This window comes from Ochotona curzoniae, unplaced genomic scaffold (genome assembly GCF_017591425.1).
Source record: "Ochotona curzoniae isolate NIBS_2020 unplaced genomic scaffold, NIBS_Ocur_1.0 scaffold_4505, whole genome shotgun sequence".
NCBI classification, from domain to species: domain Eukaryota; kingdom Metazoa; phylum Chordata; class Mammalia; order Lagomorpha; family Ochotonidae; genus Ochotona; species Ochotona curzoniae.
The window spans coordinates 15,082,000-15,226,178 of NW_024467118.1; the positions used below are offsets into that span (position 1 = coordinate 15,082,000).

A 144,179-nucleotide genomic window follows, 5' to 3' on the forward strand; every position below is an offset into this window, starting at 1 on the left:
TTGTATCTGATTTAAACACTTCCATCACTCCAAAGTAAAAGCTCTGGACCATTAAGCTACTGCTCCCCATCATATCTCCTTCCTGGGCCTACCACTAGTCTGTGTTTTGTCCTTTCAGACTTACCCATCCTGAAGATTCCATATAATTCCATATGCGACTGTTTTGCTCGTGGTGCTTTTTATTTCCTCTAGGACTGTAAGGTCCATTCACCTTGTATCCATCACCATCCACCAACGTGCTTTTGTAGGATAATATTCCATTGTACGTGTAGAGCACAATTGACCCCCTTCATCAGTTGATGTACATTTGGGCTGTTCTCACACCTCGGTTATCATGAGCCACACTGCTACGTATATGCTTGTCCCTGGGACGAAAGATACGATCGCCATCATTTGGGTAATTCACTTCCCAGTTTGCTTTTGAATATCCCTGAATGTGGAAAACTTTTGTCCGAGTTGGTAATTATAGTATAATATTTTACAGGTTTCCAAACATATTCACATTTATTGCAGTGAATCTTTAACCGAAATAAGACCTCGCTCTAATTCAAGAGTCAGTGGGCTATCGTGAAAACCCTCAGACATGACTCCATATCAAAAACACACCAGGTAGAGGGTTAACATCTTCCAAATATTGTCTATGAGGACACCTCACCAAAAAATGCATGGAAAGTACAGTTGAAAGGCAAACCTATTTGGGGGTTCAAAAAGTTTTTCAAATTCATACCATTTTTTAAGACTCCTCATGTATGGGAAGCCCTTGGATATATAACATTTGCTTTCATTCTTTACAACATCCTGTGAAACAGGTGTTCTTGTTCCTATTTTACAGATGTGGAAACTGAAGGGCAAAGAAGTTAAGTCTCCTCTGAAAAGTGTGAAGGGGCAGGGTTGGAGCTGTGAGCCGGTGGCTTCCAAATTCATATATTCTGTTTGAAGACTGAACTTATCAGCAGAAGTCTAGCTCCATCCAGTTACAATAAAAAAAAAAAAAGTAAATAAAAACAAGCCCATGGAAGACCCAGCTAAATCAAACTGGAATTTCTATTGTCTGTAAGTATTTAGGCCAATAAAACTGAAATAGCACAATGATTTTTCAATGAATTAAGAGCAGAACTGATATTTGATAGAATACTAGGACTGGTTTGAGGATAGTTCAAGTCTACTTACATGTAAGTGAGCAAAATTATTTTTATTTTGTTTTGTTCAAAGATGAATTTATTTGAAAGGTGGAGTGACAGGGAGAGGGAGGAGAGAGTGAGAGAGACCTTCCAAACGCTGCAACAGCTCAGGAGGAAGCAAAGAGACAGGAACTCTCTCTGGTTGGCATTATCTGTGACCTGCCTCATGCATTAACAGGAAGCTGGGTTCCTCTGATGTAGGACGTGATAGTCCCACCCAGCTGCTTAACAGGCTGCACCCCAAAGCCTGCCCCATGATGTTTTCTTTCTTTTTTAAAAAGCTTTATTTATTTTTATTGGAAGGGCAAATTGAGAGAGAGGAGTTTCAAAGAGAAAGATCTTCCATCCACTGCTTTACTCCCCAAATGGTTGAAATAGCCAGAACTGAGCTGATTCAAAGCCAGAAGCCAGGAGCTTCTTTCGGGTCTCCCATGTTGTCGCAGAATCCCTAGACTTTTGCCTATCCCTCTCTGCTTTTCCAGGCCATTAAGCAGGGAGCTGGAAGGGAAGAGGAGCAGCCAGGACACAAACTGGTGCCCACACGGGATACTGGTGCTTGTAAGACTGAGAGTTAACCAACTGAGTCATCATGTTCCTCCAAACCCCGTCCCACCCATGATGTTTAGATGTACACATTCATTGTGCTATTTTCACTACAGGTAAATAATGAGCATATCCTTCACCTTTCATAATTACTGTTTTTGTGTATGTGTGATAAGAGCACCTTAAACCTCCTTTCTGAGCAAATTGTCAATGTGCAATACCAGCATGTTGAGTTGATTCACATTAATGCCTTCAAGAGGCAGCTGCATCCCTCTCATTGCCCCAAGCAGATCCCCCAGGAGTTTTCAGAGCCCATGCCAATCAGGAGCTGTCAGTTTTGGAGCTCAATCTCCACAAAGACCTCAGGTCTCCCTCCCCACAGCTTCTGGGATGGGTGATAGACGAGGCGTGTCAGGTGGAAAGGGACGGTCCCAGGCACACTCCACCTCTATATCCAGATCATGACACAAATCCTCAATTTAGAAAAAAAAAAATGGTAAAGAAAAAGTAATTTTTGATATTGAAAGTTATTTTATTAGCTGAAAAAATAATTAGATCCAAAAAGTACAAAACACAATTATCTTTGTGACTGCACAGCTTTGGGGATCACATAGATTGTCATGGTTAAAAAAACCTGTAGTCCAAACACAATTTAAAATAAACCACAGAGTCTCGCACAGGTCTGTTTGGAGAATATCAGGTTTCCGAGTGTCAGTGGAATTTGCTTCCCAGGAATAAGCCCTGAGATTTCCAACATGTCATCAGGCCGTCCCCCAGCCCAGCTGGGTACTGACAGCTGACGGTGCCCCAGCTCTGGGATTCTGGCTTCTTTTCCTGTCCTCAGCAGCACCACCTTGTAGAATCACTGCTACCCCAGGCACATTAGCAGGGAGCTGAATCAGAAGCGGAGCAGCAGGGACCGCGTGTCCCTTGGTGATGACCTAATGTATGCACCTCACCACAATGCCAGTCCCAGTATTCCTTTCTGTATCTTTTATGTTCAAAACTAAAATTTAAAAAACACAGTACAGGTTTAGCATGAAATACTAAAGAATGTTTTATATATACTTATATAAAGGATTTACAATTCAAAAGTTATATTAAATATTTTTAAAGCCAGGATTTACTTGTGAGTTCTCCTGTGTGTAACTACTGTGAGCCAGGACAAGTCTTTAAGCCTTATCCTCTATGGCTGGAAGACAGGAATGGCTATATAAGTCATTACCAATGGACAACGGGCCCATGACTCGTTAGGGTTTGAAAACACCCTTCTAGGGCTCATGCGATGGACACTTGCTCCCCATTGTGGTGACTTTGAGATGCGCTGGGACCCCTCAGTTCACCGTGTTGCCACCGCAGCGAGGCGTTGATGCTGGTCCTAAGGCAGGAGCTAGCTCTCAGGAGCGTGGACCATGATTGGAAGCCATGAGCTTGCTCCTTCTAATCTCTGAGAGCTCCCCCTCTTTTCCTTCACCCCTTTGTAACATAGCCAAGAGGACCCTCTCCAGAAGCCAGATTGGGCAAACTAAATAAAACTCTTTTTTCTATTTTCCATCCAATGCCAGCTATTTTGTTATAGCAACAGAAAACAAATGACTACAAATGACTCCAGTTTTATGATGGTGTGACAGCTATGCACATGCAGTACAACTGCACTTTGAACGTCTATCTTTTCCTGGGCTCTTGATAGGCAGGTGATGCCGTCTGAAGATGCTGGACAGTTGCACCAGCTACAACTCCGAATTGGCAGGTGCCACGAGTTAGCCACATCACCAAGGTCGACCACTGATAGTCTTGTATGTACTTAGTTGCCAAGGTGTTCAGTAAGCATACTTGCTTTAATAACTCAATGATGCCAATGGGGAGACAAAGCAAATACCAAAGAACTAAGATCTGAATAATAGGACTCAAAGTGTTTTATTAATTACTTCATTGAGTGCTAGTTAATGAGCCGGGAGAATTCTGAAGAAGGGACTTCAAAGAGGGCTGCTGAAGAGCAGCTTTGGCTGTGGTGTGGGAACAAGGAAGTGAGAAACAAAGCCCCTTGCTCCTCCCCGGGAGGTGCACACTTCTCACCCCTTGCCACAGGCTTAGCTACGTGACTTGTTACAGCCAATGGGATATTAATGGAAGTGATGTGAACGAAGGCTTCAAATGAGCTTGCCGTTGTTGTGCTTTTGAGGCTTTGCCATGAGCTTGGAGTGGGAAGTGTGTGTCAACATGCCCTGTATTTAGGGGGCAAAAAGAAGGGCAGAGAACTCTTTGACTGGCACATTTTGGGCTGGTTTATCTTTTTTTTTCATTTTTTTAAATTATAGTTTTGATAATCGTTACATAGTTAAAAAGGTTCAATGGCTATAGGAAAGTGGGTAAGACCATCACTTCTACATTGTTTTCTTCTTGTATCTGGGGTAAAGAGGGATACTAAGGGAGAAGCCCCACCCAGTCTCCCACATTTAGGGGTGGTTTATCTTGATCCCACTTGACATGAGCGCATCTTGTTGTCTGTTGATCCCAGAAGGAGAAAAGATACGTGAAGGATGACTGGGTCCACCTGACACACTGCAGCCAGGTCTAAGTCTACCCTAGGTCAGCTGAGCTCCAGGCACCTCTCAGGTGCCTGAATGAGAACCAAGTGCCAAGGCTCTGGGCCTCTGGGGTTCTGCGGCTGCTGGCTGCACAGCGTTAGGATAACACTAGTTTGTTCATCTAGGAAAAGGGGGAAATGTGTATCTGAACTTGCAGTGGTACCGTGAGAATTCAAAGATCCACATGTCGGATTCAGTATAACGAGGGTCACGTCACTGTTGCTCCCTGATTTGCAATAGTTCTTCCACTCATGGGGCAATTTGTTTCCCAAAGGATACGGTGATACCTTAATGTTGCTCCATTATAGTGACTGCCCCTCCCCACTCCACACCTACAACCAGCAGCTGCTGATCCTCACAGCCCTGCCAGGGTACCACTCTAAGTCCAGGTTCAGCACCCACTGATGCACTTGGGCAGCTCCTCTGAAGGCACTGACATGGAGAATCATCAACAAACAGCAAACCACTGGAACCTCCTGATGCATGGTGGCCTGTCTTATCTAGTTCCTTAATGACTTACCCATTAGGTAGCTGCAAGGGTTGCAACTGAGCGCTCAGCCTAATGTACACCAAGTAGCATTCAAGACTTGAAGTAATTGTTCGGCTAAGGCACGTAAGGACAGATCATGTCCTCTGGCTCATTTCTCTGCCATAGAGAACTCCATGTCATGGTTAGACCCAGAGTCAGAAGTGAGTGAAGTGTCCCTGCCCATGGGGAAATGCTTTTGGAATGGCAGGCTTACAAAAGGACTGCTGATGGCCACAGCAGCAAAGTCTGCTTGGCCTTCCCCACTGACCCAGACCAGCTGGCCCAAGTCATCCCCACTGTGGCCCTCCCCACTGGCCCAGGACCAGCTGCTGAACCCAAGTGGCAGCTCCCCAGAGTCTTATTTCCTCCCAGCTGTTGTCCTCCTCTACCAGCAGCCACAGACCTGTCAGGTCTGTCTGGGTACTTCCGATGCCAGCCATGGGCAGCAGCTCTCACAGCTTCAGAGTTCCCCTGCTTGTACTCCGGGCTGGCCTCTACTGTCTATGCTCCTAGGCAACTTTACCAAAAACCCTGTTCTTGTACATTTTTATTTATTTTTTGTTTGTTTCTGGAAGTATCTCACTTGATGCTCTCAGTAAATGTAGATGTGTGGCCAAAACTAAACAAACAAAACCACCTCAGAAAGTTCTTTTCCAGAGGACAGCCCAGTCTCCATGTGAATTCAAGCCAGCCAAGAGCTGGTGAGAGATGCAGACCTGGGCTTGCCAGGAAACAAGGTATGGGAAATCTCGGGCTGAGTGGCAGGTGGCAGTGAAGAAACAGCTGCTCTCATCTCTTCCTTGGAGGAGAGGACCCTTGTAACTGGGATTTGGAGCATTCAGAATCAAAAAGGAAAGGACCTGGAGGCTTGGTGGCCATCCAGATTTTTTATTGTTTTTTGAAAAGATTGATTTATTTGAAAGATAGAGTAGAGAGTGAGGGAGAGTGGGCTAGAGATTTTCCATCCACTGATTCATTCCCCAGATAGTTACAATGGCCAGGATCGAGCCAAAACCTCTACCTAGGTGCACAAGGTGATAAAATATATGGAAAAGATTAGAGTGAGTGTACACACATGTGAACATGGGTTGCCCCACACAGAGAAACACTTCCCACGAGTGGGCAGTGGGCCAGAGATTGCCCAAAAGAAGGAGGAATGGAGGAAGGAAGATGGGGAGCACCTAGAAGCTCGTCCACCAGTAGAAAATGAGAGAGCGAGAAAGCTTTTCTCCCAATGTTAGCCCCTTTAATGAAGTGTCAGGACCCCCACCTTCTGGCAGTGGCCATCATGTAGCAATGTGGAGGACAGGTGTCAGCTCAGGGCTCTTGTTCTTTTATTTATTTTTAGGATTTATTTATTTTTATTGGAAAGTCAGATTTACAGAGAGACAGAAAGATCTGCTGGCTCACTTCCCAAATAGCTGCAATGGTCATTGCTGAGGCAACCCGAAGCCAGGACCTTCTTCTAGGTCTCCTACACAGATGCAAGGATTTGGGACATCCTTTACTGCTTTCCTAGGCCACAAGTAGGTAGCTGGATGGGAAAGTGAAGCAGCTAGGATAGGAACTGGAACCCATATAGGCTCCTGGGCAAGGCAAGGAGAGGATTTAGCCACTAGGCTATTGTGCTGGGCCTGGCTCTTGCTCTTCTTACAAAGCTGTCATAGGGATCCCACCTTCGGGACCTCATGTAATCTGCATCACCGAGAACACATGAATTACCCAGTTTCCAACACAGAACCTTTCCGGGTAATATCTGAGCTGTGAGCTGGAAGCTCTCACTGGCACTGGTGAGCCACAGGAGCAGAGAGGCCCACCCAGGGCAGGAGAATGAGCAAGACTGACAGCTGTCAATGGAAGGGGGACTCAAGTCTGTGCCCTGGGGCTCCTCTGTGTTGAAGCAGGTCACCTTCCCTGGATGGAGGGAGGGGAAGGTGTTGAACACAAGTCAAACAGGGATGCATTGGCCTCCATGTTCCTCCTCCAATGCTTTTTATTTTTCTTTCCTGCTATCCTTCAGATCAGAAGATGTTTATTTTTTTTTTCTGACTTTCCTTGCTACCCTCTTTTTAAAAAAAAGATTTATGATTATTGCTATTACTATTATCATCATTTTATTTGAAAGGGAGATTTACAGAGAGAAGGAGAGACAGATCTTCCATCAGCTGGTTCACTCCCCAAATGGCTACAACCTGAACCAATCCAAATCTGAGAGCCATGAACTTCTTCTGGGTCTCCCATGTAGGTTCAGGATCCCAAGGACTTGGGCCATTCTCCACTGCTTTCCCAGACCATACTCAGGGAATTGGATGAGAAGTGGACTAGCCACGACAATGAATCGGCATCCGTATGGGATGCCAGTGCTTGTAACAGGAGGATTAGTCTGTTGAGCCACTGCACCAGTCTCATGTTCTTCTCTTTTGATCACAGTGCTGGTTGTCCCAATGTCCCAGTGCTGTCACCTTTACACACCGGCCGAAAAATCTGTGATCTGATTCTCCCAGTTGGTCCCTTGATATACTACACTCTCCCTCCACCAAGCTTAGTTTGCAAATTTTTTTTTTTTTTACCATGTTACCGATGTCGAATATCTGCTCCCTCCAGCTTTCTTATTATAAATTCAGGGCTTTCTCCCAAAAGGCTAGAAGGCAAAGGCCCATGAGTCACCAGGGAAATTAAAATACATTGCTCTAATATTTGCACACACTGCCCTCATTTGATCTTGCTTAACATTGGTGCTTTTATTTGACTCTACATATTTGTTGGTCATCAAACACTTGGCTTTATTTGTCAGGGAATTTCATAAACTATTATATAGACAGTGGCCTTACAAGAGAAAATTAAAAATAAAATGTTATAGTTTGGTTGACGGAAAGATGACCTATAATAAACTGCACATATTTGAAGAACACTCTCTGAGGAGTTTTGATGTTGGGATATGGCAACAAAACCATCACCACAATCAACATAAGGAATACACCTGCTGCCCTAAGAGACTGAAAGCCTGTCGCCCTGCCTGGCTCCTCCTTTCACTTATACCTGGCCCAGAGAATCACTGGGCGCTTTCTCTGTCTGTGGATTGGTTTGCCTTTTCCGGAATTGTATCAGAACAGTATTACATATTCTTCTCCCTTTTTGTTTTGTTTTTTTTTTCACTTGGTACAACTTCTTACATTAGGTGTATATTAATAGTTCATTCTTTTTCATTACTAACTGCATGAATATGTCATCATTGGTTTTCCTAGTCCTTTGTTCGTGTGTAATTTTCAGTGGAGGCCCCTGAAGGTTGGTGCACTTGGCAACGGCACTGGAAGCTCCACGTCCCCTTCCCCATCCCTTTCCTTAGATCGCTCTCCTTCAAGAGTCTTATGTAATACTCTTCCTAAGAAGTCAGCGAGTTCTGTGCACAGCCCAAGCCACTCACTGGAACCCGAAGAGGAGGTTGCAAGATCCCCATTTGTGCCTGATCAACCTAAACATACGTGTGAACACAGACTGGCATTAGGGGATGCAGGTGCAGGGGCTGAATATGCAAAGCTTCAATGTCAGTTCTGAATTAACTTAGAGGACATCAAGCCAATGTCTACTGCAGGGAGCTATTTGTTGGGCTTGTGGTGGGGAAACGATTTCTGTAGTAAGAGGATGGCATGAGAGTCTGCGTCTGGGATGCTTTCGTTCTCTGTCCTCAGATCGGCTATCAAGTTGCTTCTCTGGAAAGACTCTCTTTCCCTCAGAGGCATTTAAATATTTTGCAACTTTGCTGAAAACCAATTCATCCCATATGTGCGGGTCTATTTCTGGAATTTCTATTCTGCCTCACTTATCTGTAACAACTACTCTGTGCAAATGAATACTACGAACAACTGTAGCATTATAGGATATCTTGAGATCTGAGTGAATTCTCCAATTTTGTTCTTTATTTCCCCACCCTTGCTTCAACTATTCTAAATTCCTTGTATTTCTATATAAATTTTAGAGAAAGGTTGGGAATTTCTAAGAACAGAACAAAACACTTGGTACTTTGATTAGGACTGCAGTGATTCCATGCAATCAGTTTGGAATTTACATCTCGAAACTACTGTGTACCAACTGCAATAAGCAAAATTGAATTATAGACCTGTGCGTGATACAACTTAGAAACCTGCCCCAAGGAGAAGAATCATAACCAGAAGTACAATGACCAAGAACAAAAGAAGAGACAAAGGCATAATGAGTATTACTGAAAACTGGAGCAAAAGCCTTTGCCAACCTCAGAATTAACTGTGGAAGACATCAAGTAAGTGGTGGATACAGAATTCAAAACACTTGTTATAAAGCCTTTATCAACAATGAGAAGCACGTGGTACAGGAGTTCAATGAATTTAAGGAATATGGCACATAGGAAATGAATCAAATGAAAGCTGAATATCAGAAATTAATAATACAGTGGAGCAAACTAAAAGTGCAGTGGAGAGTTTCCAAAATTGAATGAAGGAGGCAGAAGAAAGAATCTCAGAATTGAAAGATATTTCCTGTCACCAGGGGGAAACAAACAAAAAGCTGGAAGCAGAGCTGGGTCAACCTAAAAAAAAGGTATTCAAGAATTAAAAGCAACTGAAAGGCCAAAAGTAAGAATTATGGGAGGACCAGAAAGTGCAGAAAGAGAAGCTCTGTTTAAAAATGTATTTAATAAAATAATAAGGGAAAATTTCCTAATCTAAAGAAATAATTGGGAAACAATAGCCAGGAGGGGCACAGAACTCCCACCAGGCTTGATCAAAAGTGATCTTCACCAAGACACATGATAATCAAGCTCTCTTCAGTTGAACATAAGGAAAATATGCGTGTTATCCTTTTTAATATCCTATTTAATATCCTTAAATATGCATGTTAAAAGTCAATTGATGTATGAAGGAATGCCAATTAAACTCTCAGGAGACATCTCACAGGAAACTCTACAGGCCAGAAGAAAATGGAGTGACATATTCCAGATTCTAAAAGAAAAAAATTGTCGGCTCAGGATAATGCACCCAGCAAAGCTTTCTTTTGTCTTTGAAAATGAAATAAAATTCTTCCCCAGTAAAGAGAAGTTAGAAGAATATGGCTCTTCCAAACCTGCCCTTCAAAGGAGACTTAAAGATGTTCTCTTGACAGAGAAGAGGAATTGCACTCACCAACACCAAAGGGAAATGTGAAGAACATCCCAGTAAAAAAACAACACAAGACTAAATAATGAACAACCCATTGCTAAAATAACAGGACCAAATTACCACCCATTTGTATTAACCCTGAATGTAAATGGCTTAAAGTCATCAATCAAACATCGTAGATAGGTAGGCTGGATTAAAAAAAAAAAAAAAAGCACCATCTATTTGTTTCCTATAGGATATATATCTCACCAACAAAGATCAGTAGAAACTACAGCTCATGAATCTTGATGTGTTTTTGTTTTGTTTTTAGTTTCATCTCTTCAAAACACTTTCTCATTAAATTCTTCACTGACTCACAAATCACATAGTAGCATCATTTTCTTCAAGAAGTTTCTTGATTTTCATTTCTTTGGCGTCACATTAGTCATTCAGCAGCATGTTATTTAATTTCATGGTGCTGTTATTTTCTTTTTTTCTTCCTGTTGATTTTATTTTGTGGCTTTTCAATTATGGGGATGTATGGTAACTGTGTAATAGAGACTATCATATCCAGTAGCATGTTATTCAACAACACGGTGTTGTAAATTTCTGTTTTTCTTCTTGTTGATTTTGTATTGTGGCTTTTCAGTTAAGGGGATGTATAGTAACTGTGTAATGGAGACTATCATATCCAGATGTGAGGATACAATGCAGTACGCATCTCTACTTCCAGACCAAAATTGGACTCCCAATGAAACTGTTAACTATATCCTGAGAATAGGATGCTGGATTCTCTGCCATTGTCCATGCCCACAATCATGGACATATGATTGTTTATGTATACTATGGTAATAATATAGAGGAACTCATTGGGGTGGAGGGGGTTTGGGGAGGAGGTAAAGAAAATCCCAGGGCTATGGAATTGTATCATAAAATGATAATAATAATAATAATAATAATAATAATAATAATAATGAAGTAAAAAATTAAAAGGATTAAAAGACAAAAGATTTAAAATTTTATTGGTACAGGTTAATGAGTTCATTGTTAGATTAATTACTATACACATCATTACAATGCTGATATTATAAAGAAAATCTTAGATTAACACTACTTAATATTTAACTTTTTAGTTAGTTATTGCTGGTGTAGGACAGCTATCAGTTTTTGCCTATAACCTTGTGAACACTTTATCAATGCCGCTCCACTTCCCATCCAGCTGTTTATGACCTGGGAAAGCGGCAGAGGATGGCCTAAAGCTTTGGCCCTTTGTAGCCGCAAGGGAAACCTGAAAGAAGCTTCTGGTTCCTGTCTTCAGGCCAGCTCACTCTAGCCATTTTGGCAATTTGGGGAACAAACCAGTAGATGGAAAATCTCTCTCTGTAATTCTTTCAAGTGAAAGAAATAAATCTTTAATGGAGAACAAAAAAGAATGAAGACGAGGAAGTCCAAAAGCTCAACTGTAAACTCAAGTGTCTCCATATTAGAATAAGGGAGCTAAGTGTGAAAGCATTAGGGAAAAGCAGGGACTGGGGTGTATCAACAACAGGTTTTCTCCAGAGACAAACTTATTCCACTTCAGCTAACTCATGCTACACAGCAATCAAAATCCAGTTCTGCCACATCTACATATTTTAGAAGTCCCAAATGCTTGACTTAAAGATATCAGGAGCCAATCAAAATGCAACAATCTATTTAAATATATAGAATCGCAACTATGGATTTAGGTTTGTTTCATAGGCTGGCCTGCAACGTCTGGTCCAAGAGAATCCCACATGGAAAAGAAGCAAGGGAGGCAACAGACCATCACATTCAAATCCCATCCTCTCCTCCTATGCAGCCTTGACTGTGCAGGGTTCTCCTGTGGCCAGCCCAGGTACCACCCTGAGGGAATCAGTTTAGAACTTCAGGAGAGACGTGGGAGGTCAAGGTGTGGGTTGATCTGGATTGTACAGCTGTGAGGGAACAAACATCCAAGAAAGGCCATGAAGGGATGGTGGGCCTTCCGGGTTCACCTATCCCTCCAGTATCCCCAAGCCGCATCAGGAGGTGCCTGGTATTTTGGATGATGGTCTCGTATCAGGATGTTCCCACACATCCTCCTTGTAGCCCTGTGCCTGGCCTCTGTGTCCTAGGTTGGTTTTAGCATGGGATTTGTTCTGTTGTTCCCCACAAACTCATATTTTGAAGTCAACACCTGGGACCTCAGAGCATCATTGTTTTTGGGTAGTATAGGCCCTTTAAAAAGGCAACAAATCTAAATCTATTGCACTAGTTTGGATGCATGGGTCCTGACCTAGTCTTACTGATTTCCTTAGCTGAAGGAGAGATTAGGACCCAGACATGCACAGAAGGAAGACGAGGGGAAGGCATTGGAAGTAACCCATGTACAGGCCAAGCAGAGAGGGCTGCAAAGGATCCAGTGCTGCTGACATCTTGGATTTCAATCCTTTGCAGTGGTGAGGAGACCACTTTCTGTTGCGGAACCCAGATGAGATTTTCTTACAGCAGCCCTAGGAAAGGAACACATTCAGCCCTCCAGGGAGCTGTGGGACAGCGTGTCGTAGCACTTACGGGAACAGGTGTTAGGGAGAGGAGAGCCGAGCTGGCCAAAACAGCATGGTAGCACGGTGGAGTCCTGGAGCTGGTAACCCTGGCTGGGCTGCCAGAATCAAGGCAAGGGAGCTTTGTTTTCCCACATCAGTCAGTCTCAAGACAAAGGGCAGGGCAATGTTGCTCCAAGGGAAACATCTGCATCGGCTGGAGGCAGTCGAGGACAGGGGAAGGTGTGCACCTCTGGCATCCAGCACGGAAGAGGTCGGGGATGCTGCTTAACACCCGACAGTGACCAAACCCATGGTGCACAGTGAAGAAACCTCAGTCCAACCTCAGCAGAGCCGAGCCGGAAGAACCCCGCCCCAGACAGCGAGTTGCTGGCTGCGCTACTCCTGCACAGGCATCACCTTGGGCAGACATGCACAGCTGAGAGCTACTGCCAGGGACGAGTGCAGCTGAAAGCTCTCTGCAGTCTTTGTCCCAAGCAGCTGAGCACGTCTGTGCTTGCCACGAACAGAGGATCCAGGCATAGTAGATTCGTTGGCTACCTGGCCCCTCCGGTGGTTCAACTCTAATCCTCTGCTAATGCTGGGGTCCCATACAGGTGCTGGTTCATGTCCCAACTACTCCACTTCCCATGCAGCCTCCTGTTTGTAAGCCAGGGAAAGTTGTGAAGGGTGGCCCAAAGCCCTGAGACCCTGCACCCACATGAAACACCTGGAAGAAACTCCTGGCTCCTAGCTAGTGGCTCTGGATTGGCTCAGCTCTGGCCATTGCGGTCATTTGGATGGAAGATCTTTCTCTCTTTTCTTCTCTCTTTCCAATAAAAAATAAAACAAATCTCAAAAAGAAAAAAAAAACCTACTAACCAACCATGTTTGGGGCACTATTTTGCAGTCTTTGCCTATATGATATCATTTATGCCACATGAGAAATCTGAGACACAGATTTTGTCACCCCCACAGGAACAGGAATCAAGATTCGAGGGTATGTGGGTAAGGGGGGTCATCATCCAGTCAAGACTGCTGGGCCAGGAACTTACAGAGTCAGAATCTGCACCCAGCACTTGACAGGACTTCAAAGTCTGGCTCTCTGACAAACAAGAAGGACAATCTCCAACAACAGATGCTGGAGAAGAGCCTGGGTTAGCCTTCATGTTCATGAGCACCAATGGGATTTGGCAGGCAACCCCTTTTCTAATAAAGTATCTTTTTGTGCTTCCTGAACTAGTATGCATGGACTCTATAGGATGTAGCTATGGCAAAGAAAAAAGTCACTTCCCGATAGTCAACTGTATAAAAATAATTTTATTTACTACTGTAAATAAAGTAGTGCAAAGTAGAGTTTGGAGCCACCATATTGCATTACTGATTTATTTACTACCTTAACAGCACACAGACATTCTGCTTTTTCTCCCTTTCCACCTTCCTTTTACACATGCATGCGCACACACACACACACACACACACACTCCCTCTATGGACTCGGGCAAGCATAAGGATGGGGATGAGCTTATGAGCTAAAGCCTCATTTGCTGCAAATTCCACTGCTGCCAGTCTACTCTAAAGGGTAATGCATGGAGAAGACTACACTTAAATAGATGTTTCTTAAATAGAAAACAGAATTTTCTCGATGTTATTTTGTGGATTGCGACTGAAATGTGAGAGACACCTAACAAGGTCAGTAAATCATTTGGAAGCACTACGATCCTAGAAAAATTCAGAGTGAGAAGTGTAAACCAATTTAGAAAGCCATTGTCTTCCCTGTATTTCCGGCCATCAGCTATTTATCTCAAGGTGCCTTCTAATCTCTGGGTTTAGGAAGTCCAAGAGAAATCTGTCACCTGGGTTTTGAGGAGCAGGCCATAGCCCACACAGTTACCAAAACATTATCCACCTGGTAAGGAATGTCACAGTTTGCTGTTCTCTGCTAAAGGGGAATGAGCAGGAGGATCAAGTTCTCAAATGCAGATCTTGGTGTGTAAGAATCTAACCATGCCACCAGGCAAACGATGACACTCCGTACACACAGTCACCAGGAATGCCCTCAACGTCAAGGTGTTCTTCATAGTTGATAACCTTTGGTATAACCACCAATTGTTCTGGGTACCTCCTTATAATTTGATTAAAAAAAAAAAAAACAAAGAAAAAGACGCCAAGTGCAAAATGCGCATCTGGTTGACGAGACATTTAGGAGTTCATCAGCAGAATGCCCTGGCCCCAGCCTTCCAACTGCAGCGGTGGGAAGGATGTTCTCAGCGGAGGAGGCCTGCAGTACCCAGTTCACCCACGTGGCTCCAGGTTGTTAGTGACCGAGGGCTCCTCCTGGTCAGAGGCATCTGCGGCTGGCATCACAGCTGGGTTCTCAGTGGAGGTGGTGGGCTCTGGGGATGCTTGGACTGGCACTGTCAGGGAGCTGCTGGCTGCAAAGACAGGCGCACAACAGGGGTTCAACAACCAGTGTGTGAGGATGCCCACCACTCCCACACTCTGCTGAGCCAGGGAGGAGCCTGACTGATGAGAGAGGCAACCCTCGCCCCCTTGTCTCACTTCTTTGGACTTCAGTGTCATATTCTGTATAACAGATGTGCAATGGTCTCTGCTACTTTTTGACAACCTGGATGCCTGTGTGCTGTGACTCCCAAGCCAACACAGCCTCTCTTCTACACTTTTTGCACTGTGCGTGTATCTTTTATTTCCATAGTGTTGGTGCAATGCAAGCCACCAATTACACCAATCAGTTAGAAACGGGTGTTCAACAAGATAGTTTTACATTTTATGTTGGTAGTTTCCAGAGTGGGGACTTCTGCAGCCCTAGGGACAGCTGGCAAGGTCTGAGGACACCTTGTGGTCATCACCATGGGGCAGGGGGTGCTGCTGGCCCCTTAGTGGACAGGAACCAGGGGCACTGCTAAGCATTCTGCAATTGTCAGGACAGACCCTTCTAACAAGTGATCCAGTTCCAAAGGTTAACAGGGCTGCAAGCTGAAAGACCCTGCTATACAAACCAGGACCAAGACATGTCCTGGTTAGGACCATGGACTAAGTTACTCTTTCTCCTCTGCTTCCAACAAAATGGACAAGGTATTTATATCTCATTGAGCTGCTATAAAGGTTAAATTAGTAAATGCTGACAAGGTGTCAAGAACTGTCTCTGGCACTGCTAACGGTCACTACCAATGCCCAGGTTTCTGGTGAGAATGTTCAGTTACTCATTTCAAGCGTATAGTTTACAAGAATGATGAAAGGGTTGGTGTGTTTGTCACTGTGGTACCCCTGCTATGAGAAAACAGCAGAAGCACGAGGAGTCGAAGAGCTCTGATGGAGGATCTTGAGCAGACTCCTTAATTTTTTTTAGAGCCATAGTTTGAAAAAAAAAAGGGAGGTAGAGTACTTTGCATGATTACGGGATATGTGGTTCGCCTGGTGGCCTGATTATGTCAGAATAACTGTGAGTTTGCCTTTACGCAGTAAAGGTCATTGTTCAGTAGTTTTTCAGTCTTACAAAGCTTTTTTTTTTAATTAGAGCACCCCTCCCCCCACTCCTTTTTTCTTTCTCAGACTTCAAGTTCTTGCTAATAAACACCCTGGGATGGCTCATGTTCATGGATCCGCCACACTCACAGGGGAACCCTAGATGAGCTTCCAAGCCCCTGACCCAGCCTCAGCTGCTGGGGAAATGAACCCACAGCTAGAAGTTCTCTCTCTCTCTCCCTTTCATATACACAAACTACTTTTTTTGAAATACCGATACATGCTATGACGTAGAGACCAAAAACGTTGGCCAAGTGGAAGGAGCCAATCACAAAAGGTTTCATATGGTACACACAACTGTCTCCGTGGTATCTACAGCAGGTGGAATGCAGGTGCCAGTTCAGTGAATGGCTAGAGTGTTTGTCCATGAGATATGGGGTTGCACGACACTGGGTATTAAACCCCATGGAACTGAGTACTTTATAATTATTAACTGTGTGTTCTATGAATTTCAATTTCATTTTTAAAAAATCAATCTCTGTCTCTCCTCTCTGTAGTTCTGCCTTTCAAATAAATAAAAGTAAAATAAATCTTTAAAAAAAAAGAGAGATCCTTTTTTAAATTTTAAAGATTTCCAAATGTCCATCCTGAAATGCATGCTGACAACTGACTTTTGGACAGACCCCTTCAAGAGTTCCACCTTAAGCAACCCATGGGAAAATGAAGTTAAACAGTAAAAGATTTTGGTGCAAGAAAAAAAAAAAGTGTGATAATGCATATGTAATATGCATTTTTCCTAGTATGTGCTTGCCATGAATTTAATATTCCATGTATGCATGAACTTGTTTCAAAATTTAGGGGCACAAAAATAAGCTTAACTTCTAATTCTACTTTCCATAAACATTTCCTCCCTAAGATTTATTTTGTTTATTTGAAAGACAGTGGCACAGTGAGGGAGGGAGGGAAGATAGGAGGGATGGAAAAGAGGGAAAATCTTTGATTTTCTGTTCACTCCTCAAATGGCTGCTACAGTTAGGGCTGGTCCAGGCTGAAGCCTAGAGCCAGGAACTCCACCTGAGTCTCCCACATGGGTAGCAGAAGTGCACGCACTGGGCCATCTCCCACTGCTTCCCCAGGCGCACGAACAAGGAACTGGGTGGGAAATGAGGCAGCCAGGACTCAAAGCACTGCTCCAAAATGCAATGCAGGCGCTGAAGCGATGGCTTAACTGCTGTGCCACACTGTGCACTCCTGAACTTTCCCAAGTGCCGTTACTATCCATGGTCATTTCCCAGGACCCATCCTAGGAAGCTCAGGGATGGGTCCCAAAGCCATTGTCTGGATGACAGGACTTCTCGCTGCTGCTCCCTTACAAATCCTACAGCAGGTGTGGGACTAGAGACTGCTTAGAAAGGATGAGACACTGTGGGGAACCCAGGGTGTTGAATGATGTGACACCTCTAGGGTCATTAAAGTCATTGCTCTGGCCAATGATCTGGTAACCGAAATCCAACAATGACGTCCAAAGACCACGCAGCTGTAGCCAGGAGACCCAACACGGCCAAGTCTCATGTTTCTGCTACTGGCGAACTGTGACCTTGGAATACTGCCAAACTGCAGCTAGTTCAGGCCTAAAATGTTTGGCTCCTACAGGCCTCCTTTTGGTCACCTGCAGCAGATGATGTCCAAGGGCTATGCTCTTCCCATGAAGTCTGAGCAAGTTAACGAGGTACTAGGGCACATTTTGTCAAGCCTATGAAATGTTTCAGTCACCATGGAAACAAGATAAATCAGCAATCAGTTTTCCAATTAAACTAAGGGAGCAGGGCGGGGCGAGAGGTGGGGACTTGGGAAGCCAGCGTGCAAGTGCTGAGGAAATGCCTAATTAGTATCGCCACCATTTCAATCTTCTGCTAAGAACATAACAGGGGTCCCGGCTGTTTCTATAGTGGGCTTGTTATTATCCACGCAAGAACTCTCCTCTTCTGTGGGGGTTACAATCAGCACACAGGCACCCCACAGCCACTAATTTATAAGTGGGCTCCTTGGTCCTGCTCACCCAGACTGTGTGCTTATTTTATTACTGGACTAGAATCAAGGTAACCAGGAGAACAAGCATGCTGGTTAAAAAATTACAGGGGAAACACCAGCACCAAGTGAAGTGATTTGTGGACGGCTTGCTGCCTGCCTGGGGGATGTTTTCTGTGCATTAGCGGACTCATCAGGGGTTGGTTAGAAGGCCAAGGCCAGAAGCAGCCATCGCCTGTTCTAGTGTAGCTCTGGACCCAAGGTTAGCTTTTGTGTTTTTAAACAGCTGGGCAACAATCAAAGGAAATGTGACATTTCATGGCAAGTGAAAAATGCTGAAATTGAAATCTGGGACGTATAGCAAAGTTCTCTCAGCAAGCCAGCCACAATGGCTACGTTCAAGGGCCAAAATGAGCAGGGTTGAGCCACTGAGCTTGCCACAGCCCTGGAAACACAACACATTTCTTTTCTGGGCCTTTCACAGGAAAAGCTTGCCCATCCTTCCTGGAACCACTATGGAAAAGCATCTGGGCACCTGATAGACAGTAGGATGTAGGCATTTCATTCAATCCCAAGAGGCACAATGTGTGCAAAGAAGAGACATAAGGGAACTTCAAAGGCTCATGGGAAAAAGGAATAGGGACCAGCACCGTGGCACAGCTGTTGTCTGTGACGCTGGCATCCCATATGAGCGCCAGTTCAAATCCTAGCTGTTGTGCTTCTGATCCAGCTCCCTGCTCATGTGCTTGGGAAAACAGTGGAAGATGGTTCAAGTTCTTGGGCTCCTGCCAGTTGTATGGGAGACCTGAAGGGAGTCCTTGGCTCCTGGCTTCCGCCCAGACTTGGCTGTCACAGCCATTTGAGGAACGACCTAGCAAGTATCTCTCTCTCTTGTAAATTGACTTCTTAGCAATGGAACTGAAAGGAAATTTTAGTGCAAAAATTGTTTTGAAGTCCATGCAAAGTTGTCCAAATGCTCATTTCCTAGAAAACAGGATCCCACAAAGACGATCAGCCCCCAGCATGAGGGCCTCTCGGTGTCTCAGTGCCCAGGGCAGACCGCAGATTCCTGTCATTGAAACATTCTGAGAAGCAGAGACACTGGGGAGCGTGCCAAGAGTAATGAGACAGGACACGAATACAGCCTCGCCATTAAACCTCTCTGACTTTAAGGCTATTGTTCTTTTCCTGAGCACTACTTTGTGACATTTTACTGTAATTTTAGCAGAAATCTCATTAACTGGAAAGTCAGAGGACAGAAAAAGAGTAGGAACAGGTTTAATTAATCTTGTTTCCATCATCTCAGTCTGTTGAAAAAAAAAAAAGAAGAAAAAGAAAAAACACTAGACCAACCACTTCGGCAGAAAGGATGAGTTGGCTTAAATGGTGACTGGCTGGGATGGGCTGATGTCGGTTGGTTTCCAAGGAGGTTTGTGACAGGGCACATGTGGAGACAGTTTTAGACAGGCTTTCTTCGGGGATTTTTTTGTTTGTTTTACAAAACCTTGGTTCATTAAGGTAGCTACTCTTAGAGCCCTGCACAGGGAAGGGAGAGGGAGAGTGTGATTTGTTTCATGCAAGGAGCCAGGCAGGGGAGCTTTCTGGAGCCTGCAACGTGGCTGAGTGGGGGTGGAGTCCTCACCGTGTGTCTCAGCAATCCAAGACAGGTTTAGGGGAACAAGGCTCATGGTGCCCAGCTTCGGCAAAGGTGTGAGCAGGGAAGACTCCCAGACAATCCAGAGCTGCGAAGCCACTGGACACGTGGGAAGGGAGACCTAGGCCAGGACAGTTCAGGTGACCCTAGAATTATCCAGAGCCCAGGAATCTTCCGCCACCTGGGGAGTCTCAAGAAAGACTGAGCTAGCTGGTGGAATGTGAGTAGGGAGTCCAAAACCAGTACCTACGGCTAGCACTGTGGCACAGTGGGGTGGCACCCGAGATGGCAGCATCCAGCAGCAACACTGGTTTGAGTTGCAGCTGGTCCACTTCCAGTCCAGCTCCCTGCTAATGTGACTAGGAGGCAGTGGAGGATGGCTCAAGTGCATGGGCCCTGGGAACCTTGTGGGAGACTTGGAGGTTGCTGCAGGCTCCTGGCTTTGACCTGGCACAACTCTGGCTGCTGTGGCCATTTGGGGAACAAACCAGTGGATGGAAGACTTCTCTGTTTCTAACCCTTCTATCTTTGTTGTTCCACTGTTCAATAAAAGAGATGTACAATATTTTGTGTGTACCACCTCAGGGTTTTTGATAGGGTAGCCTGTTTCAATGCAATTATATGTTGACTACTAGGGTAGATCCAGCTATTTCAGTGTTGGTGCTACCAGGTGTCAATGTGCTCTTCTTGCAAGTCAAGTGCCAGGAGGACATTACTGCTGGGGCGTCAGCAGCTACTATTTGTAGAGTTCTGGAGTTCTAAGTGTTGTCTCACTTGCTTCTTTCAGCAACAACAGGCAGTAGGCATTCTACTATACCTGTTGTTTCACAGAGCAAGCCCAGTTAGGAAACCTCCCTCACCCTGGCCACACAGCACTAACACTTGCTCTGTATTGCTGGCCTTCAGAATGCCAGACACCTAAAGGTGGTCAAGCCTGTGATGTGCTAACTCAGGAGGGAAACCAATGGACAGTGTCATGGAAGGCTTGGTTCCAAACTATTCATTTTGAGGAACAATTGACTGAAAAAGTGCCAATCACAAAAGCATCCTTAACTGGCAACAATTAGCCTCACCTAAAGCCCTAGGGTCACCCTTGTCATGCTCAAGTCCACATCCTCTTCCTACATTGCTCATCTGTACCCAGAGCTCCATTACTGGGTTCACTTGGTAACAGCTGGCTGTCTTCTCCCAGGGCCAGGCATGGGACCCTGAGCACCAGCTATAGGAGACACCAGTAGTAGAAACTGGTGCCTCTGAGTGCCCTCTGGCTACCTCTCCCCACCTCTTTATGCCTCTGCCATCCTATCTGGTCATCCCAGAAGGCACCTGCTACTGGTGGGTTCCTCACTGTGGGGACACATCTAGGGTGTGAGGAGATCTTTCTTCTGTTATTTGTGGGTCCTTATGACTCCAGGTAGGCCAAGGAGTTGGCTGTGTGGGCCACCTTGGGCTCTTTTTGGGAATGCAGACTCTCAGGACAGGTGCTGGGTATAATGGAGAAGTAACTGTCTGGGATGCCTGTATCATATCAGAGTGGCTGGTTCAAATCCCAGCTCCCCCACTTCAACTCCAGCTTCCTGCTGATGTGCATGTTGGGAGGTAGCAGGTAATGGATGAAATACTTGGGTTCCTACCACCTATGTGGGAGACCTGGATCAAGTTCTGGGTTTCTGGCTTTGGCCTGGTCCAGTCCTGGCTGCTGGAACATTTGGAGAGTGTTCCAGTGGATAGAAGATCTGTCTCTCTCTCTCTCTGCTTTTAAAGCAGATGAATTAAAATAAACAAACAAAAAAAATCTTAAAGAGCTGCAGCTCAGACCCTTTGCCAGACCTTCTGATTCTACATGAGTCTTAAGTGATTCATGTGCACATTAAAATGAAAATACGCCAGGCTCAGCTTTGCCGATGGACATGGATATCACTGTACTGTAATTCCTCTTCTTTGCACAGCTAACAGGGCTGTCTGTTGACTTTGGACATGTGTGTGAAGGTCATTAACAACCCTGAATTTCACAGCAAAGCGTGAACACATGTGCTGGCCCATGTTTGCTGTGTGATGCAGCACTGGGTTGGCCAAGGGGAAGAGTCTGTCTTTGACAGGGCTTTGATGATGGGGCTTGAAGCTGCCCAGCTCTTCCATGTTTATGTTCTCCTCTGGGAAGGCCACATCACCTGTGTGGTCTCTGCTTGCTCCTCTGTAGGATGAAGGGCTTTGAACCAAATTACTTTAAAATTCGATTTGGATGGAGCCTGCTCTGGGTCAAGAAAGAAGGGAGTATGTGCTGGAAGAGGCAAGTAAGAAAGTCCAAAGAAAAATAAAAAGCAGAGACAATGTAAGAAAGAGCCAGGAGGACACAGAAGGGAAAAAGACATTGAAGGCAGAAGGGACAGGGAGACAGGAATGTGGAGAGACTGACAATGAAGACAGGAAGAAAAAAGAAAAGAACGGCTTCTGATAACAGCAATTCCACCAGCCCATGAATTTTCATGGCTACCAGCTGGCATAAAATCATAAAGACAATTTTCGGCTCCTCTAATGGAATTGCATTTGTAATAATCATAACAATATTTCTACAGAGTAAAAATGACAAAGATAATTTGAAATGGAAAACACCGACAAGATGCAAAATAAACACGCTATCCTTGGCAACAACACATTAAGGGATGGGATGGAATGTGCCTGAGGAAATGCATTGCCGGGTCACCTGAAAGGTCCCCAGGCTGGGAGGGCTTTGGCTGTTCCCCGGGGGAACCTGCTCAGGTAAATCAGGGGGAGATGATGTCCCTTGAGCCTTGTGAACAAGGACTTCCTCCATCCTACGGAGAGCCAGGGGATGGCTGTCCTTTTGCTTTTCAGCACCTGCTGAACCAACAGTGGCTCTGGGAGGCTCTGACATCATGTCCGGTCCATCATCTTCGCTTGTGAACACCCCTGTTTGTGTGACTAAGCCCAGCCCCCTCCGCAGCTGCCCTAGATGGTGGTAAACAGCAGCGAATGGTGGCAGGGCCGGGGGTGGCTCTGAGCATCTAATAAGTTGTCAATGGCTGTGAAGGCCAGCTCCCAGTGCTTCCCTCGAAGCCAGCCAAGTGAGGAACTGAGCAGCTAAACACAATAGCAAGCACTCGTTGAAAAGGTTTTATGTGCCAGATACATGCCAGGCAGAGTTAACATTTAACTATAGGAGTCATTTTGGTGTCTTTTCTCACCTAACATATTTTCCCCCTTTCTATCCCTAGAAGTTATAGTTCATCTGATTTTATTGATAAGAAATTGGGAGACCAGCAAGGTGAAAGAACTTGGCCGTGAGTCACAGCTAGTGTAATCCCCAATAGGAGTGACTAGCATATTCTTCCTTTAACTGCTACCCAACCCAGCTCAGAAAACCACCAGAGCTAAGTTTGCATCAGGCTGGGTCCAGCATCACTGCGCATGCCTGCTGGGTGCCCCGAGTCCACGACATGGGTGCTCTGAACTCACCATAAGGTTTTAAACTTTTTCCCTGTCTGAATGCTTACAGCAAGGAGTGGGATCCCCAGCTTTCCACTAAGGTGTTTCAAAGGCAGGTTTTGAGGTACACGGGAAGAATTTTAATACAAGACATATTTTCGTAAGCTTATTTTTCTTTAAAAACAAACAACACTTACTTTGAAAAATTCAATAATCTGGGGGCAGGGGCTGGTGTTGTGCCTAAGACACTGACATCCCATGTTGGAGGGCAGGATCGAGTCCTGGCATTTTCACTTCTAATCCAGCTCCCTGATGCTGTGTCTGGGAAGGCAGTGGAAGATGGCCCAAGTGCTCTGTTTGGGCCCCACGTGGGAGATCAGCATAGTTCCTGGCTTGTGGCTTTGGCTTGGCCAGGCCCAGGATATTACATCCATTTGGGGAATGAATCAGAAGATGGAAAGTTATCTTTTTCTGTCTTTCAAATCAATAAAATAAATTTTTACCAATAATTTTGTAGTTTCTCTTCACCCAACGATTATGACACCTGCCACCCCACAGGCAAGAGGACCTTGTACAAGAGCATCCCAGGACACAGCAAGACTGAGGGCTAAAGGAATCCTCCTTTTTGATATTGGCTTTGTAGAGTTCCTTACCTGAGACAGACTGGAAATACTGCACAGTCCAGGCGATCAATACCGATAGCACAAAGGTTCCCAGAAAATAGATCTGCAAATGTCCAAAGCACACATTAGGCTGCTGACAAAGGGCATGGGCCACGCGGCTGGGGCTGGGGCTGGGGCTGGGGGACAGGTACCTACCAGGGCAGAGTGCAGGACAGTGCTCCAGAGAAGCCGCAAGTGTAGGTAGAGCCAGGCCAGGGAGCAGGGGCTGAAGGATTCCTCGCTACTGTGGTTCCAGCACCTGCAGACAAAGCAGGGGACAGCTCGACATGCAGGCTCCCTCGGCCAGCACTGCTCATGGCCTCGGAGCCACGTGCACCTGCTTGGGCACAGGCAGGCACACTTGTCTTTTTAACACCAGGGCTATGGGCTCTGGGCCCATAGGTAGGCCCATGGGGTCCTTACGAAGAGGTGACAGGTCAGGCAGGACTCTACCACCCCGGAGGGTGGGACTGGCATAACACTCTTCCCTTGTGTGTGTGTGTGTGGGGGGGGGCGGGGATTGGCCAAAGTCCTACTCTCTAGAAAAATCTCCCTATCTTCCAGAAAAGCAGAGGTTAATTTCTACATTTTTCCCACTTTCATGGAAAAATCTTAGTCAGCATTTGAACTTTAGAACAAGCACATTCTACATCTTCAGCCTCAAGATACTAGGAAAGAAATTATGTTTGGGTCTGGCTGAGGCTTCTCTAATAGCCACAAATTTCAGTCCCCCCACCACCCTTCTTTTTATAACAGCTCACATAAAAAAAAAAATACATAAAGAGAAGGCCAATTTGAACCAAGAAAAGCAAACTCGAGCTGAGAAGCCCACCAATAGCCAGCTGGGTCTCTCCTGATTACTCAGTATTCAAGGGGCTCTAAGCTCACCTTTCGTACAGTTCCCGGAGAATAGAGATGTTACTGGAATGGAGAGCTGGGTCAATTTCCAAGAAGTCCAAAATATGGTGTGGGATGATAGCACCTTCTTCAATTAGCAGGGCCAGGTTAAAAAATCCCTAAAAGCAAGCCACCAAACAAACTCATCAACTCCTCATCATAAAATCCAGAACACACCCTTCAGGACAACACAAACTTTTATAACCTCTAAATTTTCTTTGCCATCCCAGAGCCAGATGGTTTTGTCATCCTCACTGATGGATTGTGTCTCTCCATCTATGCACTTGAGAAATTTATTGGCAGGAGAACCAGGAGGCTTTCCGAGGCTGCTGGGTCCCATCTGCTCCGAAGCCAGCCAACCGGGAGTTCTAGCCTTCCCGGTACATACCCGCAAAACAGAACTTGCTGGAAAATGTGCCCTTGGATCATCCATACACCAGGCCACAGAGGTGAAAGCAATTCCCAATGCTCGGGATCTAGGCCCAGGGTAGCCATCTGCCTATCCCAACATCCTGAGGCTAGCAGCCCTGCCTGTGACTGACACCTTCCTGCCATGTGTCTTCCTTTAGGCCATTTGCTTCTCTTAGGCCAGTGTGGAGACCTCCAAGATTCCCAGGCCTTCCTCTGAGGCCTTGCACTTGACAGTTGGAGGAGGACCAAGGTGATGACGCTGGGCAGGTGCAATAAAGTAAGAGCTGACCGCACACAGGAGGAGGCCAGCAAGGCACCCAAAGGAGACGCATGCACCGCTGGATGCTGAGCACATGGCCAGATCACAGAGCAGAGGGAAAATGAAGCGCTTCCCACCACTGGAGTTTCACACATTGCACTGGGTTATTGCCCTCCAAAGACTGCCTGACTGTGTTCTAATGGCTTCTCTTCTTCCTCCAGTCCCACTCTTTAGTGACCACAGACAACAGTGGAAGTAAAAGTCACCCTCCACGTTCACACTGGGAATGCTACGCTAATTGCCATTCTATTTTCCATCTATCCACTCAATCCCCATAGCAGTAAGCTGCAGTGGGTACTACTACCCTCTCTAGTTTACAAACAGAGTCAGAGGGAAGCACAGTGAATTTAAGGAAATTGCCCCAAGTTACACAGGCTGGAGCATGTCAAAGCCGGCTCCACCTGCGAGCAGACAGGATCCAGAGACTCAGCTCTTAACTCCCACCAGGCTGCCCAAAATCCTCTACAGAGGTCAAGGCGTTGATGATCTTCAAGATGCACGCACACACACACACACACACACACGAGCAAAAAATAGAATTTGTCTCTAATCCTCAACAGGAAGGTGCTATTAAAATGTAAGGAAGTAGAAGAAAAGAGAAAACATTATTTTACAAAATTGCAAAGTCTCTTACTGATGGAAAAACAAGGTTAAAAGAAGTGGGGAACAGGGGCCAGCGTAATGTGAAGGGCTGCCTCCCATGACTCCGGCATTTCATGTGGGCGCTGGTTTGAGTCTCGGCTCCTCTCCTTCAGCTCTAGCTCCCTGCTAAAGGCCTGGAAAAGCAGCAGGGGGTGGCACAGGTGCTTGGACCTCTGCTTCCATGTGGGAGATGAGGAAGAAGATCCTGGCTCCCGGCACTGGCCTGGCCCACCTGCAGCCACTGAGGCTGTCGGGGGAATACATGAGAGATGGAGGATCTCTCTCTGTCCGTCTCTCTCTCTATAACTCTGTCTTTCAAATAAACAAAAAGAAGCAGAAAATACATTAGGGAAATTGGAATGTAATTGCTTTAAGTCCATTATCTACTATGCAAATGTATAAAAGGACTATTTACGATTTGAATAAAAAATATCAAAACTCCATTGGATAAACAGATGAAGGGAGAGACGAGATAATTCATATAAACAAGATTTATCAACTGTATGTAAAACCATACACCCTCGTTGGCAATTTAATAAATGTCACTTAAAACATTCACGAAACATCAACTTATAGTTATTCAATCAGAAAACATGAATGAGGAAGGCGTCGGTGCCTACAAGATTTCAGCCATCTCTCTGTAGTTAATCCTGGTTCCACGTGGGATATTAACTGGAAAACCTTTCCAGAAAGCAGATAGGCAACATGTGATCAACAAGTCATAAAACCGTTTTGACTGCCTGACTCAGAGCACTCTCAGATTCTAAGGCAGTTACTCTAGACAACAGGAACGACAGAAAGACGGCTCAATGCAGCACCAGCTGCAGCTCTGCTTGGTGGACTGTAATTCCCATGCAGGGCAGAATATTATTTAGCTTCTTCTTGGTTTTTTTTTTTTCCCTTCATAATAGATTTGCTTATTTTTGATGGTGTTTGCATAGTAGAGAAGGACACATGCCATGTGGACCACCGGTAAGGGCAGGAAGGGCCAAGAGATGAGGGAAAGCTCGGTGCGATTGGAGAAATATGAGGTCAGTCAATGGGTACGCACGCTGGCGAACCGAGGCATCAGCAGCCACCAACCAGACAAAGCTTCGGAGAGGACGGCTCACCAGCCTCTTCCCCACCCCAAAGACGAGGCGGCTGCAGAGCACTGATTAAAGGCGCCACGTAATAACGTGCACAGAGCCCTGCAATTAGTGACCCGAGAGATTCCAACAGTGGCAGGACCCTTGTAGGCAACAGGTCAGGGACTGGAGGCGAGTAGGCAGCCCAGTCACAGAGCCACAGAGGCAGTCTTTGATGTCCACACAGAGACTGAAATAGCCACACTGAAGAAGAATCAACAGCCTGTGTCAAGGAAGGGCGCTTCTTTCCACAGTCAATGCAGTATGGCAGCGACACTGGCTCGCTCTCTCGCAGGAAACATAACAACAGAGCAGGCACATCACGGGGGCCGAGGAGAAGGGCGTGCTTGGATCTTGGGCACAAACTCCGCATGAAGCCACATGACCAAGGAGATAGATGCTGCTGTCGGCCCAGCTGGCCGTGGGGAAAACACAGCGCTGGATGTGGCGACATGCCACATTCAGACAGGGACACTTCAAAAAATTCACGGAGAGGCAGAATGAAAATAGACTTAAGAGCTACATTTTGGAAGACTGTGCATAGTCTTTGTTCAAAGAAAATACTACTACAGGTTTCCTGGGGGCTTTTGTGAAGACTCTGAAATGCAGGGACTCTGAATTTTCTTTCCACATCAAAATAAGATTATCTTTAAATTCCATCTATCCAAGAACTTTTTGAGTTATGAAATAAGAAAGATGTGGAGTTTTATCAGGTGTATGTGATGTTCCTTCAATTAAAAGTAAAGAAACACATGGAGTGGGGATGAGTTTCTAACTTCTACTCAGAGTCCACCAGACACCTGCCACATCCGAGGGGCACAACTGTTGCATCTGGAAAATGACCATGGGATCTTCACAGAGGCATTTCAACGCGCACAGAGACCAAGAACAACGGCTTTACAGCGCTGTCATTAGGAATCTGCAGCAGGAACTCCCGCAGGCAAGCGTTGCAGAAGCACTATTAAAATTAGTGGGGGAAAAAGGTTTGAGGAAAAACAAGATCTTTGCAGTCTCAAACTATCACCCTAAGAGACCTATGAATTAGAAACGGGAAAATGTTAACTTGACGGAGGAGACACTTTAAGATGCCACCCTAGCCAAAGGATGGAAACCGAACTCAGAGCAGCCAACTGGACGTGATGCACCTGTCAGACGGTGCTTTGGGAAGCATATTTCGCCTCCAACCATACGCTCATTCTATTCATGGGAAAACATAAGATGAACCCGCACTGAGGGATGTCCTATCAAAAGCCCAGCTAATTTGGGTTGTCTCCCAGAGTCTCAATGTCATCAAGATAGCGAAAACCTCAAGAACGGTGATAGACGGAGATTGCCAGAAGAAACGGGACAATTGTACATAATGTGGGGTCCTGCGTTGGTTCCCGGAACAGAATGTGGTATTAATGATAAAAACCAGTGAAATCTAAATGGAGTCTGAGTACAGTCAATGGCACCATCCCCATGGTAGTCTTAGTTTTCACTGTGGTTCTGTAACAAGTGAGCGCCGTGGAAGGCTAAGTGACACGTGGACGGGAATTCTGAGATTACTGCAACATTAGGAAGAGAAAAGGAAACTCCGCTTTGAGAAGCCCTGTCACCGAGGTGCGGCGGCCACACTCTGATCGCCTGAGCTGCCACACGGTGACGTCGCGGGAGAGGATCTGCTCGGAACACCTCGGGCGTGGAGCCGGAAATCTAAGCCCCGGCTCTGGCTTCTTGCTTCCTTCATGGCTGCTTGCCCCTGAGAAACGTGCTCTCTTGCAGAACCGCGGTCTCTTCAGCTATAAAATGGGTGTAACGACCTCCACCTGCCTGAGATTGCGGCGGCAACACTGCAGGGAATGCAACAGGTTGTCAAAAATAAGCTTACTCCAGTGATGTTTAGTGCCCCCAGGAAGTGTGGCAAGACGGACGCAGACATGGGTGAAGACAGACCGCCCGCTGTGTGACGTACGTGGGCAGAGAGCACGCCGGCAAGCCCACACATGCGCACTGCCAAGAGCTGGCTCTGCTGTCTGCTCACCTGGGAGTCTCCGTCCAGAGCTGCTTGGGCGTACATCTGCACAGACAGCTCGAGGTCCTGGGACTGGTTCTGGTGGCCATAGTAGTAAAGATCTCCCATCTTCAAGTACGCTGCAAGACACAAAGTGCAGACCTGTTCATCTGTGCCACTCACACCACCCAGGGCTTCTCTTACTAGAATCTGCGCCTGCGAGGCTGCTGGAGCACTCTGCGAGCTGGGACCAAAGGCTATGGAGTGGGCAGGCAGGGAAAGGCACTCACTGCCACAGACAAGGCCCAAAGCAGACGGAAGTGGAAAAATCCTCAGTTTTTTTTTTTTTCCGGTCAACACCCTGCAACCTTCTGCTAGCGTTGGCCGAGATTCATGGGAAGGCTGCGCGCAGAGAAGTCTGGGAACTGTAGTTTCTGGAACCAGACCCACCCACACAGAGCCCGGCTGAGGGACCTGGGAAGACGCCAGAGAGCAAAATGGCAAATGACTGACCCAGGGACCCGTCTGCCCTCGCCTGCTTTGTTGAGTTCTCACTGATGGAGAAGAGACGGTGAGTGTGCGTGCAGCATGGGACGAGGGGCCAGGAACCGGGGCCCCACAGGAGGCCGACAGCTGAGCACAGCCACGGTCAACAGCAGAAATTGGTCCCCTCTTTCCTAAATGCTCTAGAAGCGTCACACGTCACACACGCTGTTGGTGGATTCCTGTTACCAGGATGAACAACAGCCCGCCACGCTTCAATCCAGCACCCATTCCTCTACACATACCAAATGAAGGAGCATCGATTTGAAAAACAGAGAGATTATAGTATCTCCAAACACAATTAATACTCAGGTATCTCCCAGCCAGGTCCTATGAGGGAAAAGAGAGCAAAAGTTACTTCATGCCTCGTCTGGCCCCTTGACTAATCCTAGAGCAACTCTGCGAAGGCAGCCACTCACCGGCCTCTCCTCACAGATGTGTGCTAAATTTGTCTGTGACACTTCAATTCCAGTTTCTGCTGCTAAAACATAATACAGCAGAGCTTCATGCCTAAAAATAGATGATTAATAATAAATTTCATACAGTGGTTCTAATAGTCACAGAGAGCTTGATATTCAAACAGAAGGCAGCATAAAATAAGCAGGTTTTTTTTTAAACCACAAAATCATGATTTTTTTTTTTCAAAATAAGTACTGTTGTTAAAAATATTGCATGCACTGATTTATTTTCCATCTTAAAGGCTGAGTGCTTCCAGATAAGGTTGGGAGCTAATTGGTGCAACAGCTACCTCTACTGGTCAGGGAGTGTGTTGCATGCCGGCTGGCAGGCAGCCGTTGGTCCCTGGTCTTTGAATCCTTCCATCCTTCCTTAGAGAAGATGAGTGGTATTAAGGAAAGCCTCATGTGCTTTGCAGTCCTCTGTTCGGTAAAAGGCTTTACAGGGCTTAGGCGTCTAAACAAGCTTAATTAAAGCTGAGCTTGTGTCGTGCAACAGAAGTTTGGCAATGAGAATGCAATTTACAAGGCACTCATATCAATGGCCAACATGTGTACGGAAAATGCCTCTTGCTACTCAGTAACGGCGACTTACTGGATGGCGGCAAAGGAAGAAGTGTCCACTTTGCGCCTACAAAGGACTGACACTACAGTCCTGCCAGAAGGTCTGGCGCAGGCTTGGGGCAGTGGACATCTTCCCACAGTCACTGTTGGTGGGGACTGATACAGGGCGTCCGGAGGCCCCCCGTGCTGGGGGGCGTCCTGAGGCTGCCTGGTCTTCCTGCTCTCCCTTGTGGGGCGGTTATTCTACAGAAACAGCCCAAGGCACAAGCAAAGACTTGAGTGCCAAGGAGCTTGCGGCACAGCTGTGTCTAGGAACCAAGCAGAGGGAAGCAACGCTGAGAACCAATCTATCTAAAAATTGTGTGTATTTAAATAAACCCAGATGTGGCCAAAGAAAGCTGTAGTGCAAGGATATTTGAAAGCATCGCAAAACGTTGATGCAAAATTTTCATTCAATGAAAAAAGAAAAGCAGTGCATAAAACAGCAGCTTCTATTCTTGTCAAACAAAAGTAAGGTTGAACATGTACCTACACACACACAAACACACACATCCTTGTATATGCAGAAGGAGAAAAACCAGCCTAAAATCATCTACCAAAATGCAAACAATACTAACTTCTTGGACAGTGAGAATGCAAACAATTTTTATTTTCCTTTTTGTGCTTAACCTGACATCTTTCATTTCCTATGTGCTACTCGCTAGATATTTATTGCCACTCAGAACAGCTGTTTCTAAAGCTGATTTTTCATTTCCAGTGGTGACTATGAACCATGCCTCCGTGTTGTCTTTACCCGGGAACTGGTGTAGGGGAGGGTGCAGAAGCCCTGGGCCAGGGAGCAAAGGAAAAACCAACTCGGAAGTTGACCTTTCTGCGCTGCTACAAGCTGCTCAGGCAGACCAGCTAAGGAGACACTGACCACTACCAATCAGATTAGGATGGTCAGGCCTTCAGTCAGACCCGGTGCAGGCCACAAGCCCTGTGGCTGCTGAATGAGCCATCGCCAGCCTCTGAGAGACCCTAGCAGCCGACCAATGAGCCGTGACTCATGCAAATAGGCCAGCCCAGGAACTGCAGCTCTCAGAAGACGCCTGGGGAGTCTCTGCTGCCATCCTGTCAGAGTCCTGCTGGGTGCACAGGGCTCCTCGGAAGGGGGAAGGGGCTTGGACGCAGGGCGAGCTTGCAGAAGCTCCCATCACTCCTAGGCAAAGAATCCGCTCCCGACGCCTTAGTCTCAGCTTCCTACAGACACTGGGGCTTGTTCTAGCACCTCCGTTTCCACCGGTTCAGAGAGGGAGCCGACCTGCAGCCTGACTCTCACACCCATCAGGCTCTCAGAAGGGTCTCCGGCAGGGGGCTCACGTCATGATGAGCTGGGATGGGAGAGGAGGCTCCTGAGTTAGACCCTTTCTAGAAAAGCATTTGCTGCAGCAAACTCGGGAGGCAACACCTTGGCTCCAAAGCCGTCCTGGTGGTGGGAGAGGTGGACTCCTACTGTCCAAATGCTGGACAGACCTGGAGGATCCATGGAACAGAATTCCAAAGGGTTTCAGGGAGGAAGTGGAAATACTGAGCAGACCTCAGAAATACTGACCCCCTCTCTGGCGGTGGGTACAGTGGCACCTCCTGCAACAAAGGCATCCCACACGGGATGTCCTGCTTGCTCCACTTGTGATCTAGCAGCTCCCAGCTAATGACCTAGGAAAGCAGCGGAGGATGGTCCAAGCGCTTGGGCACCTGCACTCACATGGGAGATCCAGAAAAAGCTCCACTAGCCTGGCTTCGGCTATTGCAGCCATTTGAGGAGGGAACCAGCGGGTGGAAGATCTCTCTCACGCTGTCTCTTCCTCTCTCTGTGTAACTCTTACACTGAAAAAACCCTGTGCCTTCCACTGTGTGGACTCCAGCATCTAACACCCGTGTCCCCTGTTGACACCACTAGTTCTTACATAGCAAAGAGCCAGTAACAGGTGGAGGTTTCACTCTGAACCCAGACTCTCTCAACAGACTTGAACTTTCGTGACATGACACCTGTGCAGGACCACCCTCTGGTTAGGGCCCCCAGCACTCGGTTCTTTCCTCAATGAGCTTCCACAGAAAACCATCCAAATGTATTCATTGAGATGGCTCTACACTTACATTCCCAGAGTAACTTGTGCCACCCTTGCTCAAGGCAGGAGGCCTGAAGCTATGCCACCCTACTAGACCGTCCTTCCAGGAATGCCCTTACGGCGTGTGACGTCAACCAGGGCACCAGGTTACGTTTCCAACACGCCAAAGGGAAACTCTCCTCCCAGAGAGGCCGCTCTGGGCACGGGGAGGAGTGGACTGAGAGAAGGCAAAGCATTCGTCATGGTGTTTGCTGCCTTCCCGTTTCCAACGCATACATTTGCAAGTCTTTTATAGCGAGACCTCAGAGGACTCAAGCCTTTGGCTGCTCGCTGTGAACTGAGCACTGGGGCACCTCTGAGCAAGTCCTCAAACAACCATATGATTTTCTCTGTGTGCGCTTTCCTGCCAGTGCCTGGAGGAGCTCAGATGAGAAGGATAAAAAGTCCCGGGCTCTCAGTGGAGCTCGGGACCCCTAACCTAACGTAGAAAGAGGTGAGCCTCTTTCATCCTGAACTTTAGCCTGCCTGCTTGTCTTGCCTCTCGCCTCAAGCTCACTCTAATCTGGCCAACCTCCTGGGCTAGGCATTTAGGACGATGTATTTAAACAAGAACACACAGAGCTTGCAGATGAAACACACATGGGGTAAGACCAAGAGAAAGGCAACATGACAGCTGGCCTCTCCTTTGCTAACTTCTTCCTGTGTCACCAGCAGCCTCAGGCGGGACAGGAGTCTGTACCATGCCCACATTGCAAAGAATCTTTCTCCATTCCAGTCCTCTGGGAAACTATTGATTCTAAAACACACCAGCACTCCAGCGCATCAAACTGACACATGTAATTTGATATTAAAACCCAGAATAAATTCACTCACACAAAAAATGAACAAAAAAGGGTGGGGGGAAATGGGCTGGGGACATTGATGGATGGTTGAGTTCTATTATAGCAAAATAGATGGTGCCTCAAAAAGTCATGTTTCAGGGCAAGGTCTGCACACATCTCTTCCTATTTAACCCCTAACAGGGGCAAGGAGGCGTGAAGAGCAGGCAGAGATGGGAGTCCTCTGCCCCAAACAGATGTTGACAGAGATCTTCCCCATGTAATAGGTACTACGTGCATTTTCCTGTGGACCCTGAGCTGCCTCAAATGTAGCCTGAGACTAATCTTCAGCATGACGTAGCATCCATACCAACACTGGTGAGGACAGAGAGATCTGGACCCACATGGACATGTGGGCAGGGAGTCAGTTGGGGAAACCATTTTGGAAAGCAAGCAGCATTATCTTGTCCCACTGCCTGTGTGACCACTGTGCAACTCAAGAGTAGCGGCATGGAAGTTTATATTGGGAGAGCAGCTCTTGCAATGCATGCCAAGGGATACACAGAAAGACTCCACAGGGCCACAATGTTCTTACAAAACAAACAAACCAAAAAGGAAAGTGAGCCAAATAGCATTACGATGAGGACTGGTAAATAAATTGTGATTGATTATAGCGGGCAGCATGAGTGACACAACAGGGACCAGCACCAACATGCAGGAGCCTTGGAAACACACTGTTCCATTGAAAAAGCAATGGAATGACCATAAATAATATACTTTTACTAACATAAAGGCTGGGAATGAGCCAAACGAGAAGCCATTGTTTATAGACTGACGTATAGCAAAACTATCAAGAAAGCAAGAGGCAGAGAGATACAGAAGATTTGGGATAATGGCTGTTTGTGGGGCGGGACTGAAGCTGGCCGCCATCTGCCGGGATCTTCAGCAGGGCGTGGGCACGATCCTGTGTAGGACATTAGCTTTACAGGTGTGGGTCTTATTGCAATGCCCTGGAACCTGCACACGCAAACCCCATAGAAACATTCTGACGTTCGAACACTCATCTTGCCTTAAGAACTTGCGAGGAGTATAGAGTGGGAAGTTGCGAGGCAAGAAGTGCAGAATGAACCAAAGTCAGATTTGGCAGTCTGGGAAAGTGTGGTTCCCTTGAAACACAGGATATAACATCACAAAGGTTGGAAGGTTGTAACACCATGGGGACAGCAGTTTCATTAAATTCTTTTTCTTTTTTAGCTTCACAGAGTAAAGCTCAGGTAATACATCTTCACAGGACACTAAGAGGTACTCGTATTGGTGTTCACTGTGCCCGTTTCCCCTGCTCTAACTGAGGTTTCTCACTCCCTGTGTGTGATGCTGCCTGGCAGCTGCTAGTGTGGATGTGGGTCAAAAGAGAAAGTGGCATATTTTGGACTTGTATCTTATTGTTAAATTGAGGTCCACATCGGACTGTGGTGGGCATTTGATCTGGTCTGGTGTCTCAGAGGTCGTGAGCGAGGGGAAAGTGCACATTTGCATAGGCTCTGTAGTTACCACCAAAAAGCAGCCAAAAAGTGCGACCCAAGGGAGAGAGAAGACTGAATTCTAGAAAAGACAGAAGAAAATAAAATGAAAAAGGAGAAGTCTAACTGAGTTTGGGGAGTTTGGAGAGGTGTCCCTTATTTGCAACATCAATGAATGTTAATAACGGGACATTCATGAGACGCCATGGGTTTGTCTCAACCCATCCAGCAGAGGGTGGGATTTGTCAACTGCATCCGACCATCAGCGAGGCCAGGCTCCTGGTCAGGCACTTGCAATAAAAAAATCCATGCAAGGACGTAGTGTGAGCTTTACACACAGGGATCTCACTTCCTCCTGTGAAAAAAAATGATCCTAGAGTTTCCGTGGCCTGACACCAAAGTCGCCCTGGGCTGCCTCCAGACTCTAAAATGAGTGGGAACCTGCCTGAGGGAAGAGATGTGAGTGCATCCATTGTCTGTTAACTTGATGACTGTGGACACTCTCTCGAGGACCAATTTCTGTGTATAATTAAACATGGAAATGCTGTGTTTTCCAGTCAACAGTCAATCAGTCCATGAGACACTGAATACCATTATAGGAAGACTGTGATTTCCCTGCCAATTGCCTTTTCAGTTGCCTTTTCCAGACTCCATCTCTAAGACCCTGTGACAGCCTGAAAGTTCAGGGTTGAGGAAGACAGCTCTAATGTGGGTGCCAAGCTTACCAGGAGCCCTCCAGGTAGGCGTTGAGGCCTCTGCGAATGACGTGGCCCAAGTAGCCATTTTTCTCAGCTACGTGCTTTGCCCATCTGAAAAGAGAAGGGAAAAGATGCAAATTGTGGTAAGTTAAATAACCACTTTTTTCTTCATGTGTTCTCGATAAATCCCTTTTGGGGAGTATTTTGCTTGTTAGAATTTTTATAAAGCAACAAACCAGAACTGAATGTTAAAGAGGTAAAGAATATGCATTTGGGGAGTTTTTTTTCACTCAGTGCCGTTTTTAATGAATGTTTAGGAGCTGTCCTTTGTGTACACAAAGGTATGTAAGGCACGTAATAATACACATCTACCAATATGAGAAAAATGTTATCCTAATCAGGAGTTCTGGTCCTCTCTCCATTGAAACATGTTTATGGATTTATTATACAATTTTTCTGTTTTGCTTCTATCCCCTAATACATCCTAGAGGGCTTTCTTTTAATAATGAGCTAGTCTAGTTATAATCTATGAGCTTATAGCTACTAAAACAGTAGCATAAGAATGCATAACTAATAAAGCAACAGAAGGGGGAATAGACTGATTTTTAAGAACACTTATTTAATACAGAGGAAAGACAAAGGCGGCGAGGGGGGAGGGAGGTACCAAAAACATCTCAGGAGAGAGAAATAGGAAATAAATAGTAAAATAGTTGATTTTAAACCAAGTATATTCATAGTTATATTAAGTATAAATGGACTAAATATGCCAATTAAAAACTAAATCTGTCAAACTGAATAAAAAAATTTTAAAAACACAATTATTTGTTGTGTAAAAGAGACAAACATTAAAATTATAGGACAGAAAAAGACAAAACAGTAAAAGAGTAAAAGGCGATATAAAACTTTTTAAAAATAAAATCTTGCATAGCTATCAAAAAATGCAGACAATAAAGCAAAGATATCAGAGAGATAAACACAACACTGTACAGTGACAAAGGGGTAAATCAGAAAGGCAAGTCATTCATAGGACTTTACAACAGAAACAAGATACATCATGTCAACAGACAGAAGTGCAGGGATCATCTCCACACCTGGTGGGAGACTTGGATGTACTTTCTTTAATAATTGATACAATGAGTTAGTAAAAAAAGTCAGAAGGATACAGAAGATCTGAACAGTACAATTACCAAGCCTGATGTAATGACACACATGTAAACACTGTAACCTACCAGTTCAGAAAACATACTCTCCAAGGCCATAATGCAGTTACCAAGGTTGATCACATACTGGTCAAAACGAAAGGCTCAACAAATATCAAGATACTGAAGCCATTCAGAGTATATCTCTGATCACAGTGGATTTAAGCTCAATGTCAAGAAAGGATAAAAAGAAAATCCATGACACAGGAATATTCACACCACACCCTGTATGATTATCCTACATAATTATTTTTTTTTAAAAAGGCTCTATGTTAGTCTACGTCAAGTTTTTAATCACTCAGTCTAGCCCTGTTTGGATCTGGCCCCAAATAACTTTGATAAAATAACCTTTGGGGGGCCCGGCGCAGTGGCACTGTGGTTAAGGTCCTTGCCTTGCACGCCCAGGATCCCATATGGGTGCCGGTTCTAATCCCGGCAGCTCTACCTCCCTTCCAGCTCCCTGCCTGTGGCCTGGGAAAGCAGTCGAGGACGGCCCAAAGCTTTGGGACCCTGCACCCGTGTGGGAGACCCGGAAGAGGCTCCTGGCTTCGGATCGGCATAGCATCGGCCGTTGCGCTCACTTGGGGAGTGAATCATCGGGCGGAAGATCTTCCTCTCTGTCTCTCCTCTCTGTATATCTGCCTTTCCAATAAAAATAAAATAAATCTTAAAAAAAAAAAAAACCTTTGGGGTGGCCAGGCTACAGATGTTAGGTGGTCTGAAGCAGAGGTCAACAGATGCGCTTTGTACCCATGACAAGACAGTAAGGGTCTCTGCTGTAAATTCTTCTTTGTTTTGACAACTTTTTAAAAATATAAAAAGACATTCTTAGCTCTTGGAACTATGCAAAACAGGCACCAGGCCACATCTAATCGGGGGGCTATACTTTGCTAACCCCTGTACAACGTTTGTAGATACACAAGATCACAAACATGCACCTGTGGCCCATCATTCTCCAGGGAGCCACAGCAGGGAAGTGCTCTTCCAAGAAAGATCAAGAAAAGGGTCCAGGCAAAAAGGAGAAGAACCTGACACAGAGCGGACAGAAAGAGAGCCTGCCACCATGATGAGGAGTTAACCTCAGGACCACAGCACTGTCCTCGACAGACTTCAGGAGAGACACCACCAATGAAACACCATGAACAGACTGCTTGAGGGGACTGGGGACCCTGAGACGAGAACTGAGCACCAAGAGGGAACGTGCAGGTCAAGTACTCGGGAAATGGCAAGTACCCAGAGAGCAAGCAAGAGAAAAGGACGACCTGGGAAAGAAGTGCAGAGTAACCACGGTATATACATGGCTTAGTGTGGCCAGCACTCACAGGGTGGCAGTAACGTAACCCCAGAGCTGCTCAAAGAGAGTTCTGACCCAAGAACAGAGTGGGCAGGAAGTGTGGATGAGTGAGAGGGCCGGCTCCTTCACAGGTGGTAGGAAATGGTCTTCTACCATATCTACAATGAATGGTCTTCCCATGCTGCCATCTGGAGAGAGAGGCAGTTTAAAAAAAGCAAAAAATGAAAACACTGAAAGTGATTTGTTTTAGGGAGCAGGAAATAAAGAATGGGAGAGGGATAGGCAGGGTTTTCCTTGTCAGATTATTATTTTTACTTTTAATTATGATTCTTTTTGCATGTTTAGTCATCAAATTTTTGGCTTTTTAAATTGCATACGTGTGTAACAGATAACATTCAAACCTCAATTTTTAAAAAAACAAGAAAAAAGAAGCAAGAATTGTGCTTTTTCAGGCAGCGTGAATGTAGCACATGGGTTTTCTTTGACAGGCACACGTGGCAGATTCTTACACAACAGCCTTCTCGGGGTCTCGGGGGAACGTCTCCAGGTTGCCTGTAATGTAGTACAGGGAGCACCACAAGGTCCCCTCGATGTGTCCACCTTGTGCAGCCTTGTGGAAATACTCTCCCGCCAATGTCTGTAAGAGATGAACACACATCCTGAGCATCAGTGACTGACTAGTCCTCCTGGCTGGGCGGGTTTCACCAGGACCACAGTCATGGGTACTTGAAGCTGGATAGTATCACAGTCTTACAACTTCACCTGGCACTCAGAGAACCAGGTCAAATCCACGGCTCTAGGATGGCATCCCATAGCAGAAGCCTGTGTCTGGGATGGAGGACCTAGCCTTGCCTCCTTGTTGACCCCATACACAGGACAATGTGCAACTGCAGACAGCACTGTCGCCTCAAGTGATCTGCAGAGAGGCCCTGTGAGCTGGGTAGATGGCTGCGGGCAGAAGTTACGCCAGCTGCAAATGCAGGCATTTGCTTTCTGACCTTGCTTAATATCTTTCTGCAAACTCACGTACAAAAATAGCATTTCCAGTAGGAAGGTGAGAATTAGAATATGACAATAATAATCAAAAAAAAAAGCCTCAGATGTGTAGGATGTTCAGTAGACATTGGGAATGCATAAAAATACCCAGCCTTGAGTATAATCAGAGAGGGGGTGGGAGTGACAGGCTAAAACAAACACTTAAGCTGATTACTACTATTTTTCTAAAGCAGTTCCCTCGTGTTCTTTCAAAAGCATGGTTGGGAGTCAGCCAAGCTGCAGTTCAAAGCCCCACTCTGTCCCTGGCTACCTGTGGGGCCTTGGTCAGTCAGTTCATCTCTCCAAACCTCTTCAATTGCAAAACAAGGCTTCTGGCAGATGTGGGCTACGTGAGATGACATATTCTTGAGGCTTTGCTACGTACTTCCTAAAAAATTATTTTCCAGCCCGCTCCCTCCCCCCAGCTGCTGCTGCCACAGGTCATGCCCATCCCCATAAATGCCACCTGCTTTGTGCTTCCACAAATGCCAAACACCTGGAACATGAACATGTCTTCTCCCGTCCTCCTGCACCCCACTCCTAATCCTTCAGCAATTCTAGCTGCCCCCACCTTCAGAATAAACACAGGTGCCAATCCCACCTCAGCCCTTCCATCAATATTGCCCTCATCTAACCTATCTTCTCTCCCACTTGGATTGTTAACCCCAAGCTCCCATCCTTGCCTCATTCCTGTAGAGTCTTCCAAGATCATTGCTGCCCATGCTAGACTCCTCAGGGGTTTCCAACAAACCCAGCAAAGCAGCCGTGACTTAGTGACCTGGGCAACTGCCTTGTCACCCGCCCTTCCTTCTGTGGCTTCCTGCTCCTGCGTTCCCAGCCCCTCTGCTGTTTTTCTAGCACAACAAGCCTGCTTGCTTCTGGAAACCGTCCTGGCTGGTGCCTCCTTCTGGAATGTTCTGTTCCCAGATACCCCCCCCAGATTCTTTGGGACTCTGTACAATATCTCTGGTGCCCCAGTGTCTGTTGTCCGTACCTGTTTGATTTCTCCCCATCATACTGACTTGTTTATGCTTTGTCCTCTACTGAAATGTGAGCCACACTACAGCAGGCTCGGTGCTGTCTGCTGCTGTCTTCCCAGTACCCAAAGAGTGTCTTGCAGAGCAGGGTTCAATCGATCGTGTGGGAGGTAACAGCGCCCGTTTTTATATTAGCATCCATACTAGGATTCACAGAGAGGGTTCTGATGTCACATGAGGCCATTGAAGTGTATGACTCTGAGCAACTTAGCTTCCCAGAGCCTCCACTGCCAATGCTAGAAAATGGCTCTAACCACAGTAGCTATTTTAGAGGCTACTTAGGATGCCCTGGGATTGTGCCTGCACTTGGCATAGGGAAGCGCTTGGTAAGCACCAGAGAGGGGCAGGGCTGTTGCCAAACTTTGTAAACCAGGTAGCCCTAACTGAGCTCACCTCTTCTTGCTCCTTGTAGTAATATCAGCCTTTGATTCACCTCCTGGTTCATGTTCACTTTCTATCACCTGCTCGCAACCCCAAATCCACATCCAAGCCTCCCTCCTCCATGACACCTTCCTGACAACTTTGGTCTTCACTGATTCCCTTTTTCAGAATGTCTGGGTCATGCCACTTATCATACACTTGGCTAAATACTATCCTTTCCTCTTCAATGCCTGACTTCCCAAATGGGCTTCGGAGCTCCTTGAAGACAGGGTCTTGGTCTTGGATTCTGTCCTTCCCCTCTGCCCCTACACGATGGTGCCTGGTCTGGGTGGGGCCTTCAGCACAACTTTGCCAAACACTTGCCTGAGCAGGTGCACAGCTCATCTCCAGTCTACGCACCTGATTCCTCCCAGGAACTCCCGGGAAAATTCCATCCAAATACAGGACCCCAAGGTTGTACGAAGCATCCGGGTTCCCCATTTCTTCTGCTCTGAGCCAGTACTTAGCTGCCTTGGCGTAGTTTTTCTTGAATTTGTGATAATACCACCCCAGGCCATTGACTGCTTGGTGCAACCCCTGTATTTCAGAACAAGGATAAAACTGTTTTTAGTTTTGTTTTCTTAAAAAGAAAAGAAAAAAGAAAAGACAAAGAAATCTAAAGAGATTTGGAAGCAACTGTTGTGGAAGCCTTCCGCCTGAGTCAGAGCGTAATCTTCCTTTTTTCTTTTTTTGGGGCAGATGGCATTAAAGAAATGCTAAGTGCTAGCAAACAGGAGGCCGCCTCAGAGTCCTCCCGTGTGGATCCTCTCCACCCCCTGCCCCGGCTGCTGCTGGGATTTCTGTCTGCCAATGCAGCAGTGCTGCTGGCCCCCAAATCCTTGCTCAGTGCCTGTGTGTTCTTACGCAACACCCTTGTCTACCAAGGGCCTCTGAGTATCGGATAGCATCAACAGTGACCTTGAAATTCATGAGTGCTCTGCTGCAGCACCGGGCCAGAACCTTGCTGTGGCTCTTGTTTTCTTGGTGATCCACCTGCCCTTCTGTTGTTTCCTCTGCCCTAGATGATGACAAACCCTCCAAGGGATGTAACCATGACATTCTAGTCACAAGGCACAGGTGCTTCATGTCTGCGCAACATCCCTAGTTCTAACAAGGACTACAGAGTGGCTGAAGCAGAAAGGGAGGGCAGAGGAGAAGTAGGGCTTCCAGAACTGAGTCTGAATGTGGAGCTGACAGCAGGAGGAGCCCGCTCATGTCCACTTAACCTCAGCCTCTCTGTTCTCGCTGATTGCATTCTAGCAGCTGCTGTCCTCTGCTTTGCCCACATGTTCCCACTGGCTTCCAGACAGCAGCCTCCAGCTGGGTGGTCAGGAGCCCTGCAAGGATGGGAGCATCCTGATGGAGCCTCCTGCCCAGCCAGGAGACATCTGTGTTTTTACCTGGGCACAGAACACTCTCAACCCTCACTTCTGGCTACAAGCACAAGACCATGAGTACACAGCAGGGAGGGAAAGACTGAGGTGCCAATAGTGCCCGGACAGCAAATGTGTGAAGACCAAGGCTAAGCATGGAACCCCAGCTCTCTGTTCTCCCCCGTCACCAGGGAATGGTGGATGATCCCAAAGGTCAAGTGCCAAGATTCCTAGCCACAGTCTCTCAAGCCTGCGCAGGCCCTGTGTTGTCCTGTCATACTCCATGTTCCAGGAAGACATGAGAAAAGGAAAGGAGCAATGGAATGGAAGCTCCTTCAGGGCCAGGACCTTGTGCTTCATCCCCAGCAGCTTGGGCACCCAACAAACACTTGATGGGTAAGCCTAGGTCACTCTTGCAATGCTGAGGTCAAACAAAACAGACTACAAATCCTACACTTCCTGAGGCCCCTGAGATATCTGACCTTCAACTTGCAGAACTGTCAGAGCCATGGGAAGGTTAATGTTGCATCAGAAATGGGAGGCAGGCTTGCGTCTCCCAGGAAGTGCTGAAGAATTCCAGGGAGTGCTAGACTAGGTCGCTTTGCAAGGGTTGAGCACCTGCTCCAGTGCAAGCCTGCAGTGAAGTGGCATCTGCAGTCCTCACCCAGAAAGGCCACAGCTCATTCAGATGTCCCTGTTGCACTCCAAGCAGTTTCAGCACTGCTCCTCCAGGAAGTTGCCTGGGAACCCGGTTCAGGAGCCCCACAAGAAAACCTCTCCTACAGCTTCATGCTGATGCTTTGAACACCAGCCAGCTCAGGCCACAGATCTGCCCCTATTTGACTTTGGGCTGCTTCCAAAATCAAATGAAACACAACTTTCACCACAGTGTCTGACAGAGGATAGGGGCTTAATGAATTCTTGCTGAGTGGCCATCGTGTAATACGGTTTAAGGGCATGATGACTCCAGACTGTAGGGGGCTACACGACCCTAATTCAGACATAGGCTCTGCTATAAATCCACTGAAAATAAAACACATCAGACATCAGCTCTCACCAGGATGGTTGAAGAGACCTGAATTTCATGCCTGCCAGCAAAACCTATCTCTTCCCCACTGCAGATGCTCTGGACCCAGTGAATTCTGTGAGCATTGTTAAGCTGAGTTTCTACTTCTTCGCTATCCTTTCTGCAGGGCCAGGAACTGGCATGCACATTGGCAGAGTCCCTCTTCTGGGTCATGCAGAACTCTCAGTGCCATGGGAAGGCTAATGCACCACTCAATGCACACACACACACACACGTGGGGAAGAAGCCTGTTGAGTCTCTTCCTGCATGCTCCAGCACCCTGTGTTGGGCAGGGATGCCCTAGGGTAACCTACTGGGTAAGACACCCTAGGGAACAGGTGCACACTGGGAGCCAACATGGTCATAAAGTGCCCTGACAAGGTGGAGAATCACAAATCCACACACAGTCTTCAGGCATGCTTGTGTATGCACCAAGCACGTGTGTGTTTGCCCAACAAGAGGGGTGATGTGCATCTTGGAGTGTGCCCATTCCCAAGCCACAAGGTTTCCTGCATTCTGTAGCACTCTAGAAAATAGCTGCCTGGAAGCACTACCAAAGGACAAAGCAGCACAGAGGCAAAAAAAAAAAAAAGCTATTCCTAAACCTGCAACACACCTGGTCAACAGCTCCATTAACAGCATCAGCAAGGAAAAGGAATTGGACGTGGTAGGGTTAACCTTGGAAGGAATTAGGCTTTGGGTTTTCCTAATACAACAACATTCATTCCAAGTCAATTCCAGGGAACCCTGCTGCTTATTATCAGGGCAGCTGTGATTATAATTTCAGCCTTCAAACAAAATCAGCCCCATTCTAGGGAACAGCAAGTGAATTCAGCTTTTGAATTTAGCTGTGCCCATTGTGGCAGGTTTCTGACCAATCACCGTAAAGCTGGGGACACCAGCCCCTCCCTCCCTGTCCCCTTCCACGCCCCCCAGCCTTGGCTGTGTGGCCAGCATCCCTGGGGAGCAGACTTCCACTGTGACAGTGGGGGTTGGACCCCTCCTCTGGTCATACATGGCAATTACCTTGGAGGCCGCTTTCTTCATCAGTTCCAAGGCAAGCTGTCGGTTCTTTTTCACTCCTTGCCCCTACACATTGATAAACAGCAATGATTACGGAGGAGATAAACCCAGAGCGCACTCAAACACATCACGCAGACTCTTCGGAGATCAATACAAAATACTTAACCATCCAACCCTGCTTAATTGAAAACCTCATCTTAGACATTTCTCCGTGCAGCACTCTCACTTATCACCGCCAGCAGGGTTTTGCTTAGATCCACGGAGCAGGGCACAGCCCTGACCCCCCCCAGCTTAGCAACCCTAGCAAAGCCCCTGTGTCCTGGTGGGGACTGCATTCCTGTCAATCTGCAGCGTCTGCAGGGAGAAGCCGTGAATCAGGGCAAATGAGTTCCGTCATCCTGGAAGTTCTCCTCCAGGGGATTCTCTCATTTGCCAGCCAGATAAAGCTCTTTATCTGTGTAGGACGAACAAGAGTTATTAGACTGTGGCTTGCAGCATCCTTGGTGCTGGTGGAAGTCCCCAAGGCAGAGCACTGCAGCCTCAGGATGGGTGGGACAGGAGACGGGATGCCTCTGGGCCACCTGAAAGCAACCTGCAAAGTCATGAGAGACGAGCAGTCCTCCAGGCACGGAGGCCAGTCCTCGAGACACACAGGACAGTCGAGGACTCCGGGGTTCCTGCCACAGGACAGGAGCTTGTGAGCCACCCAGAGGTGTCTGGGTGCATCCTTGGGGGAGGGGTTCTCAACAAAATCTGACCATGAGGATGCCAGGCCTGGGGAGTCTGAACCTGTGCTGCTGTGTCCACATGCATCTAGAATCGCCCATAGCCTCCTCTTCCCACAGGTCACAAGGGAAGCTCCTAGACCTGGAGGCAGTGGCTTACAGTGGTGCAGGCATGCGTGTGCTGATCTTAGTCCAGGCTCTGAATCTTAGTCCAGGCTCTGACGTGTGTGAGATACACAAAATGATACAAAGTCCACTCAAAGGTGAGCACGTGAGTACCCACCTGCCTCTGAACAGGGGTTGTCCCACCCATTTTAAGGGACCAGAGCATTGCCCAAAGGGAGGAGAGTGGGAGAAGGGAGAGTGAACTGGGCTCAGCTCAGCCCATGGCAAATGACAGTTCCCCAATTGTCGGCCTCTTATAGGAGGCTGGGGGGGGGAGGGGAGTGGTGCTGCTCCATGCGTGAAGCCACCTGGGAATTTAAGGCACCTCCATGAATTCCATATGAATCATATCCATATTTTCATGGCATCCCCTTTTAGGACCCAGATGAAGGAAGTGCATCTTGGAACAGGTAGAGAGACAGCATCACAGTAGGAAGCCTGCGGAGATTTCCAGCTCATGTAGACCTTTCCAGCTGCCCAGTTACACCCCACCGGCAGGGCCGCACATGACCCTGCTCTGCCAAGAGAGCAGCTATCAATGGTCGTCACGCTTAGCCCTGACGACAGCACCAGCCAACGTTCGTGCTCTCAGTTACTAAGCACTGCCAGTCCATTCTCACATTCACAGTGCGAATGAGAAGCAGAGGCAGGACTGGAACCCAGGCAGCTGGATTCCTGAGTCCAAGCTGATAGCCAGTACAGACTACCTTCCTCCTGGGCGTCTCTAGTGCTACAAGCAGCAAATGCAACAGCTCAGAACCTCCTTGCAAGATTCTGCAAACTCACAGGGGATGCCTGACTCCACATTTTTCAGGACCCAAAAATAAAACTGTGAATCTAACCAGAGGCACTGAGTTTCGACTTGCCTTAAGCTACCTACTTCATGCAATCGATGAGCTGAGGCCAACGGGAGGATGAAACACTCTTTAGAAGTGCACCCTGATTTCATTTCATTAGAAGGAGAGGGAAGAGGAAAGGGCAAGGAAGGAACTTGGAGCAACCGGATGGGGAACAAGAAGAATCAGTCTGGACTTCTGAAAAAGTGTCAGAAAAACCAGAATCACAGATATTAAACTGAGCCCCACATTAACCTCTGGCTTCTTTCTGGCAGGCTTATTCAAAGCCTTGCAGGGGGAGCTGCAACGGCAACTCAGATAGTCGGATCCTTAGGGCAGGGATGTCTCCCTGATGCTTGCTATTTAACCAGAAGTGGGATGCCTTCTTGCACAAAGAACCGACATAACACAAGGATGTGGGCAGTGCAGGAAGCTGTTAGGAGACAGAAATGTTAGGTCCTGGGAGGTAAAGTGTTCAGTAACTACCCTCTAAAGCCACTGGCAGAGGACAGCTGCTACTGTTGAAGGTGAAACCTTGTCCTTATGTGGATGCACTCAGCCACCTTGGACAAAGCCCAGCCACCAGCCTGGCGCCATCTTAGCCTACCTATATTATCTAGGTGCCCTCTAATGTAACCGAATGTGCTTCCCTTTCTTTATTCTTGGAAAGCCTGTTTTCTGCATGAGGTTCTTTGACAGGAAATACACTTGAAGTAAATTCCTTGCCAGAGATTCAATTCTACTGTGAGATGAACAAGGGGATTCTTTCATCACACCTAGAGACAGCTCAGCTAAAAATGCAGGAAAACAAACAACAACAACAAAAACATGCTAACATTTGGAAAGTCCGACGGCAGCCAGCTCTGCCTCCTGCATTGTTTATTTGTGCATTCACCTCTCCCTCTAGCTTACGAGCTCCTGATGGGTGCCACCTGCCTGATCTGTGCCTCTTACTTCTCCATACTTTGGACAAAGACCAGTCTCAGATGAGCAGCCTGTACCATCTCAGTCCTCCCCCTAACCCTGCAGCATGTGGGCCAGGAACATGACCCATGCATTTGTATGTCCCTCCATGTAGCAGGGCAGGGCATTTGTCAGTTCTAAAAGATGCCTATTGCATAAACACATGAATGCCTTGACAGATGGCAGCGATTCAAATCATTCTGATGTTGATTTGAAGCTGGAAAGTGAAGAGCTGGAAAACATCACAAGCAGGAGGTTTTGGGGGTTGATAAGGTTTAGGGGGTTAGGAGTGCAGCAGAAGTCCTGGTTGGTAACCAGTGAGCAGCCACAGCTGCGGCTCTGAAGGGAGCCTGGCTGTGGAAGTCCACGCCCCAGTTCCAAGGCATGGCCTCCAGGCAACAGCTGCATTTGTTGGGAACCAAGAACTGGCTGACCTAAAACAAAGCATTTTACTTCCCTGAGCTTAATGAGTGTGTATTCTGCGTTGGAGGTGCGGCCAGACTGCCTGGGTCCCCATCTCAGGTCTGGAGGCATCAACTGGGAAACCCCGGACAACTTACAAAACCTTTCTGTGCCTCCAACGCTAAGTCTACAGAGATCCGAACACACACTAAGTCCCTATCTTGTAAGCTCGTTGTGAGCATTAAGCACATTTCTCCATACAAAGCAGGGAACATGCATTCAGTCCATCAATGTGAATGATGACTGGTTTGGGTAATACATGCAGCATGCCACAGTTCTCAAAGTTCACTGGTGTTTCATGGCCATTAGACCTCACAACTCCAAGGACACACAGGACAGTGGCAGGAGTGGTGGCCTCACTTCCTCCTCTCTCTCCTGGGATGTTTCTACTCTACCTTCCCCCCATTCTGTTGGCTTCAAACCAAGATCTTTGTTTGCATCAACAGGACTGTTGGGATCCAGCCCAAATGTGCATTTTGTTAAAGCCATAATTCAATGAGATCTCTGCCTGGTGGCAAATTCGTAGCACCTCTGGGGGGCTGGAGGCCGGGCACCAACCCATAAAACACAGTGTCTCTGTCAGAAGCCACAGCCCTTGCAAAAGTACAGAGAATTCAGGTGCCAGACATAGGATAGCTGATCATAAACAAGACCCTGATTCTGCCTGTTGAGCCAATATCCCTGCCCACGGAAAGCACCAGGAGTCTGCCCGGAGTTTCTGCAATTAGAGTCCTTGTTTGCTTGCAACGCCCACAGGAAACCGCTCAGGAAGTCTCTTATCAGAATTGCACAATTTCAGCAGGCATCAAGTGATGCGTACCTTGAATAGTACAATGGCATAGTCATATATCAGCGCCGGGTCCTCGGTCTCCAGGGCTCCCTTGGCGTACCACTCGATGGCAGCTTCTGGATTCTTAGCCACACCTTGCTGCCCCCAGAAGAGCATCTGGGCTAGTCGTTGCTTAAAGACAATAGCAAAGAGTAGTGACTTCCCTGTACAAAGCTTAATGCAAGACTTTGAAGGTGACAGGGCAAACCTTGTTTAAAATGTTTTGGATGAAGACTCAAGAATGGGCTAGTCATTTTTATCTTCCAGGTAGGTGCTGAGTCCTGAGTCCTGAGCTTATAAATATAGACTACTGGGACTGATGTTGGGGTATAGCTCCTTAAGCTGCCACTTGCAACTCCAGCATTTCGTATCAGAGCTCCAGGTAGAATCCTGGCTGCTCCACTTCCCTGACTGCTGCGTGCCAACATGCCAGGGAAAGCAGCAGGAGATGTCTCAAGTACTTGGGCTCCTGCCACCTACACAAGAGACTTAGATGGAGTTCTGGGTTTCTGACTTCAGCCAGGTCCGGCCCCGATTGTTGTGGCCACTGAGGGAAAGATCTCTTTTCCTCTGTCTCTTCCTCTCTATTACTTTGACTTTCAAATAAATAAATAAAACAACCCACGAGCCTTGAGCACAAACAGCAAATGGTGTGAGTGTGCATGCAGTGCCCCCAGGGCCAGAATTGGATGCTACTGGCTGGACTCTGGTCCCCAACTCCCAAGTGTCTCCTTTTGCCAAACGCCCTACGCCTGGGGAGGCGAGGCCTGGCTTTCTGGCCTTGTAATTACAGAAGATGTCTCTTCACACTCACATCACTGCAGGCATCCCTCTACAGTGCTCACCCCTATTACGTCATTTGTCTACCTTGACCCTGCCCCAACCTTCATTCTGCAGAGCCCAGCACACGTCCATGGAAGCTGCTGTACAGACACTGAGTGCACGAAGGCAGCAGGAGGTGTCATCGCTGGGGAGGCTCATGTAAGCTCTGGGGCCTCGAGACACAGGCTCTGGGACTGCTCTTTCAGAATAAAGCACCAGAATTCCTTTTGACTGGGGAAGTTCCAGGCAGGGAACAGGTGCCTAAGAATGGGGAAAGGTGTCAACCATTTTTGGCATCTTTGCCCTGTGTGGGACCTCTTTGTTTTTCTTTCTTCCTACTTCTCCTCTCCTCCCAAATATTTGTAACTCCTGGAACACTTGGAAGGTCTTTACAGAGGAAAACCTGTTACACAAGAACCCATCAACTACTGACTTGGTTAGTGCCTTTGATTCATGTCCCGGTTCCTGCCCTTCCCGGATTCTGGTCTTCTGCCTGTGTAGTGGCCCAGGATCCACTTCCTGGAAGCACTACGTCCAAGCTAAAAGCAGCCTCTGGGAAATAAACTTTCCTCCTAATGCAGTCAGCCTTACATTCCCATGACGGCTGTGCTTCATAATGAAATCAACTGGAGCCACCAGAGGGGACGTTTGCCCAGCCTTCTGCCTTCCTGTGCTAAGAGGCAAGGCTGATCCCCTTGCCCCAACACACCATGTCTTGTTGTTCTCCCAGCTGACTTCACGGCCTTCTCAGTACCCGTCTGATTTCTCCTACACTCCAAGGCATTCCGTTTTCCTCTCTGATGCACGCAGCACAATGTCTGGCAGGAGTCTTCAGGGCTGCTCACAAATATTGTGGCACCTTGTCCATCTGGGTGAGTGATGGAACTACACCTGCTGCACTTGAAGTCGACAGGGGCTGTGGGATTTGCTTGGTTCAGTGAGATAGCAGAGACTCTGTCAACCCCCATCACACAAGTAGTGAGAACAAGTAATGCTTGGTTTGGGAGGAGCTGGTTTGATCCACTGCCGCAGATGGAATTCCCAGGACAGGGGCTGAGCGCTCACCTGCGCGGCAGCGTTGCCACGGGTGGCTTCGTGCTTCAGCCACATAAAGACGTCGCCATCCTCCTTGGTCTGCACCTTGAGTGTTTCATCATCTTTCAGTCGAATGGTTTCAACATATGCCTGCAAAGCAAGAAGGGAAAGAGGGAGGGAGAGGAGAAAAGGTGGCAGGACAGGAAGGGATCAGTCAGATGCCACAGGCATGCAAAAGACAAGACATTAGTACAAACCCAGCAACTGCTCGAGCAGACACTAACTGACTGATTGAAATACATGGCAGACTTACAATGTCGCAAGATCAAATTTTTCTTAAATGCCTGCATCGTGTCTCACGTACACCTAAATGAGTACCCGTTCTTATCACAGCATTTGCCTTATAAATAGTCATTTTTTTTTCTACTTCCTAGTGCCCAGGCTTGCTTAGAATTCCACTCAAGCCATTGGTTTCAATCACACATATACACACACAGATGTACATGCTGTCCCAAAGTTAAATCAATACGTACTAACTATTACAGTCTAATTTCACCCCCAAGTATCTACCATTCACTGCAAGGCCAACCCATTTTATTTTACAGATTCAACTTACACTATCTCTTGATTATTTTGAAAGTTGTTTTGTTTGTTCTCTTGTTTTAACATCTATTCTGAAAAGAAGAGGGCCTGTTAACTCTGCAGGTGGGAGAGAGAATGTTCTGGAAGCACTCACTCGTGAAAAAACCCAAGGGGAATATTGACAAGAGGTTTGGTGCACACTGCCCTCCTGGGTGGCTGACTCCTTTGAAGAAAATGACACGTCTGGAGGCAGACATTCGGGTTGTTGGTTACCAATCTGGCGCTGCTGCTTCACAGTCTCCTGTTCCGTGGGCTGAAGTCTCCCAGCACTGAGAGCGGATCGTAGAAGGGCCTTGGAGAGGCTGCTGCCAAACAGGATCTCGGCTAGCTTGGGAAAGACGTCTTGGCGACAAGGACTCAGACTTGATTTCTCTTCAGACCATCTTGGTTACTTAGCTAGTAAAAGTGCTTAAAAGTCGCAAGCTCCGGGTTCCAGCACCACCCCCGGGACATGGCTTAGCTACCTCCCATACTGTGTGCCCTGTAGAGGTGGGGGAGTCCCTCCAATGGGATGTAGGGAGCTGAGACTTGGGTCCCTTCCTGCTGACTGCCTCACCTGCAGATGCCATCAAGCCGAGTGTGGAAATCAACTCCAGCCGGTGCTGAATAAAAGCTTTCATTTCATCTCACAACACAGCTGCTGAGATGCAGGGATAACTGCCCGGATTTAAACACCAAGACACAGGGAATGCGAAGGGGCTTCCCAGTGTCGCCCTCTAGCAAGCATGGAGGCCTGGACACAACACACCTCCTGCCATCCAGTGCACTCCTTGTCCTGGGGTGGGTGCCTGGCGAGCAAGCGCTTCAGCTCAAGCCCCAGGACACGTGCAGTCTTCCCAGTTCAGCCCAGAATTGGGCTCTGAATGGAATTCTCAGCAAGAGGGTCTCTGTTCAGCAGGGAAGTTTGGGCTTCTCGATTCTGCTCATCTTTCTTTGGCTCCTCCTCTTTCTCCTTTCTCAGAGGATTTGAGTGAAGACGTGTCAAGATGACAGGTGTCCCTCAGCAGGGATGCACGCTCCAGGCTTCTGCGCCTCCCTGAGAGTGACGCTACATCTCTGTAAGCATCCTGTGTGCCAGGCCCTGGTCCAGCCACTCTACCAGATGGTCACCATCAGGATCCCACACCACACATAGAGAAGCTGCAGCCCAGGAGCCTGGCACAGTGCCTGCCGCATCAACATCACTCAACCCAACGGCGGTGCAAATAAGACAGACCTGGTTTCCAATTTAGACTCCACTAAACAGTTGCTGTGTGACGCTGAACAGGTTCTTTGGCTTCTCTGGGTCTGTAGAAATAGAAATAGTCCTTCTACTTCCCTCTTGGGTTGCACTGGAATTCAGTGAGGTGGTTTATGAAAGAGCTGAGCCATAGGCCTGGCACATGGCATGCTCTCAGTCAATAAAAAATCATGATTTTATTTTAGAGTGCTAGTTTACTCTAAAGTATAAAAAGCTAATAGAAGTTAGGGATACTAGCCTTCCTTGCGAATGGTGCCATGGTTCAAAACTGATCCTCTCCCTTCAACTGCCAGCATCTGGTATGGGCGCAGTTCTAGTCTTGATTGCTCCACTTCCCTTCCAGCTCCCTGCTTCTGGCCTGGGAAAGCAACAGAGGGTGGTCCAAGCCTTTGGGACCCTGTACCCACGTAGAAGACTTGGAAGAGGCTCCTGGTTCTTGGCTTTGGATTGGCTTAGCTCTGACCATTGTGGCTATTTGGGGAGGGAATCAGCTGATAGAAGATCTTTCCCTCTGTGTCTCTCCTTCTCCTTATAAATCTGACTTTCAAATAAAAATAAATAAATACAAACACACACACACAAACCCACTAACCCTCTTGTTGATATTGTAACTTTGTATGGCCCAAAGTGTTATGGTGTAGGGATGAAGATCTCCTAAGAGTTGCCTGCTTTAGAAAATAGGAGTGATGGCATTTGGGGAGACAGCAAGGGGGACAGAAACATTTTAAGAGTCCACACTGTGTGTCTGACTCCACGCAGGGCACAGCTCATAGTACACAGTTTAATACACTTGTGCTGTAACAGAGTGTGAGCTGCACATCGTCACAACGTCCATTCTACAAGTGAGAAACTGAGGCAGACAGGGGAGCGGGAGTCCTCCAAGCTTTCTCACTCAGTGGACGGTGAGTCGGGACATGACACACATACCCAGCAAGGCTCCAGAAAGAGGAAAGGGTGTCTGAGAAGCAGTTAAGTAGAAAGAATCGAGGCAAACCTGCATGGGAAAGCAAGGCCCAGGTGACCAGGCAAGGCCAGAAGGGGTGACTAGCATCTTGTAGATGCTGGGGGAGTTGGCAGGCCAAGCTAGGGCCATCTGAAGTAGAGGTTGGGGAGACAGCGGAAAACTGGGTCAAGAACTGTCTCGTATGCCCACTCCCACATGGAGTTAGTTCTCCTGGGCGGCACTTGTCAACGCTCGTTGCACAGTACTACCCTTGGGGAAGGCATCCCCCGAGGCACTCCCCCAGTGTCCTCAGGGGGACTGATTCTAAGACCTCTAGGAACGCTTGAATCATGGACACCCAAGTCGTCATATCAAACAGCACAGCACGTGCATCTCATCTAGCCGTTCCTCCCATAGATTGCAGGATCTCTCAAGGCTACTTAGGAGACCTACTACAATAGCAATGTGATGTCAACATTTATGATTCCATATTATTTGGGGAATAACAATAAGAAAAATCTGTGCATGATCAGTACAGAGGTCATCTCTGCAAATATTTTTGAGCTACGACTGGTGGGATCCCTGTGTGAGGAAGCAAAGTGTTGCCTATGTATATATCCTCTGTGCCTCAACTCCAGCTACCTTCCTCTTCTCCTAAGGACATCGGTCCTCTTGGACTGCGGCTCCAAGGGATGAGAGAGGCCAGAGCTTGGCAGTGGCAGGAGGGATGGAGTGGGAGGGAAGGAGAAAGGACAACAGCCGGTGGGGCCCCGCGGGCTGCTAATGAGAGGATGCAGGGGACCAAAGATGGCCTCCCCAGTTTCCAGCAAGAAAAACGGTGCCAACAGGTGCAGGAAAGGGTGAGATGATCAGCTGTGCTTCCACATGGTGGATGCTATGGCAGAGAAGAGAGAGGGGAAAGGCGAGCCTGGCCCGGGTTAAAGAGCTGATGTGACCAGCATGGGAGCGCAGGAGGAAATCGGGGCTGTGCATGAAGTCCCATCTCTCTAACCAGAAGTAGGGAGACGACATGGAAGGTAGCAACGGGATAGGACTGTGAGGACCAGCTCAGGAGGCACTCATTTGCAATTCAACCCCAAGAAGAAACAGACACCCCCTACCCCCTTCTTTCTGATGATCCCAGAGCGAAAGGACCGTCCGCCTTCATGGTAACACATGGCGAGACGCGAGCTTGCTAATGAAGAGGATGTAATGATGCCGACGGCGTGCTTCATAAAAGAGAACCAGCGACAAGAACTACACAAGGAGCCATTGACAGATCCTTGCTCCGTTAATTAGGGACTGGCTCTTAGTCTCCTCATTTGCTACATGACGCTGGCGAATTAATAGATGTCGCAACAAAAGGACATTTAAATCAATGTATGACACCTGCTTCGAGTCTCAAGAAGCCATTAATTACCCTTGCATAGGAAAATGAGCAGCGGCACTCCTCTCCTAACTGCGTAATTCCTATCTGTGGTTCTTCATCACCCGACTTTCCAGCTGCAAGATGTGTCTTCGCGATTCATCTCCTCTGGTCCTGACCAATTAAACCTTTTCTTTCACAATCATAACACTTCATATGGCAACTCTTCAAAAGCAAAGGAGCCCAAGAACAGCATACGGCTCCTCGCTGCTAATTTATGCTGAATTAGAATTCTTGTAAGTATCGTATAGACATAGAGGACATGATTAACCCATCAGGGTAGAGCAGAAACAGAACTGTATTCTGACTTTGTGCCTTGATTTTTGTAGAAACTGTCTATAAAAATACATATACATTTTAAATTGTAACAACTGATCAACTAGTTGCTATCAAACTGTGGTCAAATGCTGCACATAGCTGGTGACACTGAGGGAATACTAATGCAGATGATGGCACGATGATGGTTATTCAGAAAGGAGTATCATTTAGAGGCAGCCAAATTCTCCTAGACAGCCGTGTGATGCTTTACACCCTGACTCATGTTGAACACTCACTGCCTGCATTTATCTTGAATCATTTATTTCCTAACGGCAGAGACCACTGTTGAGTTCCTTTCCAAAAACCATCCATTCCCACACATCAGAGCATACGTTTTCCTGCACTGTGGATTTCAGAGCACACGCCAGGAGCTGAGCTGGGGACAGGCCATACAGCTTATCGCTCAACAACCCTGCCCTGCCCTGGTTAGGTCTCTCCCTCAGGCCTGCTCACCAGACATGAGAAAATCAAAAGTTTTATGGCATGGACCAGCTCCAAAGTCGGCCACGCAGATACCCGCTGCTTATGGCTGTTGAGACACTGTAGTCACCCCATCAGTTCTTATAGCCAGGGCTGGGGGATTGTACAGGAATACTCTATCATCTGCTAGCTGGCTCTTTCATGATTAGAAAAAAACAAACAAACTACCAACTTCAGGTAGACACCATGTACGCTTTTCAACTTGACCACTTCCAGGGCTGTGACCGGGGAGGGCAGCTGCAACACTGCCCACTCACAGTGGATAAAGACTGGTGGCGTCAGTGTGCTGTCAGCTTTAGGCAGGATCTTTTATTCCCATCCAAAAAGAAGTCTGGAAAAAGCCACACGTGCATTTAATGTAGCAGGATATGATTTTTTTTTTTTTTTAAAGCAAGCATGGGCCGCTGCTTTCTTTGCCTGGCAAGTCACTAACATTTGGGAACCAGTAAAAACTATGGGCTGGGGTCAGTGCCCCCACCCTGTCCAATCGTGACTGAATGGAATCCTCAAGCATTGCATGCTGTGGTCGCCTGGGAGCCCTGGGCTAGCAAGGGTCATGTGACAGGAGCATTTCTGCAGAGCCCAGCATCCCCAAGCGGGGAACGTAGCTTGCTTCTGTCTGTCGTGGACTGCGCTGTCTGGGTTCCATATTGATAGGAGCCTTCCACACCTAGGCCTCCACTCAACTTGGCTCTGCTCACACAAGGACAAGATGTGGGGGCAGAGGGTTGGTAAGCAGTTAGGACTGCATGTGTGATGCTCCCACCCCATACCAGAGTGCCTGAGTTTGGTTGCCACTCCCCTCCTGATGGCAGCTTCCTGCTAAGGCACGCTTTGGAAGAGTCATGATGGTTCAAGAACTTGGTCCTTGCCACCCAAGTGGAAGACCCATACTGAGATCCTGGCTCCTAGCTTCAGCCTGGCCCAGCCTTAGCTGTTGCATAAATTTGGAAAGTAAACCAGATTTCTCCTTTTGTCTTTCAAACATTTATTTTAAACATTTATTTATTTGATTTGCAGAGTTACAGAGAGAGAGAGAGAGAGATCTTCCATCTGCTCGTTCCCTCCAATGTCCACAACAGCTGAGACTGGATCACATCGGAGCCAGGAGCTTCATCTGAGGCTCCTGTGTGGGTAGCAGGAGCTCAATTACTTAGATCAACTTCTGCTGCATTCCCAAGCACATTAGTAGGGAACTGGATCAAAAGTGGAATAGCCAGGACTTGATCTGGTGCCTATTTAGAATGACAACATTGTAAAGTAGCGGTTTAGCCCGCTGCACCACAATGCTGGCCTGACAAATAATTTTCTAAAAGAGATACCTGTTCCTGGTAGATGTTTCCTGCAAAATACAGTATGTCTAAGATTCAATGTATCCTTCTCATACCAGTGTTCCCCCTCGAGGAAACTCCGTGCCTGAATACACACACTGTATACACAAGACACAGGACAAGAAAGGCATTCTTTCCATTCAGTTCCATTCATACTCTGAAGGCAAACAAATATGCCAGCCGCAGGGACAGGCAGACACTCCACGCACACCTGCTCTCAAAGCCACTGTCCTAGGGCCACCATTCCCAACAGGTTCTCCTGCCCGTACCTGATCCCCTTGTAGCGTGTGCTGGTCCAGCGGCGTCTTGGTGGCGATGTTGCTGTAATAGGCGTAGGACAGCTCCCAGTCCAGGGGGTACCCATCCACACCCTGGTAGTGTTTGTACCCAAGGTTCATCGACGAGAGTCTTTCACTGCCCTGGCCTCCAACCAAACTATACAGCATGCCCTGTTCAGAAGACACCGGCAACGTGTTCAGAAGGTTCCAGAAGATAAAAGCCACAAAATCCTAAGACTACAAAGTCATCCATCCCAGTTCCTGTGTAATCCTGGCTGTCCCAGAAATATGCTAGCTTGCTTTTAAGCCAGAAATAAGAAGGCCAAGCCAGCTTGTCACTGACTCACAAATTCCCCGCCAGCTATCCTTCCTAATGGCTGAAAACTGCAAATACCCCGATTTCTGCCTTCTCTGGGTGAAATTTCTGATGTCTCTCCCAGCACCCTTTGCTGTAGCACCCAATGTTCTGGGGATCTCCCTTGTGCTTCTGCTGCATCATTGATGGACTTGTGATTTGAAGAGTGGGTCCCAAACTTGGACTCTCACAGTGTCACTGGCCAGTCCTTGGAGATTGGCTGGTCCAGGTACTTCACTTCATACTTGAGCAAACTGAGGCCTGGGAAGGAGAAGTCATTTGTCCACGATCAGTTAGTCAGTCCCGACAGAGACAGAACTAGAATTTTCTTAGCTGCTCCATGGTGGTGGGGAATGCTTTGGGGAGTTAACCTATCATGCCAGCCACCAGGGCCATCTAAAAAACAGTGACATCACAAACGCTGGAGAGGGACACAGAGCCACTGGGCGGGTCTTGACAATGCTGAGTTTCCCCACGCCAAGGAGAAGCAAGCCTCAAAGTGATCAGCAAAACTGAGCAACCGGGCTAGGCGTGTCATGGCGATTGGGCATCAGGTGCCCAGGTTCAACCGAACTTCTGAGCGTGTGTGGGCAGGTGTGTCTGCAAGACGTGAATGTCTGAAATGCAGTGAGAACAGCAGGCAGCCCTCCACAAGGGCGACAGGCTGAAACAGAACACCGTGGCCCTGATGTCCCCTGCCTGCCTCTTTGAGCCAAAACATTGGCCTTTTCCTGCCTGTGGACTGGGACTCACACCGTAGGCCTCCCCTGGTTCTCGGGACTTTGAACTTGGACTAGAGTGACACCACTGGCTTTCTCCAGTGCACACATGCTGGCAGAGCCTCCCAAACCATTTTCATGGAAGCATGAAAGATAACAGCACCTCCACCAACTTTGTAAACTCCTCCTTTAGAATCTTCAGATAGAGGTAGCTATTGCATCTAGATAGGTGGGCAGAGTTAGTATTTCTATATGCGTACACAGATAGATTTACATAGATAGGCAGATAGGTATGTCCAGATAGACACTATATATAAATATTCTATCAACACATACAGGTATTACACTTAGATGATAAATATTTTAGATAGCTATTGTATCTACATAGATACTATATTTAGATGGATATTAATATAGACAGATATTAGATCTATATAAATAGACAAGAGATTTTAGATAGGCATGATAGATCAATAAATGTTTCCATTGGCTCTGCACTTGCGTGGAACTTTGCCTAACACACTCAGGAAAATGAGATTCTAAAGGTTAGGCACGTTGCCTCATAAAGGTGGATTCCAACTGAAACATCACTCCGTAGCGTGGCTTTCATCTGATGGCAGGAGTACTTGCAGTACCAAACGCCTCCTCTAAACTAAGACACAGGTGGTTCCACAGGCACAACTCAGGCCAGAGGCGCGTGCCCTGGAAGCGTGGGGACCCAGGTAGGCTCCACCCACTCTGTTCCTTAGGGGAGACCCCAGGCAGACGCCTCATACTGTGTCCAGAAGCAAATCAAGTGCCTTTCTGTATTCCCTGGAAAATGTATAAGCTAGCCGATATTTAACCCAGCTCAGGATCATTTTTCTTGAGGGTATATTTTTCAAGGGCTCCAAGGAGCTGCAGCACATTGAGGCACGGTAGGTGCAGCGAGTGCTCCTCTGGGAGCAGACCACAAAAGACCGATGGCCCAGGGCTCCACTGAAAACCTACCTGCAGCGGGTCCCGAGGCATGTTTAATCCAGTTTCATAAAAGACCGTGAGGTAGTAGGAGGCTTTATGATATCCACAGCAGCTGGAATCCATCAGAAGGGGGACGACAGACATAACGTGCTGAAGACCATCGGCGCTGGACAGTCTCTTCACAGCCTTTTCAAATATCCTCCCACCGACTTCTAACACACATCCATCCCGGCTCCTTGGCACTGCAAGCAACACAATTCACAACACCCTCCATGAATCACCGGCATTGACGTGGTGTGTGGGAGGCGTGGGAGGAGCCAATTAAATCAGCTGAGTTATTGATAACGGTAGGGTGCCGGGTAGACGGAAACATGCCACCTTCCAGGCAGGTCAATGAAAACCCTTTGGGGATGCCACCGTATCATTCTCTAAATAGCTTTTTCTCTGGCACTAAATGACAGTCTGGGCTGTTGGGGGAAAGGATGTGCCTTCGAGAGCCGTGTCTGTCTCCAGAGAGTAATTGACTAGGTGTAATTCACTACCGAGTCAGAACCACGGGGGAGGCCGCCGAGATGCCACTTCCATCTCATGTACTCTAAGGGAGAAAGTTTCAGTCTCATAAAATAGTTCATAGGTGCTGCCCTAAAAAGTTGGGCCAAAAACAAAACCAAAACGAAAAACACCCCTTTCCTCATCATGCTTTCTGATCACCCTTAGCCTATAGTGCTTCCCTAAACAGTTACAGAGGAATCAAGCTCACCTCAACTGAGGACCGATGCCACAGTGTCTCCTGCAAATGGGGCCATTTGATCTGCACCTTCTCCTGACGTGGGTATGTTTATTAATACTCCCAGTTTTCAGACAAGGAAACTGAGGCCAGCAGAAGGCTAAACTGTCTCCAATTAGCCAAGCTACAGACCGAGTGAAGCTTGCAAGCCACCGTTGCAGGTCACCCATCTGACATTAGAGACTGGGGCAGCCATTGGTGTACAAGGAACTCACCAGAGTGCTTTAAGCTAAGGTGTGCTTCCTGTGACACAAACGCGCATGAACTTATACCCAGCAGCAGTTAGGCCCAGCCCTAGGGTGTAACTGCCAGCCTTCCACAGCTCATCATCAACATTCAACTCTGGCTTATCAGTCAGCGGAGAAGCTCAGCTCTGCTTCTGGCTCATGTGCTACTAATGCACACCTGTGCGGGCGTCACGTTATACATCTCTCTCTCTTTCCTCACCTCTTTGCCTCTCAAAGAAGTGAAAATAAAATTATTTTAAAAAGTGAAAGTTAAAAACTGTTAGCAGCTTGGTGTGTCAGCTTTCCACACTTTTCCTTTGCCCACAGAAATATACTAGTCGCACGGGGTCAGTGTTGTGGCACAGCAACTGAAGCTGCTGCCTGCAACACCGAGTCCCATACAGGTGCCAGTGTTTATCCTAGCTGCTCCACTTCCTACCCAGCTCCCTTCTAATATGCTGGGGAAAAGAGCAGAAGATGACCCAAATATTTGGGCCCCTGCCACCCACGTGGAGGACCCGGATGGATTTTCTGGGTTCTGGCTTCAGCCCTTTTCTCTATAACTCTGCAATTCAAATAAAGAGATTTTTTTAAAAGGTAAATAATAGAAATATTAATTTTGTATATTTGCTGCATTTTTCTTTCCCCAAATGGCAATAATATGCTAGTGCAGATTCTGACCATCAATTTTCTTTTGGAAATTCCTTTTATCTTACGAGTACCCTTAGGGGCACAGAAGCTCTGCCTTCCCAGTGCTTTAAGGCCCCTCTCTCCCTTCCAGTCTCTGTTCTAAAAGGGTTGAAAGGCAGCATTAAAGAGAGAGGAGGGACAGAGCCTGCTCTGCTATGTCCCCACACCAGCTCCCCGTGTCCCCACACCAGCTCCCCGTGTCCCCACACCAGCTCTCCATGTCCCCACACCAGCTCTCCATGTCCCCACACCAGCTCCCCATGTCCCCACACCAGCTCCCCATGTCCCCACACCAGCTCTCCATGTCCCCACACCAGCTCTCCATGTCCCCACACCAGCTCCCCGTGTCCCCACACCAGCTCTCCGTGTCCCCACACCAGCTCTCCATGTCCCCACACCAGCTCCCCATGTCCCCACACCAGCTCTCCATGTCCCCACACCAGCTCCCCATGTCCCCACACCAGCTCCACTATGTCCCTACACCAGCTCTCCATGTCCCCACACCAGCTCCCCGTGTCCCCACACCAGCTCCCCGTGTCCCCACACCAGCTCCCCGTGTCCCCACACCAGCTCTCCATGTCCCCACACCAGCTCCCCGTGTCCCCACACCAGCTCCCCGTGTCCCCACACCAGCTCCCCGTGTCCCCACACCAGCTCCAGTCCCTATATCTAAAACTTACTTATTTGAGAGGCACATGGATGCCTAAAAAAAAACACAGAGATAGAGAAGGAAAGCTCCTATCCTAGGCATCACTTCCCAAATGACCAAGGCTGGGCCGGTCTGAAGCTGGGAGCCAGAAACATAACATAGATATTCTTCATGAGTTACAGAAATTCACATCGCTGCCTTCCAGGGTCTGTATTAGCAGAAAGCTGGAGTCAGGAACAGGGTCTGAGACACAGGCACCCGGATGTGGAATACAGGCCTCCCAACAGGCCTGTTCCCAGCTCCCTTCTTGTAGACTTGAGCTGTTTTGATTGATTTTGCTCTAACCAACACAGGACAATGAACAGCCTGAACACTTCCCCTGCTCACCTGCTGGGATCTGGCTGAACGCTAACCCGCTTTCACACGAGGAGCCTGGGGATCTCATTTTGGATTTTCTCTTCGCAGAACTGAAAGTGGCCTCCATCCTATTCAACCATTAGCCACAGCAAGAACCTTGTCCCCTGGATTCCATTTAGACCAGACTGCAAAATAAATCTACTGCTACTTATGCATAGGTTCTCAAAGATGCGCTCATCTCGGAGGCCGCTCTTCACACGTTCTCAGCTAAGCAACCTCAGCCTTTGTTAAGGATGCAGCCCAGCCTTCCCTGCTCTGCCAGATACCTGAGCAAGATGGTGAGCTTTGCTGAGAACCCATAGCCCCCAGCTTTGCCTGGCTCAGAGGAGGAAAAAGGCTCCCAGCCGAATGAAGCTCCGGGGGAGACACCTGCCCTGCCGACACCTGGCATGGGACCCAGAAATCATTAGCAGGCAGTGCCCAGGGAGCGGGGGCCTGCTGGGTGGAGCTGCCATCTGCATCACCAAAGCTTCACAGGCTCAAAGGCAGACAAGTGGAAAGGAAGCCACTGTATGTGCTATATGTATTTGGAAATGCTCACTTATTAATGATGCGAAAGGCAGAGCAACATGGAGAAGGAGAGAGAGGGAGACAGAGAGAAACACACTTGCCATCTGCTAGTTCACTCACCAAGTGCCCACAACAGCCAGCGGGGGGCCTACATGAAGCCAGAGTAATCATCTGGGGCTCTCATACAGCTGTCAGAGATCCGTGGGCCATCGTCTGATGATGCCCCAGGCACACTGACAGGGTGCTGCATGAGAACACGGGCAGGACTCGAACCAGGCATTCCTGTACATGATTCAGATTTCCCAAGCTGAGGCTTAACTTGCTGTGCCACAATGCCTGTCTCTATCTATTTTGTATATCACAGAGCTCCAAATATTACCCATCCCTTCATTCTCTGTAAAAAAATCTATACAATTTTCTGTACTGGTTGATATAATTAAAAAATAGTAAAGTTTTAAGGTAAAATTGCACATTTGTTCAAATTTGAATTCCAACTGTTGCCTAAAAAGTGATGAAATTATGGCGATTTAAAATCAGTTTAATGAAACTGTTAATTTCACCCATCTGGTTTAGCATATGCATTTTTTCTAGTAGATCTGTAACTAAAAGCATGGCTTGTTTATGGAGATTAATGATGCAACGAAGAAACAAACAAAATAAGAGGGAACCATTTTTTCCCATTTCCTTCCTTCTGAATCGGAAGTCGTGGAACAAAAGCTGCGACTTCCCTGTTAGTCCTCCCTCTTCTCCAAGCAGTCCCAAGTCATTTATTTTGCTCTTTTCTCTTTGTTACAATAATCCTACAAGTTTGGTCATTAGAAGAGGCAAAGCACGGAACAGGAGGAGGTTGCCCTTGCCAAGGCCCCGGAGCTGCAGCCGGCGTCTAGTGGAGAATTCCGAAGGAGACAGACAGTTTCCCTCACTCCCTCCGAGAATACGCGACATCGATAGGAAAGACAAGTGCAGTGCCAAGCTCCCAGAGGGTGTAATGCATTCAACGTTTGCAAGGGGGAAGAGAAGGCAAAGGAGAAAATGCATGTTAACCATTAGAACGAATGATCTTGGTCAAGTTCGCTGGCTTAAAAAAAACTGCATTTCTCATTTGCATTCTGATCTGGTCAGCCCTATTGGGTCCCAGAGGCTTATTTCTCTCTCAAAAGTAGGCAGTGTACTTTTCTGTACTGTGCGCATTTTCTGACATCATTCTCTACTCTCTCTTCCCATCCTTCTCTCTCTCACCCTCCCTTGCTCTCCCTCTCCTGCTCCTCTCTCCCTCTTTCTTCCTCCACCTCTGTTATTTTCCGGGTAGAAAAATCAGATCCCCCTTCTTTTTGCCTTGTCTTCTTTCAGGCTCTTGTGCATTTTCTAAAACTACAAGACACATCCAAAGAGATGATGGTTCTTCAAGGAACCCCGGTGCGAAGCTCCAGAAACCCCAGAGCATCCGCTCTTGTTGGGCAGCATGCTTGGGTTCCCACCATTTCGCCCTCTGCATTGCCGGGTCTCCAAATAAACACTGCAGTCACTGTCCAAAACAAAACGGCAAATCGCCGGTGGCCACTGCAGTCCCGCCAGCAGCGCCACTTCCCTGGCTCTCGGCTCTCCAAAGCCTGGGACCAGAGGCAGGCAGGGGCCCTGAAAAACAAGGCAGATGGCGCCGGCCTTGGCCTCAACCCAGGGAGCCACTTGCCTGGCAGATCTCTGGCTTTGCTCTAGCCACGGATTCCGCCGCCTGTGGGCTCAGAGGAGTGCAGTGCAGGATGAAGCAGGGATGCACATGAAGAGTTCTGGCCTTGGGGGCCCGATGTCCCAAGCACTGAGCTGGCAGCTCACCTGTCTCACTCACCTGCTGGTACCCGGGCCCTGTGTCCTCTCTCCCTGCCATCACAAGCTCTCAGGAATTTAGCCTTGACAAGGAAGGTGTGACAGGAGAGTTAAAGGAACAGCACAGCTCTTAAGGAGTGAAGACAAGTGCGTATGAAAGCGCCATGACAGCAAAGGCCAGACACTAACAGGGCAATTTCCAGGCTGTGCCCAGAGCCATTTTTTGAGAGATTTTGAGGTTCCCCAGGAAACCTCACAGAGGCTGGCTGATGTCCAGGCCCCCGTCCTGAATGTGGTCATGCATGTTGAATGCTATCCCAGAGCCTGCACAGTGAACCTTGAGAATAGAGCAGAAGAAACAATTCCTTGGTCTCTTGGTCACACATACAGGCACAGCATCCGGGAACTCCACAGGCAGGCACACTGGGGGGGTGAGGGGCAGACTGGCAGGCGCCGGAGGGCACAGCTGCCCCTGACATCAGCTTGGCGCATCAGTAGTTCACACTTCACAAGCTGTCCTGCTCTGGTGCCCCTGGCACTCGGCAGAGTGCTGTACAAGGGCTCAACCGTGTGCATCACTGCAGCTGTTGTAAGGCCTACCTGGCACCGGGTCCACACCCCCCAGATCTGGGCTTGCAAGGGTAGAACCTCAAGTCTGCAAGGTGATTCCCGGAGATATGCCACCCACAGTTTGAACACTACTGAGCTATGCACTTAATAGTAGTCAGGACGGGAGTGAATGGACACTTAACTCAGCAAGTAACAAGTCCACATCTCACATGGCCAGGTCGGGGTTCAACTCCCAGTTCTGGCTCCTGATCCCAGCTTCCTGCTACCTGTCACCATGGGAGGCAGTGGTGATGGTTCATTCAGCTGAGTTCCTGATTCCCACATGGGAAATTCGGGTTGAGTTCTCGGCTCCTGGTTCAGCCCTGGTTTTTGCCGGCATTTGGGGAGTAAATCAAAGGTCTGTGTCTCTCTCTACCCATCTCCTGCTGTCCTCTTTTTTCTGTCCTGCCTCTCCAAAATACATATGTATATATTTTGTAGTGATTAAGGTGGCAAATTTATCGTATGCGTATCTTACTACAACTAGAAAAGGAAAATTACAGTCTTTAAAGAGTAAAGGTAAATGTTCTCTTTTTGTGTTAGAAAATGGCAGTGCAGCTGTGCAGGAAACAGGTGGGGGGGTGACCACTGCCAACCTCACTTGGCGGGGAAGGCAGGAGACACTCCTTTCGGGCTTCCTTCTTGTTGATAATAAGCCTGGCGCTCCCCACCCCCTTGCCTTGCACCCCTACAATGCTCTCACCACCTCTGAGCTGTGTGCCTGGCGCAGCTCGAGATTGGACAATCCAGCTCAAATCACACAGTGCAAGGACAGCAAGGGTGGGGTGGGGAGCACACTCCCATAGGAAATGTGCAGAAGTCAGGCTTGCATATAACCGGTCGCATAAGCAAAATGAGGCCACCAAGGAAGACGATGACTCTCCCAGAAAGAACCAGAATCACAGGCCATTGGCTCACACTACTGTAGCTGTTAACAATTCCAGGGGAAAATAATTCCACAAATTAACTCCCTGGGGGAAACTACAGGAGCTCCAACCACAGCCCCATTTCTGTTCCATCCTGGCTTGGTGAGCACACTCCGTCAATACTTGTTGAAGGAATGAATGAAGGGATGAATGAATGGCAGGTTGGAAGTGACTTAATACACTTAGCTAAATTCTTTTTGTCACTGCACCCATTCAGTTCCTACAGCAACAACTGAAAGCAGGTGCAGGTGGCTGGCTCAGTGCTTAGGATGCTGCTTAGGGCACCTGCATCCTCCATCCAGGATGTCCAGGTTCAAATGCTGGTCTGCTCCTGACCCAAGATGTCTGCTAATGTGCACCCTGGGATATAACAGATGATGGTTCAAGCATTCGAGTCCCTTCCATTCACTGGAGAGAACTGGATAGAGTCTCCCAGTTCTATCATCAGTCTGGTTCAACCCCAAGCTGTTGGGGACATTTAGGGAATGAATCAGTAGATGGAAGATCTCTGTCTCTGTCTTTCAAAGTGAACATAAATAAATAAAACTTGAAAGTAAATAAAGTTTCCTCTTTACAAACAAATGTCTAGTATCCAACATCTGATATTTGAGTCCTTTCTCAGAAAGTTATAATGCAATGAGGCTGTTCTAATAAAACCCACGAATCCACACGACAGAGCAGGGCAGAGCAGAGAATGCAACATAATTCCTACTAACTGGAGCTGTCCAAAGTACGCCAGGGTCACCTACGCACCAAGGGCAGGAGGCTATTAGAGGAATCAGCCATGGAGATCCAGTCCCACCAGTCTAAGTTCCTAACAGGGGACAGAGCAAAGACATGCACAAATGTGAACTCAGCTTTCACCTTCGGTTTACAAAATTAAAATTCTTGCATATTGCATAGCCATGTGAAGGGATGATACGAGATGCCAATCTCTCTCTTGGGCTGGCTGAACAATGCCATGACCTTTGCCTAGCAAAGGCAAGGAGCCAGATGGAGAATAAACTTGAACGCATGCAAGCCCTACTTCTAACAGTGCTCCCAACACAACCCAGGAAAAGTAGTGCAAAGGCAGAATGGGGATTTCATTCTGGAGCTTCACTCGCCCATGCACTGTCCCTCTCATCCCCAGAGAAAGGAAGGCAGGGAGAGGTGCAAGGCCAGAGGCCATGTGCTGAATGATCTCGGCCTCAGTGGCAGTGGCAAGGGCGCAGGTACATCCCCCGGGGAGGGGCATCCCCCTTGGCACTGCTCTTATTTGGCATCAGAAGTGCCTGAGCGGCAGGTATACCAAGAACAGTGGGTCCGAAAATGGTAAATCCTTATGTGGGGGATAGGATCCTGGAAAGTATAAGAGAGATTAGCAGAACTTGCTGGAATCCAGCAGTACTGCAACACCTTTGCTGAAGAGGCTTCAGGAGCTCATCATTGGTACTTGTTTCAAACTTTGGTTTATTTCTTTAAAACGCAGAAAGAAAAAGATCTTCACTGTCTGGTTCACTCTCCAAAGCCCTCATAGCAGGAGGGATGTGTCAAGCGGAAGCCAGGAACCTGAACTCTATCTACCCTCGTTGCCCAGGTGAGTGGCAAGGTCCCGAGCACTGGAGGCACGACCTGTTGCCTTCCCAGAGGACACATAAGCTGAAGCAGAAGCAGAGGATTTGAACCCCAGCACTGTGAAATGGCAATGCGGTGTCCCAGGCAGCAGCTCGACCCTCTGCAGCACAACGCCCACCCATGATGAGCAATGTCACTTAAGTTCTGTTTCTAGGTTTCCACGCAGAATAAAACATTCCGTCGACCGTCTCGACAAAACTGTACAGACAGCATGGAAACTTTCTTATTGAGAGTATTGGCTTCAAAAAAGAATGCACTGTGAAAACAATTCGCTCCATTTAAGTATGATCAGAAATCTGATGGAATCAATCCCGATATGGATGAGATCTTAGCCCTTGGAACCCAACCTGTTCCCCAGGCACTTCCCTGCCCCATTTGCCTGTCCTGAGAGGGCTGTGGGCGTAGCTCCACCTGCTCCCAGATGACGTCTGCAGTCACATAGCAGTGGCCAGCTGCAGCCACTGAGCAACATTTGTGGATGCTTTTGGAGAGGACAAAGTGGGCACATACTTACACTCTTCATGAGTAGAAGCCACAAACGCAGCTAAGCATCTTGCAATGCCCAAGGCAATCCCAACCAGAAGCCTCCTCCAATCCAACACACCGGCAAGCCCAAGGTCAAGGACACCTCGTATTTCACAGCTGTCAATCCAGGGACTCCGACGCAAGCAGAGAGAAATGTTACCACCCTCACTTTGCACAATGAAACTCCAAGACATGAAGTCACATGTGTGAGATCACACAAGTGTGAATGCCCGGTTCAAGTTGGCACCAGGGCCCCTGACCCCAGAGGCTGCACTGTCACCTGATATGACTTGGCCTCTGGCTCCTGGGCCCCTTGTTTGGGTTCAGGCAGTAACCGAGTCCCACAGGGCCCGCTCTTATGCCCCTTGGCCCTGTCTGCTTCAACCTACCTGCCCTGGGCCCACAGCCTCCTCTGCCACTCCACACCCCAGTTCATCCCCATTGCTGTCAAGAGTGATCGCCAGTTGGGCACACCTTTCTCTGCTGCCTGCACACCCTCCCCTGAGTTCCTATCACTCACAAAGTTCTAAAAGCTCCCCACCCCGAGAGCCACCTCTCTCCAGAGCTTCTTCCTGGTACCTCGGAACACTGTGCTCGCTGTTCCTCCCTGCCAGGTGCCCCTTCCTGCCTCACTTGGTCTGCGATCCCTCAACCCAACCTCACTGGTCCCGCAACAGCCCATCATGGATGAGTGCCCTGGGTCACCCCCTCCACAAAGCCTGCCCAGCACATCCCAACCCTCCATGGAGAATTCTCCCTTCTTTGTGCCTCCATCATTCGCTCTCACTGCCTTCACCCAAATGGTTTCCAATGTTTCCTTGCTTTCAAATTCAACCCTCAAGATCACACTCCTCACATTACATTGTTTAGCAAGTCCAGCCAAGTCACTGAGTGGTCGCTTACAAAGCACTGAAAGATGGCGTATCCTGCACAACACAAAGTCACTCTTCCTGGACATGACAAGGAATGTATGCCCACTGCATGCCATGCCCAGGGGTCCAAAGCCACTTCCTACATTGCCTGCTCCCAAGGGTCTGGTTCTGTGCCCAGGAATTCCATGGGTTGCCCTCTCCACAAGGCAGTTAGCACCACCCTGGGCTGAACACCTGCAGCTTCTCCTCTTCCTGCCAGGCCTCATAGTCCTATAGGGCGCACTGTGCTACAAAGCAAACTCAGATGGGGCAATGGTGTTGGGAGAGATACCTTACTTGGGAAGTCAGCATGTTCAAACAGCCAAAGGGCCAGGCAGATCACACCCATGAATGAAGTGAGCAGGGGGTGAGAGACAGTGCGAAGGGCATAGATGCACACAGCATGACTGCCTGGACCTGGGGCCCAGCTGCAGGCCACTGCCTATAGGAACCAAGGTCCTGTGTTGGCTGAGTTTTGTGAATATTCACCAAAAGTTGGAAATCTGCATGTTCATATCCATTTTTAGATATTAACAGGGTTTTCTTAAGTATACAAACTATTTCCCAAACCAATTGCATCTGCAGACAGGCCACTGCTGGCCTTTGTCTTGGACAATTCCTAGATTTTGTGGCACCATCTTGGGAACATGTGCAGCTATATCAAGTGTTGTGCAGATCCAAGTTGAAATTCAGCTGGAACGGTAGGGTTCAGAATAACTTCAGAGGCCTTAATCATGAAATACACCAACAGGGAGCTTCCCCAGCCAGCGCACAAAGCCAAGAGCAGGAAAGCACTTTTACCGGTCAGCAGGTCCATCTCCAGCAAGGCCTGGAACAAGCTGGGATGCTTATCTTTCAGCTCCTTCTCCCATGGGAAGGCTCTGCATGTTGAAAGTCTTCCATACCTGTGCTTGAGGTCGAGGTAGGCATTGCGGGGGTCACCTGCACAGAAGGGAAAATGCAAGGTGTCAGCAGAGGAAGCCCCATCCCTCTGAGCTCCTCTTCCTGAGAGGAACTAGAAGGAAGAGGCCACACTCAATGTTATTGGCTATTGGCTTGGGTTCTGCAGGAATCTGAAACCGGCTACGATGCCTTTGCCATGAGGTCACAAATCCAGCGCCAAGGCCAAGGGCAAGGTGCCAGTGCTGCTGAAGGCTGCTGAATAATTCTGCAGAATGAGCAGCTGGCCTCTGACTGGTCCCCAGGCGGCCCATATCTAGGCCATTTTGTTGGCATGTGAGTTGAGGAGCACAACCCAGGGATCCCCAGGGAGGCAAGGCAGTCAAAGACGTTAGGAAAATCTGCCTAATGCCACCAAGCCGATCAGCCTGCAAGGCTGGCCTGCCGACGCGGGGAACCTCTCCTGCTATTATGTAAGTTCCCCAAATCAGTTTCTTTCCTATTTGGCTATTACTATTCCTATCTATTTTCTCCTTCTTCTGACAGCATCCTATTTTTCTGGATGATTCAGCAGGGAGAGCAGCAGTTAAAAGCCAGGACAGCCTAGTTTTAAGTAGAAACTCAGATGCACTGCCTATCTACACTGGCCTGTTACCATCTCCTGACCCCCGCTCAGATCACTTTATGAAAACCCCATCAGGCCTGGGTACACACAAAACGTGTCCCCTTCCTCTACAGCTTGGAATGAGAAGTTCCATTCAGCAGTTGGTGAGCTACAAATACAGAGTCCTAAAATGCTCGATCTGCTTTTGCTGATGGAAAAGACCCCATGTCCAACAAGAAGACACCCACAGCTTGACCTAAGCTGGAACACTGGAAGATCAAACAGGACCAAATTTTGTGTATGTGCAAGGCTGAGAGGCCAAAGACGCCTGTGCAAATAGCAGTGGGTAGACCAGCAGTCTGTTTGAAATACACTCCCTCTGCTGAAAACTGCCCATGTCTTCCCAAAAGAGTCAATTTCAGGGATTCAAAAAGAAACGCAAGCCTCAAACAACAAAGCCATTGTTCAATGTTTCTGAAAGCTAATATTCAGATATTAATGGCCCAAGACAAAAGTGCGCTGAGGGGGAAACATTTCTAATGATTAATTTATTTTCCAATTCATTTTTCTTTTCTTAGACAGGCCTTATGGATGAAAACTACAGCATGCAAAGCTCAAGCACACACACACACACACACACACACACACACACACACACACATACATGCACACACACACATACATACACACACACTCTCTCATCTGTATTCCCCTTCAAAAACCTTATTCGTGTATTACTTTTATTTATTTGAAAAGCAGGAGACAAGAGATGGAGAGAGGGACCTCCCGTCCCCCGATTCATTCCCCAGATGGGACTGAGCCAGGACAAAACCAGGAGCCAAAAACTCAATCCAAGTTTCCCAGGTGGCAGGGGATGAACTGCTGGAGCCAACACCTGCTGCCTCCCAGGGTGCACTTGAGCAGGATGCTGAGAGCAGAGCCAAGGCCTAAACTCAGGCACTCTGATATGGGATACAGGCACCCCAAGCAGCCTTTTAACTGCTCTGCTGAACACCTGCCCTTCTCATTTGCTAGCTTAGGTGTGGGGAAGGCTGAGAGATATGTTGTGTTGGATCTTCTTGACCATTTTGAAGGCCAGGTGGCACTAGTTACACTCCCCCTCGCATCCACTTGTGGAGGGTTTGGGGTCACTCTTCTCCCCACTGGTATCTGAGCTGAGTCACACTGTACCATTTCAGTTCCATTCAAAAGACACACCTGTGCGGCTCCAACGCTCGGATAATGGTCCAAGCATTTGGGTTCCTGTCACTCACATGGGAATCCCAGTTGGAATTCTTGGCTCCTGGCTTTGGCCTGGTCCAGCCTCACCTGCTGTGGGCACCTGGCGAGTGAGCCAGGGGATAAAGGATCTCCACCTCTCCATCACTCTGTCTTTTGAATAAATAGATAAATGAGTGATTTTTTTTAATGCACTCAAAGCTTAGAAAGGCCGTTGAGTGTCCCATACTTACACGCTTCCTGGTTCTGGTCCCCGAGCTGGACAGTGGACACATATGCAGATACTATGTCTTGGACCTCAGCACAACGCTCATGGTACAGTGCAATCTGTTCCGCGAGCTGCTTCTCAAGCAGGGGATTGAAGATCTACAGGAGGGTGAGCAAAGCCAAGCACAGTCATCAGAGGGCTTCAACTTGCTTCACTCACTCGTGACCACCACCAGGAGCCTTCTTGGTTGGCCTCTCTGTTGTCACTGGTTGGTAGTGCTAACTCCAGGAGACATCAGCCCCATCTGCTTCCCTCTGGCGTGTGTGTGTGTGTGTGTGTGTGTGTGTGTGTGTGAACGTCATCTTCTTTGTAGAGCTTCCTAAATGTCAGCCTGTCAGACTTCCCTCTCCGACTCCACCTCCGCATTCCTCAAGGCCTTTTTCCCTTTTTTCCTCTTTTCCTTTTCCCTGCTGTGTACACATTTTGGAAAAACAAAAAAAAGCACAACTCTACCCAAGGCTCCCATCAAGGGACTTGGGGCGTGCCCTACAGGGCCTGCTGTCCTGAAGCCCCTGCCCATCTCCCGGAGTAGGAGGCCAGGCAGGTGGGTCCCTGTGAATTCACACCTCTCCCTCAGCACACACACGCACGTTGTGGAACATGCTATCACATCTCAACCCTGGAACATCCCACGAGGGGAGCCCTTGAGTGAGGTCCACTAGGGGACACAGAGTGACTGTGACCCTCAGGGGAGACATGGTGTCTATTCAGGCAAATGCAAAACAGCAACATTCTTTGCACACTACAAGGTTCTTGTCCTTAATAAATCACTGATCCAGTTTTGTGTTAACACACTCAGGTATGCCAAAACACATATATTCATATTTTCTTTTTTTTTTTAACCTTCTCAGTGGTGGCTTCTGTTAATTTTTTATCTTTATTAAGAAACAGAAATTATATATGTATATACATATTATAATTTTTTATCTTTATTAAGAAACAGAAAGTATATATATATATATATACATGAGCAGGTTTCAAAAAATGTTGACGGACTGTGGTGGGTATGTGGCCTGGCAGTAAGACACCCATGTCCCACAGCGGAAGGCCTGGGTTGGATCCCAGCCTCCATCCGGCTCCCTGTTAACGTGCACTGGAGAAGCGGTAGAGATGAGCCAAGCACGTGGGCTCCTGCCATCCACAGGGGACACTTGGGTTCAGTTCTTGACTCCTGACCTCTTGGAGCCAGTGGATAGAAGCTACCTCTCCTGCACTTACCAACCCTCACCTTTCTCAGCTAAATATTTTTTATGTTTATGGAAAAAACAGATTTTAAAATGTGTTTATTTTGGTGCCATCATCCCCCACCACACACATACATTGAAATCCTGTCCCAGGAGATGTACTTCCTTTTGAAGACTCCGTTAGGTACACCTATGTGCTTATACTCATGAGAGTGCATAGATTGCTCACTGCGATCCAACTTCTAAAAACTGATTTTGAGCTACCATCCTGCTGGCTTCAGCAAGTAACAGGAAGCCTGCACACAGTAGGTCCTCAATAAACATGTGTTGCAAAAATGCATAAAGGCATATCCTTGTTTTTGCTTCTTCCTAGTAGGTGCTAGGGAGAGGGGCACATGACTCCTCATGACAACTGTGCTTTTCCTAAAACAAATCGCACATGTCCAAGGTAAGGAAAAACTGCCTGTCTTTCAGGGACCAGATGTGCTTCCTGAACTCTTTTACCACCAGTCCCCAAGTCCCATGCTGGGATGGTTCCTTTGGGGGAAGCCCCCCTGGGACCCCAGGCCAGGCAGGGTGGACCCTTCCGTTGGTGGGTGGGTCCCAGAGCTGAGCAGCAGGAGGAGACTCAGCCCTGAGTTTGCAGCCCTCCAGGAGCTGTCCAAGCGCAGCCTCCCACCCCAGCAGGGGCCCAGGGCTGTGTGTCTGCAGAGAGCAGCGAACCAAATCAGAACTGCAATTTGCTCGAGAACTCCCCTCTTCTGATACTTTAAATAATCGCATACCCCAGAAGCTTCACCAAATAAGTAAGATTCTCTCCTTTCATTAGCTTAATCACTGGATAGGCAACAGCCTGATAAAAATCTACTCTATAATTAAGCTGGTAGTTATTAAAACAGAGGAAGTAAATGGTTTCCATTTTATGAGTACTAAATGAACCGAGCGGTAACAGAAATCTATTATCGTGTTTGTGGGAGGGAGTGGGGAAAAGCAATCGTATTCATTATGTGTGATGGCAGAGCTGAGGCACGGCCTGGCTTGGGTCAATCTTTGGTTTACTCTGAGTTCCAGGCCCTGCACCACACATGCCTCACGCCCAGAGCATAACCAACTGCATCCTCCAGGGCTCACCTGTTCCGGGGGCAGACTGCGCAGACGATAGTACTTCAGCGGTCCGAAAAACCCCTCCACGCCAGCCACGTACCTGCTCCCTCCGATAATGAAGTACCCAGCTGTGTCATTATAATGGAAATCCTCCCGGAAGCTAGGCAAAAACACAAAGGATTAAGAGCACTCTGGGATACAACCAGATTACTGGGTTTGATTTTTTTTTTTTTTTTTAAAGACTCTGCTTAAGCCAAATCACCAGTCTTTCTGGGGCATCAGATGGCCTAAGACTAGCATCTGTACTCTGCCACCAAGCAGCTCTGGTCCCTGGGTCCATCATCGGGAAGGCTCCTGGAGATTTCTCAAAGGGTAGCAAGACAGCTATTCACTCCGGGGATGGTGAAGAGGGTGAGCTGAGACACTCAGCATCTGGCCCAGCCCTCAGTCAATACACAATGAGTTGCATATTTATGATCAGCTTTGGAATCCATGAAACTATCCAAAATGTGTGGGTGACAATTGGAAATTATTTGCTCTGAAAGAGGAAAAACTCAAAAGAATAAAAGATGGTTGTTGGGAGAGAGCAGTGAACTAAACAGGTGGACTCCCAGTTAAGGACAGATCAAATTGCGTTGCGATGAGGAGGCCACAGCAAGACGGAAGGACTTGGCAAGAAGGCAGCAGCTGAAATGCTGACCTTGATGCTCAGGGAGGAAGCAGAGCATGTACGAGCTGGTCTGTCTGAAACGTCCCATGGTGCTCCTACAGCCACCCAAGAACGGGAGGCCCCACGAGGCTTTTAGGAGGCGGCAGTGCCTCCAGGACACACAGAGGCTCAGGACACAAGCTCTTCCTCTGTGCTGCTTTAAACAGGAATACTATTCAGCCAAGAAAAGAGGTAAAGCCCATCAGTGGTAGCAACATGGATGAACCTGGAGATCATGCTGTGTGAACCCGACTGAGCACAGAAAGACAAATACCATTGGAGATCACTCTTAGGTGCAAGCTAAAGGAGTTGAGCTCATGAAAGCTGGGAGTGGGGTGGTAGGGAGCAGAGGCTGCAGAGAGTTGCAGCGTAGGGGACGGGAGAGGAGAGGGTGGCAGTTGCAGTCAGGAGAAACAAGTGCTGGTATTCTTTTAGTACAGTAAGATGCATAAGTTTAACAACATAAAATGAAATACTGGGGCCACCATTGTGGCATTACCAGGTTAAAGCCTCCGCCTGTGATGCCAGCATCTCATGGGCAATGCTTTGAGTCTGGGCTGCTCCATTTTCAATTCTGCATCTGGAGAAGCGGTGGAGGAACAGCCCAAGTCCTTGGGCCATTGTACCCACTTGAGCAACCTGGAAGAAGCTCCTGGCTCAGCTGTGGCTGTTGCAGCATTTTGAAGAGTGAACTGAAAGGGAAGATCTTTCACTCTTTCATCCACACCTGCCCCTCTTTAACTCTGCCTTTCAAATAATTAAATACACATTTTTAAAAGCAATATTACACTGAGTGTTTCAAGTAACTCCAAGAGAAGATTTTAAATGGTGTCACCCCACAGAAATAACAAATGAGTGAGGTGACAGATACACCAAATATCTGGACTTTGTTATTACACATTGTACACATGGGCTGGTGCATCACATTGAGCCTCACAGACATGTACAAACATGTGTTCACTAAAAATATTTCTTGAGATTTATTTATTTGAAAGGCAGAATTATAGAGAGAGGGAGAGACAACTTGCATCCATTGGTTCAGTCCCCAAACGACTATAATAGACAGAGCTGGGCTAGACACAAACCAGGAGCTTCTTCATGGGCCCAGTGACACAGGCCATCATCTGGTGCTTTCCCAGGAGTGTTAGCAGGGAGCTGGATCACAAGAGGAGCAGCTAGAATTCCAGCTTTCACCCCTATAAGACAGATGCCAGCCTAACCGGCTATGCCATTGAGCCATCCCCAATTTAAGAACAGGTTTGAAAGATTCCTGGAGATATACTCCGAGATACACTGCTAATTGAAAAAATAAAGGTACAGCAAACAGGGTATACTTTTATTCTAACAGGAGATGCTGTGTGTATGTGTGTGTGTCTACATTAAAAAAAACTTAACTAGAGGTATACATAAAATTTAAAAAAACAATCCATCTGTTTCCTCAGAGGTGAGAGCAGAGGATGTTACATATAGGGAAGCAAAGTATCAAACTGCATTTTCCTATAGTTCTGATTTTTAAAAACCAGGGTCTTTAAAAACTTAAACAAGAATGGATGAACACAAAGTGACACCACATATGTGAACAGCAAGAAGGAGTTAAGCCAGGTCTCAAGGAAGAAGCCCAGCCATGAGGAATGAGCCAGGCAGCACAGAGGGCAGAAGGAAGCAGAAGGGAGGAAAGGAAAGTGCCAGGCAGTCGCCAGGAGCCCAGGGAGCCATGTGACAGGGATGAGGACAGAATACACCAAGGGCCAGGTGACGTGGATGCAGACAGAGCAAGCCTGCCACAGTCAGGGAAACCAGGTGACCCAAGTTTATTCCAGGACAGAGCAAAGAACTCAACCCCTAGCAGGTGCAACTGGCAGGATCGGAAACACAAAAAGGCGAAGAACTGGGCACAGTCTGACATCCACGACGGCAGCAAGCTTGAATACTAAGGAACTAGCTTTGCCCAAGGGCAACTCAGAAGGAAAACAAGGGCTTCAGCTCAGCAGTTCTTGTTGCAGGACGACAGCCTTGGCGGGTGCATCCCTTTTCTCCAGGTGGATCACAAAGCGATTACCTGTGAGAGTGGGACTGGGGGATTGGTCCTCCAGGTCTCGCACAGATAAGGCATGGCAACAACCACACGAGACAGCAGCTGGCACCAGATGACTCCTAGGTCATGACTCTGCGCAGCTCTCCCAACAACTTCCACTCAACCATCACCAGTGCACCTGCCAACCCGGATGGCTCTACAACATCTACTGCTGAAGCCTACACTATGCCATAGGTGAACTGGACACAGTGCTCGGGAACCTCCCCCTCCCCATTTTAGAAATGGAAACAGAAGGCTGGCCACTTGCCCCATCAGTCCCAATTAAAATAACCATGTCCCACCTGCGAGAGCATGAGTTCAGTGCCCACCTCTGCCTCTTCCTCCAGCCTCCTGCTAACTCAGACCTGGGGAGGAGCTGTGATGGATCAAGAACCTGGGCTCATGGAAGACCCAGACTGAGTTCTCAGCTCCTGGCTTTGTCCCCTGAGGCCACTGTGAGCCTGGCTGGAAAAGTCAGCTCTCTCTCTCTCTGCCTCTCAAATAAATAAGTAATGTTACAAAGTATTATGCTCTGCCCCACATGCGGGACTTGGAGTGGGTGGGAAACCGGGTGGGGCTTCTCCCTCAATATCCCCCTTTACCTAAGATACATGAAGGAAATAATATGGAAATAATAATCTTACCCACTTTCCTATAGCCTTTGACCTTTTTTTACGCCAATTAACTATGTAAAGATTGTCAAAATAAAAAAAAAAGAAGAAAAAGAAAAAACAAACAAACAAAAAACCAAAGTATCATGCTCAAAACCGACAGCTTGGTTAAAAACAAAATAGAGACAGTAATAGTGCCCACCTCTATGGTATGAGAATTAAGTGAGCTACACCGGGGTGTCCCTTGTTGGAAATACATGCCATCATAAGTGTTGCTGACTTCAGAATTTTCTGGACCTGGCTGTACTTACTTAGACTTTACCAACTGACCATCCCTAATTAGAAAACTCAACATCTGGAAACGCTGCAATATTCAAACGTTTTTGAGCCGATTGGGACAGCGTCAGGCCCATTGAAGGCCCAGAGACTTAACAGTCACAGCTTTTTTTATTATAAGGTTAGCGCAACATCAGACTTTGACTTCTGAGTTCATCTTGGTAGGAGTAAAGTACATTTATCCTGACGCTAGTTACTACCAATTGTACGGTCTTTATAATCAGGCCTTTCACTGAAAAATAAACTCCAATAAAATATGAGTAGGGGCTCTTTCTATAAAAAATGATGTTAATTCTTTTGGATAGACTCAGTAAAAAGCTGTGGAGGAATTAATACAATACTAAAAGGCTGGGGAAATAAACTTGAGGCAACTCCACGACTTTGAGCTTTGGTGGTTTCACAGGTGTTGTAATTCCCTTTGCTTTCTGGCAGAAACAGACCCTGAAGTTGTCCACGCAAGAAAGCCCACGGGGAACTGTAATCTGAAAATCCATACTCAAAGAAAAGGCCCCTCTAGAAAGACAGGTTGGTGAATGTACATTTCTATTTTTTAAACGCAATTAAATGCTTCAAGTGTCTTTTTTATGGATTCTTGCCCTGAATTGTCCGACTGATAGTAAATCACTTGGTCCCTATGGCACCGAGCGGTAATTTTTCATTTGTCATTAATGGCCATCAACCAGCAGGGGATCTACCCAGCCTGGTCTCCATCTACTTTGGTATTTCCACATTGTTATTCTCTCCAGTTCTCAGGCTGCCTAATGACTGCAGGAGACTCCTTGCCCTATGCGTTGTTTGATGGCTGTCAATTTGGCCGCCCTAAAACCCACGCCAGGCTATTCCAAGCCCAAGTCAGTCACTTTTGAGAAAGCCTCAGACCCACCGGCAAACTCCTCTCTGATCTGCACTGGAGAGAGTCAGGGGGCTCCAAAACTCCCTGACGCTGCCAGCTCAAAGTTTCTCAGGGAGGAAAACTTCAGATTTCCAATGAGCCATGCCTGACCCCTTGCAGTAATTCTCCCCTTCAGTGCCACTTGCTCCAGCCACCCTAGTCATTTCTTCCTTAGCAGCCAGTTTGTGATTGCGAATGCATTTGTTTAATAACCTCCCTCTCTCTCTCTCTCTTTTTCTCCCGGCAGATTGTTTTAGGCAGGGGCTGTATTCTTTTGTTTCATAATTTCATTCCCACACCTGTGCACGGTGTGTGGCATGTGATTGGCCCTCAATAAGTATGTGTTGATTGAGTGAATGAATGAGTGACTGGCGGAGGGAATTGAACACTACAGAACCTAGTCGTCAGCAGTCATCAAGGGCTCCCATCCTGACAGCCTCTCATCAGCGCCCTGGACTCCAGCACTTAAATGCTTCCCGGGATACCTTTGTGGGATTACAGCCATTACAACATCACAATGCATGCATTACAGAAACAGGGAGGGGGTGGGGTGAGAGGGAGGAGGTCGAGGCTTTCTCAGGAACAGGTGGCTGTTCCCTGGCTTGGCCCACTCTGAAAGCAAGGTTGCAACTGGACTAAGTCCAAACCACCTCCCCGCAGGTGTCCTAGGTGGGTTCTTGAAGCCATCTGCTGGGCCTGGCTTGAAGTCTAGTTGCCCCAGGAATACAAGGAGGGCAGCTGATCTAGAATGTGGGTTTTTGTTTAATCATAAGACCAAATGTCAGCCCTTGGTGTGACTTCCTGAAGTGTCATATTAAAAATGTTAGATAATGACAACTTCTCTCGAGGTGAGCTGTGCCCCATCCCCATTTGTATGTTGAAGACCAAAGCCCTAGTATGGCCTCCTTTGGCAAAAGGGTTACTGCAAACATCAGTGAAGATGATGTCATACTGGTTAGGCAGGTCCCTAATCCAACAGGACTGGTATCTTTATCAGAAGGGGAGTTCCAGACAGGAAACACACACAGGCAGCACATCATGTGGACACTGGAGCTGTGCTGCCGTGTGCCGGGAGCAGCAACCCACGGGCAATAACCTTGGACCTGTGACCATTAAAGCTGAGGCACTGAGTTCCTGGGCTGAAGTCACTCCACTCTATGACTTGGTCTTGACAGCCCCGAAGTCAGCTAACACAAGCTCCCTTGTCTGGTCTCTGTCCACAATGCACTGATGTCTACTTCCAATATTCTGGAATGTGGGAGACAAGTCCTTGTGTTAAAAAATGAAGGGTATGAAACCCTATCTGATATCCCAAATACCCTAGGGTCATAAGTATATTCCAGGGAGAAGAGGGAAACGACAATTCTAGAATCTGTGTCTCAAAATGAGCGTCCCTCATTTCTGGAGCTCACTTCATACAGATTGCTAGTGTCGTGGATCTGCTGTGGGCCATAGAGAACTCACACACTCTCCCCCTGCTGAGCTTTCCAGAGGCAAGCCACCTGTCACATGACAAGGATCTTCTCTGCAACACGACCCTGCTGACCGAGCCCACCAAGTGCCTTACAAGGCATTCAATTCACTCTGTTCTAGAGCGCAGTCTTTGTGCCTCCCCACATCTATGTGCTACCTGCTACCCACCCATCTCTTTCTTGCAGGCTCAAGAGTTAAGAGCACTTCCTAAGCTTTCCTATAAAACACTAATCCTTTAATCCAGCCATGAAAATAGGCATTGTTCTATGGGCCTGACTTCAAGGTCAACAGAAATGGGTGAAAAAAAAAAGTAGACTAAATACCCTCCAGTCCCATCTTGGGCATTTTTGCTACTGATCATATTGCTCTTAAAACTTATAAATACAGGGGTCAGAAAATGGGCATTTCTCAAGTCCCAGCTGTTCCACTTCTAATCCAGCTCACTGCCAATGTCCCTGAAAAAGCAGCAGACGATGGCCCAATTCCTGGGCCCTGTGTCCTGGTGGGAGATTTGTGAGAAGTTCCTGGTTTCTGGCTTTAGGCTCTGCTTTTCAAATAAAAATAAACAAATCTTTGGGGGAAATAAAACCTACTCTAATTTAAAACAAATCCCCAAAACCCTTAAACACAAAGCCAGTGATTTTTGTCTCCGATCCTTACAATTATTCTTCTTCACTGATTTATACATCAGTCATCTGGCTACCACAGGATACCCCAAATGCCTCAGGAAGGTTGTCCTAAGGTTCTGACACTGCCCCACTTGGTCTTAACCAAGAGGCCATCAAGGGATAATGACAATGACACCATCGACTCACTCTTCTACATGGATGCAGAAGCAAATTAAAAGATTATGAAACCCAAGGCAAAGGACCGCATTGTCAGTTTGTGTAACTCTCGCACAGGATGGTTACATAAGGATGAAAAGTTACACCAATATCAGTGGCTGCATACATTGCAAATCTAGATTATAAACATAAATATCACGACTGTCTGCTTTTATGTTTTATATGAGGCCAAAGTTACCAGCCATTCTCAATAAGCAGTATTAATACTTTGATTTCTTCCCGGATCCTTCATAGAAGACAATTTTCAAAGAAAATGAATTAAGAAGTGCCATCAAAATAAGAATTTGCAATGAGATCTGGAGAGAGAAAAAAACAGTATCTCTTGCTTAGGGGGAAAAAAAGGTTGCAGGGGAGAGGGGCAAATGCAAAGACTTGCTCTATGGGCAGAGAACAAGCAATGCTTGCAAAAACTGAATGAGGAGGTGTGGAGAGGTGTAAGCGAAGGGCTGAAGTGCAAAGATTCCTTAACTCTCTAGCAGCAAATTGGAAACAGGAACGATCACACATACCTAATGGTCTGGTTATGGTAGCTCTGCAAGTCCCGGCCAGTGCTGGTGGTGACTGCTATCTGTTGGGAGAGACACATTTAGGTCAGTGACTAGTAGACCTCAGCACGCCACAGTATGTACCCAGTCCTTGTCCAAACGACCTCACAAAGGAGCCACCAAATGCGCCAAATGCACGTTCCATTTCTGCCACAATAAAGACTAGCAGTCCTGTGCATACTCTAAGGCTTTACTAAATCCAGTGTCTCCAAGTGATCTGATATGGTTAAAAATATCCCCCACCAGTTTCTGCCGGGGCATCCCAGCCACTCCTGAGCACCATGCCACAGGTTCATTTGATGTATTTAGGCTGACAAGCTTGTTGCATGCAAAAACAAGGAAGCGTGTGTGATACTACAAGGAGGTTTGGAAATTTTACTGTGATTTCATGAGAGCCTGCGGGAGAAAAACAAGATTGGCGCAGCATGTTCTCCACGCACTGCTGTTCCCCCCTCCCATCGCTCAGCACTCTCCACTCTTCGTTTCAAGGGAGGGCAACGGTTTGTCTAGAGTGTTGCTGGCTCTTCCCCAGTCTCTGACCACCATGTGAGCTCCAGGACCTTAAGGGTCCTACTGCTTCTTCCAAATGCTTCCACAGAGCACATGTCTGTGCAAGTGTACTGGTCTCCCTCCATCACACACAGGATCTGTGAAAGTTAGGCCGACCCATCCCAAACCAAGCCACTTCAGCTACCCAACATGGCGGTTAAAAAAAGGAAAATGGGTCTAATCAGCTGTTGTCCAAACCAATCACCTCCCTTAAGTCACTCATCCCTTGTCATGGTACCCACTCCAGGGAGCCATCACAGAGGTGGACTTTGTATGGGGGGGCATTAAAGGTTGTTTGGGGCCAATGCTATTATCAGAAAAAGCAAAGGGAAAAAGGAAAAATGGGTCAAAGCCTACAAGCATTCCCCAAAATACCCTTTTCTTTCCCCTTTTCTGATCTTTGCATTTTCTTTCTAGCTTTTTCTTCTTTTAAATTATTTCATCAAGCTCAGCACGATGGCTCAGGGACTAGATCCTCGCCTTGCACATGCCAAGATCTCATATGGGCACCAGTTCATGTCCTGGCTGTTCCACTTCCCTTCCAGCTCCCTATCTGTGGCCTGGAAAAGTCCAACGCCTTGGGGCACTATGCCTGAGGACGGCCCAAAGCCTTGGGGCACTATACCTGCATGAGAGACCCGGAAGAAGCTCCTGGGTCCTGGGTCCTGGCTTCGTATCAGCTCAGCTCTGACCATTGTGGCTACTTGGGGGAGTGAATCAGTGGATGAAAAATTTTTCTCTCTGTCTCTCCTTCTCTGTTTAAATCTGTTTCTCCAACAAAAGTAAATAAGTCTTTCAAAAATTACTTCACATTTATTTTAAAGGCAGAGTAACATACAGACTGACAGAGATATTCAATTTGCTGGTTTATGCCACAAATAGCTGATCAGGGTCAAAAGCCAGGATCCAAATTTCATCCATGTCTTCCACTGTGTTGCAGGGGTCCAAGGCGCTAGACCATCGTCACTGCTTTCCCAGGTGAATTAGCAGACAGCTGGGTCACAATCTAGGCAGTAAGGACTCGGAGCAGCAATCACATATGAGATACTGTCATGACAGGCAGCAGCTTACCCCCGCTGTACCACAATGCCAGCCACTTTGCACCTGCTTTAACTCACCATGTGGTTGGCCACTCGACCCATGTCTAATTAAACGACTCCTTTTATTCTTGTGCTGCACAGAAACCTATGGTGCCCTACTGCCTTGCAAGCTGAAGTTGAGATTCCTGACAGCAAAGATCCTCCACATGCTAGCCCTCAAGTGCAGCTTTTCTTATTTCTGTCCCCTATACTCCACAAATTTCAAGTCCAGCTTATATGGTTCCCCAAATTTCATGGGTTGAAAACTTACTCTTCACATTCCTATGTGGATGGTATCTATAGGTACAGCATTTGGGAGTCGGCAGGGTCAGATGAGGTCACTTGAGTGGAGCGATGGTATAAAGTAATGGTTTACAAGAAGAAGGGAGGAGGCCGGTGTTGTGGGTTAAGGCACCGTCTGTGATTTCAGCATCCCATATGTGAGCGGATTAGAGTCCAGCTGCTCCACTTCCAATCCTGCTGCCTGCTAACGCAGGTGGAAAAGCAGCTGACAATTATTCAACTCCTTGAGCCCCTGCAGCCCACTTGAGACCCAGAGCAAGCTCCTGGCTCCTGACTTCGGCCTGGCCCAGTCGTGGCTGTTGTGATCTTTGGAGAGTGAACCAGTGGATGCAAGATCTCTTCCTTTCTGTCTGTAATTTTCTTTCAAATAAATAATCATACCTTTTTATTGTTTATTTTTTTTTCATAAACACAGGGAGAGAGGCACGGTTCCTGTGTTTGCTCTTTCTCACCACATGTCACCCTGACCGTGAAACGACACAGCAAGACCCTCACCAGACGGCTGCAACTTGACATTGGACTTTCCAGCTTCCAGAATCAGGAGCGACATACACTTTATCTTTTTGAATTGTTCAGTCTCGGACACTCCATGGCAACAACACAGAACAAAGATACCATCAGCCCGATTTCTGCGTTGCCCCTGGTCACAAGCTGAGCCATCCCCCACCTCCAACCCATGTCCCACCCCAAACCCATCTGAATTCTGCCCAGACATAGCAGCCTGCCCCGTAAAACCTGCCCTCAGCATCTTGGCACGGAGCACTGTCTCCCCTCGCAAAATCGATATGAATCATTTGGCAATTAAGCTTGCCTTATGACAGCTCTTCACATGCTTAATGCTACTTCCATAAATAGTCTATAAGCAATTGCTGTCTAGTGCCTTGCATACAGCAGGTGCAAAATAAGATCTGTGAATCTGCGCGGATGATTTGATACCTGTCCCCATGACAAGGAGCACTTAGCTGATCTCCTCCTCCAAAGAAGGCCACAGCCAAGCTTTAATGTCATCAGAGCTCCCACGCGCATGGACATGAAAATGTGGACTTGAGCTACGTGACCCGCCAGTTTTAAGGGAACTGACATTAAAGAGACATCTCAGCTAATGTTTTACAGACTCTCCTCAGGAAGGCAACAAGGATTGACCTGATTTCTTTTCAGAGAAGGAAATGTGATCAGGCTAAACACCAAGGGAAGACTGCCTACCGGGTCATGCACAAGACAAACACAGCCGTCTCTTCCAGCTTTGGAACAGCAAAGTTACAAATCAGTCCCAAGAAGCTGGTGAAAGCATGCAGCAACCAGCAAAAGGTATAAGGCTAACTTCCTGAATGACTGCAAAAGCCAGCCCTGGGCTGAGAACTTCAAAGACGGACCCAGGTACTTGAGCCATCATCACCTACTGCCTCACAGGAAACTAGAACTGGAAGGAAGCCGGGACTACACCCCAAGCAGCCTCTATGTTACAGAGCCAACGCCTTCCCCTCAGGTTTCCCACATGCACTCTGCATGAGCCTTGGAAGAATTTCACATGCATGGATTGTAAAGATTGTGGTTTTTTTTTTTTTTGCACCAAAATATACCGATTTTGTAATTCCATTTCCATGAACTTTTTGAAGTGCTCTCATCTATCAAGAAATGGAACTGTTTTCAACTGTGACAACAGATGAGTTTGCGTTCATCAACTCAGGGTCAGGAGCATGGGGAACAGGTGCCACATGTTATGGCACAAAGTAAGTCAAGCCAAGCAGACTTCTACTAACGTGCAAGCAGATAGGATCATCTTGGGGCCGTGTGTTACAACACAAAGTAAGGCAGGCCCCTCAGGGCACCAGGAGGAAGCTATATACTCGCACATTAGTATAAGTCTGCTTGGTATCAAACATGAGCAATTGTTGCAACTGCTAAAAACACTCAAACCATTTCTTGGCTGAACTAAACCAATAAATTTTCTTTTTCTTTTTAATATAAAAAAGGTTGTAGATCTGATAGCACTACGCAAAACATGGCAAGTGCTGTTCTAACATTTATCACCACAAAGCCTATCTTCCCAGGGGAGAGAGACTGAATCGCTCAGATAACTGTGGCTCTACAGTCAGCTGTATTATTTACTCATTCACAACAGAGTTGAAGGAAGCACTTTCAAAGTTAATTAAATGGGATAGGACTCTTATGATTTAAACTTCCATCCATGAAAGTTCGCAGGAGACTGCCGTTTGCCACAAATCTGCTTTTGTAGATTTTGTTGTACCCTGGTGTTACCGCCAGGCTTAGCTTTTGGTGGGAATGCTACCACAACTAATAGGCCCTCGCGGACTAAGGCTCTGCACACAGGTACCTGGCCTCCGCTGAAAGAGATATCCAGCCGAAACCACTCCTTCAAAGGTAGGGTGAATTTCGTTTTCACAGCCAGGTCTTCTCCTCTGATAAGATGCATTTGAATATGCAAATGGCCTAAAAGAAGAAATAAAGTTCGTGAACAGGGCAAAAACTGCCTCAGAGTGAATAATCTTGCTACACCTTTTCAACAATTGTTCAGAGAAAGTACTAGACTGAATCACAGTCCTGCTTCCTGTAAGCAAAAACACAGCGACAGAAAAAAAAAAAAGCAAGCATTCCATTCTAAATAAAACATTTCTTTTAAGCTTCCAGAAAAAAGTTTAATTTGATGCCCGCATTTAGTTCCCTATAGTCTGGCTCGCATAAACAACACTCAATTTCTGTTTCCTCCAAATGGAAGAAAAACAAAGACACTTGAGAAGTAATCAGAGTCCAAAAACCCATAAACCCATCTTGATTCCTTCCAATTATTTCCCCAATCTTGTACAGTTGTCTTAATTCCACAACAATTTCTTCAGTAACCCCTCTTTACCGAGTCTGCCCAAAATAATCAACGTAAGTGTTTATAGAAAGAACAGCACCTTTTTTCTCCACTCCCATCTTACGGAATGATACATTTCGGTAAATGCAGGATTACGGTGACCGGACGCTTCCGGCCGAGCTGCGGCTCTGAGGGTAACTTCTTCATTCTAGACGGCTGTCACTGCAGACAGAGCCCGGGAACATCACAGCATCGGTATCAAGGTTCTGTTTTTCCACTCACCCTCTTCAGTGAGGAATACTGAAGGTGTGCCGTACATCTCATTAGAATCCACAAAGTACAGAATCCCACAGAGATTGGACTTGCAATAATGGAGTAAATAAAGCCACATTGAAACAGTAAACCTGCAAGGGAGAGGAGGGGGAGAAAGCTGCAGATTGCTATCATCCAAGAACAGGTAATTACAGCTAACAATGACCAAGTAAATTGCTTTCTTTCTAAAGAAGGGTTGAATTTGCCTTCGTGTTCATCACGGGAGATCAGCTTGCAGAGCTTGATTTTTGAGACAAAGGAGCAGCAAAAGACAGGAGTTAAGCTTCATTGTACAGAACTCACAGGCGTTCCACCTTGCACAGGAAACTGTCTGCCTGGGCCCCTTTACAAATCTCCCATGCCTGCCATTTGAATTCTTGATTAAGGCTTCTGAAGTCAGACATGGAATAAAAATCTGGAAATTAATAAAAGGCTACTTGATAAGAAGCTATTCCAATTCCTATGATTAAAAGGAGGGTTTTTTTTTTTTAGCAATTTTGTTTCTATCAATGATAACAGCCCCAAGGTACCAAAAAAAAAATGTAATAATCTGCAAATGGCATCACTCGGGATAACTGGGACACATATACACCAGGAGTCTTTAATGTTCACATTTAGGTTGTTCAATGCTCTGACTCTGGCCAACCAACACACACCAGCTGATCCAATCATCCCTCTCCTGGATTGGCGCTATTTTCATGTTAAAAAAAAAAACAGACTGTACATTAGCAATCTGTGGAGGGAGAATAAAATAACAATCAACTTAAACTAGGATACTTTTAGCCAAGATAGGTGATCCATCAGTCATTCAGGAAATATTTGCTGAATGTCTGCTTCCTGCCACGCACCGTGATGGTGATGAAAGCATGAGAAGCTGGGAGCCATCACATACTGCGTTAGAAACATGGATCGAGGTCAGACCCGATGCCTCAGGGTCTCTCCATTTACACCAGCAACCGGATGGTGGTCTGGGTTAAAGCGGCAGTGGTACCTGGTCCTTTGGGCACACCCCCAGACATGTCCTTTAGAACATGCTGGGCTTTATAATAGGGCCTCGAAATCAGTGGGACGATAGGCAAGCATACGGTGACACACAACTCCCTTGTGACCCGCCCAGCTGAGCCAGCTTGTGAAGTTATTACAAGGAAGCTGAGTGGGAACGTATGCTCTGAAAAGTGACTCAAAATCTCTCTGCAGCCAGGCACCATTCTCAGCGTCTTTAATCCAACAAAAGGAAAAAAAAAAGAATACATTTGTGTGGGTTTTGCGGAAATCAGTGGGGGAGATCAGGCCCCGAGAGGCCCCACACAGCCCTGAAGTCCCGCACAATAGGGAAGGCAAAGTCAAAGCTGCCCTCGAGGCTGGCTCGCGCCAGCTGTGCAAGATCTCACCCCATCGCTGCCCACTCCAGTAAGCCCTCGGACAACTAACGAAGGCTAAGATTTGTTTATTTTTATTGGAAAGTCAGATTTACAGAGGGAAGGAGAGACAAAGAGAAAGATCTTCCATCTGCTGGTTCACTCCCCAAGTGGATGCAACTGCTGAAGCTCAGTTGAGCTGATCCAAAGCCAGGAGCCTCTTCCCAGTCTCTCATGCAGGTGCAGCATCCCAAGGCTTTGGGCTGTCCGCTACTGCCTTCCCAGACGACAAGTAGGGAGTTGGATGAGAAGTGGAGCAGCCAGGATATGAACTGGTGCCCATATGGGATCCCGGCACTCAAGGTGAGGACTTTAGCCACTAGGCTACCACACCGGGCCCTCTAGGCCCACAAGTTGAAAGCTGTGCAGAGCTCAACATTTCTGCAAAGACCCTATATGCCACAGCCCTCCCTAACCCCACACCCATCCCCCATGCTTACACAGGGTAATCCAGTCTCTGGCGTCGGGTGGCCTCCAGCTCCCGGTTCTGAAACTTTGGCAGCTTCTTCACGATTCCCGTGTTCTCTCCACTGGAGGCGTAGGGAAAGTCCAGGAGGGTGACCACGTCTGTGAACAGCAAAACCTCCAGTTACTCCCGAAAAGGGCATCTCCCCAAATCCACTCTTCCCAGCACTTTTGCACAGGCTCCAGTCAAGCCTTGGAACCTGAGAGCTGAGAATACCAGCTAGCCTTCACTGAACACGGACTCCAGGCCAGGCATCCCCGCTGGACCCTGCATAGGCCTGACAAGCCCTGTGCTGAATCCCACTCCACAGACCAGAAGCCAGAGGCCAACACCACTACAAGTGGCAGGTTCAAGGTCCAGGTTTTCTTCTAAATCACAGTGCAAACGGCCTTCTCAATGCCCACACCAGAATTTTGAGCTTGTATCAGTTAACACTTCCACAGCACGTGCAGCTGTTAGGAATACAGTGGTCCTCTTCTTCCCTGTCCACAAACGAGGAAATGGAGGCTACTGCCTATGCTGGATGCAACTCAGAAATAACCTCAAAGTAAAGCACAGAGTAGGTTTCTTTACTAAATACATTTAACAGATTAAAAACAAAAACAAAAAACAAGGCCCGGTGTGATAGCCTAGTGGCTAAAGTTCTTGTCTTGCAGGCTCAGGGATCCGTACAGGTACCAGTTCTAATCCTGGTGGCACTGTTTTCCATCCAGCTCCCTGCTTGTGGCCTGGGAAAGTAGTCAAGGACAGCCCAAAGCCTTGGGACCCTGCACCCGCATGGGAGACCAGGAAAGAAGCTCCAGGCTTCGGATTGTCACAGCTCTGGTCAGTGCAGTCACTTGGGGAGTGAATCAGCAGGTGGAAGATCTTCCTCTCTGTATATTTGACTTTGCCATAAAAATAAATAAATAAATCTTAAAAAAAAAAGAACCACTCAGCCATAGAGAGGGTGAAGTAATAAGAAACAGGGCTGGATTCAAACTCAGACAATTTGGTTTCAGACTGCATGCTGCTAAACTGGCATTGTTTAGGTGTTATTTCCACATTAACTCAACATGTTATTTGATCCCCAAGACCACTAACCACACCTCTTAAACTGGAAGGCTTCCACTCCCTTTTGCAAATGTGAGAGAATTCTGTGGCTCTGGAAAATATTAGTGATGTCTTTAACGTTTTGTTTTTTAAGTTACTTTTATTTTATTTCTAAGGTCAAGACAAAGAGACAAACAGAGAGATCTTTCATTTGTTGGTTCACAACTGGCTTCATCAGCGTGCCAGGCCCAAGTCAGGAACTCCACATCCCTGCCAGGTCTCCCATGTGAGCAAAGGCTGTCGCCACGGGACCCATCCCAGGAAACCTCCCAGGGTGCACTTCAGCAGCGAGCCGGGCCCACCACCCAGGATCTTGGGCGAGAAGCAAGCGCCGCCCTGTGAAATGTGCAAATCCCAGGTGCATCTTAACCCCTGACCCCAGTGCCAGGCCCAGAACCAGCTGCAAGGGAGAATGCTTCCAGGTGTATTTCACACCTGTGGCTTTAGACAAGGCAAAGTCCACATCTTATGTTTTTTTTTTTTTTTTTTAATATTTTCTACCACGAAAGGAAAAAGCATTCACTTAACAGAGGAATAAGGGTGCTTTCTTCTTTCTTTAAACGCTCCTCAGTTTAAATGCCCTTCACCTGGTGTCAGAAAGTCCTCTTTTTCAGGCTTGTTGGAGACAGAAAAGCTGGCTTTTGGACAGACCACCAAATTCCAGTATTGGCACAAACTGTGGGCCCTCCAGCCTGGGATAGCACACACCCCTGCTCCCCTAAGTGGAAATGATGCTTTCTAATACAGAGAGGAACCTCTGGCCATGAGATCAAGCTTCATGTAGAAATCCTAAGAGCAGGTCTGAACAGACCAGGCCGCTGAGCATACACCTAACTTTTTATGTATGTACCTATGTGTGCAGTCTGAACTTGGGCCATGTGCACTGGACATGCCAGCCTGCCACGGGTAGGCAGAAGGGGACAGGAGAACTCCGGGGGTATCTCTGGAATCTGGGGAAAATTCTAAAGATCTGATAACTGCTCAACCTTGGTTTGTCTTCTACCATGCTGAGTGGAGCAGAGGAGACCAGATGGCCATACTGGACCCAGGAAGCTTTCTGCTGGTGACTGCTGTCAAGTTACCATGCATGGGTGCAAACATTAGGCAGGACTCCACTCAACCTGACTCTGGCAGAAAGAGGATCCGTGAAGGTTTGCAAAGTGGAAGGAATTTAAGACCAATGCGGACCAAGCTCTTCCTTATCCAAGGAGCAAAGCGCATGAGGAGATAAGTCTCAGACCAAAGAGATTAAATTATTTCACATGCCTTTTGAACCCACAAAACCAAACAAATAGTGCTTTTCTTGTCAAATCCATAGCTTCAACAGTCCAATAATTTGGAATTTTATTATAATTTCCCCTTGGTGAATTATTGTCTCCCAATTTTTCAAACAGTTATTTATTTTTATTTAAAAAATCAGACTTACGGAGACAGAAGAAGTGACACAGAGAGTAAATTTCTATGCACTGGTTTGCTCCCCAAATGGTCACAAGAACCCAAGCTGGTCCTGTCTGAAGCCAGGAGCCTGGAACTCCTACTGGGTCTCCCATGTGGGTATAGGGGCCCATGGACTTGGGCGCCTCACTGCTGCCTTCCAAAGCAGGGAGCTGGATGGGAACTGGAGCCCCAGGACTTGAACCGCAGCCCCTATGGGATACCGGCAGCACAAGTGGAGGCTTAACCTACTAAGCCAGGGGGATGGTCACTATTGCCTCCCCACTATTAACTAGAAATTATTAAGAATAAAATTTTGGGTCAGGTGTGATGGCCTAGCAGCTAGAATCCTCGCTTTGAATGCACCAGGATCCCATATGGCTGCCGGTTCTAATCCCGGCAGTCCCACTCCCCATCCAGCTCCCTGATTGTGGCCTGGGAAAGCAATGGAGGATGGCCCAAGTCCTTGGGACCCTGTACTCATGTGCAAGACCCAGAGAAGGCTCCCTGGCTCCTGGCTTTGGATTGGCTCAGATTCGGCCGTTGTAGTCACTTGGGGAGTGAATCAGCAGATGGAAGATCTTCCTCTCTGTATGTCTGACTTTGCAATAAAAATAAATAAATCTTTAAAAAAAAAAGAATAAAATTGTGGAGTAGGAAAGGACTTCAAAATCCATCCAGCCCAGGTTAACACGTATTTATTTCTCAAGTAATTGATTGTGGCTGCCTGGAGTACAAAGATTGATTACTGATGTCTATCTCAGCCAGTGGAATGGGAGGAACAGAAGCAGCACCATTCACTTTTAAAGAATCTACAGGTAGGAAAACTCAGATCAAAGGAGGGCTGGTTGCTTGCTCAGTTGCCTATAGGACGTAAGCTGCATGAGACCAGGGCCATATTATTATTCCTTCCTTAGGCCCTGTAACAGTGCTAGTACTTGATAGGGATTTTATAAACACTGATGAATGAATGATGAGCACAGCTTACAGGTCGAGATCTGAATGCATCTCCCTTTTCTGCCACACCTTGCACACTTCTTGAATGTGTACCACACTGCCCAAGGCAAATACCTTCCTTCAAACCCTTCCTCCAAATCGATTTTTTTTAACTTATCTTGAATGAAGAGATTAGATCTTTTGTCTCTCTCTTTTTTTTTTTTTTAAGAAAAAAAAAATCTTTCGGATATGAATACAAAAACCCACAGTTCACACTGGAAACATCTCCCCTCCTGACTCTTTGGCTTATCTCTGCAAGAAGAGGTATTAAACATAGTTCAGCACAAGCTCCTTCACTTTGAGAAGTGTTCATATCTTGCAGAAGGTTGTTAGCTGATAAGAAACACAGCTATAAACCACTGGCCTTTTTATGATGCACCTTGCAACTCAGAAGACCTTCCAGAGAGATCGGGGCCGAGGTGCAGCTGTCATGCTCCTGTGTGGCTATCCTGGTGGCTAAAACACTGACATGTCTCTCGGTTGGGAGGATCGTTGATGCTGCCTCAACTCTAAAGGTCCCACAACTCATACTGGCCCCTCAGTTCAATAGAGACCCCCCAGCACCACCCTGCTTCAGCACCAAGGCCAGCGCCCAGGGAAGCTAATTCCGTGAGGGACCTGAGAAGGGCTGCTGAAGATTGATTTATTTTGAGAGACACACACATACAGAGAGCTTCTATCTGTTGATTCACTCTCCCAATGTCTGTAACAGCCGGAGCTGGGCCAGGGCTGGATCAAGGAGACAGAATCTCAACCCAGGTATCCAGCAGCAACACAACTACTTGAGCCATCACTGTTGCCTACCAGGTCTGCAATGGCTAAAAGCAGGTGTCAGGAACCCTAATGTGGGACACAGATAACTTACGCCTCAAGTCAAACACGCTCTCGGGTAGACAAATATTTTGAAGAACTCTCCAGGTGGCGTGCCGTTGGAGCATGATGTAGCCCCCTCACTAGGTTAGCAAAGAGATTGGAGTCCTAACACACAGACCACGCTCTGGGGAGAGTGTGGTCTCTATGCAACAAAGCCCCATTCGGGACATGCTGTAACTGCAGCTTGTGGGTGTGGGTGAGAGTTCAGCCCATTGGTGGAGCAAGTAAGGCGGCCAGTGTAAGGAGTCGCTCTAAGTAAAACTGCACAGCCAAGGCGGCATGTGGTAATGCAGCACGCTATGCAAGTGCAGGACACAACCACGGCAATGGCGGGTGGGTGTTTTATTTTCTGTAAAGCCTAAGCCTGTGAAGAAAAACTATTTTCTCGCAGAGATGATTTAGGTCAGAACTTCCCCTAAAAAAGATCTGAGGCAGCAAGGAGAGTTACGAAGGCAGTCTGTAGAATATTCAGTGTTGGCAATTTTGAGCAGAAAATGCATGGTGCTCCCAGTAATGTGTCCTCTGGACACACTTCCCAGTGTACACAAAGACCCCTGTGGCATGCGTCCGGCGAGGTGACCTGTGGAACATGCTCAGTCAATGACAGACTGCCGAGCACTGGGATGCAGGGGGCTGAAAAGAAAGCAGTGGTGCGGAGTGCACCCATCAGAAGAATCTCAGCCCGGTTGTGTGAGAACACAGAGCGGCTGCCAGGCTCCTTGCAACTGTACGCCGAGACAGGGCTAGGCTGTATGCTTCCCTGTGCCGAGAAGGTTCTGGAAGGAGATTCAGGAAACTCTCACTGAGCTTGCTTCTGGGAATAGACCCAGAGGCCTGGGGTGGGTGGCAACCTATCCTTCCCCTTATACCTTCTGAAAACATTTGCTTTTTTTTTCCTACCAGGTACATGCATTACTTTCCTGGATTTTTGAAAAAGAAAAAAAAAAGGGGGGGGGGAGAAAGGAAGAAAGACCAGAATAAAGGTGCCAAAGCCGTGCAGGCAGGCTCCATCTTCCTTCCAGGCTGCTGCACCCCGGGCCTCAGAGGCTGTGCGGTGCAGCCCAATCGGCTTCAAAGAGACAAAGTCCAGTGGGTGAAGCAAACAGGATGATTCACATCGATAAAAATTCAGCTTTAAAAAAAGGCTTCCTCCCAATATAGAAGCTGGGTTAGGACGGTATTAGCATATTTCAGAGGCGGCACAGACAGAGTCAACGGGAACCCAGAAGTTTGGAAGCCAGCTAGACAAACTGCCCAAGTCCTCCTCTGCCTCTTCATCCAGAGCCGGAAGGGAAGCAGCCCGTCTTTCTCACGGGACTATTAGGAGGATTAAACGAGACAATGTGCATGGAAAGAGTGTTCTGAAAATCTGAAAAGGGTAATGCAGACACCAGGCATTAATTAGTGTTATTACTGAAAAATCGAGACTGCCATGATTAACTGTGAAAAAAAGAAGCTGGGACTTTTTTTTTAAGTTCCAAATATATAGCTTGTAATTACAGAAAGTATCATCCTGTCCTGACTTGAACAGTCCTGTGGCATAATTTTTATTTTTATTTTGGAATGGGAAGTCAAGCTGAGCTCCACCCCTAAGCTTCACTTTCAATCACCTACTTGCAATGGAGTTTTGTTCTAAAAGACCATCCCATCAATCCCACTGGATGTGAAGATAAGAACGAAGTTCCAGTGCCAGAGAACGAGAGTGGGAAAGCAGCAGCTGATGCCCCCCACTCCCCACGAGCGCCTCATCTGAGAACGGGGCTTGGAGAGCAGTCGGAGAAGGTGGGCCCTGGGGAAGGCACTGGCAGTCAGGGACTCTCCAGTGCGGTGCTGGCCCCTTCCCAGGTTCGTTTCCTGAACAGCCCCTCTGACACCGACTTCCACAGGAACACACCCCACTGACGGGTGCACACGGTGACCATCAGCTCACATAGCACCCCTTCCCACGAAGGGTGGGCCCAGCCTAGGAATCCTTTCAACACTGTGCTCCAGGACAACCTTTTCTGTCCCCACAAGCTAGTCTCCACGTGGAGGTCTTTGGCATAGTGAGTGGCTTCAAATAGCTAAACAGACTACTCTGTGACTTCACCCAGTGCAGTAGCCTCGTGGGCAGGTGTGGGTTTGCTCTATCTTTCACAGTTGTGTGACCTGCCCCTCTCCGGTCAGCCTCCTGCCCTGTAAATCCAATAGCACAGTGTTGGGCAGATACCCACATCTGACACATCAGCGAGTGATCGGGAGTGGGAAATGGCCATAACCACCGCTAGCTGTTCACCTCCCACATGCCAGCCTTTAAGAAAGGCCCTTGCCGTGGCTTAGCCTGGTAAGCCACTGCCTGCGACCCGTAACCTCCCACATCTGAGCATTGCATCGGTTCCAGTCCTGGCTATTCCACTTCCAATCCAGCTGCCTGCTGGTACACTGGGGAAAGCAACAGAACATGGGTCAGGTGCTGGGAGCCCTGCCAACTGTGTGGGAGACCCACATGCACTTGGGCTTGGCCCGGCCCTGGCTTTGGGACCAATATGGGAAGCGAACCAGTGGATGGTTCTCCCTATATCTATCACGCTGCCTCTCAAATAGGCAAGTGTTCAAAAAGAGGGAGGTGTGACTTCACCCTGAGCTCGCAGAGCCGTCAGACAACCACCCACAGCAGCTGCTCAATTTCAGTACGACCGCTCTGAACCAGATGCACATCCCACGGGGACCCACGAGGAAGGCAGCGGTAAGAAAGTTCATTTCCCGTTGTAAGAATCCAAGGCAGGGGAGGCAGAGGTGTGGACACTGGAGCCAGCTACAGCAGTAAGGGTATGGCTTCTCCAGGAAGACCTGGAAGGAGGTGCTGGGCAAGGCAGGGCAGCAGAGATGGCAGTGGTTGGAGACAAAAGGGACAGCATAGCTGGGCACTACAGACTTCCTCTCCAAAGACTGCGCCCTAGAGAGTGCAAAGGCCAGTCCACTGGCGAGGTCCACAAATGAAGTTGAGGCACGAGGGCAGAGGTTCTCGGGATGAGGGATGGTCACCCGCCCCTGGGCACAGTCCCTACAGTGCGAGGATGCCAACACATCGTCACAGTGCACTGTCACAGAGATTCTGTTCCCTTGGTTAACTCCAAGGACAGCAACTGCACGCCTTTTGGATGTGGACACCATGCCAGGGCATCCAAACCCAACCAACAAGGATACTGAGTCAGAAGGTAGACCAGCAATTCAGTACCTGTTCATTACAATGCCTAGGAGTGGTTAGGCCCCAAATGCAAATAAAGCTGGAGCAAGCCGGGCTGGCAGGGGCAGGGCAGTCACTGCCCACAGAGGCGGATTCAGAGCAGGATGTGAGTGAGGGCCACAAGAGGTGCCATCTGCCAGAGGACAGCCTGTGGGAGGGCGGAATAAGCAGGAAGTGAGGTAACTGGCTTGCACTGGCCGCTGGGGTGGGGAAGTCAAGGCCAAACAGGGCGGCCCATGCAGGCAGCGGGTTAGACCTCAACAGGCCGTGGCTCAGGTCTGAGCAACAGTGCCAGGCGTGGTAGGAATGATAGACTTGGGATAAATCCACAAGGCAGCAGCACTGACTGAGCTCACTGCAGGGTCCTGTAGAGATGGGCTCCTAACCCCGGGACCCTGGTATAGGTAACTGGTTTGTTGCTTTCACCCAGTTCGCACTTGAGTCAGGCACAACAGATAAGGCCCCTGCCCACCCCCAAGGAAACAGCTGAATGCAGCCACAGGCATTGGCCGTCTAACGGCCATTGGCCCACACACCCAGATTGCAGCAGGAACAGGTGCACGAGGGTGCACGTGGTCTGGCCTTGGCACACACATGCTCGGCAAAGCTGCCCACCCCAGATCCAGGTCAGGTTTACTCAGCAAGGCGGGAGAGAAGGCAGCTGTGTCTCCCTCAGATTTTGGGGACTAAGCACCTGGCAGGACCTGGTAGAGAAGATAAGGCAACAAGCATGTGGCAGGCACACGCAGTCCCTGCCCTAGAGGTGAAACGAGTCTGGGTGGCGTGGGGTGGGAGGTTGGAGGGTTTTCCAGGCACAGTCTAGGTGCGGCAGTCTTTGATGTTCTCCTCAATAAACAGAAAGGAAAAAAGAGAAGCCTGTCACAGCCTACCAGGCTACAAGCCACGCAGCACAGAAACGCCCAAACGGCCCTCCACATTGGCAGCAGGCTGCCGGCACAGGCAGAGCAGGTGGCCGGCTCGGCACGCCAGCACCTCACTCAGAAGCCAAATAAAGAAGCCAGAGGCTGGTCCCCTTCTGCCCTGGCCGCTCGAGGCAGCAGTTCCTGGGATGACCCCACCCCTCCTTCCCACTCCTTTCCTTCCCAAAACATACACACACACACACACACACACACACTGCCCTATTGGTAAGTTAATCACAGCTGTCAGAACGAGACTGGGTTTGAGGGTGCTGGGAGTACTCTCCCATTTACAGCCAACGTCAACTGCAGGGAAAGGTTCTCCTCGGCTGTCAGCTTGATTGGAATGCTTTGCTTCTCACCCCAAACACGATGCCCTGAAGAGACTGGCGAGGAAAAATGGGCCATGGCGCCATTCCCAAGCCTGGTGAAGGCAGGGAGGAACAGCGAGGGGAAAAGAGGTTTCACACTGAAAGGGCATGTGCAGGGGCCCCCAGAGCTGAGCCAGTTCTGAAACAATTTCATTTGGGGACTTTCAACTTGCCACTCTGTCCACCTTCACTTGACGCACCAAGCACAGAAGGCAATCATTGAGCTCCAAACATGAAAAGCGATCATCAAGCCCCCACAAACAAAAGCAGTGGCCCCCTCTGTGTCTCAGGCGTCCCCCCTGACAAGTTGGTGGGGGGCTGTGGGAAGCGCTCCAGACAGATGCCAGCAGGGGACTCAGCCTGAAAGATGGCTGCACGGTGCTAAGAAGAGTGTATGCCCTCCCCCTTTAATCACCCACCCCAGGGGCCGGCAGCCATCGCCCCGTGAGTACCCATTCCAGGCACCAGTCCCAGCTGTGCCGCTTCCTTTCCAGTTCCCTCCTAATGTATCCAGGAAGACAGTGGGAGATGGCTCAGGAGCTTGGGTCCCTGCTACTGTGTGAGAGTAATGGATGCACTTCCTGGCTCCTGGCTTCAGCCAGTTATAGCCCAGACTACTGCAGTCTCTGAAGGGTGAACCAGCAGAGGATCTCTGTCATTCTCTCCAAATGAATAAGTATCTTTAAAAATCTAACCCCCAAGTGTATATATACACACACACACACGGGGGTGCATACAAAGGCTGTGGCCATCAGAATGCAGCCATACCCATCCGCACTAGGGTAATGCTGGCTTTCACATCACGCCTTAGTGATGAAGACTGCACCTGCGGGGGCAGCTTGCAGGAGGCTGCACAGGACTCTGGACCATTTTTGTGACTTTCTTTGTCTCTTTAAATATGACAGTGCATGGAAATGTCAGGCAGCACCCAGAAATAACCACAGCCACTCTTTCCCCAACGACAGCCTGGTAGAAAGAGCATCCCAGAGGTGACAAGATGTTGGTCCCCAGAAGAATTCAGAGCCATTATGTCCTTCAGTTATTTCATGGCAAAGACCACGAGGTGTCGGTCACCTCCCTGAGATGGGTCTGCTGCCCCTGGCCCAGGGAGCTCCTCCACCTGTCAAGCCTGCCCATCATCCCAGCTCCTGCCCTGGTCTGGAAGTTCAATATTTGAAAGGCAGTAGAGTGATGAGGAGTAGGTTTAAAATGCTATTCCGAGACCCTGCCTCCAGCAAGTGTTGACTGAGGGAGGGGAGTCTGCAACACTTTCAAAACACTGGCTGAGAACAGGGCGGCCCCCTGGGGCCCTGTCAGATCCCAGGTGGGGGCCTTAGGAGTAGATCTGATGTGGGCTGCCTCCAGCAGGAAGTGCAGGGAGAGCCAGCAGATGCTCAGTACCCCTCAGGAAGGTGCCCCTTGAACCTGCACACAGAGCTCCGCTTCTAAGTACGAGGTGGGATGTCTCCAGGCCCGGTTCCTCCAGGAAGGCTACAGGGGAGTCCGGGGCGCCCTCCTGCCCTGGAGAGCGGAGAAAGGACCCACCAGAGTAGCCCTATAGAAGTCTTGACCGCTGTGAACTCCTCCACCTTCACGACTACTTTTTAGTGAACGTGGATGACACACTGGGCAAACCTGAGACCATGCTTACCACACTGCACAGGGAATGTCTGGTTATCCCCATGCTAGGGAATCGAGGTTCAGAAAGTTCCAGAATACACAAGTAGATTGCAACAGAGCATTAGGTGAACTTGGCCAGCCAGCAGTTACGATTCTGCCTACAGGTGCTTCCGCCCCAGCTGCTGGTTCTTACCAGCATGGATGAAGCATTCGGCTTCAGAAAGCACAGGTGTTTGGGAAGGCTGTGGATGTGAGGCCGATTTCTCCCGGTGTTTCTACTCAGTGGCATTGCCAAGCCTTTCCCCTTTACAGCAGGCCTAATCCTTCCTTTTATATATATATTTTTTTAAGATTTATTTATTTATTGGAAAGTCAGATATACAGAGAGGAGGAGAGAGAGAGGAAGATCCTCCGTCCATTGATTCACTCCCCAAGTGAGCACAACGGCCGACGCTATGCTGATCCAAAGCCAGGAGCCAGGAACTTCTTCCGGGTATCCCACACGGGTGCAGGGTCCCAAAGCTTTGGGCCATCCTCCACTGCTTTCCCAGGCCACAAACAGAGAGCCAGATGGGAAGTGGAGCTGCTGGGATTAGAACCAGCACCCATACAGGATCCCGGCACGTTCAAGGCAAGGACCCCAGCCACTAGGCCACGGCACTGGGCCCAGGCCTAATCCTTTCAAAACCTCCCATGCCCGACCACTTTCTCCCTCCCTTCTTGTCATCCTCTCCTCTCTTCCCTTTGTTCCTGAGGTCCCATGCATATCCTTCTATGTCCCCTGCCACCCGACTGAGGCTCAGACTCTCGTGCCAATGAGGACTCGGCTTCTGGCCGGGTCACTGACCTACCGTCTTCCAGGGGACACTGTGGAATCCTGTTGGCCTGAAGGTTCCAGATATAACCCATGTTCCACTCCAGGCACACCTGGTGGTCTTTGAAAGGACGTTCGAAGGGTGGGATGGCCTTGAGCAGAGTGTAATTCTTGGCTACGGCGTGCAGCAAGTCGGCTTCCCATTTCACATTCAAGTCCCCGCCGCCGCTGCTGCCGCCGCCGCCGCCATAAGTGTGAGTAATCCAGGCTCGGAGGATCACCGCGGATACGGAGATGGAGTGTCGGATGAAATAGTCGTCTCTGTAAACCATGATGCTTGGGAATTTCACGTGCACTACCTGTGTCCTGCTGGTGTGCAGGTGCTTCTCATTCTTCCACCTCTTCTTATACACGGGGATGCTACTCCGGAATTCCGACGACACGATGGCCTCCAGACTCACCACACACGGCCGAGAGCATAAGTACTCCACTGACACTGCCGAAACATTGCGGACGCTGCCCTCGAAGACAGTAAAATAAATAAAGTCTGTGTAAGTCTGCTCGGCCTTGGGTACCACGGACGTTGTCAGAGAAGTCTGCCTCCCCAAAGATGGCGCAAAATTCTGAAAAATCCCAGGGGAAAGAAACACAGTGTGACACATAGAGAATTAAACAAAATTCATCATAACAGATGTGTGGCTCATGATTTTCCTGGGATTAAAAAAAATATCAATCTGAATAAAGGCATCGGGGAGGAAGATAAAAAGGTGTCGAAACTACTCCTGAACGATTGGAAGGAACCCAACAGACACACACACACAAATGAAAATTAGGCTACATTACACTCATTCCCCAGCCTCAGCAGCATCTGCTGATCAAAATGTGACTTTCAAAGCTGCGTGGCAATGATTCCAGGGCTGGCTTCCACTCGCAGGAGCGGCTTCCCATCAGAATCAGAGGCAGCAGCGCCGGCCTTCCAACGAACACAGACAACCCTGGCTTCAGAGATCTTCCAACTATTGTCCTGACTTCAAATGGCGGTCAGACGCCACCAAATCAAAGGCTAGGAGCCGAGTTCAAAGTGCACCCGCGAGGGAACATAGCAGGGATGCCAACCTGGCCCCTTCTGCTTCTGTTAAGCTCAGAGCCAGGACAAGCCGGCATGACGGCGGCAACAGCAGGAGGCTTCTATCGCTCCGAATCACACACACACACAGGCGAGCCTGGACCACGGTCGGTTTTGTCTGATTTTTTTCCCAGCATACATGGATGGTCGGAGAGGTGCCAACGAAGATTTCAGCAGTGCGCTGACTTTGCAAGTTCTATTAATGATGGAGTCCTGGCCCAGTGGACATTTCCCTCACAGGGGATCAGGGCAGCCCGGTTGCAAACTCGAGGCAAGTTCTTGCATTTAAACTACTAAAATGCAGATACTCTGACCTCTTCTAGATAAAGACTTAGGAACTCAGGTAGCTGCCACACAGCAGTGGAATGGTCACACCAGACCACTGCACACTGCCTAGGGTGCCTAAGGTACAAATACAAGACATATAGCAGGAGGGAAAGAGAATAAAAATTGGTGAGATGGTGAAGCCCTTATAGATTGCGGGAGGGATGCAAAATGGTGCAACTGTTCTAGGAACCTAATTCACAGTTCCTCAAAACATTAAAGTGAAAATTACCATAGAACCTAATCTTATTTCTCAATATCTAACCCCAAAAAGCTGAAAGCAAGGACAGGAAAAACTACTTGCACACCTGTGTTCATAGCAGCATCCTTCACAGGCACTAAAAGCAGCTCAAGTGTACACCGACAGAAGCAAACTTCACAATATTGGTGGGACTGGATACCCAGGAGCGGTGGGTGTACACGCTAGTTTCTTACTCAGGACTCAGCAATAGGGACAAAACTCTGACATATGCCATCACGAGGGTAACCTCGCGGATGCCAGGTGAAACAAGTCGGACACAGAGGGACAAGGACTGTATGAGCCTGGAACCGAGACATTCTTGGAGATAGAAAAGGGAGCAGCGACCACGAGGGTCAGGAGGCACGGGGGGTGTCTGACAGCCAGAGCTCCAGCATGGGGTAATGAAGAGTGCAGGTGGTGGGAAGCAGCACTAGTCACACAGCACTGAACTGTACACACTTACGGTCCTGGGCTGCACTTGGCATAGTGGGTGGTCCTATATTCCACTTTCGATACAGCTCCCTGCGCCTAAGTGTTCAGGCCTCTGTACCCACATGGGAGATCTGGAAGAAACTCCTGGCTTCTGGCTTTGGACCTGCCCAGTTCTAACTGCTATGGCCATTTAGGGAGTAAGCCAGTGGACAGAAGATCTTTCTTTCTCTCTGTGTATCTCCTTCTCTCTCTGTAATTCTGTCTTTCCAGTAAACAAATACATCTTTAAAAAAGAGAGAGAGAGAGAAGTGATTTTAAGATACAGTGTATATTGTAGACACAAAGAAGTCACTTTGGTCTCTTCCGAGGAAGAAGAGTTGGGAATGTCTGGCTTCTGGCAGCGCTGGAGGGAGGCTCCAGCTGGCAGCCAGGACCCCATGTCTGTAAGAGTGGCGAAGGGAGACCACGGTCAGGGCTCCACTGACACAACATGGGAGCCCAGCACCCGGTCAGTAATGCAGAATGGGACCTAGGGTGGGCTTCCTGGAAGAAATGGTATTCCTCCGAGAAGTTCCCCGAGCAGAGAAGGGGAAAGGCATTGCCAGCCGTGTGGACGGCAGAACTGGGACAGGTAGGGAGCTACCACATTTAGGTGTAGTTGGGAACTTGTAAGCCGCTAGGTTTGGCCAGAGAGTAGAAGGGACGCCCCGCCACCCCAATTAGATGTGGTACTGTCAGACTGATAGGAAAGGCAGGGTCTCGGTCCTAGAGAGCACCAAATTCCCACCCCAGGACTGTGGTCTTGTATTCTACTGACAGCAAAGAATCAAAGTCAGGGGCGGGGGCAGGGGGATCGCCTAGAAACAAATTGCAACTCATCCTAAGATGTTTTGATCTCAAAACAACATGGAGGTAACATTTTTTCTCTTGTTAAAATCACCAAGATCAAAGAGTCAGGTAATCCAGGACACGGTCAGGGCTCTGCTTGGCAATGCAGGTGGCAGCCACCTCTTTAAGGCCAATCAGCCATTATCTGTATGTAAGTAGACACGCACCTGCCCTCTGGCCCAGGAATTCCATTTGTACAAGTTTATTCTACAAACACACACAAAGCTTTGCAAAATGATAGACACACACACACACACACATTTTTTTAAAGATTCATTCAATTTTATTTGAAAGATATATTTACAGAGAGAAGAGGAGAGAGAAAATCTTGCACCTGCTGGTTGAGTTGAGCTTATCTGATACAAAGCCAGGAGCCAGGAGCTTCTTCCAGGTCTCCCACACGGGTGCAGGATCCCAAGGCTTTGGGCCGTCCTTCTCTGGTTTTCCAGGCCACAAGCAGGGAGCTGGCTGGGAAGTGGAGCAGCCAGGACATGATCAAGTGCCCACATGGGATATCAACACTTGCAGAGGAAAGATTAACCAAATGAACCACCATGCCAGGCCCTCATACACAAATTTTGACTGTAGAATTGTTCATGGTGTTAGAAGCTGGGATACCTAAATGCCAAGATGACTATTTACGTTACAGTGTATCTCCTTGAGGAATACTATACAGCCATTAAAGGGAGCAGATTTCCCTGTGTAGACAGGGGCCCACTCTGATACAAGGTCTTTTTTTTTTTTTTTTAAGATTTATTTATTTTTATGGGAAAGTCAGATTTACAGAGAGAAAGAGAAACAGGGAGAAAGATCTTTATTCCTCTGGCTCCTTCCCCAAGTAACTGCAATGGCCAGAGCTGAGCTGATCCGAAGCTAGGAGCCAGGAGCTTCCTTCAGGTCTCCCATGCGGATGCAGGGTCCCAAGGCTTCAGGCCATCCTCTACTGTTTCCCCAGACTATATGGGGGGAGCTGCAAGGGAAGTGGAGCATCTGCAATACAAACCGGTACCCATATGGGATTCTGATGCATGTAAGGCGAGGACTTTAGCCACTAGGCTATGGCGTCAGACTCTCTATAGGATTTTTAGGCAGACAGCATACTTACTTGAAGGCACCCATCATTGGTTGTCTCCTTATAAGGAAGAGGAGGAGGCAAGGAGACAGCGTAAGATAGGGAATCTATATGTGATCTCTCTTTCCCTAGCTTTTGAATTTTGTATTCCTTAAGTATTAAAGAGTCAGGGGGGAACAGCCAGCCTATCAGGTGGCAACGTAAATGGGGCTTCCCCCAAGGGCACAGGGACGGGGAGGGGAAGGGCTGGCCATGTGTGCCTTGCAATTAGTCATGGGAAACCCGTGGGAAGACATGCATGAAGGGGGCTGGGTAAAGGCCACACCATTCCCCCCGCAGGAGGCTTCACTGCTCTCTGTCCCAGCCGATATTTCCAAATTACTGGGAGACAACAAATATAAAAGTAATCTCATAATTAGCAGGGGTGAACGTCAGGTCGGTTCTTCCATCCACAGCCACTTCTTCATTGTGCCAACAAGGAAGTGACAGCCCAGGGGCGATATTCCGTGATGTGACCAAAGCCCAGAAGCTCAGAGCTCCTGTCCACCCCTCCCCACTGCCACCCAGAAGCCCCTGTCAGGAAGATCAAAGACGTGCCACTTGCTGTCTGCTCAGAGACTCCATGCTGAACTCTGCCTGCCCATCCATAGGCGTGCCCAGCGCTTGTCTCTAAGTGACAGCTCATTCCTTCAATCGGTCAGCAGCACCAGCGTGCCATCCTGCAGCTCGCTGTTGAGCCCACAGCAGAGAACCCCCATCCCCACCTTACCCATCCCCAGGGCTGGAGCTGAGGAAGGCTGGGGCCAGGACACAAGCACACACAGGGCTCAGAGCCAGGTTCCCATGGCTTCCACTGCTGGGCTCCCCAGCACACACACTCTGCTCGCTGCACCACTCACCACAAGGGCCCGGGACATGCCATGACACATTACAGCATTTCGTTCTTTTCAAAAGGACATGCACCTCTTCCTCAAGGCGCTTGGCATGGCCCTGTGACCCCCGCATCCTGTACCCCAGTGCCTAGGCTCTGTCCCCCCACAAAATGCTTCTGATTCCAGCTTCTTAGTGCACATCCTGGCATCCACTAGTGTTGGCTCAAGTAGCCGGTCCCTTGCCACCTGTGTGGGAGACCCAGATAGAGTTCCAAGATCCTGTCTTTGCCCTTGCTCAGCCTCAGCTGTATGTGGAGTATGAACTTACAGATACAAGCTCTGTCCCTCTCTCTAACTCAAATAAATAGAAAGAAAATTTTTTTGAAAAGTCATCTCACACTTACTCTTATCATCTTATACCCTAACATCTAACCAGGCCCTGGGTCCCATTTGGCCACATCTTAGATGCTGATGGCACAAACTGCAGTAAATGCAATGCTGATGAAAGGCCATTTAGTTGCACTCTATTTCATTGCAAAGTGCACTTAATAAGGACTGTGTTCATTATTTTACATCTGATGGTAAAACAGCCCGCTCTGCTTTCCCGCATTCAGAGGTGCGGCACGCGGAGGATGGTTCAGCCTGTCGGAGAGTCTCGCACCGCGGCGCCGTGGACAAAGGACACACGCCTCCTGCCATGCACTCCCAGGGCCTGCCTTCCATTCAGATCCAAAAAAAGATCTCTGCAGCTTAGGATGGAGATTACTTTCTTTTCACCTGCTTCCAAGCCTCAAGAGTCGTAAAAGTCAAACCCAGGGGATGGCAGCTCTGGGTTTATGCTAGCCACCCGACAGGCACACGTCACGTGGTGCACCTGTAATGTGGCTCCCGCCTGTGATGTGAGCAGAACATGTGCACCGGATTCCAAAGCCATTATATTTTAACAAAAGGACTGTGACACAGCTCATTAGTAACTTTCACAAGGATTGCATATTGAAGTGTATTTGGATACCTCAAGTTCAGTAAAATAAAACATCAAAATTAACCACATGTATTATTTACTTTTTCAGTGTGGCAAGGAGAAAATTTCTTTACCTATTTGTTGATTTTGATTTGAGAAGCCAGGAGAGCAAGCTCCCCAAATACCCAAGACTGGGCCAAGGCGGAAGCTGCTAGCAGGGACTCGATGCAGGAAACCCAATTACCTTGGCTGACACTGCTGCCTCCTGGGTTAGCCCTGGCAGGAACCTGGACTCAGGAGCCAGAACTGGGTACTGAACCCATGTATCCCGATGCAGGCATCCAATGAGGCCAAACACCTGCTTTGAGAAACTTAACTCTAGGTCTGTATTTTCTACTGCATGGCATAACTCTAGATGAGATCTGCAGACTTTTCTCACCAATGAGTGGCCAGAAGGCAAACATGAAATTTGTGGGCCACTCTACACCTGTTGTCGCCACTCAACTCTGCCGGGCTAAAAGTGGCCATGGAGAGACAACAGCCAGTCAGAAGGAGGAATCCGGGCACCCAAACAACTCTGTTGATAAAGCAGATAGCAGGCCATGGCTAGGACACGCTGGAAGTCTGGAGGCCCCTCCTTGTCTCTCACATGGGTATCAGGTACCGAAGGACATGCACCATCATCTGTCCCTCCCAGGGCACGCCAGCACAGGAGACAGGGGGCAGGAGTAGAACCCAACCACTCTGCCATGGCATGTGAGCACCCGCACTCCCAATCAACAGCTTAACCCACTGTACCACTGTACATCAGTAGGAGAAATGGGCTAGGTAGCTAGGTGCAGTTGCATATATCTACTGCTAATGGCACCTGACTCTACAGATCTTCTTTTGAGATTTATTTATGTGAAAAAGCATAGTTACAGAGAGAGGAAGAGACAGAAAGAGAGACAGAGAGATCTTCCATTCACTGGTTCACTCCCCAAATGGCCAAAATGACCAGCTCTGAGCCGGTCTGAAACCAGGAACCAGGAACTTCCTAGGCTCCCACCCAACTGCCTGGGTACAAATAGTTTGGGCCATCCTCTGTTGCTTTTCCAGGTTCATTAGCAAGGAACTAGATTGGAAGTGGGGCAGCCGGGACTTGAACCAGTGCCCACACAAGATACTGTTCTCCATATGGGACTGCAGCTGGCAGCTTTACATGCTGCACCACAGGACCGGCCCCTCCCTAAACTTCTAAAGCTTCCTGGCTGTTGGCATTGACTTACTGATTATTTCAGAGAACATAGAAGTAGGGAGGGAACCTGAAGCTGGGTTGGGTGGAGAGATAATTTCACTGACTGAGATGAATCACTGGAGCCACAAGACAAGCCTGGGCGATAGCGAGCCCAAGAGGCATGTGTGTGTGTGTGTGTGTGTGTGTGTGTGAGGGGGGTCAGTGTTTTCCTAGTATAGGGCAACGTGCTGAGTCCAGACAGGGTCTCAGAGCCCCCCGTGGCAGCATGTGCAAATCTGATACGACCGTTTCCAGGAGGCGCCAGCACCTGCAGCCTCCGGGCCCCTCTGTGGTGCAGGAAGCTGGCGTCCTGCTGGCTGGAGCTGACCCAGCGGGCAGCTGCTTCAGCGGGAACCATGGGCCATGGCCACCTCTGCTATGTACAAAACCAACAGCGATTAGCAACACATCACACTCTAAATATTGATTAAACTGAAGCTGATTTCCTGGCTCAAGTCATGTGTATGGTTCTAAGCTGTTTGCTGCCAGGAAACTAAAGCCATTAACTTGGAGAGTCTCGGCTACAGGCGTGACACGTGTCCTGCTTCCATAGGCGTTTCCGTTTGCCAGGCTGTATTCACACAAGCTCCAGTATTATCCACGCATTCCTCCGGTGAGAAACGAAGAGGCCAGAGTCCACATCCCCATGACGGCTCCAGCTGGCAGGACAGAGTGCAGCACACCGTGAGTGTTCTTACTGACCTGAAGCACTGGGCTTGGGAACGCCCGCCCTCTGCCTCAGTGGCCCACGCCAAGCCACTGTGCTACAGCCTGGGGGCACCTGTTCAGAAGCCTGAAGACTTGATCCCATCTGGAACCCCCACTGCCCTTTTGACGGTCGTGCGTTCAGCCGCATCGCCTCTTGCAAGCAGCCCTCGGCTCTTGACAGCCCAGGGGTCTTCGGTGAGGGGGCACCTGGAGACAGTGAGATCAGGGAGGGTCACCACCCTCCCTCCCAGCACCGTTATTTTATCCCTTTAGACCTTTCACAACAACCTGCAACCTTCTCGAAATTTTCCACTGCTCCACATCAAAAATACCAGCAAAAATATCTACATTTCCCATCCCTCTGCTGTCTGTCTCTGCTGGATTTCTGTTCATCTGGCAGATTCATCCATGTTAATGTGATAATGCAAAAAAATATGGAGGTAATGTCATACATCTGCATTTCTATGCCAGTTGGGTGAAGATAATGCATCATAAACAGCCCAAATGTACCACAGCTCTAAGCGAGATATGTGGGGAGCAGGGAGGTATTTCGCGGCCCCCTGAATGATGTCATTTAACAGCTACACAGTCATCCCACCCTTTCAGAAGTTACCAATCTGCTCTGCACTCAGCTGAGCTGGGGAAGGCACACGGGGCCTCATGGATGCGGCTATGCCCCCACTGAGCACCGGCCAGAGTGAGATGTGGCCATGTCCAGGACAGACCCAAGACATCGACTTCCTCACCTCTGCAACCGTGTGCATGCTGCCATTTCTTTTTAAAGGAGAGAAATAACTGCTTCATGTGTGTTCGTGATAGAAGACTCAGAACTAGCGATCTAAATGCATTGGATTCAGTCTGGGAAACAAGAATCAGATGAATTTATGTATTTTCTGGATGAAGGGGGGAAAAAAAAACCCCACGACTGCCTAAATTTCTCTTAGGATGACTGCATTTGATTCCTTTAAACAAAATCAATAAGAGACTATTCAAATAGGCAGCCTTTGCTCTAAAGAACAGAAGAAACCTGGCTGTTTTTTCTATGTGGTCCACTTGGTGTTGAAGGAAGAGACAGAGAGATTGAAAAATCTTCAATCGTTTAAGTCTCAGTACGTGAAGTTCATTTCCTCCTTTGCGTACGTGCGCAGCTCTGATAGGCGGCTAATCACGGTGTGTCTGCTTCTCCCGTCCTGCCCATCGCACCCCATCAGTCACCTCCGAGAATCTTGGCTCCTGAGCACTTTGTCTCCACACTGGCTGGATCCAACTTGCATAGGTCGAAGAAGGTCACTGTATTAGCTTAGAGGGCCTACTTCTCTCATTTCTGCTGACTAGAGAGAAGCAAGAATTCTGTGTATGTCAACAAAGCAAGCAATTAAGAAGAATGGGTGGTGATGTCAATACAGACTTCAAAACAACGTGCCTCGGGAATCATTTCCCAGAATAGCACTATTGCTTCCCACGGAGCTAACCATCACAGTGTGCAAGTTCTCGTCTCCACCACACCATCATGATGGATACGCCTGGTCGTGGCACGTCTCCCCCATACGATTTAACATACTCTCCTTTTTTAGTGGGTTTGGCAGTATTTCAGCAGGTGCCTACTGTGTGGGAGACTTTTTCGCCACTCACTTCCAACCTCATACTCTCCTACAGAACTTCACAAAACTTGTGACTTTTAACCTTCCCAACAACCCTGTAAAGGAGACCGCATTGCAGGCAGACTGCAGAGAGAATTCAGAGAGGTCAAGGTCAACCAGCAAATTCCCAGAGGCTGATTCCAACCGGCCTTTATACTTGTCACTGCTTTCTGCATCCAGGTGAGGGAATGTGGGAACTTCAGTGGGTCATGTCAGTGTGCCCTTAAGTCCTTGAAAGAACACACACTACCATGCGCACATACACTGGGCCGAGACAACACACACACACTACACCACATCACACACACACACACTCCCTGGGCCGAGACAACACACACACACACACCACACCACATCACACACACACAGAGGACCAAGAAAACTCCCAGCATCAGGAGCCCCTCCTCGAGGTCACATAGCCAAGGCAGAGTCTGCTCAGCCCACTCACAGGGCACAAGGTCCTTTCCCAGGGGAGCCCGATGAGTCAATCAACAGCAGAAGTGAATTCACCGGAGGCTATTTATGGGCTCCTAGTGACTTGTCGGGGATGTTTCTTTCTTCTTTTCTGCTTTTCCTCCTGCTCCTGCAGGAACCCACAGCCAGCCTGAGGCAGAAGGCAGAGGCCAACGCCGTAGCTTAGCACGAGCTACTGGCAGGATGATGGTGTGCTATGGCTTGGGTGTTAGATTATGATAGGGCCCTCCAAGACCACGTGTGGGAGACTGGCATCCTTGAGGATTAACATTAGTAGTACTGGAAAGGTGGAGACAATGTAACTCCAGGGTGTTGGAGGCAGTCACCTCAGAAGACCAGATGGGTTTGGGACAGCCGTGTGGAGCCCTAGAGGCTTCATAAAAGACCCCAAGGACAGACACACAAGCTCCGCCTCTTGCCATGTTAACGATACACACCACCCCACCACTCTGCCAGCAAAAGCACCTTCCCCAGGAGCGGAAGCAACACCCTGAACACCCTGCCCCCATCAAATCTTAGACCATGACCCTTCACAACCTTGAGCCAACATGACCCTGTTCGTTTCTGCACTATTCTGGCTCGGGTATTTCCTTACAATGACAACAAGCTAACGCACTGTGGAGGCCACTGGCTGTCCTGTGACGTTGCGGGATCCTGTCTGTACTTCTAAGTCGCTGACTACTCTTCTGGAGCTGAGTGACTCAGGATCCTAGGTGGATAACCAGTGGGAGGCAGCCACTTACAAAGAAGCCCATCCAAGACTCACATTTGGCCCAGAGCAACGGCTCAATGCTAAAATCCTCACCTTACAAGCACCATGATCCCAGATGCACACCAGTTCATATCCTGGCTGCTCCACTTTCTATCCAGCTCCCTGTTGATGGCCTGGGAAAGCAGAAGAAGATAACCCAAAGCCTTGGGACCCTGTACCCATGTGGGAAACCCGGAGGAGGCTCCTAGCTCCTGGCTCCTGGCTTCAGATCGGCTCAACTGCATTGTTGCAGCCATTTGGGGAGTAAACCAGCAGATGGAAGATCTGTCTCTCTTCTCTGTAAATCTGCCATTCCAATAAAAATGAATAAATCCCTAAAAAAAAAAAAAAAAGACTGTCATATCCTATCTGCCAACAGCCCCCACTGACACCTGGGCTGCTAACATCCTTTGATTTCCTTCTCCAGTTGTCCAACAGCTACACATGTCCACTCTGAATATTTCAGCTCTACAGCTGACATCAATAGTGGCCATTGTGAGATTTATTTTCTCATTTAAGAAAGAATTACACATTGGAGACCGGAGTTCAGACTAGACAAAATTGCCTACCAGAAGCTCCATCGTCGCAAGTTGGCTATAGCCAGGTGTGTGGAGGCAACGACAAGCTAACGGGGTTTACAAAAACGGCCAGGGGGTCCTGCCTCAGCAGAGCAGTCCCGGGGCACCAGCCACCTCAGGGGAGCCACTCGGTGGCCCTCGGCTTTCCAGCCACCGGCCCTCTCGGAGGAGGCTCTTTGCGTCTTGACCTCTGGTGACCTCAGAATCTTCTGGCAGTTGCCGGACTGGGGATCATCTTTTCAGAAATCTGCTTGGCATCGTTCCGTGACTTATCTTTCAGGGCTCATCACAATTATTCATGCTTTGGCAGTATCCTAGCTACAGTCACAGTGTCTTCCCTGGGAGGATACTGAAGGTGACCCTGTCCCCTCCAGTGAAGGAGGACAGCATCCACCAGCACCCCCGTGCTCAGGACCCTGGCTCCAGGACACACACCCTCAGCCGTCCACCATGAGCCAGGATTCCAAGAAGAGAGGAGGGCATAAACGGGCACCTGGCTCCCATCCCAAGTCACATTCAAGCAAAGCTAAGTGCCTGACCCTGCCAGCCACCTCCAGACCACAGGGCGCTCCAAGCCTTTATCTTTCCATTACCGACAGCAAATAATATTTTCTGGTTTTACCCGTTCCCTCTTCAACATCCTGCTTCTAGTCTGTGGCCTGTGCTTCCTGCTTTGTGTATTTCAGGTTGCTTTCAGTATGACCTCACATCCTGGCCACTGGCATGGTGGCAGCTAATTGCTGGAGCTTTGCTAATAGCCTCAATTTATGCATGAGCAGAATGGGTTACCAGCGGCAAAATACAGACACCAGTGGCATGGGGAAGGGCACAGGCTTCGGGTGTAGACAGACTTGGGTTTAATCTCAGACTACCTGTGTGGCCTTGCGCAACTTACTTAACCTCTCTGAGCCTGAGCTCTCATGTGAGTGAAGATCCAAAAGGCTCCTACCTCAGAGTTCCTAGTAATGTCAACATCGAAACACGTTTCTAAACAAGTTGGCCCAGAGCAAGCTGTGATGACACTGACTTCCAAGCTGCCCCATAGCATCCCCGCTCTACTTCCAAGCTGTTCCCGACCTCCTGCCTTCCCATACGGCTCTACTGCCAGTCTCCATTATGCACACCCAGTCCCCTGACCCATCACTTCCTCCAGAGGCAGAATCCACAGCTACGCATCTAAATTGTCTCTGTCCTTTTAAGCAGTGGCTTTTGGGGACCCACACACACCCAGCTTCCAGGAGATCAAGAAGTCTTTGCGGATAACCCCCCCACCAGGAACGGTGGCACCCACCCCCTAAGCAAGGGTTCAGCTTGACCCTCTCTTTCCTTGGCAAAGCGGCTCCCTCCTTTCCCGTGGCAGGGACACATCAGAAGCCTGTGTGAGGGAAGCACGGGCAGGGAGCCCTGACAGTCCCCATCCACACCGTTCCCTTCCCTCCCTGCCAAGACATTCATCCATGCTCTAGTTATTTTCCACATCACAGTATTTCCTATAGTCTCTCCTTCCTGAGCCTATCTCACTCTTGCACCATCTCTGGCCAGCCTGCTATGCTGGCACCCCATCCACTCTCTTGCAAGCTCCCTGGCTCCCCACACAACTTCCTTGGGCATTTGCGCCCTCACCTGTCCCCACTCCCCACCAGACAGGCCTTGAGTTTTCACTCAGGTCACTCCGATTGCTTGAGATGACCCTCCCTGGCAGGTCCCGAGACTCCCTTGCGGATTTCCAGATACCCTGGACGTGACCGCTTCACGTGCCCCCTTCTATGTCCTTTCTGGGTCTGAGCGGCCACCAGCGTCTTCTGTACAGGATCATCTGTTGGAACTGAAACCCCTGACGTTTGATAGGGTAGTTTTATTTATGAGCCTGTGTGCCATAACCCTGCGGCATAGATTAAATAATAATATCCCTTGAGCAGGGAATAAAATCATTCATGCTAACTGACAACTTCTTATGAAACTGGGAAGTATACCAACCACAAAATTGGTACTGGCTATTTTTGGAATGTGAATACCACCACAGATTACTCAACAGGTAGATGTAAAGGCAGAATTAGAACCTGCGCGTTTTTACAAGCTCTTGCATCAAGAAACGAAACAGCCCAGAAGTTAAGAGCATTCAGAGCAACTTGGTCTGGGTGGCAAATCTCTTTGGAATCAAATTCTAATTCCTGACACTAGCTCCTCAGTAGTGTTAGGCTTCTGAAAGAAGGACTCCACATAATGACAATGGCACAGAAATGGAAAGAATTCTGGACAATGACACTGCTCATTTTTCTTTTTTTTAGCATTCTGTGAATTTCCTATTACATCAGTTTCATGATTCAGCATTTTCCATTTCATTTATTTACAGTAATATATGGCGAGATAACCCCGGGTTTCTCCAGGATCCTGGAACATAAGGTAGGCTGGACAGGAAGGGTGTCGCCTTCTGTCAATTTACTATTGTTTCAGAGAATTCAAAACCAGAAGCCAGCAGCCCTCAATGGAACTCAAGAAAACAATCCCCCAACCACCTCCCCGGATTCCGAGGGTCTCCATGGTTCGGGGGATTTCAAATGAGCTGGTCTGGAAAAATAGGTTACAGCCATTCAGTCGATGACTGCAACAGAAACGTGCAAATGGCAAACTGACAACGCATAAGCCCAACGGGTGTCTGAAACGACAATGTTCGGGACGCAGCTAAAGTCACCACTCTGGCGGTAAGCGTGCTTCCAAAAACTCGATTTCTTTTTGGCATCCACAACTTGGCTGGAGTGACCAAGGCGGAGCTGGAGAGCGCTGGAGACGCGAGATGCGGAGACACAAAACCGTCCCGGCTACGAGCAGCCGCAGAACTCAGAAAAGGGTCGGGGCGAGGGGTCGGTGCGGAGAAAGACGAAGTTGGGCAGGGGAAGGAAAGCAGTCGCGACGAGCCCGACTGGAAAACCAGGGAAGGAGGGGAGGGAGCTGGAGAGGCGTGCGTCGCGGGTCGGGGAGCAGACGTGGGGGCACAGAGGCTCCCGGGTGCACGGGAGGACGAGAAGGGATTTCCAGGGGGAATCTGGAGACTAGAGGAGCGGACGGGCGAGCAGAGAGCCGCGCGGCAAGTGCGGTGCACGCGCCCCGCTCCGCTCCCCCTGTACCCATCCCAGGTGCCGGGAGCGCCCGAGGCGCAGTGGCGAGGAAGAGCGAAAACTAGCGTGGCTGTCCCCGCCGCGCGTGGCGGGGGTTCCCCCCCCAACCCCAGCCATCCCCACCTATGTCCCCGGGGCCCCGCGCGCAGGGGAGAACCCGAGCAGGGTCCGGCGCTCACCAGGTAGCAGAGCAGGAGTAGCGCACAGGCAGGGCGGCCGCCGAGGCCCGGGGGGACGCCGCCGCTCGGGGGGACCATGGCTGCGGCCCGAGCGCCGACCGCGGGCGGCGGGGGTTGCTGCTGCTGCCGCCGCGGCCACCGGCTCCCCGCGCCGCGCCGCTGCATGGCGAGGCCGCCCGGATCCGGGCCGGAACAGGTCACCTGGTAGCAGGGACCGGCCCCCGCCCGAGGCGCCTCCTTCCCGCCCGCCCCCGGCCGGCCGGGCCGCCGCGCGCGCGGGGCCACCTGCCGCCACCGCCGGACCCGCCGCCGCCTCCGCCCCCGCAGCCCCAGCCGCTCGCCGGCTCCTCCCCGCCTCGCAGTCCCCGTCCCCTCCCTGCTTGCCTCCCTCCCCCTGCCTTCCTGCCCGGCCCGCCTCCCGGCCGCTCCCGCCGGCCCCGGCACCCCCCTCGGGGCAGCGCACGCCCACGCAGGTGGGGACCCGGCGAGTCCCGCCCCCTGGCCGCCCCGGGCCGAGTCCCTTCCTTCCCGATCCTTGCCCGTCCCCTTCGGCGCCCTGGCGCTGGGGCGACCCCGCGCCTCCCCCTCCGCTTCCCTGCCGGCCTCTGCGCTCCCTCTCCCACCGGCCCCTCTCTCCTCTCCCATCCCTATTTCCACCCCCTACTTCTTGCTCCCAGCCTTCCTGCTGCGCGCTCTCCTTCTCCCACCCGCCCCCTTTGCCGGCCGCGCCGCCCAGTTCCTGCCAGGGCAATGGGTTTTTGTTTGGTTGCTTTTTTTTTTTTTTTTTGGCTGGGGGCGCCATTCCCGGAGTGCGCGGGGCGGGTGTGCCCCCTGGAGTTGTGCCTTGTCGCGGCCCAGCCTGCTGCCGCCCAGGGTGGATTTTGACCCCTGACACCCAACACCTGGCCACCTGCGGGACCGGGGCCGCCTCGCCGCTGGCGTGTTTGCAGCCGGGCTGCGCCCCACCCTGCCAGCTAGTTCATGGCACGTTCTGGATGTTTCCCTAGGGTTTTGTGCGGTGCCGCCGCCGCCGCTGCCGCCGCGCTCTTTGTCTTAATTGTCCAGAGTCTCGGCGCCCAGAGCGGGTTTGTATTCGATCTGCATCCCCGTACTCCGCTTCCACTTTGGACGGAAAAGAAAATGCATTCATTAGGCCACAACCATGGGCCTCCAGCCTCAAAAAGAGCGAGGGGGGGAGGCCCTTGAAATGCGCTCACAGCATTGTTAAAAACCAGGACACATCCTGGGCCTGGAAGACGCAGGTTGGGACCAGCTGCTCACCGACCCAGGTCTGTGGTTTGGCTAGGGAAGGGCCTGCTGCTATGAGAAGTCCACCACTACAGCAGTCGTGGCCGTGTGTGGCCACCCAGACAGCTGCTTGGAAACAGTTAAGCCACCTTGGAAAGTTCGCAGAAGCCTCCCTTTGGCACAGGGTGGATTTGTGCGGATTGGAACTAATAATAGATTGGGAACCTGAGAGGCCGCCTGGCCTGTCCCCATGGAAGAGCCACCAGCATAGGTCAAGTCGCTGCAGGCTTCTTGGAGACTGCAGGTGACATGGGCCGCCCAGGCTGGGTTAGACCTGCAGACCCACTGGGAATCCCTCGTGCCTGGACATGCCCTTGGTGCCAAGATCCAGACCCCACCCAGCCGGGGATGTCACATCCCAGCTGAGTCATCCCTGGCTTCTGATGAGGTCACCTAAGACCTGTGACCCCACATGAGGTCCCCAACCTCCTCTCCAGGGTAACACCTTACAACCTTGAGCATGTGGGTCTTCAGGAGGGGATCAAAACCCACATGTTTGCAGTCTGCTTCAGTCACTCCATGGGGTTTGGCGTCTGCATGATTAATAAGATCTCCTGTTCCCTGCCAGAGACCCCTCTTTCAGAGCCACGGGCTGCTTAAGAATGGGTCACCAGGGCTCCCTCCACAGCCAGCTGCCCAAAGCACAGGGTGTTAGGGACAGATAGATGTCCCTCCTATTTCTTCCCACTGCCACACAGACAAAGCACTTTAAATTCTCCCCTGTGATGTGCAGCCCATTTGTTCAAGCCCATGTTCAAAGACACGAAAGATGGGGTGACTTTGTCCCAGTTCCTCAGGTCAACCCATCCTTTTCATGTATGTGGAAGAGAAAGGGTGGCCAGGTTAGGAACAGGGCAGAATGCCTGCCGTCCTCTTCCCCTTCCTGGAGTCCCTCCTCCTGCCTTGCGCACAAATCGCCCTGGTCCGCGGGGAACTGAATGGCTCCCGCGGGTTGTTTGTATTCGAGATTCATGGCATCAGAGTTCTAAAAGCTTTAAGAGCCGTAAGGATTTGCGTTCACCTAAGTGGAACCTGTACAGAGGTGTCCCTTGGTGGGGACTGGGCTATTTTTAAGCCGGTGCACGCAATTGCTTGCTTATTCAGTGTCTACTGTTGCGTTCCCACTAAGTATCTCTGAGCTGGGGGGAGAAGGTGGGTGAGTGCAGAGCTGTCCGCTTCTGCCACGAGCAACAGGCATGTGAACACCTGGCCGGACAGCACCTAAGAACCCTTGGATTGGGGGACAGGGTTGATTGATGAATCCTGTCTAAGAGATGGACAGAAAAGAGGTCAGATTTCCTTTTTGTTTCAATAGTAAGGATTAAAACAAAAAAAAAATTTTTTTTTTTAATTCTCTTATGTGTTTGAAAGGCAGAGAGGGGCAGAGATGGATCTTGCATCTACAGGTTCACTCCTCAAGTGCCTGCAACAGCCAGAGCTAGGCCATACCAAACCCAGAAGCCTGTGGTGCTGCCAGGCTCTCCCATGTTGGCAGCAGGGGCTTGTGCACCTGCACTGTCTCCTGCTGCCTCCCAGGGTGCACGTTGGCAGAAAGCTGGCATCAAAGGCAAGAGCTGGCCCGAATACAGGCGGCCTTCCGATGCGGGAGGGAAGTGTCCCCTATGGCGCCGTGGCCATGGCACACCATGGTCTGGAGTCCCCTTCCCAGCAGAGAGTGATGTTTTAATCCGGAAGACAGAGTGGTTATTCCCTGTGCTTCGTCTCTGGCAGTTTGCATCAGTAACTGGAAAGGTCTAATCTGATTTCCAACGAAGGCCCTTTATTTAAAGATAAATACGTTTTCCCCATTGTCCTGTGAAAGGGCTTGAAATTCCACCGTTACAATTCATTGATTTGAATTAAGCTTTAATACTCCACTAAAATCCAGAGGGCCCCATGGGAGACTGTGTGAGTCGGGCCTCCCTCATGGCCGCCTCAGCAGGAAAGGGGAAGAGCTGCACAATTTACCCCAGGAAAAGACAGGATGGAGTCTGGGCTTGTCCATGAGGAGCAGCCAGGCACTGGAAGGGGTAGGGGCTGGGAAGAGAAGGCAGCACCTCTCTTACTACGCTGGTCCCAGAGGGTACCACATGGCTCCCTAGGCCAGTTGTTCCCAGACTCTGAAATGTTTTTAAATTGGTGAAAAAAAGAAAAAAAAAATCAGGACCCATTGCATCTGGCCAATTATTGAGCTACTGGGTTAGAATATATGTCTAGATAAATGTATAGCTATATCCCAAATGTATACCATGTATGTGTGTGTGTATCCCAAATATGCCATCTTTCATTAGCATCATTTCATCTAAAAGACGAGGCTTTTTTTTTTATCATAAGAAATTAGGACGGACTTCACATCCTCAGGGAAGACAGTCCTTGTGGAACAGCTCCCATCTCCGTCTCCTGTGGAAATCACAGTGCTTGGGATTGAGGAGGTCTAAGCACTATGCCTTCAGGGTCAGTTAAACAACCCCAGGGTTCCAGGAGGCTGTGTGTGTGTGTGTGTGTGTGTGTGTGTGTGTGTGTGTGTGTGTGTGTACAATGCTCCTGGCATTCAGTCCTCCCCTGGGGACATCACTGGGGACCAGGCACAAGCAGGAAACCCGCCCTCATGACCTCAGGTCAAATGCAGCATTGCCTCTAGCTCCATTGGCTGTGCTTGCCTTCTGCTGTGTCCAACTCCAACTCGAAGCTCCTAGGGCTTCTGTTTGAACCTGTATCTTCTGCTGCCTCATGCCAAGTTCCCAGACATGCCCATCGCATTGCAGGGAAACCGGTGGCTTCTTTTCTCATTGCTCTGTCCCTTCGTTCTCTGCTCTGTTAGCGCCAACCTTCTTCCTAGGAGAACACAGCTATTTCATACTCCGGCCTCTGTCTCCCAGCTTCCTGCCCCCTCCACTCTCCTGTAATTTCAGTTACTCAGAATGAAGATGAATGAACTGTGACATTTGCCTTTTATATCAAAATAGAAAAGCGAGCAAAAATAGAAGAGTAGATTGCTGTCAGTCAGCACACTGCCCGTGCCAGTGGGAGAAGCAGATTCTGTGCGTCTGCTCAAGACGACCTCTGGTCTCCAGCTCAATCCTTACATGCCTTTTTATTTTGTTTGTTTTGTAGGTTGGGTATTTCTGTGTTTTGCCATGACCTCTGGGCTTCCCCTGCCCTAAATCCCCTTTCTGTCTCTGTTCCTCCTTGCTTCGCAGCCTCCATATTTGCCAGTTACCTCTTGCCTCTTTCATCATCAGAACATTCGATCCTGTTCTCAGCCCTTATCCTCAGACCCCACAATCTGGGCCCCTAGTCTCTTCATTACCACCCGGCACTGGCTTGGAGAAGTGATGCCAGAGGAGGGGCTGGGAGCACAAGTGATGCCGTGAGCTCTTCTGTGTGTGTTCATGGGAATGCTAAGGTCTCAGAATCGCTTGGTCTATAGCCTGACATGCTCCAAGGTGAGTTGTATTTTTGGGCCCGTCAGATGAAACACTGCTCCCAGTTATTTTTGGCTCTGTGCCCTTCTGAATAGGTGTATATTCCGCTCAGTCCCCTATGACTACCACCTTGAGCTGCCAAAAAAGCAGGTTACTTCCCCTAGCCACACTTTCTCCGTGTCAGGACCACTGACCCCATAGGCAGCCACTACCAGCAGAAGCAGTCTGGATTGCCCATGGCTTGTGGGTGCAGTGCATGCATGATGGCAGAAAAACCCTGCCTCTGATTCCCCTCGAACCACGGATGAGGAGTTGTATGAGCCGCAGCCAGGCATCCGAGACCTCCTCTCCTATACAGCGCTGCATCTTGCCCTGCCAGACATAGTTGCATGAACCTAGCACACTCATTGGCAACTTGGTTGTGGAGGCAAGTATTTTGGGCGCAGAAAGTGAAGAAATATATGAGGAAAGAAGAACATGGGATGTGGAAGGTCCAGGGCACGTGTGTGTAGGTGGATGTCTTGGGCAGAATGTGTTGAGGGAATGTGTGTAAAAAAAAAAAACAGTGGAGCAAGGTAAAATTGGCCTTAAGACTGCAGCCGTTCTTGGGACAAGGTGAGAGGAGGGAGGCTGCGCATGGAAGGATAGAACAGTCATATAAATAATTGAAAAGAGAGTGCACGTGAGAGCTTGGGCAAAGTGGAGTTGGCCCACAAGTCATCACCGTGTTTTATAACTGCATCAGCAGCTGGAATCATGCTACTCAAGCAGGTATTACCATTGACTTAGGGCTTTCTGTCTCACTAGTATTAAACATTATTGAACCAAATGAAACGTCCTGACTGGCTGGGGCCCTTGGAGAGGATCCCCTGTGGACTGATAGAGAGGCAGGCAGATGCTGCACAGCAGGGCTGGGAATCACATCTGAGTTTTAGACTCAGGTCTCCACCAGCACTGTCACAGGTGCTTGTCAATTGCACCTGCGCAGGGTCTAGTGCACCACTTGCTATCTTTCGTTAGCTTGGGCAGGTCATAATCTTTATTGAACCTTGGGCTCTGCACTTTATAACGTGAGATGAAAATGTTGATCCACCAGCATACGCAGGGTTGTCGAGGCTGCATACAGTAGCATATTGAGGGTGCTCTGTAAGCTGTTAAATCCCAGATGTGAATCCAAGCATCCTTTGTGTGTTGTTCATCCTTGCCAACATCCAAAGAGAACTCATCAAGAAAGACGTAGCTCTTCTAAGATCCAAAAAATAGAAAAGGATTTCTAAATAAGTGTGGAAGCATTTCCCGAAAGAGCAGGTCAACTACATCTCCTTTTATAATCCCAGGATGGGGAGTCTTTTTCCCAGTATTCCCTGGAGGAAAGTCAGCTCTTGCATGTGAACTGTGGCTACCAACCTGCTTTGAGAGAGCACCACTGTGGAGGCAGACAGATGCTCAACCAGCCACATGGCGGACGTGTGAGTGAGCAACAGTCTTGAGAACCCAGCCGAGCTCAGCTCTGAGATGACTTCAGTCCTAGCCACCGTCCCACTCACAGCCAAGTCCTGAAAAGGTGCGGGTAAGTTGTGTTGAGCCACTGGGTTTAATGCTCGCTTGTTCATGGCACCAGGTAGTGCTTTGGGAGGATATTAGTGCTTTACCTGACCAGTAGAGTTGGCCCTGTGTTTCCAAACGTTCATAGCAAAAAAAAAAAAAAAAAAAAAAAAAAGGGGCGGGGGAACAGGCTGCACTCTGTACCCTTGTTACCTAGTGGTGCTGTGATGTACCTGGATGGAGAGTTGACCTGTCTCTTTGCAGTCAAATCAGAGTGAAAATTAAGCAATCTTTGGTACATGAGAACCTCTGCTCTTGTTACTAAAATTACGGATATGCAACTTTTAAAGTTTGACCTGCTAGAGCAAGCCAAAGACTGCTTGCTATTGCCAAGAGAACGGCCCTCGGACCTGGTCCAATCTTTCTGACAGGAGGCTCAAGCCCATTTTCTTCCATTTGGTTCTCCAGGCATCCTCTGCCTTCTGCCTCACTTCCCTCCCAAATTAAATCACAAACAGGATCGGAGACCTCAGGGTCCTAGGCAGGCACAGTTGATGATTAAAATAGAAATGCTGAAAATAGTGGAACCTGGAGCAGATTGGATGATTTATTCAAAACTTCAGGAAAAATTATGATGCAGCCCAGAATTAAATTTTAGACCCGAGGTTCCTAATCAACTAGAATGCAACTTTTCCCAGATGCTAGCCCACCTCCTTGGCCCCTGCTAAAGAAATAGGGAAACACATGAAATCTACCGATAGCTGTCCTTCCCAGCCCATGCCCTAGGAGCACTGTATCTCACTGTCTTCCAAGACGCACAACAAACATTAAAGCCTTGTTTGTAAAGTCCTCATCCCAGTCCACAGTCAGAATGGTCTATGCTTTCCATCTGTGTTTTCTCTCTGTGAGACCATTGCTCTCACTCTTGGAAGTCTAAGTGGCCAGAGCAGAGACGGTATTTGAAGTCAACTCATTTACCTGGGATCTGAACAAGGCCCAGGCCACCCTTCCAAGGAAGTGAAATTTGTCTTTTGTGCTTTCACCTTGTTTTTGAAGTCCTTCCCCCTCCTTCATCTTTGCACTCCTGAATTGGCCTTCCAAGGCCTTCCACTAGAACACCTAGTGTGAGTAGGATTCTTATTGTTGGGAGAGAGGTCCAGACTGATATCCCAAAGACCGTTCTTTTTGGTTTTCATTTTACAAATTTTTTAAAAAATTATTGTTTGAAAGGCAGAGTTACAGAGAGAGAAGGAGACAAAGATGGGGATCTTCCATCTGCTTATTCACACCTCAAATGGCTACAACGGCCAGAATTGGGCTCATCTGAAGCTTCTTCCAGATCTGCCATATGAGTGCAGGGGCCCAAGGACTTGAGCTATCTTCCGTTGATGTTTCTCAGGCCATTAGTTGAGAGCTAGATCAGAAGTGGAGCAACAGGTACTCAAACCAACATTCCTATTGCATGTTGGTGCCACAGGCAGAGGCTTAACTTGCTATACCACAGCACCAGCTCCACCCTGCAAGCCCATTCTTTATCCTACATTTGCAAAAATTACTTTCCAGTCATCAAGACATTTCACATCATGCTTCCATTCATTCTCAACAATCCTGTCAACTGAGTTGTTACATAGATTGAACTGTGTCTCCTGAGATGATATGTTGGAGCCTGAGTCCTTGGCTTGTGAGTGTGATATTTCTTTGCAAATAGGGTCTATGACACAGAATTAACTGATGGGGAGGTCATGGGGAAAACTGCACCATGACCACAATGTCCCTGTGCAAAAGCTGGGAATTGGAGCCTGACATGCCCTGAGCCATGACAATGAAAAGACACAGAGGCAGGATGGCCATGGGAAGATGAGGAAGAATGGGAGTTGTGATGACACAGCCAAGGAACTACCAGAGTCTGGGAAAAGCAAAGCAAAAACAAAACAAAACGAAACAAACAACAACAACAACAACAACAAAAAACAACGGGCTCCCTGTAGATGTTTCCAAGGAACTGCAGCTTGGCCAGTACCTGGGCTTTGGACTTCCACCTTCCGGTACTGTGCTGATTGGTTTCTTTTACTTCATGCCACCCAGTAGTGATCCTTTGTTCTGGGAAACCTAGAAAATTAGTCCCCAGATAGATGTGCACTGTCCATGCTTCCTCACTGATGCTCTCAGGCACTTAGTGTGTGCCAGGATCCATGCTGAGCTCCAGAATGCACACCCACAGGTTGTTACAAAGCAAGGCCAAGTCCCTGAGCCTTCTGCTAAGTTTCCATGCCCTTACGTTACGTCCAAGGTCTGCCCCACCTGACTGCCCTCACACCTCAGCATCCCTCAAATCACATCTTATCCCACAACCTTGGTGTATGCCCATTTTCCCTGCTGTCTTAGTGATTCCTGAAGGTGGTTCAGAGAGTGACTACAGCCCCTGATGTGCTAATGCCTGTGTGTGCCCACTGTGGTGCAGAGAACTCGTGCTACCTGCCCTGAACTCCAACACATCTGCCCACTCATTGACGCTGCTTAATCCATGGTCTGAATACATTCACCACACAACAAATATTTGTTGACTACATACTAAAACATACTGAATTATAAATGACTGGTAAAGGCAATATGTTATACCTACCAGTGGTGTTTGAAATGGAGCCAGGTCTTAATTTAGAGAAGTGAATTTCTTGAGGTGGAATGTGGTACTAGGGAACAGGGGTAGGCCAGGCAGGCCTGGGAGATCTAGGAGTGTGGGCAGGATCTTAGGTTCAACATACACTGTGAGCAGCTTCCAGGTCTGCTTGGTGTAGGACTGACTGCCTGGGAGAATCCCCAAGGTGTGCCAAGGAGAAGCTGGTCCTCCTCTGTATTGGGGAAGCCATACAGGCTGTGACCACTGTCCCCCTGGCTGCAGAAGCAGCATTGGCCTCATTATATGCATGTGGCAGGACTTCTGTTTTAAACTCCAATACTGCTGAACAATTCAGAAATAGATCCATTATAGGTCTGCTTTAGCCCCAGGGCTTTAGCACAGGTCACTAGAAAATCCAAGAGTGCACAGTAATTCAAACTCTTAAGAAGGAAGGGGAAAAAAATATCCCTTCCGTATTTCCTGCTTCCTAGCATTACTGCGAGCACCTCTTCGTTGCTCTAGTGCTTTGGAATAAATAGCTCTTACACTGAACTTGAAATCTAAATTTTTCTTCAGCTATTAATTGATAAGAGGAGCTCATTTTACCTCTCCTGCTCTGAAGTGAGATTACAGTGTAAATAAACTGGGTCAGGTTTAGCAGGATGGACGTGAACTGTTCTTTAATTCTTCGTAATCTCCGGTAAAGGAATAACTAGGATTTGGACATCAACATTCAGTAAGCAATTATGTCCTCCTTCATCCGCCATCTAAATTAATCCATTGTTCCTTCAAAGAGAAGCCAACGAGTCTGCAACCCCGTGCAACCTCCTTGGGTTATTGTAGCTGACAACAGTCGGCTTGGTTGAGTTTATATAAATTTTCAGGCAATCGGGGGATCTCTTGTTTGATATGACACAGATCAAGGAAAATGGGATTGATAAGCAAGGTGTCCCTCCACTACGATGGCATTTCAGGAGCCTCTTGGTTTCACTGCATGCTAGAATAGGTATCTAATTATTACTCTCACCCTAGAGTTTGGCTGAGCTTATGATGCCTGTTGAAGCTAATGAAAGCTGTTTCCTATAGATCTGGCATTAAATCATAGTGATTGACTGAGCGCCCACGATATGGTGGGCACTGACAGAGCTGACAGCCGCGAGCAAGGATGAAACAGAAGGAAGTGAAGAGGAAGAAGACAGAGAGGAGGAGGGAGAGAAACCCAAACCCGATGGTGACTTCAAAACACCTCATTAGGAAAATGGGCCAGTGAAGGAAGAACTTACCACGTAATCTGCTTAAACTTTAATTAATTATTCATTTATATATATTTATGTGGCACACTTTCTCCAGGGAGCCCAGTGGGCTTTGTAAACATATTAAATAATTAACTCTATCAAAATGGAGTGAAGTGGAGAGGCAGCAAAATGACTTCAGCACTGGCTGAGTGACAAACAGACGTCTTCATGCGTGCCAAGTGTCTGACCTCCGTGGTGATGGGCAGGGCGAGGAATGTCTGGCCCAGAGGTGATGTGAGGTCCTCAAAAGCATGTGGTCTTGCCCTGCCAAAGCAACTGTGGATGGGACTTGAAATTCCATAAATCTATAGCAGGCTAATTTAAAAAAAAATTAAAAATTTTTTTTTATTTGAGATGCAGATTACAGAGGAATAGAATAGAGAGATAGAATGAGAGAGATAGAAGGAGAGATAGAATGAGAGAAAGATCCTCCATCCACTGGTTCACCCCTCATATGGCCACAATGGCCAGACCAGAGCTGAGCCAATCTGAAGTCAGGAGCAGGAGCTTCTTCCTGGCTTGCATCATGGGTGCAAAACTTGAGCCATCCTCTGCTGCTTTCCCAAGCCATAAGCAGGGAACAGGATTGAAAGTGGAGCAGCCAGTACTGGAATTAGCACCAGAAAGGGATGTTGGTGCTTGCAGGTAGAGGATTAGCCTGTTGAGTCACCATGTTGGTCCCTAGAAGGCTAATTTTTATGTTGATAATGTTGTGTACCCATGAATGATATAATAGATATCCAAATGGCCCTTAGCAGGAAAAATGTTCCCTACTGCAAGATGCTAATGACAAAGAAAGACAGATAGAAATAGTTTGGTAGATAGATAACATGCCCATGAATGTTTGTGCTTGCTGTAGATATCAAGTATTTTTTAAGGGGGGGGTGTTATTAAAATGAGCTCAAACAGTACATATTTAAAATAAAATACTTCAGGGGCTCAGTGTTGTAGCCTGGTGGCTAAAGTCCAATATGGTACCGGTTCATATCCGGCTGCTCCATTTCCGTTCCAGCTGCCTGCTTGTGGCCTAGGAAACCAGAGAGTATGGCCCAAAGCCTTGGGACCCTGCACCTGTGTGGCAGATCCAGAAGAAGCTCCTGGCTCCTGACTTCAGATCGGCTCAGCTCTGGCCATTGCAGACACTTGGGGAACGAACCAGCAGATGGAAGATCTTTCTCTCTGTTTCCTCTTCTCTGTGTGAATCTGACTTTCCAATAAACATAAAATGATTTTTTAAAAATGCACTCCATGAAAAAAGTAAGAGGAAATATGTTAAATTGGGGCAATGGATTGTGACCTTAAATGAGATGAAATCCCAGGGTCAGATGCCAAAAAATGAGCACTGGCATTTGATGTTGTTAACAGAATACTATTATTTTAAACCTTTAGCTGAAAAGTAGGCATGTATCTGATGGGCTGAGGAGGGGGGAAACACAACACAGTAAAGCAAAATTTAGAAGTTAAAAAAAAAGAGAGCGAGAAAGGAGAAGTGAAAGAGACAGCTGCTTGAGTCAGGTGGCCTTAGACCAGAGTACGCCTACCTTCAGGGGCCTCTGGGTCAGTTACAGGAACAGAGCTCTGTTCACACCAGTGTTGAAGGAGGAATTAGGAATTCACACCCAGAGGAGGAGACCTTAGTGAGAGACCGTGCTGATGAAGACCACGAAGTGTGTGTGTCCAAACCCAGTCAATGTGAGATCTGGCTGGATTATCTGTAGGATGTTTCTGGGTGGGAGAAAGACAGTGATTTCTGGGGAGACAGTATTCTGATCTCTTGTAGATAAACGGTGACCTCACCACAAAACTGCTGTCAAGGAATGAGCACGGAGTGTGGGGAAGAAGGTGAATGGGAAGGAAGGAACAAAAAGCATGTTTAAGAGCAAACTGCTCAGTTGCAGCTTTGCCGGGAATCCTGACTGCTTTTAGGTTTTCTTTTATTTTAAGAAGTTTCTATTCCCACTCCCCTCCCCACCATCTTTTTGTTGTTTTGTTTTGTTTTGTTTATTTTGAGATAACTGGGTGTCTAGGTGTAGGTAGGAAGCCGATTGGTTCCAGTCGGGACTGGCTAGTATCAAGGCCTGGGAGCCATCCCCTTGACCCGCATCATTGACTGGGCAACAGCAGCTGTCAGGATTATTCTGGGGACCGTGTGAACAGGGACCTGGGAATCGCTCTGCAAATGACACACACTTGTGGGGTTATTGGCATCCTTTTTGGACACAATTAGAAGTCTTAGTTGTCAGGCACATATTTCAGACATCCCATCCTGTGGCCACTGGGATGTTCTAGAATCACGCTCCAATTCACAAGCTATTGGTCTTAGTTTGTGACTTACATCGCCCTTTGTACTAAGCCAAGGTTAGCTGGCTGATTTCAATACTCGACAGGGATCAGACTTTGGTCTTAATACAAAACGGCCAGCGTTAGCCTACCTAATCCTTCTGCCTCAAGCAGCACGGCATCACAACATAAAACAAAACCCAGCTCTCCTTCAGTTTCTCTTCAGGTCCTTCCCTTTCCCCAAGATCCACATGCAAGCTGAAACCTTGGGGTGACAGGGTCATAGGGCAGAACCTCCATGGATGCCATTAGTGTCCTAAGAAGAGAGACCCAGTGAGCCTCCTGTGTAACTTCCACCGTATGAGGACTCAGTGAGAAGCGCCAGCTGCCAGCCAGGGGTGGACCGGACCCTCATCTGCACTACTGCACCGGTAAGGTGATCCCAGCCTCGCCAGCCTCAGGACTCAGAAGGAGATTCCTATGGCTTGTCTGTTATCCACTCTCTGGATTCTGCGGCAGCAACACAAGGTGGCCAGCGCTGGTGCTACAGCTTGTACTTTTCAATCACAAATATCAAATGCTTTGTCTTAATCGCGTAAGCCAGGGTGTTTTTGATGCTTGTGGATGATATCTTCTTGTTTAATGGTGTTTGCTGTGGCTGTTCCGTGTATTTTCTACATAGCTTAGCAAGCTACTTACCTGTCCTCTGATGGATTCAAGCTCCTCTAAATCTTATCTAAACTCACAGACATAAATAAACAGTGATAAACAGGGTTTCTGTGATGCTTCCACATCCTGCATCTCCACGTTTGTCAAAGCAACATCTGCCCACTTGATGAAAGACAAAGAGGTAAAATACACAGCCAGACGCCGCAGCCTCATGAGAGAAAAGTAACACTCCTCTAATTCTAACTCTGTATCCCCAGCTGGATTCAACCACTGCTTTTAGTTTTATTTAAAAAAAAAAAAAAAAGACAGCAGTGATCCAAGGAGACTTAGCCACTTCTCAAGGTCGCACACATATGGCATGGTAAGAAGGCAGGAGGCCGAGCCCGTTAGGCACCAGCTTCCTGCAGCCCCAGCTGGACGGTGGTTTCTATCGGGGTGGGCAGCTGACCTCTGTCGGGTAGCTTCATTCTCCTGGGAAATTTTCCGGAGCTTTTTCAATTCCTCTGGACTACAGTTAAGCATCCAGATGATTCTATTACAGTCCGTAACACCCTCCCATCTCCCACCGAAACTGAAGCAGGAGAGAGATTTAAAGTCTCAGGAGCCCAGAAAAGAACCCCTCATTTCCTTTTTTATTTCTCCACAAATGAAGAAATAGCAATTCCAGTTTTGCACTTCAAACTTTCAATGCAAAAGTTGATTTGTGGGATCTTTTGCTGGCCTCAACCATCCTCGATGAATAGAAGGCGACTGGCCCTATACTGTGGAGGGTGGGGAGGAGGTAGAGACACTATGGTGGGGTCCTGTTCACTGACACACTAAACATGTCTCAGTGGTCGGAAAAGCAATGCTGAATTCAGGTTGAGGGACCCATCACTGCATTCCACGGCATCTTACAAAAGCCCACCCACCCTCAGATTGTTGGCTGTGCTTCTTAGTTCATGAGCCTCTCTACACCAAGTGTTCTTACTATGGATTCTTTCTGACCATAATTCAAAAGTGGGGGTGATTTTGTTTGCTCCCCAACCCCCAGGAGACACTAGGCAGTATCTGGAGATAATTTTGGTTGCCGCCATTAGGGATTTGGTGGTATACTCCTGACCAGGATGCACAAGACAGAACCTAGCAAAAGACAGGGCACAACCAGTCAATACTGATGTGCTGGGCAAATGTCACAGTTGAAGCCCACATTGTAGTGCAGCACATTAAGCTGCTGCCTATGATATTCCCATCAGCAGCTCAAGAGCTGGCTACTTTGCTTCTGGTCCAACTCGCTGCAAAATGCACCTGTGAGAGCAGTGGAAGCAGGGTCCAAGTGCTTGGGTCCCTGCACATCAGGTGGCAGACCCAGACGGAGTTCCAGGATCGTGGCTTCAGTGTCCATCAGCCCCAGCTAATGCAGCAATTTGGATAGTGAGCCACACATGGAAGACTGTCTCTCTCTCACCCCTCCCCACCCCTGCTTGTCAAATAAATAAATCTTTTAAAACAAAAACCCAGTTAACAAACAAAAGAAAAAGTCTCCTTCCCCTGTCCTATGCTGTTCTTCTTAATTCTGTCACTGCAGGGTTTACGGCTATCTCAACATGCTGTGCATTGCAACAGCTTGAACCAACAAAAATGCTTCAGATCTTTCAAATCTGCAAATGTTGACTTCCTGGAGTATGAAAAATGTTATTAGAATGTATTTTATTAGTAACATGCTGAATCAAGTCAGGGCTGTTTATATTTTTGTATTAGTCTCGACTTAATCCCAGATGTACATGGAGCTGCCAGCACCCCAGGGCCACACCTTACCTTTAAGGGCAGAGATTACGCCACTTGGTTGGGTGCCTTGTGTTCTATTAAAGGTGACACCAGGCTCCCCTGTCAGACTGCTGCAGGGAAAATGCATTCCGATCTGCCAGCGACGACTCAGGCTGCAGCCCACATGGCTCATTGTGTGCGGAGTACAGAGTGGATCCGGATCAGTGGAGCATGGCTCTCAGCCACCCCTGAGCATCCTCACCATGACCCAGCCAGCCTCGGGAGGCCAGGCTGCCTGACTACGAGCATCTGGCAAGGGACACCTGTAATTGAGTCAAGATGCTGGCCAGGGCCGCGTAGCGACAAGAACAGGAAATTCAAAAACCTTCTTTCTTCTTCACGTCTGGGTCTCGCAACCCTCTCTCTGCTCCTGCCGTGCTGACCTTCCTTCTCTGGTCCTCAGCCACATCCCGTTTCCTCTCTCCATAGGACCTTGGCATGTGCTATTCTTATTTCCTGGAGCCGCACCCCTTCTCTTAGTGAACACACCTGCTGTTTCCCAGGTGTCAGCCCCGTCATTGCTTCCTCAAGGACCTTTCCCTGACCTGTCTAAGTCCTTCTACTACCCGTGTCCGTGTTGCCACCTCCTTTTGCAGTATTCTTACTGATGCAGTCTTACGGTCATGTGTGTATCTATTTCAATAATGTCTGCTTGAGATACGGTGTTGTGTCCTAAGCACCAAGCATAACACTTGAGTGCATGGGTGGATATTTGCTGACTAACCGTTCAATTAATTAAAAATGAGTGAATAAATGAATGAATGAATGAATGAACAAAGCCACCCAAGATCTGAAATCAGGAACAAAGATGTAGCCATGAAACTGTGCGTGCTTAGGTCCAAGTAAGCCTCCAGATCGTCGAATTTGTTATTTAGATGATTGAAAGGAGCAGAAGTGAAAGCTTCCCTAGGCAAGCTGGAGTTGAGAAGAATTGTATACTTCCCTGGGAGCATCATTCGGTTCGAGAACAACTCCCACACTTTGCTCTGTGATGCAGCCAACATCCAGAGCTCGGTGCGAACCTGCCTCCCCTAGAATCCTCTGTGCTGCTTTCACCTGTTCCTGCTGCATCCTAAACATGACACAGCCACAATCACACTATTTCTGTACATTCTTTTTTTTTTTTCTGGGTGAGGTGCCCCTCTCTGCTTTGGTTGATGTTGTGCAATGCCCACGAGGCCAGCATTACCATTTGGGATATTTAAATATGACTTTGAGAAATGAGAGTCTGTCTTAGCTAGAAAAGCCTATAGTCACTACAATGAACATGACTGCAATGTTTAAAATTCCCAGATAAAGAGATGTAGCACTCTGCATTTTCATTGCAGAACGGATTATTACATATGATGCCTGTTTGTGTGAACATTCAAGTAAAACAGTGAGAAGGAATGTGGGTTTATTTGTTTTTATCAATGAAAATAACTCCACTTGACCAAAGGAAGAGTCGTTTCTTCCAGTGGGAAGAGCCATATGCATTCCCAAGGCAGTTCTCTGTTTTAGTCCCAAGCAAAGCTTCATTTTGTATTATTGTGTCATTTTATGCACAGTCCCCAAGTAACTTGTCAGTGACAGCCACTCATTAAATCATTTAAACTATCATATAAAAACAAGGATGGGTTTTAAGCTACTCTGAGCAAGTCAGTCAGTTAGCAAACACTGATTGCTCCCCATGGGGTCCTGGGTGTTCTTTCAGGTAATGAAGGAACATATGAAAGAAGTGTATGGTCCATAACCCTGGAAGGACTTAAGGGCTGATTGAAGCAGCAATTAGAGGAACAGATGATCAGAATAACATTATTTAGAGAAATACTGTCCTGGAAAATAATGGAGGTCAGCGGTCCATCAGTCTTTAGACTCAGCCTAAGTGATGTCCTGGCAGGTGCAAGGCTAGACCAAAGAGGAAGGGTGTTGCAAGCATATGAAACAGTTTGGTAAGAGATTAGAAATCAGGAAACTAAAGGAGGAACCTCAGAAAAGCCAACTTGCGTGACACCCAGCAGAGCCGCTCCAGCGTTGACAGGAGAAGTCAGAGAACAAACTCGGTGCATGTTCTTTCAACAAGTATCATTCCCCTTTTTGGAAGAAAAAAAAGTCTTAGGTTTTCAACATGGAAATAAACATGGCTATTTCATGGAGGAGAGTGCATGAAACTCCTGCATATGTACAGCAGCAAGAATTCCTTGAGACTGGAAAGGGGAGTACAGATTGGTTTACCACTCTGGAAAACTAGTAGTGTCAACTAAGCTGGAATATATGAAACCCACCCATCCTCCAGCAATCCACTTCTACATGTATTCAGTACCAAGTTCATACTCATGTGAGCCACCGCGTATTTACAAGCAGCTTCATGGCAGGATCATTCATGAGAACCAACCATTTCTGGATACAATCCAGATTCTTGTCAACAAGGAAGTGTCACTGTATTCGTAGAATGAAATACTATATAGCATTACAAATGGGTGACCTGAAGTTGCACGTAACATCCTACATGAACCTGGCAGATACATTGAGCAAAGGAAACCAAACACAGGATAGCGTGGGAGAATGTTTGACCTGGTGGCTGAGCAGCCCACATCCCTTCTGGAATTGGTTGGGTTAGATTGCAGGCTCTGTCTCCCAATTCTGTGTTCCTGCTACTGCAGATGCTGGGATGGCACTGGTCTTTGGACCCCTGTCTCCCGTGTAGGAGATGTGGATTGAGTTCCTGGATCCTTGGCTCCAGTCCTGACCCAGATCCAACTGTTGCAGTCATTTGCAGAGAGCTGGTGGGAGCTCTCTGACCCTTTGTCTATCTCTCTGCTTCTCATATGAATAAATAAATAAACCTTATATGAGAAAATTCAATGTTTGATTCTATTTTCATACAGTTAGAACACCATACAAAACCAAATGGCAACACTGCACAGGCCAGCAGAATGGTTGATATCTTGTGAAGAGACACAAGGATAGGATTCTGACAGTCACATGTTTATTTCGTGGTCACGTTTTGTGATAACTCATTGAGAAGTAGTTTTATTTTTACATGCTTTTGGGATATATGTAATGCATAAATCGTATCTCAGTGATGAAAACTTACTTTTTAAAGCCTGTGGTCCTTTGGAAATACAAACACCAAAATGCAAAAAAAAAAAAAAAATCTTGCTCAGAAGCGAGAATGCTTCCCACTCAAGCCTCCCACATTGGCTGAAGTTCTTCCATTTTGGTGAGGCCAGAGCCACTGGCATGGTGGTGGGTGGGGGGAGAGAAGCCCAGATAAGTCCCAGTGAGGGGTTATGTTAGATGGCGTAGGAGCTGCCAGAGAGCCAGGAGGTGACCAGGTTCTCATTCTGCAACCTGGTTGCTTTTCCCTGAGGATTGTGCCAAACACGAGCATGAGAGCAGCGGTACCTGAAGAGGCTGCAAATAGGTTAATCAGAGGTGGGAGCAGGAAGGGGAGGGAAAGAGAGGCCAGAGGACAGTGCCAGCAAGTGGCACTGAATGGCAGCCCTCACTGGCGAGACAGAAAAGAGGAAGCAGCTGGAGAGAGCTTGGCGAGACAGCTAGGAGCATATTGGAAAATAAAAACAGCATTAAGACTCTCAGAAGGCAGAGCATTCGGAACTTGAAGCTCGGCCTGTAGGTGGTAAAGGAGTATTTGTCAAGAAAGGAGGCTAGGACACATTTCATCTAATGATTTGGTAGCTACATTTAAAATTTCCAAATATTTGGACCTAGGGCAGGTTGTCCCATTTGTACTCTTGCCCCAGTATCTGAGACTATGGGTTTATTGCTCCAAGGTCCAAGAATACTGGGGACAGAACTGCCAGAACCCTGCATTCCTCATTTAGGAGATATCACCACTGGCAACAAGTGCTTTTGGGCCCTGTTCTGGCCCATCAGGATTCCTCTGGAATGTAGATTCTGACATATCGATGCCGGTTACTGCCTGGCCCCCAGCGAAGGGCAAATTCCATACTGATAAGCATGATTGTTTCTGGTTCATTCACGCCTGTGAAAATGCTGACTTAGACAGGCATGTGCCCCTGCTCTCATGGGAGCATGTTAGAGATCTCCCTGAGATTGGCGTCAGCTCATTACTTTACACATTTTGAGAGAACAACACAACCTGTTAATCAGTTCTGTTCCCCTCATGAAAATTTGGTGCAAAGTTTTCCCTGGGCTGCAATCAGTGTGCTTGGGGTCTCTATCAGACTGCTGATCTCATCCTTAGGGACTCCTGCCGAGAAGAGATGGGGTGGCTTGATGAGACTTGCCTGGCTTCTGCTTGCGATGCCTTAGTCCCTTTGGTACGTGATGCATCATGCTGTGCTCCACCACCACTCTGATGGGAGCAGCTGAATGTGGCCACTTGATGTAGGCAGAGGTGAGTGATAGAAAAGATAATGAGGCAGACCTTCTAGGTTATCTGCAAAATTTCTGTCCAGAGGAAAAGGTGGCAATGACCTTGGGAAAGCCCAAGGGCAGGGGGCTGCAAACGTTTTTCCATAAAGCACCAAATCTTATTCATTTTGGGCCTCGCATATGTCAGTCTCTGTCGTAACCATTCAACTCTGGTGTGAAATCAGCCATCGTATGATTGTTAACCACAGACACCACTGAACTACATGGGAATAGCTGAGTTGTGGTGAGACCAGTGGATGTGGATTGGCTTTGGCATGCCAGCTCTTGGCTTCTTTAAGGTACCATTGCACACTGAGACCGAGCAAAGAACTTTAAGAAACAGATTCATTTTCTGAATCAGATTGACAACACCATATGTCTTCTCTAAGGTAGATCTCCCATGGCAGTTGTGCTTGGCAGCTCAAGGGCCATTAGAAGGATCCCTGTAGAACATCAACCTTCTCACACCTCCCCCAGCCTTAGGACCATCCAGGTTCACATTCACATTGGGTCTGCCCAATCACCCCTTGGCTTCTTTCCTGTCTCCTCCTGTCACTGTCACCAGTAGCATGCTGTCCTGCCATACAAAACTCTTCGCTGTTCCCCTGTGGGCTGTGCAACACCACACTCTAAGCCTCCCTCTGTGCTGTTCCCTATTGAGAAGACGCCATCCAGACTCGAACTCATCTTTCATATAGCCATACAAACATCTCTGGCTTGAATTTTTCCATCTTTGTTAGGTTGTACCCCTTCCCTTCCTTCATGTCCCCGTGGCACTGTGTATAGAGCGCACATCACAGACACAGCTCCAAAGTGACCTCCTCTACCTTATTTCTGAGGGTTCAACTGTGTCTGGCATAGTGTATATTTCTGGTAAAGATTCATGTATTTATTTTGAAAAGTAGAGGGATAGAGAAAGGGAAAGACAGATAGAGGGATGTTCATGTGCTAGTTCACTTCCCAGATGGCCCCAGTGATCAATGTTGGCCCAGGCTGAGCTAGGAGCCAGGGACTCCAGCCAACTCTCCTACATGACCGGCAGGGTCCCAAGCACTTGGGTCACTATCTGCTTCCTTTCCAGGCACATCAGCTGTGAGCTAAACTGGAAGCCAGGAATTCCAGAGCTCCGGGATTGGATGTTGGTACTGCAAACAATGGGTTAACTCATTGCACTACAATCCTGACTCCCCACACAGTATACTTTTACATTTTGTCTGTTCTTTCATAATTGGAATGTGAATGCTTTTTAGACACAGTTTATGCCTTGTGACTCTTCATTTACCCTGGGGTTAGCATTGGATGTGACTTGGGAAGGGTATGGACCATGTGTCTGCCTTCTTGTATAACTCAGGGCAGAATCAGTGGCAAGGGCCACTGGGGTTCCATGGAATGATTCACAGTTTAGATTGTCTGCTATTTTGGTCAGACACTTTCAGTGGCTTAATAAGCAACTCTTCCTGACAAGGCATTCGGGAATGTTCATAAATGACAGGATGATATTAAAATCCAATCAGGTCCACAGGTAAACATGCAAATCCCTTTCCCACTTACACTCTGCTTCTTTGGAATCAAGAAAAACAGTTGCTGCATTTGATACCAATGTTGTGTATTGTTTTGCACACGTATTTTCTCCTTCAAAGGCATTTCATGAAAATCTCATTCTCCTATTAGCTATGGGGCCATGTTACATCTGTTTTATTTTTAATGGATTTCCTAGATCTTGCTGATGTGCTCTCAGTTGCATTAGGACTCTAAAGGGGTAATCTATTCAGTGGAACTCTAGTGACCGCAGAGTGTGGCTGCAGTTGTTCAAAGTGCCTCTCGGGGTCCCTCGCTGAGTTCAGTAGAGCCATGACAAAATGGATATTCTGCTGCTTCATTCCACAATGCCTATCCAGGGAAAAGAATGAATTGATGTTTGAGATGGACCCACAGAGTTAGTTGAACCCCGCCCCTCAACAGGGTATCTGCAGCGCCCACTCTCCAGATATTGCACTTTTTGCAAATGAACAGAACGGTAGGAAAAACAGGGCTCACGGTGATAGGAGGGGTGTGGTGGTCTCACCCTGCAAGGTGAGTGGGGATCTCATCTCCCTTATTCTGCCAGTTGTCCTTGCTTCTGACTTGCCTGTGGTGGGTACCATGAGCAGTGGGATTGTTATAATTAATTAGCTGATTAATTAATTGGAGAGATCAAGAGATGGAACTCTCATCCTCTGGCTTGTTCCCAAATGCATGCAACAAATAGGCCTGAATAGAACCAAAGCCAAAAGCCAAGAACTCGCTCCAGGTCTCCCATATCATTTGAGCCACTCCTGGTGCCTCCCAGGGTCTGTGTGTATAGGAAACTGGAGTGGGCACCTGAGGGAGCCGTTGAGCCCTGCGCTCTGATATGGGTAGCAGGCATCTTAAGCACTAGGTCAAATCCCACCCCTTGGGATCATGTTTGTGTAACCTGTACACAGGCACTTGGTAGACCAGGAACAACTTTAACGAAATGCATCCAAGGCAAACATTCCAAAGGGTTGTCGCACCCATAACCTTGATGAACCCTCACATGCCATAAAACTTCAGGTGGCCCCATTGTTTTCCCCTTACGTGTCCCGACAATTCTTGGAATTCTAAGAATTTCCTCCATGGGCTAGGCTGAGTCCCTGCCTGATTAGGCAGAAGGCACCAATGGTCTCTTGCATTACCTCAGTCCTTCTGATGCCACCTTGCCCGTTCCTTGGTATCATGGTCTGCTGTGTCTCCACGTCCAAGTCCACCCGAGGGACTCACAGGTAAACTCCTGAAGGTGAGGGAGGTTGGGAAACAAGAATGAGAAACAGAGGTGGTGGAAATTAGTTTCTTGTAGGCTTGTCTGATTTCCTCTGAGTCCTGGGATTGGCAGAGCATAAATAGATAATCAAAGATTGTGCTTGCCCAGGTAGGGAATTATATAATCAGTGGCTGCTTCTTTCTTTCTTTCTTTCTTTTTTTTAAAAAAAACTTGGCTGGAAGGAAACTGTCTCTGTGTTCTCAATTACACTGAGCATTCTTTCCCAGCTTGCACTTGGTATCTTCATGCTCTTTAAGTTGACAGCCTCTGAAGCTAATCAGATAATTCTGTGAAAGTTAATATACACACTGGGCTTTCCAAATACATCCTTTATGATGCTTTGTAGCATGTGCCTCTGTATGTGACAAGAGATAACTCATCTCAAAAATAGCCTTGTTCCTTCCTGCTGATCCTGGGACATGCCTCTTCCCTCTCCCCAACCAAGAGCTTTCAGTGATGTCGCCTTTCTCCATCATCACTGCCACCCCTGGCATCCTGAGCAGGTGACTTTTTGGCTCCCATTAGCAGAAGGAATCATTTCTGCCCTTGCTGTGTCATGCCCATGCCCCCAGCTCCAGCCTTCCATGAGGCAATCCCCTGATGGCAATCCATGCCAGAGATCTGACCTTTCCGTTTACCTTCCTCCTGGATGCTGCACCGCACCCAGGCACCTCCCTCTCAGCTCGACCATGATGAGCAACTCTGCTCTCCCACCTCTTCCTGGGAATATGAGCAAGAAGCTGCGTGCCTTGGCAGGAATCTTTTTCTGCCCAGGAAGCAAGGCTGATTTGATGATGTGGGTGCATGCCTGTTGGACCATCCAGGACAGCCTTGCTCAGCGGGTGCCTCCTGCTTCTTGTAGTCTCCACATTCTGACAGCTTCATCTGCTCTGTTTCCTCTCTGCTTGCCTACAGTGGCCCTCAGTCTCTTACCTGGACCTCAGCAAGTGCGGGTGGAAGTCGTTTCCTAGCCATGGGTTCCAGAGCTAGACCCCCTGCATTCAAGTCCTGCCCTGCTGGGTCTTAATTCTGTAGTTCAAGTCACATCACTTGCTCCCCAAGGTCTCAGAACCCTTAGCTTTAAATAAAACCAATGTTTCCTGGGCAATTAGAAAAAAAAAAACTTACTAACTTTCCTAGAAAGAACTATATAGTGAAATATATGGTTTTGGAGGCCCAGAAGGACAATTGAGACTATTATGAATAGATATTTCTATAATTAGAGAGGAAATCCACATCCGTAACATTTTCTATAATGAAAACTAAACATACAGTAGTAACGGGAACCCATGGAAGCAAGAAGACAACACGTGTTTACTTACGCAGTGAAGAAGTTCTGGGAATAAATGTTCTGCATGATAACCATATTGAACAATATAGGCTTTGCTGGTGTTGTGGCACAATACGTTAGGCGACTGCTGCCATATCAGACGTCTGGCTTGCGCCCCAGCAGCTCTGCTTGCAATCCAACTCCTTAGGAACGTACCTGGAAAAGCAGCAGAAGATGGCCCAAGTACTCGGGTCCCTGACACCTATGTGGGAGACTCTGGTTCCTGCCTTCAACCTGGTGCAACTCCTGTTGTGACTTTGGGGAATGAGCCAGCAAATGCAATTTTTTCTTTTTCCCCTCCCCTTCTCTGCCCCTGACCCCATTACTCTGCTTTTTAAATAAATAAAAAAGAATTTTGTTTTAAAATATCATTGCTGGGTCTGGCGCGGTAGCCCAGTGGTTAAAGTCCTCACCTTGAACAGGCAGGGATCCCATATGGGCACTGATTCTAATCCTGGCAGATCCCGCTTCCCATCCAGCTCTCTGCTTGTGGTCTGGGAAAACATTCGAGGATGGCCCAAAGCCTTGGGACCCTGCACCTATGTGGGAGACCCGGAAGAAGCTCCTGACCCTCGGCTTTGGATCAGTTCAGCCCTGGCCATTGTGGCCACTTGGGAAGAGAATCAGTGGATGGAAGATCTTCCTCTCTGTCTCTCCTCCTCTCTGTGAATCTGACTTTCCAACAAAAAGAAATGAATCTTTTTTTAAAAAGAGCATTGTTTCTGTTTGAGATTTGCTAAGGCAGTAGGTTTTGAGTGTCCTCACTGACCCCCATACATCACTGGATGTGAAGTGGTAGATGTATTAATTAACATGATTGTTTTCACAGTTTCAAAGCATACATACAAAAGATAATTATGTTTACTCCCTGAATATATGCCATTTTATTTGTCAATGTGTTGCAATAAAGCTGGAAAAATGATGAGGCCATTTTTTTAGAATACAGCCTGCTAATGAGAACAATAGAATTCTCTTTGGTGATAACATTTTGCTTAATTAGAATTTAAAGATGGCATTCCATATCGTCCAAATCAATTGCAGTGTTCAGCTGTGGAAATCAGTCTTAGCCAAGGAGTCACACACAGACAAGCCACAGACTGCCTGACTTACCCACCCTAGGACAGCAATAAAAAGAGTGCAAGGTGCTTAACGTATGGTGAGTGCCCAAAGAAGGTTGGTTTTCCTAGTTACATCTCTCCATCTGACCCACCATCCTGCCTGGCTGCATCCACACAAGCACTGCCTTCGGGTCTCCTTAAGCTGTCCCGTGTGTTTACCCCTTTGCCCACCATGTCTCCAAGCCTTCACCTTCTTCGGAAGCCTTTCCTGATCTCCTCCTTTCTTCCCCACTTTCCCATCTACCATGCTTGGATGTGCCCCGGGAAGACCTTATGCTAGAAATTTAATCCTCACTGTAGCAATGCTGAGAAGTGGGACCCTAAGAGGGGATTATGTCAAGAGTGGGGTGGCTCATCCCTCACACATGGATTAATGGCATCATCTGGTGTAGGAGGGGACTCCTGACGAAAGAATGGGTCTGCCCCTTCCTGGTTCACTCTCTGGCCCATGAGATGCCTTCTGCTGTGTGGTGGTGGAGCAGGAAGGGCCTTACCAGATGCTGCCCCTTCCAGGCCCCCAAAACATGAGCCAAATGGTTTTCTACTGTTTCCAAATGACCCAGTCAGTAATATGCTATTGCAGCAGCAGAAGACTGAAAGTAGGTACTGAGAAGCAGGGCTGTTGCCGGAGCAAATACCTGGAAATGCACATGAGACATTGGAGCTGGGCAGTGGGCAGAGACTGGACAGACCTGGAGGAAGAGACCAGCAAGCACCACATTGCAACACGTGGAGTGTTAGGAGTGTTTCTGGTGAGGGCCCGGGAGTGACAAGAGCTGTAAAAACTCACCTTTAAGGATGTTCTAATAAAGTCTCCGGCAGAAACGAGGAAGCAGGAACTGCGGCAGGCGCCAGGCCATCCTTGTTGTAAGTGGCAAAGAACCTGACGCAATCGTGTCCATGTCCTGGGACTTTGTGGGGGTGGAACTTAAGAATGATTGAGTAGTAGAGTATCTGTTGAAAGAATTTAAGCAGCGAAGTATTCAGGGCACTGCATGGCTTATTCCAGGTACCTGAAATACGATGAGAGAAATGAGAAAAGATTTTAAGAGGGAATTTATATTGAAAAGGGAACCAGAATGGAATGATTTGGAAGATTCTCAGCTTGGCCACATGAAGAATTGAAAAAAAAAAATCAATCTGGTTCGAGAAGGAATACGAAGGATATGGCCAAGTGCTACAGGCACGTGAGGCTCATGACAGCCTCCACTAGGATTGCAAAGGCTGTCATGGGCAGCTTGGAGACTCGGGCAGAGGCTTGTCCCAGGGCACAGCCACTGCAGAAAGGCCTTACTGGAACAGTGTTCAGCAGAGCCAAGAGTGGGAGGCCCCAGGGGTCACTAGCATGCAGTGTCAGCCTGGGAGAACTGCAGACACAAAACTTTCACCCATCAGATACCACAAGAGCCGAGTCCAGCAAACCCATGGGGCGGGAGCTGCTGGGGCTTTGGGGACCCTAAGCCTTCCCTGTGTGCCTAGTGTGTGGCACTTGGAGTCAAGAAGGCTATTTTTCAGTTTCAAGATGAGTCACATCTTGTGTCTCACTCATACCTTGATTCAGCTGAGACTCCATACTTTGAACTTTTGAGTTGGTGCTGGAAGAGCTAAGCCTGTGAGGCTTTGTGGGTGGAATAAATGTATAGATATGAACCTGGAGGTCAGAGTCAGATGCTATGGCTTATCCCCAGCATTCATGTGTTGGAAACTTATACCCTGTTGCGCAAGTGTTGGTAGGTGGGACTTCTAAGAGATGATTAGGTCACGAGGGCTCAATCATCAGGAATGGATGAATGTGTCATCATGGGAGTGGGTTGGTTATCCCAGGAGTGGGTTCTTCATCAAAGGGTAAGTGTAGCCCCTCGGCCTAGCCACCCTGCATGTGCCTGGTTTCTAGCCATGTGCTGCCTTCTACTGTGTTACCACGCAGCAGGAAGGCCCTTAGCAGACACAGCCTTGAGATCTTGGACTTCCTGCTCTGCAGAACAGTGAGTCAAACTGATGTCTACTATTTACGTTACTCAGTCTGTGGAATTCTGTTAGAGCAACACAGGCAGATCAAGACCCCAGCCCTGTGTCACCTGATTGCCCACTCTTCTTCCTCTTGCATCTGTACTTTGTCCCATGACACCTTTTGCTCTGTGCCTAACACTGATTAGAGGTGTCTGCTCAGCTTAGTGGTTAAGATGCCACTTCACACTCTACCATCGTACATCAGCATACCTGGGTTGGGGCTCTCAATTCAGCCACTGATGCCAGCTTCTTGCTAATGCAGATGCTGGGAAGCAGCAGTGATGGGCCAAGTAGTTGGTGGTGCTGCCATTCACATGAGAGAGCTGGGTTGAGTTCTCATCTCTGGTCTGAGGTCTCCGTAACAGACATGTAGAGGGTATCAACCAGCCAAAGAGATCTCCCTCTGTGTCTCAAATAAATCATAATTTGAAAAATCAGCTGAATGCATAAATAGGCCTCGTAGGCCTAAAGGAATGATTCAGCAGCAATGCTCCTTGACTGCTCCTGTCTCTGGGGAGCTCTTCACTCCCAGAGTATGAGTATCTGATGCATTTGGCACTCACCTCACTTCTTAAAGGAGACATGATGGGATAATGCCTAAGTGCTTTGGCTCTGGGAACACGCTCCAGCTCTAGCGGTTCTTTGTAGTATGCTTTTGTATAAGCTACTTTATTTGTCTCTAAGTCTCCATTTTCATGTTGGTAAAATGGGTATGTCTTAGTCCATTTTTAGCTGCTGTAATAGAGTACACAGTTTGGGAAAGTCGCTAACAATACAGTTAGTTTTGCTTCCAGCTCTGGAGGATTGGAGGTGCTGCATCTGGGGAGGGCCTTCTGGCTGCTTAAGACATAGGGGAAGGACACCACATACTGAGAGGGGATGGAAGAAAAGAAGAAGAAAAAGGGGTCAATATCCTCCGTCTTTCTTGATTTAACTACTCCTATTTGTAAGTGACCTGCTCCCCAGGTGAAAGCATTAATCCATTCCTGATGATGTACTGAGTCAAGATTCTGCCTGTGATGGCAGTGTCCCATATGGGTGCTGGCTTGAGTCGCTCCACTTCTGATCCAGCTCCTTGTTAATAGCCTGGGAAAAGCAGCTGAAGATGAACCAAGTGTCTGGGCTCCTGTCGTCCACACGGAAGAAGCTCCTGGCGGCTGGCTTCAGCCTGGCTCAGTCCTGGACATTGTAGCCATGTGGGGAGTGAATCAGCAGATAGAAAATCTCTCTCCATCTGTTTCTCTCTCTTTGTTTGTCTCTCCTTCTCTCTATGTAACCCTTTCAAATCAATAAGCAAACCTTAGGAAAAAAAGTCTTGTTAAAAATTTCACTTTTTAACACTCTTACATGGCAATGAGATATGAACATGAGTTTTGGAGGTGACATTGAAGCCACGGCAGAGGAAAACTGTTAGTTTTTTGAGCCACAAACCCAAGAGTCAGATGTGGTAAGTCACATAGGAGGTCTTTATTTCAGCAAGGGAGAGCGCCATGGAGAAAAGAGGCAGCAGAGAGACAGGTTGTGGGGACAGAGAGGAGTCTGACAGACTGCTCCCCAATGGGAGACAGCCTGGGACCACTTTCACATGGCAGAGTGACCATGTAAGGGAAATGGCCTCCCAGGACACTGAGCTTTTATACATCTTAGGTGTGGGGATGGTGGAGGGTGGCAGCTTCTCAGTTTGCGCATACATGTGACATGTCATCATGGAAGGTGTTGATCTTCTGTGCAGACTTGAATTCCAAATAATCCAGGATGGGAGTGCCTGCTCGACCTTGGCAAATATAGCATTGAAGCTAGGGACGGTTTCTTCTGCTGTTCATGGCCAGAAGGAGGCAGAAGGAGAAAGAGCCCTGGGACTCTGTCTGCTGCTTGGTGTTCCAAGGTTACCAGGTGTTCCTGGCTTGTGATAAGCTCGCTTGTCCTCTGGTACACTCAGCTCCTTTAGGAGTCACTTTAGTTTGGCTCAACCAAAACGATGGTGTCTACCTCCTATGTTGTTTTCAATGGATGATAGAAACAGTACAACGTACTTCACACCATGAGTCTTCTACAAATGTCTGTTGCTTTGTTCATATTTGTTGATCCTTGACTATTGTTTTAAGCCCTTCCATTCATTGGTTTATCCTTCATTACTATATAATGATACAGATATATTGTTATTTCTATCTTATAGATCAGAAAATTGAGGCATAGACAGATTGTATAATGTGCCTACAGTCTCATAGCCAGTGTGGCAGAACCAGGATTCAAACCCAGATCTTCTGGCTCCAAATATGTCCTGCTAACTCCTTTTGATGGTACCCTAGCCTGGAGAGAGATGTACCTCTCAAGAAAGCTACTGGGCCCTCCAAGGGTCAGAAAGAGAAGGTAGTGTCAAATTCTTTGTACTCCTCCTAGCTGCCAGCAAGACACTTGCACAAGGGATGCTTGACAGCCAGCTGATAATTCATTTAACCATCACTCTTTCATTCTGACCCAAGGAAGAGGCCCAAGGATTGTTGCAGAGAGATTTCCTCCTGGTCAGCCCTGGCTACCCATAGGCACAGGACAGGAAGGGAAACAGAGAAGGAGGAATATGTAAGTAGAGTGTGGCTGGGGGAAGGGCCTTGGGGGGAATTCGCCAGCTCAGAAGGTGGCCTCCTCCTGCTGCTCTATGCTGCTGCCCTGGGAAGCCCCAGTTCCACCACCAGTGAACCGCTCAGAGGACACTGGCCAGCACAGGCTGACTCCACTGATTGTCTGTAACGTGACTGTCGCTCATAATCAAAGTGATCTCATCCTCTGATTTCAGAAAGTGAGAGAGAGCCAAATGAATGATGGCTCGAGTGGGCTTCGCAGGGCAGCGGGCTGCCTAGGGGCTGCAGAGCTGAAGACTGCTGCATTTCAATGACGTGCGCTGGGATGTTTTTGCTAACAAGGGTTCTGTAAGTCTTAATTACCCAGCACCAAGTCCCCACCTGGCTGCGGGTCCCCTGGGAGCTCGCTGTGAAGTCAGTGGGAGCTGTGCCTGCAGTCCAGCCCCGTGAAAACTTGCCTGCAAATGTTTGCAAATTACCTTGAGTGCTTCTGAAGGAAACAGGAGAGAATTGTTTATTTTTAGAATGTTGGCATCTCTGGATCCCTGCCTTGCCTGTCACATCCATCAGTGTGACTCAAATCCCACCTCCTTTACCTCAATAAGTTAATTTGGAATCCTGGATTTCTTCTTTCAGAGTTGATGGAGACGTTCCTGGTCAAGCCACTGGAGATGCCCTGCGGCTCCTACCCCTGAATTTGTGGCTCTCTCTTGCAAGCCTGATGTCTTTGTCATTAGAGGAACTGACC

The 144,179-nt window shown here is 48.2% G+C and overlaps 1 protein-coding gene across 3 annotated transcripts; it reads right to left on the minus strand.

Annotated features, from left to right (window-relative positions):
* Positions 1 to 13,792: 13,792 nt before the first annotated feature.
* SEL1L3 (SEL1L family member 3) lies at positions 13,793 to 114,428 on the minus strand. Of its 3 annotated transcripts, XM_040966259.1 has the most exons (25): positions 114,249 to 114,428; positions 99,648 to 100,233; positions 88,239 to 88,365; positions 86,351 to 86,472; positions 85,586 to 85,701; positions 81,284 to 81,342; positions 73,862 to 73,994; positions 71,512 to 71,644; positions 69,337 to 69,477; positions 58,874 to 59,085; positions 56,801 to 56,980; positions 50,182 to 50,301; positions 48,286 to 48,426; positions 44,318 to 44,380; positions 41,213 to 41,389; positions 38,870 to 38,997; positions 35,895 to 35,978; positions 30,121 to 30,211; positions 29,947 to 30,031; positions 29,189 to 29,298; positions 24,658 to 24,785; positions 23,926 to 24,028; positions 23,761 to 23,833; positions 23,179 to 23,196; positions 13,793 to 14,909 (listed from the first exon to the last, which is right to left on the minus strand). In XM_040966259.1, the coding sequence occupies exons 1-25, from the start codon at positions 114,411 to 114,413 to the stop codon at positions 14,788 to 14,790; spliced, it is 3,417 nt and encodes a 1,138-aa protein (XP_040822193.1). In that variant the 5' UTR covers positions 114,414 to 114,428; the 3' UTR covers positions 13,793 to 14,787. The 3 variants fall into 3 exon arrangements, with proteins under 3 accessions (XP_040822193.1, XP_040822192.1, XP_040822191.1); XM_040966258.1 differs by lacking the exon at positions 23,179 to 23,196 and having other exon boundaries at positions 13,793 to 14,927; XM_040966257.1 differs by lacking the exons at positions 13,793 to 14,909; positions 23,179 to 23,196 and having other exon boundaries at positions 23,545 to 23,833.
* Between the last annotated feature and the right edge of the window lie 29,751 nt (positions 114,429 to 144,179).

Bases quoted from the DNA above. Each gene is read 5' to 3' on its own strand.
- SEL1L3 (XM_040966257.1), bottom strand. From the start codon at position 114,413: ATGCAGCGGCGCGGCGCGGGGAGCCGGTGGCCGCGGCGGCAGCAGCAG. The intron at 81,343-85,585 runs GTACCTGTGTGC...CTCTCCCAACAG, and splicing joins TCTCTTTCAGCGGAGGCCAG to ATAGCAGTCACCACCAGCAC. The intron at 30,212-35,894 runs GTAAGCTTGGCA...ATCTATTTTTAG, and splicing joins GCCTACCTGGAGGGCTCCTG to GCATGAAGCTCTGCTGTATT.